At 39.3% G+C, this 105,224-nt stretch overlaps 1 protein-coding gene and 1 long non-coding RNA gene across 3 annotated transcripts; one reads left to right on the plus strand and one right to left on the minus strand.

Moving 5' to 3' along the window:
* Positions 1-22,792: 22,792 nt before the first annotated feature.
* Positions 22,793-81,015, plus strand: bcam (basal cell adhesion molecule (Lutheran blood group)). 2 transcript variants are annotated; one of them, XM_046847268.1, is made up of 17 exons: positions 22,793-23,024; positions 62,278-62,399; positions 63,027-63,240; positions 65,014-65,081; positions 65,176-65,272; positions 66,768-66,950; positions 67,037-67,158; positions 67,248-67,392; positions 69,638-69,753; positions 69,895-70,039; positions 72,948-73,072; positions 76,117-76,258; positions 76,359-76,391; positions 76,878-76,898; positions 77,328-77,469; positions 78,530-78,605; positions 78,728-81,015. In XM_046847268.1, the coding sequence occupies exons 1-17, from the start codon at positions 22,961-22,963 to the stop codon at positions 78,728-78,730; spliced, it is 1,818 nt and encodes a 605-aa protein (XP_046703224.1). In that variant the 5' UTR covers positions 22,793-22,960; the 3' UTR covers positions 78,731-81,015. The 2 variants fall into 2 exon arrangements, with proteins under 2 accessions (XP_046703224.1, XP_046703225.1); XM_046847269.1 differs by lacking the exon at positions 76,878-76,898 and having other exon boundaries at positions 22,794-23,024.
* Positions 23,368-25,051, minus strand: LOC124384431. Its single transcript, XR_006925398.1, has 2 exons — positions 23,871-25,051; positions 23,368-23,756 (listed from the first exon to the last, which is right to left on the minus strand). It is a non-coding gene; the product is annotated as an uncharacterized LOC124384431 (long non-coding RNA).
* Positions 81,016-105,224: the final 24,209 nt, after the last annotated feature.

Raw genomic sequence — 105,224 nt, forward strand, 5'->3', positions numbered from 1 at the left:
ATGTCTAGGATGTTTTCTAAGAAACATTGCTCATGCTGTAAGAAATCCATGAGGCATACTGTACAGCTAATGAATTACAATGTGTAGGACTAGATGTCTAACTCATGCCGGTGGCAGAAGAGCGGTTTAACACCTCTGCAAGAGCAAGAGATTCGCAAAATGGTTATGACAAATAGTGCTATTAGCCTGAGACAGATCCAATTTTAGTTCATTGTCAGACAAAGGTTGTACAAGGAACTGTATGAGAGGAACTGTGGCAGTAGCATATTTTACAGTTTTATGTTATTGTGATCCAAGTTTCTGAGAACTATTAGACCTGGCTATAACTGTATGATTCTATATAAAATGTTGCTTGCTGTATTAAAGATAATCTTCACAGTTTTGTGCTCCTGGACGAGGCAGGTTTCAACCAGCCAAAGGCCACCAAACCATGGCCAGGGGCCAAAGCTAAAGAACTAGGGTGAGTTCATGTATTCCCAATATCAGCCCATACAACAGCCCACATTCTGGATCAAAAAATGTGTAAGCAGTGGTGGATAGGATGCTGTGAATGGTTATGGCAGTAAACCCTTGAAGAACCGCTTCCAAACCAAATCAATATTTCAGTCTTGTTCTACTGTTTTCATTGATGCTACAATTTTATTTCCAGCTAAAAAGTAAGCGAGGTTTAACACATGATTTATGAGTTTGCAATTGTGTAGGATTCATCAAGCAATGTTCTGTTATCCACCAAAGAATCTTGATGCAGTTCCATCCATCCACGTTTCTTTTTTTTTATTTTCTTTCCTGATTCCAGTTTCTATATAATAGAAAGTCTACGATCGTCAACCTCGAGAACGGAGTGAAAGGTGTCATGCTGATGGAAATCTGTGGCCTCAAACTGGATGTCCAGTGAGTCTTTTATTAGAGTTCTGTCATGCTACATTCACAGTACAATGTATTATTTTTGGATTCTACAGTAGCTTTTGTTGGAAATGATTCAATTTTGCAATCTATTTTGCTGCATCTTTGTTTACTTGTAAATGCTAGGGTCCTCTTACTACTAAGTGGAAAGAGTATTGAATTTTGCTACATAATAGCTTTCAGTTCTCTCAAGAAAAACGGCTTTCTGGAAGTGCTAATGTAAAAAGTTAAAAAAGACTGAAATTTGGATTTAGATGATGAGGAAGTCTCCAATGTCCTCTGCTGTAATGAATAAATGTCTTTCCCACTGTTTGCACAAGTTGGATTGGCTAAGTACTGGCACACAGTCTACTTCAAGCTCTCATAAATGTTTTTGGTGAGTTCAAACCTTTTGCAGATAAACCATTGTGTCCCCATTGAGTTTGTTTTCGATTAATGCGTCTGGAACTTTCAAGGTGTTTAAAATGTTTCACGGAAATGGGTCGAAGCAATTAAGGGGGAAAAATTTTGCTGAGCTCATTCCCATTATCTGGCTACATATACACAATACACAAGTGTACACTAGCACAAAGCCGTCTCAGTATCCAGTATCTTTGTGCTGTAGCAAAGATGTCCATTAGCTTTCAAACTAGAGCCCTCATCAACAGCTTCTTCAAACCTTGCGAGGACAATGAGGTATGTGTGTGTGTCAGGGGTCAAGATGACCGAGCTCAAACTTGTGGGCAGCCACACACACAAAATACACACTGATAGGATGGCTAAAGAGATTAACCTTTTCCCATCAAACAAATCTTTCTCCTTTCAGAAATCCATTGTGTGGTCTTAAGCTTTTTTTTTTCTTTTCTGTTGACTATATCACAATGCCTGTGTGTGTAAACATTTTTCAGTCTTTTTCTCTCACGGCTTACAGAGTTTTAACAGCGCCTGCTCGCTGATTGAAGAACAATGCGGCTGTTGTTGGTTGGGAATGGTGTGTGAAGAGGAAAGTAAACGCACCCGATAGGAAACCTCTCCTAGAGTTCATTAGCCAAACAAAGAAGCGCCTCATCTGTCCGTGAGTCGGCCCTCACATATATACGGCTTCCGTTTCTTCATCCCTCTATTGCTGGCTGTCCCCCACCCGTCAAGCTTTGTTTGTGTTATGGAACACGTGGTGGTCTGAGTATGTTGCTCTAACCGCAGTGGCCCATGCGCTTTTGGCGCGCGCATCCATTTTCTTTACACGCTTGTATTCGATTCCACCTGTTATCCAGGCAAAAGGGATCGAGAACAGATGCGAGGTGAAGCGACAGGGTGTATGTTGGTTTAGTACTACTGGGTTGCACACCTGTCCATTAGCTAAGCCTAAAAAAACTGTTAGGTATAGATTGAGAAAAGAATGGCACCCTAGGAATGACTAGCTCCTGACTATCTGAAGAAAAGAATGGGAGAGGGCAATAGATTTATTGATTAAATGTTCGACTGTTCATGCCTTGAGAAAATTCTAATTCCATATTTAGCCTGATTAACCTCCAGTCATGCTTCAGTGCAGTGTCAGGGTAAAGTTGTCACACCCTACAGAGACTTGCAAGACTCTGACAGGATTGGGGTTTGCTAAGGACCTGTCTCTGCCTTAACTCTAAAAACAGCTCCAATTAATCTAATCTACAAACTCGGACAACTTTCCAGCACTTCTCCTTTAGCTGATTATATACTCTTGCTGGTATGTCGTTCCGGTATGTCTGTCTCATACACGTTTATGCAAATGTTTCAGGAAAACACTAAATAATAATACAAGAAAAAAAAAAACATTGAATGCTCGAATAAAACACTTGAAATGTTGATTGTTTTACAATAGTAGCATTTTCTGTAATGTGAGGCTTCTTACACCACAGGATAAATAACCAACAAATGAAAAAAATAATAACCATTATATACTGTATATATTATAACCTCCACTCTTCTGGGAAGATATTTCACTAAATTTTGAAGTGTGTGTGCGGATATTTGTGCTCATTCAGCCACAAGGGTGTTATTAAAGTCGGATTATGATTTAGGTGATATGAGGAGGCCTCAGGTCGATTCAGTGTTTCAGTTCATCACAAACGTGTTTACTAGGTTTGACATTAGAGAGCTACAGCAGGCCACTCAAGATCGTCCACTTTAACCCCTGTAGAGCATATCTTCATGAAGTTGGCTTTGTGCACAGGGGAACTGTCATGCTTGAACAAGTTTGTGTCCCCTAGTTCAAGAGAAGGGAAAAGTTCATGCTACCACATCTAAAAACATCCTGTCCAATTGTGTGCTTTCTTTTGATCTATTTCCATCACAGATAATTTATTTTAGCGTTTACATTATAGTAGCTATATATGTGTAACTTCGTCATCTAGGAGCAAAATGATGATGATGACCTGAAAGTCCTCTGGAGATTTGTTCCACAAATGTTCTATAAAGCTTTCCTAACAGAAAGCTTTACCATAACAACATTTGTTTTACCACAATTAGCACAGTTTCAACAACAAATCTGATTATTATTGTCCACCATACAAGTTCCTTTCAGTGAGCTGTTATTATAGAAACAATGCCACATTAGAACAAATGCAATAACATAAACCTGTGATTTGCATTATCAAAGAAAAATATAGACCACACATTCTGGCCAATCAGATTTAATCATTTACCGATTTAATCATTTACAGCACTAGCTTACAATTAGGCTAAGGGAGCTATAAGTCCCACTAGCATCTTTTCAACAAAATTCAGCAGATTTAAGCCTAATTTATTGCCAGTGATTTGGTGTTTTATATATATATATATATATATATATATATATATATATATATATATATATATATATATATATATATATTTTTTTTTTTTTTATTAGCTAACAACCGACTAATTAGCAAGCAAGGTATAGACAGAAGAAATTGAAAAGCCCTCTTATGCTGTGAGGGCTGTTCCGCTGGCATTGTTCGACGCAGCTTGTCTCTGCAGAAGGGAAGAGTTAGTGCAAATCAATGCAAAGTTCTTCTGACTGATTAGGAAACAGTCCTGTCCTGATAGGTGTGGTATCCTCAGGTTGACAATGCCTCAATCCACCTGGCATGATGGTCTGATGGGTAGAATAATCCTAAACAGTGGTTTTCTACAGTCACAGTGGGAATGAATTTTGGACCAGTGCCATAGGTAGTATTGCTATATTGTTTCCTATGGAAATATGTAATGTAGCAATTTTTTGTGAGGTAAACAGTTTTTTTCCCCTCTTTTGCCAACCCTCCCCTTCCTCCTGTCAGTCATTCTGTCATTCGCACTGTCTTCCACTCATCCATTAGCCAATCTATAGCCTTTATTGGAATAGTCCCCTGGCCTCCGACTGACCTCCTCCTATTTACTCTCCTCTCGTTTCACTCCACTCCCCGTTACACACCGCTCACCCGCCGCCTCATCCCACGTTCCGCAAACATGAATTTTGCAACAACCAGCTATTAAATATTTACCAGGCTCCTACTTGACACTGGCCGTCAATATGTAATGATAAGCTAGCCATCCGCCGGGCTGCCTTTCAGACAGTACCGAGTTATGCTATGGGCGTAAATAAGAATGAATTGTCTGATCAATGGAGGGTAGTCTTACAGAATTTATGAGCCTGGTGGGAAGGCTCTGTGAGCTATCGATATGATTGGTAATGGTATTAAGTGAAGTGGAGTTTGCGAAACAGACCCTAGATCTCTTTTTGTACGTAAGCATCCTACGTTGAAAATCCTTTCGAACTCCTTTGACCGCAGCTTTTCCCCTCAGTCGTTCAATACGGTGCTTATTTTCGTGGGAGTAGCAATAAGTGAGGAACAAGGGATGGCTATGTATAAAGCTTCAGAGGGTCTTTTGTTTGTAATCTCTATATTACACATACCTCTCACCTGGCCCATTGTTTCTCTTTCCCGAGGCAAATACCTGAGTACATTCCACAACATGGTCCTTTACCTAGTCAGCAGGGTCTCTCGTTTCTTCATTACTTGGCTCTAATTGTCTCAGTTTACCTGTTCCTGCTACTCCTACTGTCCTGCTGTGTCTTGACTTGTACTCCAGTCCTTCTCTTTCTCACACTTTCTTACACATACTATTAGTAACTGAGCTCTGCTACTGTATCGGTATGTGATGAATAAAACCGGTCCAGCTGCTCTTGGCCTCTTTAAAAAGCCTCAGTGTGTGAAAGAAACATATGGTCCCAGGCTGTTCTCTGTGTCCGTCTGTCAGCTCCAGGATCTCAAAGCTCTGCTTCAGCTCTTTACAGTAATGCTGTGGCTCTGGGAACATGGCCTGCTGCAGCGCTCAAGGAGAATCCTCACGGGAACGCAAACACACGCACAAACAGAATGTTAACGCTTGAGTTGAAACTAGGACACTAGAACTGCAGGACCTTCAAAATAAAATTACATTGGAAATTCAATTAAATTTGATTTGTATAACGCTTTAAACAATTCACATGGTCAGAAGCCAGCTCTGCAATAATAAAAAGATTAAGAAGTTATCACTAAGTTTATCTAATGAGTGAGCCTAAGGCTTTGGTGGTGAAGTGAAACTCCCTGAGACGATATGAGAAAGAAATCTTGAGAGGAATCGAGTTATCTGGGTGGCACCAGATCCCCAGGCATTAGAGATTTATTATTGTTGAGTCTAGAAAATGTTCAGTGATGGACACAAGTGCAAAAAAATGCTTTGCAGCAATCGTAAGCCATTATTGCAGAGTTGTTCGAATTAATTGCAGTTCAAAGTTATCTTCATGCTTTCTTAGTGTTTACCATCCACGGCAATCTCAAGTGTTTTTTCCGGTTGTCTATGTGGAGCCAAGGGAACTCTTTCCTCTTTGTTCAGAGAGGCAGGATGTACTAGTATTTAGAGTGGCCTCCACCGATGTTGGCTTTAAAAGACAATACTGTGCTATGCTCCCTTTTCAAGATAACATCTCTGAGACACTTCTCCAAAAAATACTTGATGAGGTTGGAGAATACATTGCAAGAGATCTGGGACTATTCCTTCACATAGAATCTTACCAGCTCCTTAATATTTTGAGATTCACACTGGTGGACCCTCCTCTTCAGTTCACCCAAGGTTCAGGTTTTGTCACCCAACAGGTTTAAGTCTGGAGATTGTGATGGCCAATAGCAGAACCTTGATTTTGTGGTTAGTGAACCAATTTTTTGTTGTTTGTTTTAATGATCATCCTGCAGGAAGCTCCAACTATGGCCAATTTTAAACTTTTTTTTGCAGAGGCAGTCAGGGTTCACTCAATATCTGTCAATGATACTATGTATCCAGTGGTGTAGAGTAACGATGTAAATGTAATTCGTTACTGTACATAAGAAGCTTTTTCACTGTATCTGTACACTGTACTACTGAAGTATTTTTCATTTTTGGAGACTTTTACTTTAACTTTCACATTTCAATGTCAAGTATTTTACTTTTTACTCAAATACATTTCAAGAAATCAGTTGTTCCTTTTTATTTATGAGCGGATAAAAACGTAACTGGTCAAACACGCAGCAATCCACCAATCAGGGACGAATGCGTGCTCTGTTCTGAACTGGTTTTGATTACCGCTTGGTGTGTATCTATTAACATTAACATACAGTTCAGCATTAGTTCAACAGTAAGCAGAACATTTTGAGGGGAATGGAATAAAAGGGACTCCTGACTCGAACTTGATACAACACCCGTGGCCTCATTTGCACAAGTAGTTGAAAAGAAAGTTTTGGTCTCGTGAATTAATAGATATCAATTAGTGTTTGACACATACATTTAGTTGATTCAGCCAAGAAAAAAATTATAACAGGAACCTTATAGCCATAATAAATCATAGTACTTTTGATATTTACGTATATTTGAAGGCAAATACTTGTACTCAAGTGAACGTTTATAGGGACACTTTTACTAGAGTAATATTTTACCTACTGTATCTCTACTTTTACTCATATACATAGTTTGTGTACTTTGTCCACCACTCCATCTGACCATATAACCCGATCTTATTTGTAGTTCTAGTCTAGTCTTGATCTCTGGTGCTTTGAGACACCCATTTAGACACACAGTCTTCTTCTAGGTTGATTTATAACATTTTCAGTACACTTTAAATTCTTAATTATTGCCCTGATGCTGGACATTTTTAATGCTCTTGCTATTTCTTTTGAGCATTGCATTTCAAATTTATTCCCTATTTGCTCTTGTAATTCCCTCCCTTCCACTAGATTTTGGAGTGTGCTTATGGATATTTGTGTTCATCAGCCACAAGGGTATTATGAAAGGCAGGTACTGATGTAGGTGAGGAGAGCTGGGGTGCAGTCAGCTTTTCAATTCATCCCAAAGGTGTTCAGTAGGGATGAGATCAGAGCTCTCTCTCTCTCTCTCTCTCTCTCTCTCTCTCTCTCTCTCTCTCTATATATATATATATATATATATATATATATATATATATATATATATAAAATGTATATATTATGTATATATTATGTATATGTATGTATAAATCCACTCAAGATCTTCCTCTTTGTTGTAACAGTTTGGAAAAGAACCACATACAGCAGGAAATATACTTTTGGAGATAGATAGATAGATAGATAGATAGATAGATAGATAGATAGATAGATAGATAGATAGATCGATAGATCTATCTATCTATCTATCTATCTATCTATCTATCTATCTATCTATCTATCTATCTATCTATCTATCTATCTATCTATCTATCTGTGGTATATATGAAAATATATACAGTGAATAAATATAAAGGCTATTTCAGTGTAGAGATGTGTGGACATTCAGGAGTACAGTGAATAAATATGAAGGCATACAGTAATTAAGAAAAATGTGCAGAAATGAAAGGTTACAGATCACAAGATTATTGTGTATGTATGTATGTATGTATGTATATATATATATATAAACACACGCAGATGAGATTTTCTATTTTCTCAGTCTGCTCTCCTGTGGCTGTTTAGATTTTGCGCTACTTATTTTTTAGACACCCTGAATAACAATGCATGAATACACTCAAAATAATCGAATTAAAAAAGTCAAGTCAAATGTGACACACAGTTAAACAACGCTCCTCCAGGCTCAAGGTGCCACATGGAATATAATAATATTCAATATAATATAATACAATATAATTAACACAAGATGATGAAAAACACAAAACAGGGTAGGACACTACAGAAAGTGCACGTATGTGGACAACAATTAATCCACAAAGTGACAAGACAGTAAACACGGTGACAATGTAGCACCGACCAGTTCACTAGATGTGCAAATACATTGTCCATATAATTTATTATCCATTCAAAATTTGTTTCGACTAGAAATAATAAAAATTAATTTTTTAAAAAAATGTATACTGTATATCCTTAAAGTCTTACATTATTTGAATATTACATTATCAAATCATCTGATATGAATTTACTGTTGAACCTGCAGTTTTATTTATTTATTTATTTTTACACGCTCAGCTCTCAGGATAATGCTGATGTTATATAAGATACCAGGCTGTGTAAATCATGAAGAGGTCTTGTACTGCAGCTTTTCAAAGTGACTAGGCGTCTATGATCACTTATTCTGTGTATATCAATTTGCATATATGAGGGGTGAATGAAAAAATAAAAAGCCCTGCACCTGTAAGCTTACTGTGTGCAGTAACACCAGTGTAACAGACAGGCGTTTAGTGCAACATATGCACTTGCCTGGGGCTGTCCAATGCTACAGTAATAGACAGGGTCATGCTTCCCTGCCTTATGATAAATGAATGACTCTTTATTTCATATTTCATCACAGGCCTGGGTTTTTCTCCTTTGCAGCTGCTCCTTACGTCGGGCCCGAGTTGTGGAGCAGCAGGGCAGAACACACGGCATTTCATGAATAACAATGTAGATGGGGAGAGAGGAGACGGGGGAGAGAGACGAGGCGAGGTGGGGAGCTCGATGCCTAATGTTGTCTCCAGCTAATAGGATGTAGATGTCATTGGCTGCCTGGATATTCAGCAAGAAGGTGTTCACTCTTTTTTTTTCCTCTCTCTCTCTCTCTCTCTCTCTCTCTCTCTCTCTCTCTCTCTCTCTCTCTCTCTCTCTCTCTCTCTCTCTCTCTCTCTCTCTCCCCAAATCACTTTTTACTTGGATGGCTGTAATAATATACTGGGATGACCATATTTAGTGTCATGATATGATACATTTTTAAATAGTTCTTATGCAATCCCACTGTAATAAAATAATGATGTCAGTGCAAAAAAAACCATATTATATCCAAGTGCCCTTGTTTATGTATAGTCATTAGTGGGAAGAAAAAATTGAAAGTCAAGTTTATTTCTATAGTTCTTTTCACAACAGACATTGTCTCAAAGCAGCTTTACAGAATTTAACAGTTAAGGTGAATGGTGTGTATTTATCCCTGATGAGCAGCCATGGTGACTGAGGCAGGGAAAAACTCCCTTAGATGTTATGAGGAATAAACCTTGAGAAGAACCAGACTCAAAAGGGGAACCCATCCTCATTTGGGTGCCATCAAGAGTGTGATTATAGTCTTTAAACAATACAGAACACTGGAGAGTGAGAACTAACATGAGCACTGGAATGTAAGATTATGGGTAATGTCCTTTCTACAGTCTTATACAGTCATTTGAGGTTATGGAACCAGGAGCTACTAAGCAACTCATAAAAGAGCTCAACATTTGAGATCATCATAGAGCCACCACCAGCTTCTCCAAGCCAGAGCCTTTAAACACTCAAAGAGGTCCAATGTCCAAACTCCACATGAAGTGGAATCCAAATGGCGCTGGTACGTTTGCGGCATCTACTTCTTTTAAGGTCCACAATCTTTATGAGGTGGGACGTGACTGGGGCTTGCGTAAACTCAGTATGCCTTGGGATTGGTAGAGCTAATGTACAGAAAATTCAATAAAAAAAAAAAAAAAAAGCCATGACTAAAGTGCACTCTTTGGACAAAAAATGGGGTCAGAACTCTATAGCAGGCCATTTAAGATCTAGGCCAAGACAGGCAAATCATCTTCATGGAGCTGGCTTTGTGGACAGGAGCATTGTCATGGTGAAATAGGTTTGGGTCTCAAGTGCAAGTGAATGGAAAATTCATTCTACCATATCCAAACAACCACATATGGCAGGAAAAGACAGGTGTCGCAATACTTTTATCCATATATACATATAAGTATTTCCACAGGATAAAGCTGAGCCAGATGGCTTTTTGACTTTGATTATAATGTACATAATGCCACTCAATCACAGGGCATTATAAGACATTATAACTTCTTTGTCCCATGGGTTTTTGTATTATTTATCTCTCCCGTGTGGCTGATGTGCTTAATTGTTCACATGTGTCAGGGGAATTAGTGGTCTAGTGTGTTTGTGTGTCACTCTTAACCACTGTGTGTGTGGGGAGGTGGTAGCTTAGTGGTTAAGGCATTGGACTTTGGATCATGAGTTCAAATAGCCACACCAAGGTACCACTCCTGGGCCCCTGAGCAAGGCCCTTAACCCGATAGCTGCTCAGTTGTATTAATTGGATCAAATGTAAGTTGGTCTGGATACGGGCGTCTGCCAAATTACATAAATGTAAGTGTGTGTGTGTTTGTGTGTGTGTGTGTGCGTGCGCGCGCGCGCTTGTAGGGAGTGGTTATGGAAACAGTCATACAGACTCAGCTTGAAGCAGTTTATATTCTGTGTGTGTTTTTCTTTACACACATTCTATTATGCAGAACGGAAATTTTCGATTGCTTATTCATTTCCATAAACCCCACCCCCAAGCCCCATCTTCCCTTTACTATGTATTTTCAACATCTTTTCACAGCAGACTTTTATATATTTATATATTTATATATATATATATATATATATATATATATATATATATATATATATATATATATATATATATAGTACAGACCAAAAGTTTGGACACACCTTCTCATTCAAAGAGTCACACTGAAGGCATCAAGGGCTATTTGACCAAGAAGGAGAGTGATGGGATGCTGCGCCAGATGACCTGGCCTCCACAGTCACCGGACCTGAACCCAATCGAGATGGTTTAGGGGTGAGCTGGACCGCAGAGTGAAGGCAAAAGGGCCAACAAGTGCCAAGCATCTCTCGGGGAACTCCTTCAAGACTGTTGGAAGACCATTTCAGGTGACTACCTCTTGAAGCTCATCAAGAGAATGCCAAGAGTGTGCAAAGCAGTAATCAAAGCAAAAGGTGGCTACATTGAAGAACCTAGAATACCTAGAATGCCTTCAGTGTGAATCTTCAATTTTCATAGTCATGAAAATAAAGAAAACTCTTTGAATGGGAAGGTGTGTCCAAACTTTTGGTCTGTACTGTATATATAAAATGAACAAGAATCAATCAGAATACAGAGCGAAGCAGCTGTGGGCTCAATGTTCTCCATAATGTCTTTCTGAGACTCATGGAATTTGAACTCATAACCTTCTAGTAAGTAGGACAGAACATCTATGACCTTTATAGCTGGGAACGATGATCATTTTACAAGAGCATCTGTTGCTCTTGAACTCTGACTGGGAAAGAAAACGACTGCATTTCCTGATTAGGGGTCGAAAGGAAAAACTCCACCCTGAAACACATTAAGTATGTTTATAGTGAAATATCTGTGATGTGCTTAGCCATTCATTTTTTTTTCAAACCCCATTTCCGCTCATTTTGGTCTTTTGACAATTCCCACCCACCAACTGGATTTTCCCCCTAGCACACAAGAGCTGCTAGCCGTGTGTGTGTGTGCAGACTAGCTTATGCTTACTTCATTGAAATTCAGATTTGCTTTAAATATTTCTTTTTCTTTTTATTATTATTATTATTATTATTATTATTATTATTATTATTATTATTATTATTATTATTGTCCTTTTTTTGGTCTACCTTCACTTTCCAACTTTTCCCCCAATGCCACCTAAGCTCTGACATTAATCCTTTTATAATTTGTTTCCATTATGATTTGCAGCTCTGATCGAACGCAGCGTTCATGTCCACCTACAGAGAACGAAGTGGCATCGCTTCATTTACTCTGTCAAACTATTTCACCTCCTTTTCCATGCACTCTGTTCAAAACGATTCAAAACATGAAATTTTGACATCATTCATAGTCGTGTCAAAGGTTTCGAACAACATGAGCTGGGTCTATAAAGTTGTTTTGTCATTAAAGGTTTTGTTTAAATACCACGGGTTTACTGTGCAAAGTAATGGAGTGTGCCAGCAACCTGTGTTCCTGTATCTTTCCTCTCCTCGGATCCCCTGCCTCTGGCTGGAGTTCTCTCCAATTGGAGGCCACGCTGTGCACCTGAGGATTGTTTTACATCAACGGCCTTGGGATCCATGAGATTATGGGGCAACACGGGAGCTTTGAGGATGGATTTAAAAGACATTTTGAATAAATAGATTGTATATATATAGATCAAGGGTTCCTGGTTTGAGTAGTTCCTCTCAATGTTTCTTCTTCATGCCATCTCTACTGGTTCAAGTGACTGCTGATCTTTTCTTATTGACATGACATGAAGGGGATCAAGTCTGGGTGAAGGTTCATCTCTTAATCATTCGTATATGTATTCACTCACCCAAAAAAAAAACTCATAACAATCACAAAAAAAAAACCCTGAACCAAGGTGATGACTTGTAAAAAAAAAAGATCTACAAGCTGTTTTCTTCATTTTTAAATAAGGTTCTATGCCTTTTATGCCTTCCGTGCTCTTCATTGTGGTTTCCTCATTAAGCACTTAACCCTTGTAACCACCCACAGACGCTCCCACTCTTGGTCCCTCTTCGTCTGTCATGCACCTTGTCCTTGTTTGGGAAGCGGCTTCCCCAACTCCCCTTCTCTCTGTTCTAGAAGAGTCTAATCTGGCTTTTACTCCTTCTGATTTCCATTTCAATTCCTTGTTCACAGCTGGAGCCCTGAGCCTTTGAATGGTTGATGGCAGAGGAATCAGTGGATACAGCGGATAAGACCTTGGGAAGGGAGGGGCAGGGAAATACGGAAAGAAGCAGCAGACGAGTAGGATGGGTGGAGGAGAAGAAGAAGAAGAAGGAAAAAACAGCTTAAATTGCTAGGGGTGCAAGTGTGTACTGGTGTTGAGATAAGGACAACCGAGGGGCTTCGAATATTTTTAAATAAATCCATTCTTTTCTTTCTCATGCAAATCGATTGCTCATGCTTTTCTCCTCCTGCCCGTGGCCTCGTGTCACGCTCTTCCTTTTCTTCCAGCTCACAATACTGTACAGAGGGCATCGACGCATGTTTTCGGAGAGGAAGTGCTGAGTAACAGGTCACGCCACACTGGCTACACTTTTACTGTTACCGATGACATCAGAGTGAAACCAGGATGTCAGGGAATAATGTGAGGCAGGGTTAGTCAGGAGGAATTCTCTGGCTGATGTGTGTATGTGTGTGTGAGAGTGCACGTGATGGGCAGAGCTGTGGTGAGGGACTACAGGGCACACAAGCTTATTATTGTCTCCTGAACATGCTTGCTTGATCAAAGGGAAAGCACGATACCTCACACTGACTCAGTGCCCCCCCACACACAGTGTTCCATTTCAGCATACATTTCACCATCTGCTGACTATCGATTATGATTGTTGCTGATTCATTCTCTAATGCTTTTAATGTTTTTTTTTTTTTTTTATACTGGAGATCTTACAGGGCTGTTTGCCTTTTCAAATCTTTCATTAGCTGATTAAAGGGATGTTCCGTCCAACTTTAAAGTCGCACTCAGCAATAAGCGGAACAGCAGACATTCCAGGATCGAGTCGAGCCTGGCGTTCCATAACTGTTTTGAACAAGTGTGCATTAGTGTTCCCGCCTCTGCGCGCGCATGGCCTCGTACCAGCTGTCCTACAAGTGGCTAAGGGGAGAGCTGAGAGCTAGAACACTTAACATTTTTTAAAAATATGGAATACTATATTGTGCATGGATTGATATATAACTAGATATTCCAGCTGTTGTGCAAAATAACTGACCAGTTTTTCACAAGGAGTTTAAAATAAACTTCTACACACCACAACACAATGCACCAAGTGCATTAGCATTAGCATGAACTTGCATGGATGCCAATGTTACTGTTTAGCAAATAAAGCTGGAACAGTATGTATCAAATGCCAGATTTTTCCTGCCATATGTAGTTCTTCCATTATCTCTTCACTTAAACTAGGAGACCCAAACCTGTTCCAGCATGACCAACCCATGTAAAGCATATCTTCTAGATTTGTGCACAGGGGGTTGATTGGAAGATCTCCTGTTATAGAGCTCTGATCTCAATCCTATTGAACACATTGGGATAAATTGGAACGCTGACTATTAGAGACAGTGGCATTGAGTAAAAGACAGGAGGCGGAGCTGGAGGTAGCAGAGCTGAAGATGTTGAGGTTTTCGTTGGGATGTAGGACGTTTTGGAGACAAGGTGAGGGAGGCGAGATTGAGATGGTTTGGACATGTGCAGAGGAGGGACATGGGGTATATCTGTAGGAGAATGCTGAGGATGGAGCCACCAGGAAGGAGGAAAAGAGGAAGACCAAGGAGGAGGTTTATGGATGTGGTGAGAGAAGACATGCAGGTAGTTGGTGTGAAAGAGGCAGATGTAGAAGACAGAGTGATATGGAGACGGATGATCCGCTGTGGCGACCCCTAATGGGAGCAGCCGAAAGAAGAAGAAGAAGACTATACCCAAGGCCTCCTCACCCAACCTCAGTCTGACTTTTTAATTTTTTTTTAATTTTAAATTTTTTTTTAAACACTCTTTGCGAACACCTCCACAAGCACACTACCGAATCTAGTAAAACCTCTTTCCAGAAGAGTGGAGAAAATTATAACAGCAAATGGGGACTAAATTTCGAAAGTCATATAAGATCACATCATTATATGATCTTGCCTAATAATAATTAAACGTAGTTGGGCTGATGTTATAATGTTAACAGAATTATATTGCAAATTAATTACATTATTTATTTATTGGTTTGTTTGTTTAACATATTTCTTAATGTATAATTGTGTTAATAAACCAAAGCTGAATTGTTGAATCTGATTGGTCAGAAGGTGTTTCAATAAGGACAAGTTTTTTTACTATTTAATGGAAGGAGTCTTCAGTTTTAGGACTTGGAGACTGTAGAGAAACTCTGGTGTACAGTGTAATGGTCTGCAGAACAGATGTCCTTGTTCCTTGATTTGTCACGAGGAGTGTGTATCACTGCTATAAGATAAGTAATAACAGGAAGTTGTTCAGGTTCATTTTGCCTAATTTTGTGAAAAGCATGCTTGAGAAAAGTGTTTATTTCCATATTTATGATTTGAAACGATTTATGAAACAATGCTAATTATCTTTCAAACCTCAGAGTAGTATTTCGAGCTGCCAGCCAGGCTGCTGAACTGATTAGAGATGCCCCGTGGTGTTCATCCTCTACCCGGACGCACGAGTTTGATATCAGCCGAGATCTTGGCAGCGTACAGCTTGACAGTAAATCACATCAGCCTGGTCTGTTTTTTGTGCGGAATTTTACTGCTGACGTACTCGTCCTGCCGTCTCACTTCACCCTTCGCTTACTCTTTGAATTTCGCCGTCCAGAGACTGGCATCGGCAAGCACGTGTCAGAGTCACCCTTTCCCTGAACGCGCCGTCATTGTGGCTTAATACCATAATGATTCTTATTATGAGTAATAGTGCAGGAGAAGGGAAGATGGACAGGCGCTGTGAGGAGAGGGGTGGAGGGAAGAAGGGAGGCGAGGGGTGGAGTGAGGGGTATGAGAAGGGAAAGTTCAAGGAGTTTTTTTTTTTAGTAAATGAGTATGAGTGGAATAAACAGTGGGGAACGATCGCAGCATGTCGTGGACAAAAAGGGGGGAGAGGCAAGAGGGGGTGGTGGAGGGGGGAGGGGTGGAAAGGTTGGGAGGTATGAAGGGAATGACATGAGGGATTGGCTGCGGATTAGCTTAATGGCTGAAGCTTCAATGCAATGTGTGTTAGTGTGTGGCACGGTGGGGGTGTTAAACCAGAGGGGGTGGACATATCACAAGAGCTCTGGGCTAGAGCAGGCCTCCCTATGTCTCTCTCTCTCTCTCTCTCTCTCTCTCTCTCTCTCTCTCTCTCTCTCCACACGCACATATTTATCAACCTACACACAGGTGGACAAACAGGAGACTAATACAGTGGAACCCGGTGTACGAGATTAATCCCTTCCTGAAAATCGGTCGTGTTCCCATATGCTCATACTCGCTCGTACATGTTAATTTTCCCGTAAAAATGAATGTAAGCGCAATTAATCCGTTCCCAGACCTCAGGCGATCCCTTAATTCAGCCCTTAAAAAAATTACAAAGTATAAACATAAAAAAGTATAAATTACAAATAACGTTTTGTTCTTAGACATGCCATATTGCAGGCAAAGATCTCGTTTGCATACGACCACGTTCATGCTTTTCTACAATTCCTTTCTTTATTTCAATGGTTCTTTTTACAACCTTCTTTCCAGCACGATCGCTGCACGTATTGGAACCCAAATTTATAGTAAAATAAAACAAAAAACATTGTAAAAACAGACAAAAAGCACAATATTTACACACGAGAATGCACTCGGAACAATGTCTAGGAAGCTTCTGAGCATGAAGCGTGGCGACGGAGGTGACGAGTGACGGGCAGAACGCGTGACTGGAACCAGACGCCTCAAAAGAAATGCTGGTTCTCCTGAAATATGCTCGTACTCCTACCAAGATTTTTTACTAGCAAAACCACTTGTACATTGATATTCTCGTCCTACAAGGCACACGTACACCGGGGTTGCACTGTACACACATTTGACAAATGGCGCTTTGATCTGTTTCATGATCTCTTTGATTATTTTATTTTTATTTTTTTTACTATTGTCATTGTGTATAATAATTGCAGCTTTGTTATTAAAAAAAATTTATATAAATGGTGTATCCACTGATTTATAGGGAGCCAGTTTTGGACAGAGAGACATTTCATATGCAAGTTGTGTTTGTTTAAAGTGGATTTTGTGCATGTGTTTTTAAATTTTTCACATGGATAGCTTTAGGGTGAGAGGAGGAAACACACACACACACACACACACACACACACACACACACACAACACACACTGTTGGACTCGATTTGAAAAGCTACTTTAGGCATGTTAAATGTGAGTGTGAGAAAGAGAGGACGAGACTCCGAGGTTAAAAATAGTAATCTCTCGAGACTCTGTGTTTCTGAGGCCTGGCGTTTTGAATTTTGCACGACTTCGGAACGGGGGGAAAAAAAACAGCACTGTTGGATGAGAGCCAAAGCTTAGCATGGAGCCCCCCGTGCAGCCGATGGCAAAAAGATTGTGCCTTTCATGGTTATTAAACAAACAAAGTATAGAAGAGAAGTCCGAAAAGTGAACACGCAACTGACCCGAAATCTGTGCAATAGGAACATTCAAATGGATGTGACCCCACTCTGTGTCGGGAATGGAAGTTAAGAATGACACTGTAATTTCAGAGATGGGAAAGGAGGCAGTTCTGAACGGAAATGGTGGACAGTCACGTTATTAAAACATCATCTGCTGTATAATTTACAATGTTTTCAGATATTATGCAAATGACCTCACAACGCAATGTCCAACCTACTTCGATTTCATCAGGCTTGGACTTGAAAGTGAAACCCTGCACTATTGTGCCAATATTAAGCTAATTTCAAGTGTCTGAGCAGCCTGATATGGTACTTCAAGATGACTGGTACAACGTGTTTCTGATCTGTACAACCCGGACTCAACACACACTCGTACTCACTTCACACATCCATGTCTTCAGCACCACCCGTATTATATTACCTCATTACTACAAACTGTTTACATGCTGTTTTTGCACATCGTTTTTTAACTGCTGCTATTGCTGTTATGCACAAACCCTTTTGTTTACATTTTTGTTTAATTACAAGGTTCACTCCCGGACTCGGTTCTCTTTTACACTCCGCACTGTGTTATACAGCAGGTGCTATTGTGTGTTTTGTGCATTTGTCCTACACTGTCATGTCTTGCACTGTTTGCACCAGGTTGCACACGATGCACTTTATGTGGCGAGGACGCTTATTAGTCCTCAGCTCAGTGTTTTCTGTTATGTAGCTTTATGTTGTTTTGTGTAGCACCAGGGTTCTGGAGGAACGTTGTCCCATTTGTCCCACTCCGTCAGCTATATATGGTTGAAATGACAATAAAAGCTTCTTGGCTTGACTTGACTTGAAGATCTGCTGATCGAGCATTATGTCTCTACGATAGATTCGCTGGGATATTGGAATAAGGTCATCAATAGCTAAAGTTCACTTAGGGTGTACTCACATTCGTTGGCAGTTATTTAGACAATAAAGGCTGTATGGTCTTATTTTCATAGGACAGCACATCTTTACTGCTATACATCCTGCACATTGACTACTCAAAAATGTATCCAAGTTTCATTTATTGTGCACTACATCACAGAGTTTCGCTCGTAAAAGACAGCTATTCAAACTTGAGGATTCCACAGTGAAGCTCTATGAGACCCAGTTAAAACTCAACTTGTGCCCCCTTCGAACTGAACACAGCTTCTGACCTCAGCCCTTTCCAATTCGGATCAACCCTGACAGTTTTAGCTGTAGAGTGTATTGCAAATGTGTCTAGGGGCTGGAGCAGATGAAGGCAGTGGGCAGAGAGATGACAAGAGACTATTGTTTGTGTCTGGTGAAGAAGTGAGGGGGGAAATGTCACTATTCTCATCCACGTGGCAAGCTGCTGAAAGTGTAGCTAAGTGTGGAAATGGCTTATGGAATCCTGCCGCATAGACATTACACTGTAGGATTGTTGTGGCTGGAATTTGCCGTGTGTGCGTGCGTGCGTGCGCGTGTGTGTGTATCACTAAGAAAATCTATAATATAAACCTGGGTGGTCCTGACGATGTTTAGGTTTAGTGTCTAGACGTAAACAGACACATTCTATATCATTTATATCTACATTATATGGTCAAAAGTTTGTGGACACCTGACCATACGATTCATACTTGCTTTTTGAACATTTTATTCCAGCATGGTTTGGGTCTCCTAGTTCAAATGAAGGGAAAATGTAACACTTCCATATCCAAAGACATCCTTTTATACAAGTGTGTGCCTGCCTCCAATTCTGTGGTAACAGTTTAGATAAGAGCTTTATATGGCTGGAAAAATCAGGTGTCCCAATACTTTTAATCCATATATCATATAATTTTGCAGCATTACCATGTCTCCCATCCCCTCATCTTACTTCTCAACTTTGCCAGTCTTGTCTAAGGAAAAGTGCAGGCCAAATGAGCCATTTACAAGAACCGATGGTTGTGTCTTTGTAAGCGATTGCATCGAAACGAGCCATTTTCTCCCCCTTGCTTCCACGAATCGGCGCTTAAGTGATTTCCTATTACAGTAAAGCCATTGTCATGCAGGAGAAAATAATTGCCAAGGCTTCCACTTTCAGGATCGAAATGGAGGTGCATAGGCGAGTCGAATCAGTCCGAATGAAGGTTCGTCTCTTTACAAAGGAAAAGAAAATCTATCACAAACACAAATATCACGTCAGATACTGTTACAAAGCTTGTTTTATTCTTCGAGGCTTTTCTTTTTTCCTTGACCCTCCCAGACAGTCTGTCTATTTTTCTATTTCTTAACATCTAATTTGTAATTCAGAGTCTCCATACATGTTTCCCCCCCCTGAGGCTCTGTGTTAACCAGGCTCTCTGCGAGAAATCAAAGCTTGTACATTCACTTGATTTTTTTTTTTTTCGCTGTTCAATTTTCCATGACTTTATCATCGGACTGCTCCATATCACGACTGAATTATAAAAGGGGGAATTATTTTCAGTTACTTCAAATTCTTTTCCATTTTAGGATGGTTGTAGGATTGTGCTGTTGTGGTAGCAAAAAGAGCAGACTGGGAAAGGGTCAGGAAGTCAGTTTGGATTACCAGAATTAACTTCTTTGCCTAGCCAGGACTGATATGCTCTGCAAATCTGTACACCAGCCAAATACTGTGGTTTCTCAAGGTATCCGTTTGACATTAGACAATCCTGAACTACTACTGATATATGCATCAAATGTGATACGGACGACTCCTGTTTTCCTTTCGTGTATAATTCACCGATTTTTTGCAACAACACTGTTCAACCCCTTCCACATACATGACTATATAAAGTAAACAAATTAGTTTGAGGGTCCTGATTAAATACATCTCTGTTTTCATGTCTACAAAAAATGAAAACGCTAACATTGAAGCGATCAAAATCCAAATTGCAAATCTATCTGTAGAAGTACATTAGGATGATTATTAGATTAGCTGGCAACAAACGCTCTGACACGTCGCACTTCACTCTTAATTTGAATGGTTTCTACAGTATATAGATCTCCACAATTGTTCTATATAAAGGAACCCCCCTTTTTTTTTTTTTAAAGAGTGTACAATTATATGATTGCGAAAGCTACTCCTGCTTTTCTGCTCCCTATGGAAAAGTCCAGCTCGGGCTGATCAGCTACCATCTGCCAAAACAAAGGGGTATCTGGCCAAGCTGGTAGACCATATTTGCCAGCTGGTAAGTGCTCATAGAATGGAGAACAATTTTGGTAGGAAAGAAATGACATCATTTTGAGAGGCATGGTCGAGGCAGCATTATGTTACATTCGGCCAATATCTAACAATGATCTGATTGCTCTCCTCACATGGTCACTGGATTTTGGTGCACACCCTAATTTAGGTGGCGCAATGGATTTTCTCCGTGTTTCAGATTTGGTTGTGCTCTGCGGGTACATAGGGGTATTTTTTCAGGAACCAAAAGCCTGATGCTGTGCAAGTCTTATTTAGACAGCTCTTGGGTTTTCATAATTCAAGACACGTTCGCTTTCAGCATGTTTTCTGCCAAAATCAGAAAACATGTATCTGCCTTTCACAGATACATGTTCATACAGAGATCATATGACGTTTTAATTGCGCACAGGTCGATTTTCAAGTAACACTTTTGCTTTTCGATCGCACTACGATTCACTGAGAGGTGGATGATTATGGCTAACGCAGTCACAAACGTTATATTGTTCAAATGCAATTACAGTATAGATATTACAGCCCATTTATGACATACTGCAGTATATAATCTCGAATAATTCTGTTTCCGTTCCACAGTGTAACATGACAAATTGTGGGAAAGTATAAGAGAGGTGAAAACTGTAGCGCTAGAGGAGTCACTGTGACTTTTGCTGTGCTGTCATGCCCCAGGAATAGCATTCGATGATTAAAGCAAGCACACAGCTCAACATTACACTATGTATAACAGTGTGCGCCAACTTAGGACCCCTAAACCCTTACCCCAAATACTTACCCAAATCTTTCCTTTTAATCGCTCATTTTTTTCTTTTTGTACTTTTTTTATGGTAGATTTTTTTTTTTTTTTTCCACAGTTATTCCAGGAATTCCAAAGAATTTTGGATCGTCACTGAGGTACTATTGTATCCATGAGGGGTATCGTTGGCAAAGTCAACATTGGGTCGGTCAGATTAAGACAGCTTAAGAGACAGCTCATCAGGTACTCTGTCTTCTGAGGAATTTGTGACTGCATGGGAAAGGTTTTGAATCCTTGTCTAAGGCATATCTTGTAACTCACCTAAGCTGCAACATCACCTTCCACCTGGAAACAATTCGGCCCAATTCAAAAAGTGATTGATGGAATAATGTGCAATGATAAATGGTCTCCTCACTATCATATCTATGTGTCTTTCCAAAATCAAAAACAAACCCTGTTCTAGAACGACAATGTGAGCTCCATGAAGACATGGTTTACCACGGTTGATGTAGAGGAACTGCACACAACCCAATGAACACCTTTTGGATGCGTTGGAGCACCGAATGACATCGAGTGCCTGACCTCACTAATAATCTTGTATCTGAATGACCCACAGCTACTCCTCCAAATCTAGTGTAATGCCTTTTTTAGGAGAGTGAAGGTTATTATTACAGCAAAGGAGGAATAACTTTAGATCGAAATTGTTACAAATGTCAATGTTATAGATGGGTGTTGATATCATTTTGGCCCTGTAGTGTTTGTGGACACCTCAGATTGTCGGAGATCTGTGCTCATTCAGCCACAAGTGTATTGATGTAGGTGAGGTAAGGAAGCCTGGGGTGCACTCAGTGTTCCAATTCATTCCAAAGTTGTTCAAAAGGGATTGAGGTCAGAGCAGGAGATCTTCCACTCCAAAACATGTAATGCATATCTTAATGGAGCCAGCTTTGTGTACAGGGGCATTGTCATGCTGGAACAGGTTTGGGTCTTTAAGGTGAAGTAAAGGGAATATTTCATGCTACCACATCCAAAGACATCGTATACAATTGTGTGGCTCCAAGTTTGTGGGAAAAGTATTTATATCATTTATATAAAAGTTGATTGTGAGTATAATACTTGTGACTTGGCTGGAGTTTTGTATTAGTTTTCCTTATTAAAATATTGTGTAATGAGATCGGTTCATTTTTTTGAATAACCCTGTATGTATTTATGTATAGATAGATAGATAGATAGATAGATAGATAGATAGATAGATAGGTGGGTGGGTGGGTGGATGGATAGATAGATCTTACATTTTTAGATAATTGATAGATAAATATGATTCTATCAATAGATAAATGATAATTTTATTTATTGATTTAGTGATTACATTGTCTAAGATGATGAAAGTCTGTATGGTCTTTTGCTGGGAACACGGCCACTTAGAGGGGGTGGAAGGGGTAGAAAGGGTGGAAGGGGTAGAAAGGGTGGAGGGTCACCTTTTGTGCGAATACATCAAGCAAAGGCACCGCCTGCCGCCCGCATCTCAAGTTTCTTTGAGCGCAGAGGCAGCGGGTGCGCGAGTGTGTGTGTGTGTGTGAGAGAGAGTGTGTGTGCGTGTATGAGTGTATGCCAGTGAGTGTGTGTGAGAGAGAGAAAGAGAGAGAGACGCACAGAGGAGATCGGACAGCGGACTTCACATTGCAGAGTATCTAAGAGCAGAGAGAGAAGTAGTTGAGAAGTGAGCATGGAGGGGATGAGATCAGGACGCGTGTGGCTCGTCTGCGCTTCACTCTTCTGTACACTGCACGGTAAGCCGAGCAAAATTATTGGCCCCTTTCTACTATACCTTTTTTTTTTTCCATCTTCACCACCACCACCATCATCTTATTATTATTATTCTCCTTCTTGGATTCTCTATGTTTCATTTAAAATGAAATATAGTTTTTAGAAATATATTTATTTCCCACCCTAATGAGCTTAAAATAAATTTTTGAGCTTTCGTACTGTACCACCTTCCATGTCGGACCCTGTGGGTTGCCAGATTGACTCACCTCTCTTAATCCAACCGAGATTTAAAATTCGATAACTTTATCCGTTTAAAAAAAAACACAGGTTGCAATAAAATAAAATAAAAAACATCAAAACGTGTGATCATTTTGGAGAGAATTTAAGATGGGAAGGTATCAAAGGGAAGAAAAAAAAAGTGTACGAGATCTGGCAACCCTTAGCTCCGGCGCAACAACCTGCTCGTTCACCTGCAGCAGTTTAAGCGACCTGTAAAAAAAAAAAAAAAAAAAGAGAAAAAGAAATGAAAACAAATCTGAAAAAGAGAGATTAAGATAAAAAAATGATCTGAGTGTGTGCCGTGTGAAGTGGAAGCTGGACTTGCTTGTAAACGCGCATGCTCGTGTGTGTCTCCCTGGAGGAGTCTTTTGAGGATCAGAAGCTCCTGTTTGCTCTGAAGAAAGAGACGTGTTGCATGAGCACCTTCAGAATGCTCTCACATCAGTCATGAATTAGTATTTAGTCCACGGTGTATGCTTGTTACACAGAAAACAAAAACATAATCATTTGAAAGCCACTGATTCTTTGGAACAGGTGTGTGGAGTTAGGCTTGGAGCAGATCTTTAGCAGACCAGTTGGTGCCCACTGACCTACATGAGTAGCTGATTTATGAAGTCGTGCTCATCGTCCAGCTTCTTCACACAGCTGTCTTCATGGCTCGGTCTCCATCCAACATTTGATAACTGTTTATTAGATCATGATTGGACACACAGGGGCACAAAAATAGCCCCAGGAGCAACATCTCAGTCCTGAATGATTAACTCTTGCACCACTATATGCAGCTTGCATGCAAAAGTGTGTTGGGATTTTTTGTTGGGAAAATGTGATAGAAACCAACTTTTCATGTCCGTGTTTTGTTGTATCCACAACCTCAGCACTCTATCATCACTCCTTTTAGAGCTCAGTTTTTTTCCTCTCTGCTGTTTTTCATTCTCCCCTCCTACACTTCTTCCCAACCGTTGTTTGCTGGTGGTTAAGTACTCGGCATCTCATTTCTGCATGTCCTCTTTGGCTGGATGCTGGTGGTCCACATTGTTTGCTTCCTTTTGTCACGTTTTATGAGGTTCGGGATGCCAACGAGGCCAGGTTGTTGTTGTTGTTGTTTTTTTTTTTTTCTTTGAACAGCCTTATTTGACAGCTGCTCAAACTTCAAGTGTTTTCTCACTCGGAAATGCTGACTCCACCTCTTTGTTTGAATTCCCATGAGGAAAATGCACAACTGTCACATTCTTCGAAGTCTCTTCTCCCACCTCGCCGAGTTCGGTGGTTCAGAGGATCGATTTCATGCCCCTCTCACGCGCACGGCTGCTGATGGTACGAGGTTCGTGTTCACAGACGCAAGGTCGGATGCTGGAGGAGAGAATCGTTAAGGCGACGTGTCAAGCCCGTGTGAGGCGGCACTCGGAAAACGCCACGCTTCCCTCCTTTGTCTTTTCCAGGCTTATTTCCCGCAATCATTTCCTTTGCTCAAAATGCTGCTCAAGACCGAGGAGGAACCCCCCTTTCTCTTTTCCACCTTTTCCATCAAACATATACACACACACACACACACACACACACACACACACACACACACACTAACTACCCCCCACAGCCATCAGTAATTATTATGGCATTAGGGAGCCTTCAAATGAAAAAAAACCCCTGCTCTTTCATCTGGGCCTAGAAGATAAAAGACAAAACCCAATTTTAAGGACCTTTACAGTCTCAGAGGCCACTGGATCAGTTAGAGGCAGGCACACACACACACACACACACACACACACACACACACACACACACACTCATACATACATTGACTTGAACGTGCATTCACAGCTTATAATAACAGTGAACTGGAATGGTAATGCTGTCAGCTTGCTTATTTGCAGGGGTGGTAGAGCTGTGTGTAGGGGGGGGGGGGGTGAATTGGTGTGTGTGTGTGTGGGGGCAGTTTGTAGACTGTGATTTTGCATGTAACTCTGGGCCTCTGACTTTCTTATTAGTTGTCGTTCAGAAGGGGAATCAGCCTGGTATGAGAGGCATTCATCTGTGGACAGGCTGTGTCTCGCCCCCTGACTCTCTACTTCCCTTTAATGTGAATCTCTCTCTCTCTCTCTGTCTTTCTCTCTCCCCATCTATCCATCTCTCTCACACACACACACACAAACACACACAGGTGGCCAACAGTGACTTGCTACAGAACCACAGCATGCTGGTGCGTTGGTGTTAATCCAACAGTGCAATATGGCACTTAGGTGTGACGTCGTGTCCCGTTCATCACCAACACACAACATTTTTTAAAAGCCTTCTATTATTCTATTTAGAATAATAAAAGAAAACGGATCATATATGAGGCTACAGACTGTCACCAATCTACATTCAAAAGCATATTGTTCGCATTTCTACTAAAAATATTCAATAAATATTTTGTAGCTCAAAGGGTCTGGGTGCACTGTAACTCTAAACAGGATAAAAGTACACAGAAATGAGTGAATCAACAATTGAAATGTAGTTTAGCATGTGCTAAGTTTAATTCGATTTTGAACTGAAATATGTAGCATAGATATTGAATATAATTATAATTGTAAGACAGTTTCAAAATATCAAAATATAAAAAATCAATGCCTGAAAACATTTCAAATGTATTAGAATCCATTATGGCCTTTATAAATGTATTTGCATTTAAAATAAAATCTTTATATACATTTATATATACATATACAGACTTTTCCAGTTAGATATATGTTGAATTTATGGAATATTCTTCTACAAGGCTGGAGCCACACAAATGTATAGGATGGCTTTGGATTCAGCAGCATTACATTTCCTCTTTTACTTGAACTAGGAGACCCAAACCCGTTCCAGCATGACAACGCACAAAGCATGTTCCTTGAAGATATGGGTTGGAGTGGAAGATCTTGAGTGGCCAGCTATAGAGATTTGTGCTGAAATGGAACACTGACTGCACCTCAGGTCTCCTCACTTAACCCTTGTTGCTAAATGAGCACAAATCTCCAAAATCTGATAAACATCTTCTCAGAAGAGTGGAGGTTACTATAAGAGCAAATGGGAATGGGATGTTCAAAAGTCACATATGAATCTCATGGTTATATATGTCTATTTATCATATCAGAAACCGCTCTGTTATCTTTATAAGACTGAATTATTGTAGTAATTTGCAGAGTGTGCTGCTGAGACATGCTAGAGTCTTTGATTTCCATGCGTCTGGAAGCCAGGGGGCATTAAGACAGCAACTTCCCTTTCCTTCAATCTCTTAGTGTGATGTGAAATATGAGATATGAAAGGAGACATCTTGTGCACACCAGTCTACCTTTTTTAATACCTTAATTTGCTAAAGGACAGTGAAATACACACTCGGTTAATACTATGGATTAGCATCTCAGATGTTCTGCTACTCGTCTGCCTCTCTGGGGGGTGTCTTCAGTAATGCTGAGGTGCTTTCGAATCCGTTAGTGTGCATTGATGTTTGAGGTGATTTATCATGTTGGATTGTTTTGTTCATGACCTGGCATTGATGACAATCCTACTATGGGCTTTTTTGTGGAAACGTCCTGAGGTGTATATATATGTGTGTGTGTGTGTGTGTGTGTGTGTGTGTGTGTGTGTGTGTGTGTGGATCACAGAGGCTTGAATTGGAATATGCATTCATACAAACCCAGGGAGATCGCTGCTACCATCTAGTCTCCACTGATGACGTTCTATTCACTTAAAAAAAAAAAGTCCCCAGCGAGTTTGTTGTGAAGAGTCGTGGCTCTGTCAAGATCTCCAGCGTTCAAAAGCTCTCCTCCTCGCACTACAAAGTGCTGGAGCTGGGAATAGACAGGCGCAGAGGAAGCACTCTGGCCTTTGATTTCATCCAAGGCTCTATTTTTAAAGGTTGCCCTGTTATTATGGCCGAGCAGGAAATACAGAGGGAAGGAAAAGAAAAGGGAGAGAGAGAGACAGAGAGTGCATCATGGTCTGTGTTCTATATAGGGAGTGTGGTCTAAAGGATGGCCTCGAAAGTGGGGTGATTAGGATGAGGATTGTGTCTTGGGAAACTCTTTGGGGAGAAGGATAAACCCTGCTGATCCATTTAGCAGTGGAGAGTACTGCATGATGGGTACGGATGGCCCTGGGGTTTCCTTTTATGGGGGAAATATTGTTCTTGTCCTAAGTAGGCCTGTTTATGAACTAATAGGAGGCATGGTACATTAGTGAACGATATCCTCTTCCCCTCCTTTGTTCCATTACATGTGGATCGATAGGGAACTAAGCGTTAGATGTCCACGATTGATCTGTTTTCTTGTTGTTTTCACATCTCTCACCAACAGGCACCGAACTAGACTCTTACTATTTATAACCTTCCACTTTCTTTTCCCTTTGTTTTGCTTCCTGCGGGCAAGTATCGCAAATATGTTTGCAGCAAACACTTTAGACTACGTGCCTTCTCTGGGGTACCTCCCCGAGTACCTCCCACACCTGGTGTAACTTTAACACACACAGGTCAAAATGCCACTGTGTGTTGAAACAGGCCTGAAGTAAAGACTCCTCAAACATTCCTTTCCTCCACTAGACTGTGTCCATTGTCCTGTTTGTCTCAGCGGGCAAACATTCCCCGGAGATCAGTGTGTTCACGCAAGGGGGGAAATAAAAGGTTTTATAGCATGGAGCTGACGGCTGTTTGGTTAGCCGAACGCACCAGCTCTCTAGAGTGTCTCTTGGGGCAGAGTCTCCTGAGATGTGGTTTGGGGCAATTCTCATTCCAATTGATTGCAGTTAGACTTTATTAGATAGCACTTAAGGAGGCGGGTTTAGATCATCAGTCATGTGATTCAGCTACTGCATTATTTACCATTGCGTTATTGCAGACAGATGTTAATGCGACATAATCTGGTCCTTTCATTAGTCACGTGATAAAATACGAGTTCATACTTCAGCTTGTCAAATCTTCATCTCTTTGGTTCCAATCTTCAAATTTAGCCAGACGATTTATGCACCTTGCTAGCTAGTATTAGGCACCAACTAGCTATGTTAGACAGTTTAACAAGTAGCTAGCATGCTGAACAATTGTGAGCAGCGATTTAACCACTTACAGTTGTACTAAATTCCATACATTTAAAGAATTTTGTAGTTTTCTGTTTTTGGCATGCGTAAATGCTCCCCAGTTGGACTGCATTATTAGCATGTGGCAAACATTTTGCTAAGTACATCTCACATTACAATAGCATGTCAGAGATGTTAACTTCTCCCCGTTCTAGCAGTCCTTAGCTAACTGCTGCCGAGAGCGAAACCCCGCCGTCCTGCCATCCTTCCCACCCGACGAGAGCATCGCCATCTGTGCACTCGGGCTTGGGTCCAATTGTTGTGGCAAAGATTTTCCACCACCCTGCCAACAGAGCTACATATGCGTTTGGCCAAACCTTAGCCAGGTTTTGGATTTGTTTTGGCTCAACAGACAGCGTATGTGCCAACGAGCCTACGAAACAGCTTTCAGCAGCCATTTTTATTAACACATTAGTTTACACATACACATATACTGTATTAAGTTAAGCAAGTCAAGTCAAATATTAAGCAGGAAATTGAACAAACAGGCTTATCCCCCTCCTTCCACAGTTTAATGTGGTGGAAAGCCCATAAAGCAAGTTGAATCCTGTTATCACTTACACTGGAGCAGCTAGAAACAAGCAGTTTTTCTTACAGGAAGTGGTAGCACAGTGGTTAAGATGTTCAGAAGTTCATGAGTTCAAATCTCAGCAAGGCCAAGCTGCCACTGCTGGTCTTTTAAGCAAGGTCCCTGACCCTCAAGCCTTAAGGCGCTCTGGATAAGTTTGTCTGCCAAAATGCCAGAAATGTAGCAGCCCTGCTTCGTTTACTTAAAATAACACGAGTATAGTCTGTTACAAAGTACTGGAGACTTCTTCCATTCCTGCATCACTATATCAACAGCTAGATTTTCTTTAAATATCTTTAAAAATATTTTCTTTGAAATGAAGCCATTACCTCCCCCAATCTGTTTAGTATTGGTATTCCCTGACTTACGATAAAAATGCGTTCTGATGACCCTAACGTAACTTGAAAATATAGTAAGTCCAGACATGGCCTAGCCTTCCCAGGAGTCTTAAAGAATGGTGATTAGTATGGGGTAGTATACTATAATTAACAAAATACAGTACATAATTTAGCAAAACAAAGCAATTTACACTACGGTAAGCTATAAACTATATTGTATATATACTGTATGTGTGTAACGTATGGACAAGCACCTGTTTGTGAGTGGAGGGTGAAGCATACGCTGCGCAAAACTTACTATATTTTTTACAATTTTGTTGTATCGCTATCGTAAAATCGAAAAATTTGCAAGTCAAACCGTTGTAACTCAAGGACCATCTGTACTTGTCTTAGAATTGTATGTAGGCCTCAGTGAAAGAGGAGATACTATAGATGTAAAATACTTCTATATACACACACACACACACACACAAAAAACGCTTAATACTATAAATCCTGTGGTTTTGAATTACAGCCTGCACTTCACTTCATAGTCATGCTGCTGAAGAATCTTAACACCACTGAACTATCCCTGTTTATGATCTCCTTCATCACCCATCGCTTTTTTCATCCCATTCTGGATATATTGCATTTGTTTATAGCACAATACAGACCCCGTTTCCGTGCAACTGGTGTTTCAGAGTTTTTCATTTAGTTAATGATTCACAGGTTATTATGAACCTCTCCAGGGAGAATGGTGAGTTATATTCATTTTATTGCTTTAATGGTGCATGACCTGGGAGCCCCAACCACCATTTCTGGAGTGAATGTAAATGTCACACCAATGTCAAGAAAATAAGAGAAAAAAAGAAAGATGAAAAAAGGCTGAAGTGTGTGTGTTTGAGCAGTTCCTTTTGGATAGTCACCTTGGACAGGTGTTGTTATGCTTTTGAAGCCTTTCAAAACAAGACATGCTCCACAGGAATCGTTGCTAAAGATGTCTTAAAAAGACAGCCCTTTAGTGTTAGCTGCAACAGATCAGGTGGCAAATTGTATGTCGTACCAAAGCCGTGTTCAGGTGATTCCCTCCAGGAGATACAGCAGGAGCCTCACAACTTCCTGTCTCGTAGATTCGACCAAACCGGCTTGAGCTCGACGTTTTCAGTGGTGGTCTCGATTAACCGGAGAGATGCATTAAATGAGCCATGAATAAACTGACCCTCTTTGCTTAAACGCATGTTTCTTCAATGACTGGGTCAAAACGTGTGGTGCTTGGTCGTGTATTGTTAATAATCACGATCTTGGAAAGTTAAATGGTGGCAAAAGAACCCAGAAGTAGACATTAGCGAGTCTCTATTTTCTGTTTGATTGACATCTCGACTCGTAATCTTATTCAAGCCCGCGGCGGATGATCTCGCGCTCCCTCGCAGTGTAATCCAGGCCAGTAGGTGCTTTCTCTCTTCTCTATTCGGCAGGCCTTCTTTGGATGACGGGCCAGAAAAAAAAATGCTGGTTTTTTTTTTTTGCATGTCGATTCAGGATGAGGCTCCAGGCCCTACAGTGCATGTCCATCAAACCTCAGGGGAAGCCTACGAATTTTGATACGTCAGGTGCATATTGTCAAATATATTTGTGTATGGTTACATATTCTCATGCCCTGTTCGGTGCTTGCCAAAAGTACCGAATAGATCTTTTATTTCTTGATGTACTTTTGCACATAGCCATGTTTTGCACCGACCAGATGGAGATTTTGTCTGTCATCAGGGGAAATGACCATTATGCTATTGAATTACTTTCCTTTCTGGGCAGTTGTTTGATTTCGACCCCGGCATTGGGTTTACGGTTAAATAGACAGTATGGGTGAACCGCTAAACAAAATTCACAGCTCAGTACGTACCTCGGTTTTTAAGTTACGGTTTCAGTCAGGGGGAAGAAATGCAAACCATAAAATTGCTTCACATAAAATGCCTGCTTGATTTAAATAAATAATAATAAAATAAATATATATATATATATATATATATATACAATTAAAAGTAAACAAAAAAAAATATATATATATATATTAAAAATAAAATACATTTAATCAATTGTATGCAATGCATTTTTATTATGTTGATTAAATTTAATAATCATTAAATAGGCACAAATTAAATTGATGAGTTAAAATGAAACAAGTAGAAAACTTTAATTAAATAGTTTACATTTGTTATTCTATTTGGGTAATACAGATGTGTATATAAGTGTATATAAGAAATGCACAAGGTAGTTATTTATGTATTCATTCAATTTATTTATTCAGAAATAAGTTCATTCCTTCCATACTTCATTCATTTACTCCCTCGACATGAGGAATTGTTAGGAATTTCTCTTTTTAAGAGAAATTCTTGAAGCCGCACATAAAATGCGAGCGAATCTATATCGCTAGACTGTCAAAAATGTTAGCGATGATAGGAAGTGGGAGCGATTTTGCGAATGCGCAGAACAAAAAGCTGTACGAATTGTGTTACCAGTATGTTCATGAGGAAACTCGACTTTAGGCAAGGATCGCTTTCGGTAGCTGTACCGAAAGCCCTGTACCGAAACTGTTTGTGTACCGTTATTCTCCTAATAGACAGAATGTGTTGTGTGATGTGAAAGATGCAGTTTGAAATAGACAGTAAATCTTGGGTGTTTTTTCTGCAGATGCTTTAAGCTGGGTGGTTTTAACAGAACAATTAATTCGAAAATGAATCGGGTGAATTCGAACGAAAGGAGGATTAAGATCAAATCTTCTGTGCATGTGCTATGGATTTATGTGGAGCATCCAGGGGCTGGAAATCGTTCCTTATCTGGGCTGGACAGTGCCCTTTTTGCCCATGGGACACCCTTTAATTTAGCATTTGGACAAACCATGTGTCTTATGTATGAGTGTGTGTGTGTGTGTGTGTGTGTGAGAGAGGGTTGGACATGAGCAAAATGTTTGCTAAGAACAGATGCTCACAATGCACTAAGTGAGTGTTCAATGGTATTGGCACCATATTTTTCCTTTTTCCAGTCTCTTCCTTCCTTGTTCTCTTCGAGATGTTGCCTGCATTGCTCGCTTGGGTGTAAGAGCAGCAACTTTTTTTGGATAAGTGTGCACATTCCCATCACATCAAACACAATTCCTTTTATTTTCATTCTTCCTCTACATCACCTTCCTTGCCTGTTTCCTTTTTGGGATGGACAGGATGAACTAGGAACAGATATGAAAAAATATGGGGGCATGGATGTAAAAAAAAAAAAGACTCGAATAAGAGTACACATCCCTGGCTTAAATATGACTCCAGGAAAAACCCCTCCTTCTACGTTTCTATTTTAAGCACAATTGTACTAAATGGAATTAAGTACCATAAGTAAAAGTGTTAATCTGTGAGATTTCTATGCTCCATTCACCTGCACATCAGACCGTTTTGTAAGAAAGAGAATTTTCTAAAGGTTTAGATACACAGTGAGAGAACTCCACCCACATTCTCACCAGAACCGCAGGGTTACGCTTGAGCTCTTCCCACAGCTTCTCGTAAATTGGACACAATTCACAGGTTTGCTTCAAAGTAGCAAGGATCAGCGTGTTTTTCCCCTACATTTACATGTCCAAAAGTGTTTTGAAGTCTCTATTACTCTCTATTTTGTAATACTTAAAACAAACAGGGAAAAAAATCAGCGCTAATTAAAGTGTTCCAGGAAGAGGTAGGTCTCGTTGTCTGAAGAGGAACAGCTAGGGGAAGTTCATGCCACCAACTTGGTGACAGAAGAGAAAAGAGTCTTGATGTATACAGTCGTCAAAGTAAAGACTCAATCAAAAACCCAAGACTAAGTGCAGACTCCAGGGTTGTGATGTCAAAGCATCAGGCTTTATTCCCAAGAAAACTAAGTCAGACCGTTCCATGGAAGTGTCCGAAGTTACAGCAAAAACAGCCTTTTTTATTCTCTTTCTCTCACAGTCTCGATAACAACTCTTTTACTTATTTGTCGATGGTTACCTCATCCCAATTTCTTTTTTTTCTTACAACAGGTACATCATCTGGTACCATTATCTCCACGATTTTCTATATTTTCTCATAAAGGTGGCAAAGCCCTTTCATCTTCATTTATAAAAAATAATCAGCACGTGGCAAAAATCATTAGCACGTGCCAGGCATTGCACCTGCACTGGCCAGAAATGAGACTTAAAAGCCTAGCAATGGAACTACTGACTATAAATGAGACTTATGCTTTCGCCCATTTGCACACATTAGGCACTGGATATACTGAGTACACTTTCTTTGGTTACACTGAGTGGTGCAAATATATATATATATATATATATATATATATATATATATATATATATATATATATATATATATATATCTACCTCTACCTCTATAGAAAGTGGGACCAGGCAAGCAGTGAGGGGAGGGAGCATGATGCTTTAAGAGATAGGAGCTTTGTGGTTGAGGGTGCTGGTGCATTTTTGGTTTTGTAGGCAAGCATCAGTTTTCAGAATCTGATGCGTGAAGCTAGCGGAAGCGAGTGGAGGAAGCGCAGCAGTGGGGAGGTGTGTGGGAACTTGGGCAGGTTGAAAACAAGTCGCTCAGCTGCATTTGCAGGTAGTTCATTTTTTTTTTTTTTTAACTAATTTAGAGAAAAGTGGTAGCTCCGTAGTAAATCGCTCCACTTCTAATCACAAGGTCACGAGTTCAAACCCTGGCAACATGAAGCTGCTGCTCCTTAGCCCTTATACGAGACTCTTAACTCTCAAATGCTCAGAAATAATGGATAACCTACATTGTCTGCCAAATAGCATAAAGGTGAATGGGGAAAAAAGTAATATACAGTAATACGCATTCAGTGAAGGAAACGTTTTTTGGAAGAAAATTCTCTGATGAAGTACAGATACTTGAAAACTAGGAAATACTTTGCTACTCACAATGGCTTCTAATAGGCTTCATGACAAATAACTGAATACTAACTTGGGCTGAAGGGGTCACCTTTCCGAAATAAACCCTCCAAAAAACAAAATGCCTTCATGTTCACACTTGCCAAAGTACTAGCTACCTATTCGCTCCAAAATAACATGACTCCAGTACAACCTGTAATTGTGTGTGTTTAGTGAGGGGAAAATTACGAGGCGAGGCAGCTGTTAAAAGTACAAATTCTTACACCGAAACGTCACTAATGTACGAGCGTTTTTTTTTTTTTTGCCGCGTGCCTCCGTCCTCTGCACGCACGCATGTACGTGTGTGTCAGTAAAATGACAGGGCTACATTGTAAGGGAATTCAGGAGACTGGAATGCGGGTTTTAAGACAGGAAAAAAGTAAGCCCAAGCAGTAGAGGGAAAGAAAAGAAGAAAACGACAGAGTTTGGAATAGCAGAGGAGGTGAAAGGAGAAGGGAATGGGCTGGTAGATAAATGAAGAGTGTGTGGGTCGAGAATGGGTTTTTATTAACAGGTCGGCCATTGTTGTTTGTGTTAATGTGGGAGATGGTGGTGTTGATGAGTGTGTGTGTTTGTGAAGTGACCCATAGTGCAGCCAAAGTTAGGGTTGCCATATATCTGCATTCTGCTGATCTCCATTATGACTTGTGGTCCTGTACTAAAATCCTTGCCAGTGTGAGCTTTTCTCGCCTAAGTTCGAATGCCAGGTGGCATCAAGCATCAATGTGCCCTGGCGCCAGGACGCCTTTCATAGCCCCTCTACCCCGCCTCTCTCAACCCAGAGGGGGGTATGATCCCTGTCAAAGTCACCCCCTTTTCCAAAAGCCTTGTTGGCACAACCTTTCACTCAGGTGTAGCCAATCACCAAGCTTTATTTCACCCACCCCCCTTAATTCACCCCACTTCCTCCTTTGCCCATCTGTTTCCTGTGTGCCCAACAGTTGGCTAGGTCTGCCTTTTTCTTCTTCTTTTTTTTTCTTCAGCAAATGAGCAGTCTGAGACCATTTCTTTTTTACCTTCGTCAGGAATACTCTCACTGAATTCGACATTAATAGAGATCCAACTACAACCAGAGCAGTGCGTTTTTTTCCTTTCAAGCATGATTTGGATCATTCTTTAAACACACATGATACACTTCTGATTGTGATGATAAACTTCAATTGAGGTGATTTATAAAAACATTATTGTTAGAATAATGGAGAAAAGCAACACACACATGGGATACTGGCAATAGAGAGGAGCAGCTGGGAAACAGTTGGTCACAGAGCTCCTGTCACTAGGCAAGATGGCGGCACGGCAACACGAGGCTACGATGTGCCTCTCTGTGTGTTTTTATTTTTTATTTTCCCATTATTTACTGATCTTTTGCGGTCTGTTTCGATTTCCTTTGCGGTCTTTCTCGCTCTCTTCGTTTCTGAGAACGTGGCGAAAACTTGTGCTGGGGTTCTGTATAGGGTGTGAGGAGAGAAAAGAGACAGCTGGGACACACTGCTGCTCCGGATCAGCTTACACACACGCACACATTCAATGGCCCATGTCTTTCACTCATCTTTCTGCTACATTCGTGCCATTTTATCCTCCTTTTTTTTTTCGGCACCAGAACTGCATGAAACAATGTGTAAATCCAATATTATGCCATATTGGGTTCCAACATCTTCGTCGTCTCAGATATGTGACTTAGTCAATTAATTAGTGTCTGTTGTTTACTTTTTTAGTGTGGTAGTCACATGTGTGTGTAACACATACAGACACATACACAGACACAAGTTGTTTGGTGTTGTAGGTTCCTGCTACATTAACATTTATACATCCTTCTATTCATGTGAAGAATTCCACTCAAAGAGAGTAATGAAAACAAAACACACACACACACACACACACACACACACATCCTACACACACAAACACATCCTACACACACACAAACACACACATTTACTAGTAAAGTGTTAGATTATCGGTCAATTGACTCAGAAGTGCAGTGCTGAAGCCAGGACTCAAACACACAGACAATAAAACCATAACATAGCTGCTGTCTGAGGTGAAAAGTGCCTCAGGCAGCAACACTGTGTGTGTGTGTGTGTGTGTGTGTGTGTGTGTGTGTGTGTGTGTGTGTATATATATATATATATATATATATATATATATATATATGTGTGTGTGTGTGTGTGTGTATATATATATATATATATATATATATATATATATATATATATATATATATATATATATATATATATATATATATATATACACACACACACACACACACACACACACACACACACACACACACACACACACACCTTTTAAACGGAGAGCCTTCATATCCCCTTGAGGAAGGGGCTCATTTGAGAAGAATGAGTGTATTCGCTGATGGAAAAACCTCCAGACTGTAGACGAGTGTGGTGCTGTGCATCAACCCCACCATATCCACCCCCATCCTTAAATATCTCTCCTGAACTTGACAGATGGCCTTTCTACACTCCTCCTTCCTTCCCTTCTCTCGTTCCTCTTGTACCTGTTTGAACATGGACTACCCCCTCCGTACTTCCTCTGATCCCGTAAAACACTCCTCAAAAACACACTTGTACGACCTTTTCTCAGCCCTGCACAAAGTTTCTACACTAGCTTCTGTTTTGGTAGAAACTCTCAGAAGATTTCACGGGTCATTTCACCGACTGGACGTGTTTTGTTCAATTTGTTCAGTTGATTTGAGCATGGTTTTCCAATCACCGAATTTGCCAAACATTTCAGATTAGAAAAATTAGACTTGTTTTAGTGTAACAAGTACAATTAGCATAGCACCTACTCTTGTTTCATTTAACCTAGCGATTTCCTGCGTTACCCGTCATATCTTTCGGCACTAGGATTTCACCCTTTCTGTATCTCTACCCAAAGATGGCACTTCCTGTCCTGTATTTTTTTTCCAGGTCTCTCACCTTTCACTTCCCCACCAACTTTCATTCTAGTAGCATTTTAAACACATCTACTAGCATTTTTAACACCTATTAGCAGTAGCATTTTTTTTTTTACATCTAGTAGCATTTTTAACACCTCAACTATCCTAACTACCAGAGTTTGGGCCCTAAGTTGGCCAACTGTTGCTGCATTACATTCTGGGATTTTGAGTGATCTGCATTGACTGCATTGTGTCTGTAGCAGTTTGGTAATTGTGTTAAGCTTTAACCTTTTTTCAAAGTTTGCTAGCATGCGAGTGCGGACTGTCTCTGCTGTGTGTGTGTGTGTGTGTGTGTGTGTGTGTGTGTGTGTGTGTGTGTGTGTGTGTCAGTCAGTCAGTCACTCCCTGACGTGTTTTTTTTTTCTTTTCGATCAGGCAGAGATCTGAGAGCAGACCTGAGCTGCTTTCTTTTTGAGTAAGAGTCTGTCTGAGCATTGTAATGTATTATGGATCTGTCTGTCTGAGTGTGTGCAAGGTGTGCAGGTGTGTGTGTGTGTGTGTGTGTGTGTGTGTGTGTGTGTGTGTGTATACATACTCAGTTCGTATCTCTGTGTTAAATACTTTTCATTTTTCTCATTCTGTATCAGCTGCCTCGTGTCTTATCAGCACAGCGTTTCTGTATCTTCCCCTCTGCAGGATATTATCAGGAGTTTTCTCCTCTCTATGTTGTTTTCCTTTCTGTCATTTACATCTTCCTTTTCTCACTTGCTTATACTCTGAGGTTGTGCCTTTAAGCCCTTTCCTCTCTCTCTCTCTCTCTCTCTCTCTCTCTCTCTCTCGATCTCGCTCTCTCTTTCTCACGCTCTCTCCTCCCCTCAGTCTTTCTCTGACATTTCTCTAACTCTTTCTGTCTCTCTCTTCTCTCTCCTATTTTCTCCTTCTTTCTCTCTCTCTCTCTCTCTCTCTCTCTCTCCTCTCTTAGTATCAGTACACTGTGTAACTGCAGTGCTGTTACTATTACATCTCTCCTTTCTTTACATTATATTGTGAATTAAATAAATGCAAGTAGCTTTCCTGTCTTCATTTTTATCTCTCTTTTGCCTTTAGCTTTCTTTCTTTCTTTCTTTCTTTCTTTCTTTCTTTCTTTCTTTCTTTCTTTCTTTCTTTCTTTCTTTCTTTCTTTCTTCCTTCCTTCCTTCCTTCACTTCTTCCTTCCTTCCTTCCTTCCCTTTGTCCGTCCATCTATCCAGTCTCTTGCTTTCTCATTGTGTCTCTCTGTGTATGTCTGTCTGTTTCGTTATTTGTTTCTTTCACTTCTCCATAGTCTGTATCTGTCTGTTTCTCTTTCTAATGGTCAGTCTCTTTTATGTTAACATATTTGTCTGTCATCTTTGTTTTATCTTTCTGTATTTTCAACATTTCTGTTAATCTTTCTGTCACTCTCTTTGTCTGTCTGTTTGTCTCAACAGCTGCACCTGTCTGTCTTTATTCACTTTGTCTCTCTGTCTACCTGCCTGTTGTTCTGCTCGTCCCAACGTCTCTGTTTGTTTTCATCTGTCTATCTTTTTCTGTCTCTCTTTTTGCCTGTCTCAACATGTTTCTTCCTGTCTCTTTCGATCTGTCTCACTCTCAGTCACTGTGTGTCTTGATGTCTATCTGTTTGTCTTACATTATCTTGTTCTTTATTCTCATCTCTCTCTCTCTCTCTCTCTCTCTCGCTCTCTCTCTCTCTCTCTCTCGCTCTCTCTCGCTCTCTCTCTTTTACTGGTCCAAATGCCAGCTGCAGTGATAGATGCTGCTTCGTCACTCCTTAATCATTTATTTCTCATGTTTTCTCTCTCCGTCTGCTTCCGTCCCTTTGAACGCGTTATGCCGGTGATTTGCTTTGTACTTTGCTTGTAGTTCAACTCTGTGTTCTTAACATTTTTAACTGTTCTTTTTTGTTCATAGTTGTAGTTATCTTCAAAAACATTTCTCAGCACTGTCCCATGCTGCTGAGTGTCCGGTGCGGGGACTTGAGCCGGCTTTGTGTGAGCTTTGTGACACTGCTTTTATCGGGTTATCTGCTATAGACTTGTGATGACAAATGGTCTTGTTAGCAGTGTACGTTGTAGGGATCCACCTGACCTTGACGTGGTATGAAAGGTGAACGCTGACGTTGCTCTTGTTTTCTGTCTGTCTGAAGAGTGGCGTCTTGGGAGAGCAAGATTTAAAGCTCTATTCAATTACTATGTGTGTGTGTGTGTGTGTGTGTGTGTGTGTGTGTGTGTGTGTGTGTGCTCTCTATACGTGAGTTCTGTGAGTAGTGCACTGCATAAGGTAACCGCTAAAAATTGAAAAGCATGCCTGCAGGTTATACACACACACACACACACACACACACACACATGCCGTAAAGGCGTGGCAGTAAGAGGGAAGTGTGTGTTACAATGTTGGCTTTTTTCTAAGAATGTATGTTTGTATATGAAACACTCAAAAGCAGGAAATGGGTAAAGTGCACTCAGTGCAAAAGAATGTGTGTGTGTGTGTGTGTGTGTGTGTGTGTACACAGTGAAAAGGTGAGATAGCCTTGTCATTTACAGACATATTTACAGACACGGTCGGACGTTTGACATTAAAGAAACACACTTATCTAATCTTCATAGTTAAACGCTATGAAAAAGTGTTAAGAATTTGTGTGTGTGTCTGTGTGTGTGTGTGTGTGTGTGTGTGTGTGTGTGTGTGTGTGTGTGTGCATTCCAGGTAACTTTATGAATTTTAATTTAAAAAGACTCAATCAATTCAATTCAAATGGATTTATTGTCATTTCAGCCATATACTGTACAGTACAGAGTATAGTTCCCTCAGGGCCCTATTTCCCAGTTCCCCCAGAAGCAAAGTGCTATACAAAACAACAAAATTAAATAACACAAAACTAGCCACGACAAACAGGACACTTATATAGTGCACATGTACCAACGTGTGCAAAATCACAGCCCTGGAACATTGCACCAACAGTACACAGAGCTACACAGAACGTGAGTGCAAGTAAATGGTCCATATAATAACATTGAAACTGTAGTTCAAGTTTCTTTCTATTACGCTTTTTACAATGAGCATTGTCTCAAAGCAGCTTTACAGAATTTAAGAATTAAAGGGAATTATGTGTGTTTGTCCTTGATGAGCAGCCTGGGGTGAGGGTGGCAAGGAAAAACTCCCTTAGGTGGAAGGAACCTTGAGAGAAACCCGTTCTCATTCAGGTGATATTAAGAATGTGATTATAAATCTTAAAAACAATACAAAACATCCGGAGACAGTAGTCAATTAGATTGTAGTCTAATTGTAGTCAATTAGAATAATCTTTATCATTATAATATCTACTGGTTCAATTTAAGGGTCATGATGAGGTTTTTTGGGGGGGGGGGGGGCACACAAAAACTCATAGCCTCCAGGTGATCATTGAGCATCATGAATCTGTTTTTTCAAGATGTTCAGCCTTTTGTCATAAACCCCCATGGTGCGTATACGGGTCGAGACGTGCTTGTCTGTGTTTTGGTGCATTCCAGAGGCATTTGTATTGTCAGCCTAGATCTTTTTCAGCCCACCTCCTCTCCCGTTATCTATTCACTTAGAAGCATTTGTTTTCCATATAAATCCATTATTCTGCTTGATACCCATGAGTGGTCACTCCAGAAATCTTTCATATCAACTTCCTTATATGGTATTAATAAAGTTGTCTATGCCCCCATACTGTATAACTTAAAGGCTTTTTTATGGGACCTGAAAACCAATCCTAAGATCTCGCTCTGACCCCACCTGAGGCCTCTGTACACCTTTTGCTCACCTTTTGCCCTACAACCATAATTCCAACTTCCTTATTACCACCCCTATTCCCCAAGCAGTCATACTGTTCTGACCTTCTACTTTGGCCCCATTTGCTCTCTACATTTACACTTATTTCTTACTGAAATTGAGCTCTGGAGTTGTATGTGTTGGGTGTGTTGTGTTGAAAGAGCGAGAGAAGGCAGGTGGGACGTTAATAAAAGCCACCCCATCGGAATGTTCCACCCTGGCCGAGCTCTGAGCGTGACGTCCTTGCATGCTCGCATTAACAAACGGCACAGCTTTTTTTGTATTATTCATGGATGATCAAAAAACGTTCGAAACTCCTCCATCGTAATTTTTAATCACTTTAAGAGATATGAGAGAAGGGAGAAGGTCTGTCCTTGGACTGTTCTGCTGTAACAAAAAAAAAATAGCCAATGAGCATGTTCTTTACAATGGAAATCAGGGAACATTCGAATAACCTAATCTAGAAATCGATGAAATTTCAGCATGCTTTGTGAAAAACAGGCCTTGTATACACTGCAAAAATGAAGAAAAAATGGCACGATTTAAGAAGATACTAGTCAAACTGTCTGCCAGTGCAGTAAGATAATCACACTTGGTAAGATTTCTTGAAATAAGAAAACATATCTAGGCTTTAGAAAAGAAAATGTCTTCAAATATATTTTTTAAATAGATTTTCCAAGCAGTCGATTTAGTTTAGTTTAGTTTTATCAACATAAAAGTAGCTTGTTAAATCTTTTTTAAACAGTTTTTCTTAATTTGGGTGATAAGATCTTAAAACCACAGCTACAAAATAAGAAAATTCCTCTTAATTTAGTCAAGTCAAGTTTATTTCTATAGCGCTTTTCACAACATTGTCTCAAAACAGCTTTACAGAATTTAACAGTTAAGGTGAACGATGTGTATTTATCCCTGATGAGCAGCCATGGTGGCTATGGCAAGGAAAAACTCCCTTAGATGTCATTCAATTCAATTTATTTTTATTTGTATAGCGCTTTTAACAATGAACTTTGTCTCAAAGCAGCAATGTAATGAGGAAGAAACCTTGAGAAGAACCAGACTCAAAAGGGGAACCCATCCTCATGTGGGGTGATATCAAGAGTGTGATTATAGTCTTTAAACAATACAGAACACTGGAGAGTGAGAACTAACATGAGCACTGGAATGTAAGATTATGAGTAATGTTCATTCTACAGTCTTCTACAGTCATTTGAAAGTATATATGAAACCAGGAGCTACTGAGCAACTCATAAAATAGCTCAACATTTGAGATCATCATAGAGCCACCACCAGCTTCTCCATGCCAGAGCCTTCAAACACTTAAGGGGGTCCAATGTCCAAACTCCACATGAGGTGTGGAATCCAAATGGCACTGGTACGCCTCTAGATGTTTCGGGATGTTTCGGTTACTTTTAAGTTAAGAATCATCATATTACATGTTCTGTCTTAAAACTAGACAAAGCATTTAAAATAAAAACAAGATTACTTAATAAAATCAAGACCATGCATACTGTCAACAATTATTTATTCTTGTAACACACAGCGGTTATGATGCAAATACTTTAAACATTATACCTACATTAAACATTATGTATTTTGTCACTACTGAACACTGAAAGATATTCAGCATAAAAAACTGAAATCAAACTACAGAACTACTTAATAAAAAGCTATAAGTACTTAAAAAAGGTTGGGAAAATAATAACCATAATGGATAATGTTTGGAAAAAGTATTGTGACTTGCAGAGTCTTATAATTTGTTATTAGGTTGTAAATAAATGTTTAACTGTTGACATAAAGCAAGCATTTGGAATTAAATTGTGATTATTAAGCATTTTTACTCAAAAAACTGTTATTACAGTTAAAATGAATTCTTAAAATATACAAATGATGTCTCTAATGGTAATTAGGCTCGATTTGCAAGGGAAATAACTTTAAACTTGAAAAAAAGAGGAATAATCTTAAAACAATCATAATTTTACACTGTCTGCATTTGCATAGTATTTTATTTTTAAAAATAAGAGCAATAATATTTTTATGGCTAGAAATAAGTTTGTAAGCTTTGACTAGATGAGGAGTTCTTGCAGTGTACGCATACGCCCCACCTTCCTGCTCATAGCTGTCTGGCTCCTGGTCTATCTGCATCTGTGCGTTATCATCCTGTCTGTCTTCAGCTGTCAGCACGTGCCTCACTAATGTGTGTGGCACTCAGTGGTATGCACATTTAAGCATGTGTGTGTGTGTGTGTGTGTGTGTGTGTGTGTATATATATATATATATATATATATATATATATATATATATATATATATATGTGTATATATATATATATGTGTGTATATATGTGTACATATATATACATATACGTGTGTGTATGTATATATATATATATATATATATATATATATATATATATATATATATATATATATACACACACACGTGTGGTGTGTATATATATATATATATATATATATATATATATATATATATATATATATATACACACACGTGTGGGTGTGTATGTGTGTATGGTATTATGGTATTCAGTTTGTCGGTGCTCATGCGTGCATCACGGTTGTGGTGATGGTGGACTAAATATGTGATTGCAAGCGTGGAATTCTACACGGTTATGTTATCTTAGTGACGCACTGCGATCAGAGCTGCGACAAAGCAAAAAAAAAAGTTAGTTCATTAAATGTTTTTCTTTCTATGATTACATCTTTCCAGGAAATGGATTTAAATGCAAACAAGGAAGGAATTACAGACATCAATGGGAAATCTAGTTTGATATTTGATGGTTATTGCGGGCATGTGTTATTATTGTAGGCCCATTTGTGTGTTGTTTTACAGTCTAATCCAGGGTAAAAAAAGAGATTTTTCCATTCAATATACAGATGTGGTTTTAGAAGGACATTGTCAGGCAAGTGTGTTGAAGTTGTGTTAAAGTTCTGAGACTGGAAGTAAGGGTACAGTCGTGGTATGTTGTACACTGCAAGCACTTTATCCTGATGAAGGTCATAAAGGATCTCAGAAACTACCTCAGACACCTCAAACACATATTCATACACGAACATATTCACACACAGGTCAATTAAAAGACACCATTCCCACTACTGTCATGTTTTTTGGGATGAAACCCAAATGAACAGAGGAAGAACATGCAAAAAACCTACCAGACAAAATATCTGCATTCTTCAATGCTTTTAGTTTCCATATAAATACAGTATCTAATCATAAAAATAACATGAAGTCTTTTTGGGAATTGTCCTTATCTACTTCCTTATATGGAATTATTGAAGCTTATCATGATGATGTGACTAAAGTCTACACACCCTATAAGCCTGCATGTATTTATTTATTTATTTTTATTTTTATAAGTTTAGTACCTTACTAGCTTTAGTTTCGTTTTATGATAGTTATTCTACAGTAATGGACCAACGTAAAAAAAAGACAGAAAAAAATGAAAAAGATGAACTGACGAACATAAAATGTTCACGCAGGCTTTGTTTTGCTAACCTTTTCCATGTTAGAGTTTGTGCAAACCGACACACTCAAAAACGATCCCAATTTATAAATCTTTTTGATAAAATATCATCCGTCTAATTTAGCTAGCTAGCAAATTAGTTTGTGTACATTATCTTTAATCTCATAGCAAATGCTAATATCAAGTACCTCAGATTAGCTAGTAAAAATCCAGACTAGCTAGCAAATGCCACTAAAAACTTATTTCAGGTGTAGCAAGGATATTGGAAATGAGAAAAAGTGCTGCCGGAGGAGTGTAAAAATGACAGAGGGAGAAAACAAGTGTGTGATCGTAAAGATTTGGGGGAGAAAAATACTTGGTTCAAGAAGAGTTTATGTGGATTAGCCTCTACAGTCAGTATCGATTTTCTTTGGCCTGTCTTCAGACTTGTTTACGCATTATCCTTCCTACAGTCTCCTGTGTGTGTGTGTGTGTGTGTGTGTGTGTGTGTGTGTGTGTGTGTGTGTGTGTGTGTGTGTATGTATGTGTGTGTGTGTGACTTTCCTGCTTTCTAAAGTTCATTCAAGCATTTAAAGTTAATCCTTTCTAATAAGGAAAAAATGAGTGAGAGGAAGAAAAGAAGACAGGAAGGTGACAAGGTGGAGGGAAAAACAAAGAAAAAAAAGATGGAGAGCGAGAGAGAGAGAGAGAGAGAGAGAGAGAGAGAAGCTGTAAAATCTCAGCATGTTGCTGTGTTTTTGGTGAATTTAGTCTGATAACCTGAACAGAAAAATTTAGATGCAGGTTGTTTAGCCAGAATCCATGGTAAATGTAATCATTATAAGAGCATGATAAGAGGAGACGGAATGAAAAGAGGGGCAGAAATTAAGCCTCATGTGCATAAGCCTTATTATAGTCAGAAATGGCAGAATTGAAAAGATAAGCTTGGAATAAAAAGGGGAATGACAGAAAGCAGGAAGACGGATGAATATGCTCTAATTTAAAGGAGGGGGAAAAGGGGCTTTGAACGGCAGAGATCGATGAAAGGGGGTAAAAAGACAGAGTGTGGGGGTAAAACGAGAGAGAGAGAAAGGGATGTTTGGAGGGGTAGCAGGTGCAAGGCAGCATGCTGCAAAGTGTTAGCAGCAGTGAGTACACTTCCTACCTCCTGCTCTCCCTCTCCCTCTCTCCTTATCACCCTTCCTTGTGCCCCTTAAAGTCTATCTGCATTTTGCTTGGCACTCTGGAACAGCTTTACCTGATGCTCGGAGGAGATTTGCACACGCCACCGCGTCTCGCTGTCTATCTCTGTTTTACACACAGAGAAACACACCCACACGCATGCATATCACGTTGCCCTCGTGAGGCCTGGGCACCATTTAATTGGCTCCAGCTATTAAGTTTCACTGCACCTCTATAACCGAAGCTTGCCGTTATTAGATTAGCGGCTGGCAATACAGGAAAATTAAAAGACGAGCCACATTAGCTTCACTTTAAACAGCATTGGGTGGTTCTGTGGCTGATTTACAGTATAGCTCGGAGTGTGTGGAAGATTTTGCCTCTTGTGTGCTGGCTGTCAGGAGGAAAAAAAACCCTGAGCTGTACTGTTATACATTCGTGGTTCTGCGGCTTGCTATCTCTTCCCCTCACACTCTCTCTCTCTCTCTCTCTCTCTCTCTCTCTCTCTCTCTCTCTCTCTCTGTCTTACTCGTACCAGTTCTGACTTTCCTGCCAAGCTCCAGCCTCATTAGTGCAAAAGGGATTCCAACCTAAATGGACCTGGACCTTCGCCAGCCAGAGGCGAGATAGAGAGAGCGATGGAGAGAGAGAGAGATGGGAAATTAGAAAAGGAAACATATTCGAAAGTGAACAGACCTAGTTTAAGCAAAAATGTGAAGAATGCATTTCCCGAGAGACAAAAAAATATATCAGCAAAAAAAATATATATAAAATAATGTCCTTTAAATATCATAGACTTCTACTAAAAAACGAGAAGATAAAAGTGTTTTGTATTATACCACTAAAGCCGGGTGTTCGGGAACACAATCAACATTTTACAGTTTTTTTTTTAGTAAAAGTATCATGAAGATATGCTTTAAAAGGGTTGTAGTGGAAGATCTCCTGGTTCGAACACCTTTAGGACGAATTGGAACGCTGAATGCACCCCAGGTCTCCTCATCTCACATATATCAGTATCTGACTTTGCTAACGATCTTATGGCTGAAATCCTCACAAGCACACTCCAAAATCTGGTGGAACATCTTCCCAGAAGAGTGAAGGTTATTTTAATAGCAAATGTAGACTAAATGTGGAATGGGATGTTTAAAAAACACTGAAATATTATGGTTATAAAGTTAGAAGAGAAGTCGAAGTGTAAATAACTCATAACATTTAATGCAATTTTAAAAATAATTTCCTTAAACACGAAAAACTCACTCCTTCGTTTCTTTCTAAATTCGTATCAACCTCCATATGTTTTCATGTGGCCTAGGAGCTCTTACATTTCCATTGCATTTTCTGTCTTAACAGAATTGTCATTATAGTGTATATAATCTTTAATTCAAGGGTGTAAAACTAAACCGTAATGAGATCAAATCTTAGGAAAGCGCCTGGATATCTAGAAGGTTGTTTCCGTGCTGTAAAAGTATCTTTTTTTCTTTTTTCTTTTTTAAACACTGATACCATTCACTCTCACATATTTGTCGTCTATAGAAGTGTCAGTGAACTTTGGTGCTTCAGTTCGAGAGTGCTTGATTTTCAAAGTGTGCTCCTTCTTTTATTCTCGTTTTTGTGTGTGTCCACTTTAACACGGTGCTTGTTTAGCCAACAAAGGCGTTGTGTGTGAGAACATGTAGCTGAAGGGAGTAGAGAAGACAGAACTAAGGAAAAAATTATGCAAAGTGTGTGTGTGTGTGTGTGTGTGTGTGTGTGTGTGTGTGTGTGTGTGTATGAACCAGAATTTTTCAGTAAATAAATACAGTATTGGGACACCTGATTTTTTCAGTCTCGTGTGGTTTTCCCCCAAGCTTTTACCACAAAGTTGAAGGCACACACTTGTGCATGATGCCTTTGAAAGTGGAAGCATAAAATTCACTTGAACTAGGAGACCCAAACCTGTTGCAGCATGACAGTGCCCCTGTGCACAAACCCAGCTCCATGAAGATATGCTTGAGTTTGGTTTTACCCTTTACCCTTGTGGCTGAATGAGCAGAGATCTTTACAAGCACACTCCAGAATCCAGTGGAATATCTTTCCAGGAGAGTGGAGGTTACCATAACAGCAAATGGGGAGAAAATGTGGTATGGGATGTTTAAAAAAAAAACACACACCAATCTTGTGTCCACAAACCTTTGTTTTTATAGCGTATATAAGGACCGTTGTCCCTTGCAACTTAGTTATTTCTCTTTGTCTCGGCGCATTTCCTGTCCCGTGTGTCCACCACAGCACTGTTTTCAACTGATTTTGTCCTTCTCTCTATGATCAGCCACCTGTTAGCTGCTTCTGCTTATCTGAAACTTGCAAATGGTATCCGTCCAAATATTTTGTAATGTTTCGGAACAATCGAGTGTTGGACCGACAAAAAGCTCGGTCCGAACCCTGCAGGAGGTGTTGGGAAAAAAAACATGGGCGGAGACATGTAGATGGGATGATATATTGAAAATATTGAAGGATGGTGGATGGAGAGAGAGAGAGAGAGAGAGAGAGAGAGAGACGACAACTCATAATGTCTGAACGCTTTTAGTGAGATTAGTTTGCAGCATAATGGCTCTTGTTATTCATCTTCTGACTCAGCCCCCTCTCTTTCTTCTTCTCTTTCTATCTGTGCTTCCTAGCAGAAATAAGTTTCCCTCTTTCTCTTGTGTACTGTCAGACCTTTTCTTGCATTCTGGAGCGGGTCGAACGTGTCACCTTCTGCGACGGCGTAGCGACAGTTTCTCCAGCTTCCCTTCTCCTCCATTCCCTTATCATCATAACATCATCATCATCATCATGATCATCATCACTTTCTTTCTCATATTTCCATTTTTTCCATCTCATTACTGGCTTCAGCACCATCATCTGCGCCCTACCCTGATTGCTTCTCTAACCAAAAGCCTATTACTGATAACGAAATAAATTGCCTGGATAAACAGATGAAAAGCCGTGTGGAATATCACCGCCGCTCCTCCGTTACTTCCATCCTTGAACTCTTTCTACCTGTCACACTTTTTTTTTTGCACATGCTGCACTCTGTCCCTAGCTAATAGGTGTCTCCTTCACACTTCTACGCATTTCTCTCCGTCTTCCACTTTTTTTTTTCCTCGAGCTCGTGCTCCCTTCTGCTTTACTCCATCTGAACGAATTTCCAAGCTCACCTGATTTTCCATCTTTTTTTTTTGGGCGCTGCACTGCTTCTCGAGGAAGCCAGGCAAGAGACTCTAGGAGAAAATGGTGCATGGAGTAATTGGAGTGCCTGAGGCTAGATGGGTACTGGTGTGGAGGGACAGGCCATCCCCAAACATGAAATATTAACTTGCTTTTTTATCTCAACCTTCTTGATGCCTCATAATTAGATTCCTGGCTTTCAGGGGTCTGGTCAGGTATGCTGTTTTTGCGCTGCTTGTAAAATCTTGCATTCGGACAGTATGATTTGTTCTTTAAGCAGATTCCAGATCTTTTTGTATGCTATAATAGGCATGTGTACTCTCGTAAAGGGATGGATCTGACAATTTGGTTCAAACTCATGGTTTATTTAGTTCTTTATTTTAAGGCAAGAAAAAAATTACAGGTTGAAAAAAAAAGTAAACATATCATTTTTGGACAAATGGCGTTTTTATAGCCGCGGAAATGAAGGAAATTTAAACGACCAAATGTTTCCTGTTTTTTTTGTCTACGAAGCAGAAGAAAAGTGCACAATATTGCAATCTTACATCTCAACCTCAAAGTGGATTTCTTTGGCGGCCTTTTCGGAAGAAGTGACCACTTTGGAGCCATTTGAGCAAATTATAAATATATATTACAAATCAAAGCGACATATTTAGAGACTGCAGACAATCTAGAGCAGGGGTTTACCAGCTTTTTGAAACTGAGAGCTACTTCTTGGGTACCGATTAATGTGAAGAGCTACCAGTTTGATACACACAGATTTTAGTTTGATCTGAAATAACAAATTTGCTCAATTTACCTTTTATTATATGTTATTATTAATAATTAATGATATTCATCTATGTGAAGACACTGATAATGCTAATGATTTCTTATACGTTGGTGACCCCTCATCTAGAGTTAGGAGAACACAGTATGGGGCAGGGCTGGATTTTTCTGCAATGAGTGTGTGAAGATAATGTCCATGGCATAACATCGTAAGATAAAAACAATTTATTTGTTGCTTTCGAAAAGCATGTAGCGATCCATATAAACTTCTCGGGGTAAAGCCAGAATGTTGGATGAAGGCGCTGATTGATTATGCGCTGATGGCTGATCAGTTATTTTACATGTGGGTTCTTTGAGATTCCCACAAACCCAAAAACAAGATTTTTAAAAACTATTTGTAAGTTTGAAATATTTTGAGCAAAATAATGGTTTTTAAACACAATTATGTTTTCATTTGTCTTTTTTTTAATCAATTTTATAATAAAAAAATTTGAATGTATTTTTTTTTTACATCTATTGTTGTTTTGTTTGTTTTTAACATTTTAAAATTATTTTTGAAATAATTTTTCATATTTACAAAAAAATTTATATTGATATTCTAGCACAATTTCTTCTCTTGATTGCATCTTCACAGTTTTGAATTTAAGCAAATCTATACATGTATTGAGTACATAAATCCACATTTGCACAAATGGACTATAATGAAAAACTTGGACTATAGTAAATATAAGTTGTTACAATGTTTTGGGGCAACAATTGCTTGAACAGTTTTGCACTGAAAGGTCCACAAGGGAACAGTTAATAACCTCAACAATGATGAAACCACAATGAACGGACGTCACGCAGATGAGGACGTGTTCCCTTTTGTATCAAGGTTTTCTTACCATCTCAGGATATTTTTCCTTGGCACTATGAACTACTGAAATAGCTCACACTCTAGAATATTCTCGAAGTGTTTTATTCTAAAGAGTTTTTTGGACAATGTCCATTGTTCAAAGTGCTATACAAGTAATACTGAATTGCATTTTTTGTAAGAAGAAATTACTATACAGGAATCAACTGGAAGATATTAAAAATAAATCTGTAGTGTTTTGGTTTAAATCAAGTTAATCAGAAACTCATTTGAATTATTTAGTAACTCTCCTTACTGAAGCCTAAGCTCTGTCGTTATGGAAGTGAGGAATGTGGAGGAAGTCAGTGATCCCAGTGATGGACCTAAGCACGGTAAAAAGTTAATGGATTATCTGATCTAATGATCTAATCAAATCTGTCGAGCTAATAGATGTTTGGATGAACGTCAAGAAGCTGTTGCAATAACGTCTTTCCTGTTTCACTCTCCGATCGGTTTCTGGCGTCGGCCTTCACGGCAGTGCGGGAGAAAAAAATTAATAAAACATCATCCGCATCAGCTACCGATGAAAAATATGTCTTTAATTATTAATTGAAGTTTAGATGCAGCACCCTAGTGGACAAAATGGTCCAGCTAACTAACTGTGGATGTATATTATTCATGAATGGGGATGGTGTATTGCATTCGCTGATCTGCAGGCTCAGAATCCTCCCAAATCCAGATGTGCATCTCGATCTTTAAGGCACAAGCCAGAGGTGATTGGCAGAAAGCTCACTGTACCTAAGACGACGCTAGGAAGAAATCGGAAGGAACCCATTTTTTTGTTGAATGAAAGTCTTTCCACCATTTTTTGTATTCAAATGATTTCTTTTCAAGGTCATTTGAATACGATATAATGTTTAACAACAGAGTCTATTTTTACCTCCTTTTTCCTTCTCTGTGTCTCTTTTGCTCGCTTTTTTAATAGTCTGACGCTGGTTACAATGTCCTTGGATTCAATGGGTTTGACCCACAAGCCCATCATCAGGACAAAGCAGTAACGGATCAAAATGCCTGTGGGACAGAAGATTGAGAGCAAGCTGACCTTGTAGCCCACTCTTCACTGTGTTTATCCTGAAAGAGAGTGATTGAGAGAGAAAGTGTTAAAGATATATATATATATATATATATATATATATATATATATATATATATATATATATATATATATATATATATATATATAAATGAGAGAGAGAGAGAGAGAGAGAGAGAGAGAGAGAGAGAATGAGGGGGGGCTATTTTGAAGAACACTGCAGCACTGCAGTATGCCGACACGGTGCTGAGAAACGCACTGATGTGAGCGGTGTGCATTTCCCTGGCTTTAGACCTAATGATCAATCCATCTGCGAGGCATTTGAGCGCCGGGTCACGAATCCCTAGTGTAAGCAAAATGCTAACGGTAATTGTAATGACTCAAATTTACAGTAGAGGCTTGATTGATTGATGTGACACGCTCTGCATATTCATGGCTGCCTGAAATGGACGGCAATATACGATATATGACGTTCAGGAATGATTTAAGAGTGCCCCGGTTCATATGCACAGCACGGGTATTAATTGTTTTTCCAACCTCTCATGAGTCAGTGTTGGATGAGCAGCACATTAATGTGTAGCTCAGACAAACTTCCTCTGTTCTGTCCTGTCTAGTCCTACAGCGAACGCATTGTAGTCATACAGCGTGAGGGGATTTTTTTGGTCAGAAATGCATACTTCAGACAAAATCATTATGCTGTAATGTTCTGCAGGCTGAGTCAGGTTTAAAAAGACCTTTAAGCATCCATTAGAAATATGAACTGGCAAGCATGAACTTTGTTGTAGTTGTGGTAATGGCTGACCTGAAATAACCCCTGCTTTGAGCCCTATCATGTGAACTCTTGCGTCAATCTCAGTGACAGGAACCAATCACGAGTATCCGTAAGATCATATATGTAAAAGAGGGCAGATAGTGCCTTGTTTGCAAAGATTGAAGAAATATGACCGGATAAGTTCTAGTGATGGGTCGTTCATACCGATTTGTTCATTTTGAACGAGTGTTTAATGTGACTCAGAAAATGAAATTCGTTAATTTTCTACTAGCATGAGCAAATCATCTCCGTAGGTTCAGAAAACTGAATTGAATAGTTTACCTTTCGACTCTTCTAGTCCGAGCTGTTCGTTCTTTTATCATGTGACTCCCATATATGTTTTGCAGTGCAGTACACATGAAACAGAATTAAGTAGTTCATCTCATGAGTCCTCTGATCCGAGTCGTTCCTTTTGTCACGTGACTCCCATGTTCGCTATGAAGGTGATTCAAGGAAGAAAATGAACTAAATGACAAAAAAAAAACAGATTCATTTTGATGAACGAGATTCAAAGAACAAAGTCATTAAAATGATCTGATCTTTCCATCATTACTGCCTTCACACTTCTTAATTCAATTCAATTTAATTCATTTTTATTTGTATAGCGCTTTTAACAATGAACATTGTCTCAAAGCAGCTTTACACAGATAATGTGGTGACAAAAAAAATGAATGTTCTTTATAAGTGTGAGTTTGTCCCTGATGATTAGACCATTGGCGACTGTGGCAAGAAAAACTCCCCGATATGGCATATAGAAGAAACGTTGAGAGGAACCAGACTCAAGAGGGAACTCATCCTCATCTGGGTTGCACAGAATATCCATTTATTGCATTTATATACGATTTTGAGGTGTACAGTGATGATGATCAGAAGCAAACTGTAGTCCTGAGTCAATGTAGCAGACTGTTGACATTAACTACAGTCCAAATCCATCCTCAAAGCTCCCGTTCTTACTCCGGAATTTCATGGAACCACCCAAGGCGCTGATGAAGGTGTTTCTTAGAGAAAGCATGTGTTAGTCTTCACACTCCCTGGTTCAATCTGTATTGTGATTGGTCAAGTGACTGAACTGGGTAGAAAATGGCAGAAATAAACTTGGCTGAGTTTATTTGCATCTACACAATGTTCTAAACAAATAGGGGGGAAAAATACACCAAGAGGCTCAACCAGGTGGCTGTGATAGCATATAGAAACATCTGTCCAACGTACGGATTAGAAGTCCCAGAGTCCCAATGGCACACACCAAAGAAAGTTTTTGAGAACAGTAGAGCTAAGATCCTGTGTGACGCCAAGTTCCATACGGACAAGCAGCTGCTGGCTAACCAAACAGATTTAGGGGTTGGTTGACACACAGCAGAAAACGCCAGTTGTGATATAGACGCGGCAATTCCAGCTGCCGTTAACATCAGGAAGAAGGGGAACGAGAAGGCCGAGAAGTACCTTGGTCTGGAGGAACAACTGAAACAGATGTGAAAGGTGAAATCCAAAGTGGTCTCGATTATAACAGGAGCATTAGGAGGTTTTAACCACCTAACTTAATTCCTGGGAGATTTTTTTGTGTAGAAGAATGTAGTTCTAGGAATAGTTAAGGTTCTGCCAAGAGAAGCAGACATCCATGTAAATTTGTTAGGGTTATGGTCACGTCAAACCAGCAGTACATCTCAGTGGCTGATCCAAAGATCTTGGCAGGAAGTGTGTCAGTCTTTCTTTGTCATTAAGGTCAGGGTGAAAGTTTGTGTGTGTGTGTGTGTGTGTGTGTGTGTGTGTGTGTGTGTGTGTGTGTGTGTATGTGTGAAAAAGACCCTATCCATTCCAGCAGGATATATAGAGAGAACTGAGACTGCACTGGGTTTTGGCTCAGCATCAGAAGCACATTCAGAATTCGCAAGGGTTTAAACTGAAAGAATAAATAGAACGATGACTTAAAGCAGCTGTCTTTGAATGACTCATGTAGACCTTTGGACGAGTCACACGACTCGTTTCTTTGTTTTTTTTTAGTTTATTATTCCGTTTTTTTTTGTCAGCATGACTTTTTTTTCCACTTCGGTGTAGTAAATTTTATACACTTTCACTTCTTGTTCTATGCTTTTCTTGCTGTTTTCTTTCCTGTCTGTGTCCTTCTTTTCCTGCGCTTCTCTCCTCACCTTTCACCAATCTTTCTTCCCTACCTCGTAACCCGTGACCGTGTGTGTGTGTGTGTGTGTGTGTGTGTGTGTGTGTGTGAAAAGCTGCAGCTGTTGTTCATGCTCTTGCACCTGTTCCTCTCTCATCATGGACGCGATGACTGATACAGGCCTTACATGGACCCACCCTGACCCTCTCCACCCCCCACATTGACACATACACACAAGTACACACACACACACACACACACACACACACACACACACACACACACACTCTGACAGAACAAGTTTATATGTTTGTATATTTTTACAATACACACAGTATACACATACACTCGGTGCTAAACGTATCGCATGCACCAGGTCTATGTAATATGTAAGTACAAAATTACTCACTGTAGTGATTCTTCACAGTGTGTGATTTATGAGTGTATAGGGACTATAGGACAATTGATCTTATTGTAGCAGTGGACAAAATCCTCTATTTTAGTAAAAGTACACATCTTCTGCTTAAATATAATTATAACAAACATATATATTATAATGAATATATAATTCCAGGAAAAGTCCTCATATTATTTCTCTACTTCAGTAAAAGTACTCTTTATTTTTAAATGTATTGGCCTATTAAAACTACACTATATGGACAAACTATTGGGACACTTGACCTTTCCTGCCAGATGTGGTTCTTCTCCAAACTGTTACCACAAACTTGGAGGCACACAATTGTATCGGGTGTAATGATATTTATCAATAATAATATGATAATGAATATAATGATATTTGTCACATATAGAGTACAAAATAAAGTGAAATGCTTTGTCCAACATAAGAATATGAAAATAAAATAAAGTATAAAAGTATATTAAAAAATAGATATAATGAAAGAAATTGGGTTAAGAATAATATGATATATATATGTACACAGACTAGAAAAAAAATTATATATTAAAAAATATATATACATTTAATATATACATATATACATATACATGAATTAGACAGGAAGGGATGGATATTTGTTTGACGATATTGACAGAAGATCCAGGGAAAGTTAAATCAGTGAAGTGAACATTATAACAGCAAATGGATGAAGAGGCCTGAGCTTCCGCCAGAGTTCCAATTCATGCTAAAGGTGTTCATCAGGTTTGAGGTCAGAGCTCTACAGCAGTCCATTTAAGATCTCCCAGTCCAACCCATACACAGCAGTCCAACCCATCTTCATGGCTTTGTTCACAGGGGCATTGCATAGTTTGTGAAGTGTAAGAGGAATAAAACACTCGCTTTTTTTTTTTTTATACGCAAGGCAGTAATTGGATGATATATTTTCTCAAAATATTACGTTATGTTTTATTCCTTATAATCCTTATGTAGAAAAAAAGGGATTGCTATAAAAATAAAATAAAATCATACCCATATTTCCTTTATGCTGAGAACAATGGCAGCTGTCTTGAGTAATTATTCCTTATGAGGTAATTATTTTCTAGGCAATGTAATGCTCCGTGCAGAGCTCCAGAATATATTTATCGGGCTGAATAAAATAGAAATTTGCATATGCGCATATTTTTACATTGAATTACCAACCAGCAGGACATTCTAGCAATTAATTGAATTACTTAATTCCTGATGCACAGGGTTGTTGTGCCTCAGAGGTTTATATTCTAAATTCCTAATGACCAGGATGTGATGTGTTTAAATTCCAGTAGTAAAAGTATCGACCTCCTTACAGTCAGGTCCATAAGAATTGGGACACTAGTTATGAAATAACAAGGCAACAGGCCACATCTGGCTGTTCAGCTGCTTCTCAGGCAGGTGTCTGAATACATTTGAGCACAGTCTTAAGCTGTCATATGAAATGCATTGTGTCTTGTGTACATATGAAGAAAAAAAAAAGTGTTGCTGTCCAAATACTTCTGGACCGAATGTGGAAAAATATCCTGCTATAACCTTCAAGTGAAGTGTTTGTGTGTTTAAAACGGTGCATATGCATCATTCTGCGCTTGTTCTTTGCCCTGAGATGTGCCGCAACACGTTGGGTTTGTTGTGTGTGTGTGTGTGTGTGTGTGTGTGTGTGTGTGTGTGTGTGTGTGTGCGCGAGTGTGTGTGTTTGCGTGAGTATCTCGCCCAGGCTGTGTTTGTTTTGCCAACATCAAAACCCGACAAACAGTGGCAGGCTAATTCTGTTTCAAGCCTCTGTCCTTCCTCTCATCTCTCAGGAAATGGGACACACACACACACACACACTTTATTAAATTGATATGCTGTATGTTTTGCGATAAAAAAAATGTAGTAAAGTGCAATTTGCTATACAGTAGAGTATGATCCATAGGCTTTAGTCTAAGAACCGTATCAATCCCATAGGGTTACGTATGTGTGTCTGTGTGTGTGTGTGTGTGTGTGTGTGTGTGTGTGTGTGTGTGTGTGTGTGTGTGTGTGTGCGAGTGTGTGTGTTTGCGTGAGTATCTCGCCCAGGCTGTGTTTGTTTTGCCAACATCAAAACCCGACAAACAGTGGCAGGCTAATTCTGTTTCAAGCCTCTGTCCTTCCTCTCATCTCTCAGGAAATGGGACACACACACACACACACTTTATTAAATTGATATGCTGTATGTTTTGCGATAAAAAAAATGTAGTAAAGTGCAATTTGCTATACAGTAGAGTATGATCCATAGGCTTTAGTCTAAGAACCGTATCAATCCCATAGGGTTACGTATGTGTGTCTGTGTGTGTGTGTGTGTGTGTGTGTGTGTGTGTGTGTGTGTGTGTGTGTATGTGGGTGTGTGTGGCAATATATCAGCTCTCTCACAGTTTGTATGCCCTTGTGATGACACTGGTTGAACAAATGAATAAAAGACTCACTATACCAGGCATGAAAAATGATTTTAATGATTGAGATGAAAGAAAAAAGGATGGCACGCGTGTTAATTTTTTTATGAGGGGCAAAGGGCAAAGTAGGTAACAATGGCAAAGATAATAAAAGGACCCTGAGAGTCGATGAGGAGAAGCAGCTGCTTTGGCTCATAATGAGATTGTGCTCTCCTGCTGTGTCAGAAATATCTAAAGAAAAAACATACTTCAGCATGCACCTGGGGCTGAACTTGTGTGTGTGTGTGTGTGTGTGTGTGTGTGTGTGTGTGTGTGTGTGTGTGTGTGTGTGTGTGTGTGTGTGTGGACCTTTCCTCTTCAAGCTAACAATATTAAGAGTAGACTTTTGGAGATTCAGTGATCCAGTGAGCATCATGCTTACTGCTGGCCTGTGTGTGTGTGTGTGTGTGTGTGTGTGTGTGTGTGTGTGTGTGTGTACCTCCATCCCCAAGTCCACCATGCTTGCTCAGTATGAGTGTCTGTCGGTGTCTCTGTCCCTCGCAGTCGGAACGTCTCGTACCCATCTGTCACTCGCTCCTCTCTTCTTTCACTCTCCCCGTCCGTTTTTCAAATCCGATTACCGTCCTCCTTTTTTGATGAATGGACCCCCCAGCCCGTGCACACTTGCGTCCACACGTACGCACACACACACACACCTCTGCTGGGGGTCAGGATGGAGGGGAGGGCACTAATTACCAGCTAATTGCTCTAGTATCTTTGGCCAGCTGCTCCCCGGGGTGGAAAACAGACAGCAGAAGCCTCTATCATTGCATAAAAGACAGAGGACAGTTCTAAGAGAGAGACACACAACCAGCATGGCACATAAAAAAAAAGCCAGAGGATTTATGATTGTGCTCAAATGCAACACGCGTCTCCATCTGCCTGTAAGATGGGTCTGTTTTTCTGACTCTGGCTTTCTGTAAAAAAAAAAGAAAAAAAGAGAAAAAGAATAAAAAACAGACCAGAATTGCTATTGCTTGTTGTTGTTGTTTTTAAGTTTTATAATATGCATAACGATAGTTTGTGTTCAGTTAGATCTTTGATTATCCCATTATTAATGCTATTTAATGCCCATATTTGACCCCTTATCATATATATTTGTTTGTAAAAACCTGACTATAAGATTAATTGTGCTTTTTGCACATCCCACTTTTATTTCCCATTTGCTGTTATAATAATCTCCACTCTACTGGAAGATGTTCCACTAGATTTTGGAGCTTGTGCTAATGGAGATTTGTGCTCATTCAGCCACAAGAGTGTTAGTAAAGGCAGGTACTGGTGTAGGCGAGGTTAAGAGGTCTGAGGTGCAGTCAGCGTTTAAATTCATCCCTAAGGTGTTCCATTGGGTTGAGGCCAGAGCTCTGTAGCAGGCCACTCAAGATCTTCCCCACCAACCCAGGTAAACCGTGTCATCATGGAGCTCCACAGACATCTTGCACAATTGTATCCTTTATAATTGTGTGCATATAACTTTGTGGAAACAGTTTGGGTAAAAAGCACATATGGGTGGAGTCAGGAGTCCCAATTCTTTTGTCTATATAGTGTACACAAGAGCACCTTATGCAAATTGTAGCAGTGTATCAGGTGCATTGTGTGCAAAGCATCTTCTAGCACTGTATGTCTGACCACTGATGGTGAAGTATTACAAAAAATTTTTTATTTGTATAGCAAACTACTGAAACAAAGCAGCTTTACAGAAATCCATATTTTGATTGAGAGCTCTGTTGCAACTGATTTTCCTTTCCTTTCCTTTCCTTTCCTTTCCTTTCCTTTCCTTTCCTTTCCTTCCCTTTCCGCTTCTTTCCACTCCTCCTTTGCTTTGCTTTGCTTTCCTTTCCTTTCCTATCTGCTCCTTTCCTTTCCTTTCATTTTCTTTCTGCTCCTTCTTTCCTTTCCTTTCCTTTCCTTTCCTTTCCTTTCCTTTCCTTTCCTTTCCTTTCCTTTCCTTTCCTTTCCTTTCCACTTCTTTCCACTCCTTTTCTTTCCTTTCCTTTCCTTTCCTTTCCTTTCCTTTCCTTTCCTTTCCTTTCCTTTCTTTCCTTTCCTTTCCTTTCCTTTCCTTTCCTTTCCTTTCCTTTCCTTTCCTTTCCTTTCCTTTCCTTTCCTTTCCTTTCCTTTCCTTTCCTTTCCTTTCCTTTCCTTTCCTTTCCTTTTCTTTTCTTTCCTTTCCTTTCCTTTCCTTTCCTTTCCTTTCCTTTCCTTTCTGCTCCTCCTTTCCACTCCTTTCCTTTGCTTACTGCTCCTCCTTTCCTTTCCTTTCCTTTCCTTTCCTTTCCTTTCCTTTCCTTTCCTTTCCTTTCCTTTCATTTCATTTCATTTTCACTGTTTTATTTCTAAGGTTCATCATTCAACCATGGTTCTATATTGGTCCCATACATCTTTAATATGTGATGTAGTGAAAAGTGCTACAGGTCGCAAACTAAGGGCTAGCTAGTTAACAAAAACTAGCTAAGTAACCCTGTGCTAACACAGCATAGCAACCAACAAAGTATATATTCACATGCCAGGATTATGGATAGGAACTACATTTCCAGTCAGACACAACACCTCACTGGTTGTTGCTTCACCTTATTTAGCCTATTAGCTGCTTATTAGCACTCGTGAGAACAAATTACGAAAAATTTGTATAGGAAATGGTACAAAAAAGTTCAAATAGACAAAAATTGCAACTCAGCTTGTGAGCACTAATATAATCAGACATCCTTCCTGGTTTAATGATGGTCTTATTATTTATGAGCGTGCTCTGTAGCAGGGTGTTCTGACCTGATATGCCATGCAATAAGTGGATAGAATGTAGAAAAGGAGGTAGATAAGTAGTACATGCTGATATGTGAAGATCCTTTTATCATACAATGAGCTCTTTGAATTTGCTCTCTGAATAATATTGCATAAATGGCCTAAAAAAACGTATGCTGTGTATTGGGTAGGCTTTCTCACATGGTGGTTAAATGAAAGGAGGAAAGGGAGGCGAGGCCAAAACTAAACTCTGAATACAATCCTGTATTTCTCCACAAGAATAAAGATCACATTCTACTGTGTAGTTCCTGTTTTTAGATTTATCCTTTTCCTTTGTAGAGAAAGCATGATACTGGCGTTAAAGGCAACATCCATTCCTAATGTTGTTAGGCCCGTGATGTTAGGCAAGCCAGTAGCAGGAAAAAAGCCTCCTGAGAACATGTGACTGTGACTGCTCTAAAAACGATTCATCACCCAGTAATTCAAATCCAAAGTACTTCCAATGTGGGTTCAATTTAATCCTGTCCAGTCAGTTTGCAGATTTTGCAGTACTTTTATTTGTTTGTGTTGTCTGGGTCGGAGGAAATCAGAGCATCCTCGAAGCTTGTTTGATCTTTCAGCACGTATGAGCCGAGGTCTGACTGCGTGACCCCTGTAAAATGTCACACTCCTACTCTGACATGCAAAGGTCATTGCAAACCACTGTGCGTAGTTCAAAGCACTGTGCGCATGTTTGTGTGTGTGTGTGTGTGTGTGTGTGTCTATTCCCCGAATGCTTATTTCTATGTTTAGAAATGAAACAGTCGATCGATTTATGCAGTTAAATATAAATGACACTGAGGTACACAAATTAGTCTTGCATTATCAAAGATCTCAGATCTCATCTCGCAGATAATCTCATAAAGTGCTGTAATCTGGCAATTAGTTTTCATTTTGTGTATTTCTTTTTTGTCTTCCCGGGACAACACGATAAAAAGATAGCTTGTATCGATTGGGAAGGATAATGTAACCTATTTTGAGCTGTAGAAGAGTACAGACAAGTAGTGATGGGTGTGTTGATGTATAAAAACAAAGATGTTGATGTTGATTTCTTCTTTCAATGTTGAATCTTCACTTTTACCTGCAAAGTCTTTTCATGAAAGTTGTACAGATTTGTGATCGTTCAGCCACAAGAGCAATAGTGGGATCAGGTACTGATGTATGGTGCGGAGGTCTGGGGTCCAGTCAGTGCTCCAGTCCGTCCAAAAGTTTTTCCACTCTAATCCTAACATACCACGTCTTCATAGAGCTCACATTGCCATGCTAGGACATTGTTTTGGCTTCTTAATTCCAGTGAAGGCAAATTGTAATGCTACAGTATACACAGATATTCTGTACAACTGTGTGCTTCTGACTGCAGTGTTAGAAAGTCCAGCATACATCTGTGATCACTAGGTGTCCTCAAACTTTTGCCCAAACCTGTGTTTATCCACTGAAACAAGAATGAAACTTTCTCTTCTCTTTGAAGCCGCAGTGCTGTCAGAAAAAAAAACGATGATCTCGGGCGTTTTTTTTTCTTCTTTCTGTTTCCTCTGCACTAGTGTGTTAGTGGTAAGCTCAGGAGACTGAAAGACAGCTCACTGTGGCCTGCAGTGCTTTTAGCACCTTTTTAAACCAGCCTGTAAACACACACCTGACTCTCGGCAGACACGGCTGGCAGGAACTGCGCAAAAAAGCTTATAAAAGGCTCCGTTTTGTCCTCCGTGCCACGATCGCACGTATTTGTGTGTGCATTTGAAAGACAAAACGTGCAGTGAAAAACAGGGTATCTTCAGCAGGAGCCAACCTTCTCGATGCAAATCATTCACACACTGTGACAATGTCTTTTTGACGGCGGCGTTACCGCTGTGTAGTAGCAATATTTATGACCTCCCTGCCCGCCTGGCTTCGAAGCACAAGGTTATCAAAAGAGCAGGAGGTTCCTTCTGTTTGGCGCTTGCACTCTCAGTGGCAACAGCTGCTCGTAACACACAACGGCTTCAGTGTGCACGGGTGTGTAACGTCTCTGACCAAGGGCTGGTCGTATTCAAGGGCAATGAGCATGCGGTGTGTCAGATCAACCTGCTACTTACTACATGCTATTTAATGATATATTTTATGCTTAAATTTATTTATTTTTTCACGCTGAACCCGTGGTTTCGTTCCACATTAAACTGTACGCATATGCGGGGGAAATCGTGATCTTGTTAACATGATATAAATATCAGATATCATAAATATCTTTCTTTGTCTCTCCCTCTCTCTTTCTGTAGTATGTCTGGCTTCAGTGTCAGTGAAAGTGAGCCCTACAGTGGATGTGATTATTGGAGAAACTGCCCGGCTACCATGCACCTTCACCACCACCGGGAATATGCCCGTAGTCCAGTGGTTCATTGTAAGTATATTCACTCAAATCCAGACTAGTTCATTTTTCCGGATTTTGAAATTCAATACATTGTAATGAATCTTAATCTGCCTGAATGATGGCATGTAGCACATAAGATTATCTTGTGTGTATGCACATATGGAAAACAATGGTACACTATATGGACAAATGTTTGCGTTGACCTGCCAATTAGGTCTTGTGTGTTTTTTGAACATCCCATTCCAGTCCCCATTTGCTGTTATAGTAAACCTCCACTCTTCTGAGAAGATGTTCTTCTAGATTTTGGAGTGTGCTTGTGGAGATTCAGCCACAAAGGTGTTAGTAAAGTCAGGTAATGATGTAGGGTGAGAAGAACTGGGGGTGAAGTCAGCGTTCCAATTCATGCAAAAGGTGTTTAAGATCTTCGACTTTAACCCTGTGCACAAACCAGTTCTATGACATGGCTACATGGCTTACAAGGGTTGGACTGGGAAGAAGCAGAAATGGAAAGGAAAGTTGGAAGTTGCATTTTGGGGTCTTTTTTGTTCAATCTTATCATGGAAAACCGAATTCTGGCCAAGGTTTTTGTGTTTTCTGCAGTGAAATGCATGTGTTTCGGTCTACTCTTCTTTCTAACCCTTCGTTTCTCTTTCATAGGAGGCTGCAGGCACACGGACACGTGTAGCTTTCAGGTCACCCTCTGACAAGGGCCTCGATAAAGGCACACCGTTAGCAGAGCGTGTCACCATGGACACGGACATGACCCTGGTTATCTCTCCTGTAAAGGCGATAGATGAGAGGAACTTCTTCTGCCAGGTGGTCGATGGACCTGTGGGGACCTCAGAGGCTGAGACCAAACTCCAGGTGTTCTGTAAGTCTGCTTTTCCGCCGCCACATTCACTAATAAGACAGACACGTACTTCGGTGATCGGTAGGAGATTTTACACCATTAAATCTAATGTTACACCATCGAATCTCAAGGACTTGACACAACCTTCTAATGAATAGCACATAGCACATCCTACTATAGTCACTGGTGTCTTTTTAATGGTCCCTGTTGATTTAATTTATACATGGAGTAAATGTTTCAAGACACATATGGAATTGACCTTCCTTAATTCTATTGATTAGCCTAATTCATTGTTCAGAAACGAGTTAGAAACGCCAAAAATGTATTTGACTCCATTGATTAGTTCACCAATCCTTTTTGATAGATGTGATTTCTCTGGCCATAAGATAGCTGCTGAAGAGTGGGTCTGTGTGTGTGTGTGTGTGTGTGTGTGTGTGTGTGTGTGTGTGTGTGTTCAGGGTTTCCTGGGGCGGTTTGTGGTGGTGTTAATGACTTGATCTGAAAAAACACCTTTATGTCACGTCCAAGACTTGTAACCTCAGTCTGATCTATATTAATGTGTCAGACGTATTTGGAAAAGTCCAGAGGGGACAGGCTACTAAAGACATTTAATAGGAAGATTTTCTTTTTGTTTTTGCCACCCCTTTGTATCTAAGATCAATACCCTGAAACAGAACACTTGACCTGAAGTTGCCCCTGTATTATAGAACAGAATGTTGGGTCTGGACCTCCAGGCCTCCAGACCTCCAGGCCAAAATGAAATCAGCTTCACGGACCATATATACACTTTATAAATACACTTTAATTGTTATAGGAAGCCATTAGCTTTTATTAGTTATGTTTCCGATTTTTTTGAATTTATTATATCTTATATTATAGCAAATGCAAATATGTATTACTTCTAAGATCTATGTATTACTGTTTGTGTATGTGGATGGTTCCTGTCCAGATGGACCATAGAGAGCTGTAATTGCTTTAATGATCATGAATGACTCTCCTCCCCAGAGAGCCCTGACTCATGGAGCTGGGCTAATGGCTAATGCTGCAGGGAAATGAGCTTGAAATAGACAAGCGGTTGGAGTAGCGTATAATGCAGCTCTTATATCAGCAGATGCTTTTCTGATACTCCACTATTATCTTTCTGATTTTACCTTTCCTTCAGTTAATCTACTATAAACTACTTTCCAGGCCTGTATTCATGTCCTGTATTAATGATTATTGCAAAGACTCTGCACAGAGTCAGTTATGTGTCAACTGGTGAGTAAATCTGTATCAGTCTTCGGTCAGTTATTAAACAGGACCTGTTTTTATGCTTGGAGTAATGTTTGAGCGAGAGTATGTCAGGAGCTTGGACTAAATCACAGACATTTGATTTGAAGCGTATGTGTTGTGAATCGTATGTGCCACCGTTTAATTTGTTTTACTTTTAAGAGTGGTTTAAACATCTGTAAGAGCTTCTGTAATATACAGGAAATGACAGCAGTTGTCTGGTGTGGTATAATTGAAAATAATGAGAAAATAATTACATTTGGGGGATATTTCACCATCCCGTCATTGATTTCTTTTTCTGTAACAACACCTCTCAAAGTGTTTTTTTTTAAGATTTATATTTATCATGTCCTTATAAAATCAGGAGCTGTGTCAGGTGTGAAACATTTCTTTATAGGAATAGTTAGCCAACCTTTTATAACAACATATAACATCTCTCTTTCTCTCTCGCTCTTTCTCTCTTTCTTCCTCTCTCTTGCTCTCTTTCTCTCTCTTTCCCTCTTTCTCTTTCACTCTCTCACTCAGTTGCTCCAGAAAAGCCCATGGTGTCTGAGAATAAACAAGCCATTGCTTTAAACTCAGGACAACATCAGGTATGTTTGACACATATTTGGATTAGGTCTCCGCTAGCACATTTTATATTCAAGTTATATGAAGTAATATCACTATAATGTGTGTTATGTTCAGGTGGGCAAATGCACTAGCAACAACGGTCACCCTGAGCCTCGTATCATCTGGTTTAAAGACTCTAAACCGCTGCCGGAGGTGTTGGATCCTAAAGAGAGTGAGTATTGTGCTTCTCCTTCTCCTTACTGCAAGAAAATAAACCTGACCTGCCGGTCACAAGGCACTCGTACACCGGGATTCCACTGTATATAACAGACATATGGGTCATGGGCTGCCAGTGAGCCAAGGCTCATTGATGCACGTGGGGAGCGAAGGCTGGCCAATCCAACAGACGAGATCCTGTAGCTGAAATTGCTTAACAGGTTAATGTTAAACGGTTCAACTGTTTTGGCAGCAAAAAGGGGACCAACACAATATTAGGCAGGAAGTCATAATGCCTAATCAGTGGCTGGAAAGTTATGCCTGTTCTGTCTGTCTGTCCGTCTGTCTGTCTATCTAGCTAGCTAGCTAGGGTATCTAGATTTGTGAATTGCTATGCAGCCCTCACAATTCAGCAACCATTTTAGTATATCTTTTCAAGGGACACTACTATAGAAATAAAACTTGGATATATTTTATAGTAGTCAATGTGCAGCTTGTATAGCAGTATAGATTTATTGTCCTCTGGAAATAATTCAACATACAGCCATTAATGTATAAATAACTGGCAACATAAGTGAGTACACCCTAAGTAAACATGTCAAAACTGTGTCCAAAGTGTCAATATTTTGTGTGAGCATCGCTGTTATCCAGCACTGCCTTAATCCTCTTGAGCATTGAATTCACCAGAGCTGCACAGTTTGTTGCTGGGATCTCTTCCACTCTTCCATAATGACATCACAGAGCTGCTGGATGTTACTAAAAATTTGTTTTACTTATGCCCCAAGTCTCAAATCAAGAACCGAAATCCGCCATGATGCATCTGTGCATCCGCCATGATGCACAGATCCGGCAATTAGAACCGTCCGTGTGGAAACATAGCAAAAGAGCATTGTCATAATCTACAATACATTTTAATCTACAAAAAATGTCAAGTGAAAATAACTAATATATTCACATCTTATTATAAGATATGAGCTCATTTATACTTTTTTTCTGGATATTATTACTTTTTTAAATCATTCAAATTTTGCTTCTTTCTCAAATAAATGCATAAAATTAGCTACATTGAAATCTGTGGACAGAATTAAAACAAATTCAAGCTTGAAATGAGTACTGATGGCTTGTAGTAGGTTAAGAAATCTTTTTTTTGTAATCTTATAATAGAAATACTAAATACATTTGACTATTTTTAATATACAGTTTATGGACAAAAGTATTGGGAGAGACAGAGAGCTCTGATCCAAACCCTACAGTCTGAATAAGCACAATCTCCTCCAAAATCGAGTGGCATATCTTCCTAAAAGAGTGGAGGTTATTATAACAGCAAACGGGGACTAAATGTGAAATTTGATATTTAAAAAGCACTGAAAACATAGTCATTGGTCCACAAAATTTAGTTTGTATAGTGTTTTTCCACTTTTTTTTTTTTTTGCACTGAACCTTTTTGGCACCTATTAAATTGACAGGTTAAATTTAATTTAATTTATTCATTTTATTTTTCTTTTGCTCAGAGATATACATGGTCCCGGGTGTGGTGAGAGAGTCTTCAGGTCTGTTCACGGTCTCAAGCAGTCTGTACATCGATCCCGAGAAGAAGGATGCCAAGTCAGTGTTCTACTGCACTGTAGAGTACAGGATGCCAAACGGGGAGATCAGAAAGGAGAACTCTGAGCCGTTCAACCTCACGCTGCTCTGTGAGTCACACACTCCAGCATATGCATTGTTGTCTGCAAAGCTTTCCTTGATATTGTTCTTCAGGTTCGCTCTGTTCTATCACCAGACCCTGCAGAGAATGTGTTCTTCACATTGTTGAACAAGTCACCCATCAAAGAAGGTGATGAGGTTCAGATGAAATGTGAGACAGACGGAAACCCCCAGCCTCAGTTCGAGTTCGCTAAAGATGTAAGGGAATAATTTAGCACCAAGTGCTCATGAACTTCGACATTCTCCTTTTATTGTTGCTCAGTCTTTGTCTCTTCTTTTTCATGTAGGATACTCCTAAAGAAACAAGTGAGACGGGATTGTTTGTTCTGAAAAGCATCACTCGCAGCGACTCTGGTGTCTACAAGTGTGAGGCAATGGACTTCGATGCTGAGAATATCGAACTGATCAAAACCCTCACCATTAATGTGCACTGTGAGTAGTGAACGATTGAAATTCAATCGAATTTCAAATATCTGTTAATTGAGTTTAGACGTACTTTAGAGTTCAGATCATGCCCAAAGTTCATATTCTCAATTTTCTGCTTTAGTATTTATATATTTTAATTATTATTAATATTACTATTATTATCATAACCTAATTACTATTCATTCTAAAAATTACTATTAAATCTAATAATGTTTATACTAATAATATATTTTTTAAGTCTTAAATTATTATTATTATTGTTGTATTTATTATTGCAATTTTTTATTGACAAGTATTAATTATAATTTGCTAAATTATTGTTATTGTGGTTACGTAGCTCTATGTAGCTAGTATGCCAGTCAGTCCCAGGTTTTGGTTGCCTGACTAGTAGCTAGTAGTACTGTATTAATATATGCTGAGCTAGTAATCTAGTTCACTGCATAAATAACAATAAAGGAAACAAATAATTTACCCTAGTATTTTGTAAATGCAGTCAGTGTATAATTTGCCAAATTTCCATAAATCATTAGTGAATGTTTCGGTTCTGAAACGTGATTTTAAATTTTTTATTGATTCTTCAAATAATATTTTACTCTGACTGTAAGATGATCAATATACAGTATCTTACAGAAGTGAGTGCACCCATCACATTTCAGCAAACATTTTATTATATCTTCTCAAGGGACATGAAAATAAAACTTAGATATATTTTAGAGTAGTCAATGTGAAGTTTGTATAGCAGTACAGATTTACTGTCCTCTAAAAATAAATCAACATACAGCCATTATTGTCTAAATAACTGGCTACAAAAGTGAGTACACCCTAAGTGAACATGTCAAAACTGTGTCTAAAGTATCACTATTTTGTGTGAGCACTATTTTTTATCTCGCATTGCCTTAATCCCCATGGGCATGGAATTTACCAGAGCTGCACAGGTTGTTGCTGGGATCCTTTTCCACTCCTCCATAATGACATCACGGAGCTGTTGGATGTTAAACACATGGCACTTCTCCACCGTCTGCTTGAGGATCCCCACAGGTGCTCAATAGGTTTTAGGTCTAGACACTCCTTCATCTTCACCTCCAGCTTCCTCAGCAAGGCAGGTGTCATATGGGCAGTGTGTTTGGTGTCGTTATTATGTCGGAAAACTGCCATTCGGCCCAGTTTCTGAAGTGAGGGCTTCATGTTCTGCTTCAGAATGTCACAGTACATGTTATAATCCATGTTTCCCTAAATGGACCGCTGCTCCCCTGTACCAGCAGCACTCATGTAGCCCCAGACCATGATGCTACCACCACCATGATTGACTGTTGGCAAGACACAATTTTCTCGGTATTCCTCACCAGGGGGGTCGCCACACATGCTGGACACAATCTGAGCCAAACAAGTTTATCTTAGTTTCATCAGACCACAGGACATTTTGCCAGTAATTCATGCTTTTGGACAGGTTGCCTTCAGCAAACTGTTTGTGCTCTTTCTAGTAAGCCAGCTTCAGAAGAGGCTTCTTTCTGAGACGACAGCCATGCAAACCAAATTGTTGCAGTGTGCAGCGTATGTTCTGAGCACTGACAGGCGAGTCTTCCGCTTCTGCAACATCTAAAGCAATGCTGCAGCACTCATGTGTCTGTCTTTTAAAGCAGCTTCTGCACCTGAAGCACAGCAAGAGGACTCAACTTCTTTGATGGACCCTTGCAAGGTCTGTTCCGAGTGGAACCGTTTTGGAAAACCTCTATATGACTTTGGTCACTGTACTGTAACTTAGTCTTAGGGTGTTACCGATCTTCTTATAGCCTCGGCCATCTTTGTGGAGAGCAACAATTTTAATTCTTAAATCCTCAGAGAGTATTTGTGCTTAAAGCACCAAATTGTAACTGCTTAAATACAAGAGACAGACAGACAGACAGACAGACAGACAGACAGACAGACAGACAGACAGACAGACAGACAGACAGACAGACAGACAGATAGATAGATAGATAGATAGATAGATAGATAGATAGATAGATAGATAGATGGATGCAAATTTATAATACAATGTCATATCTTTAGGCATTTTCCACTGAAAGTTCTCTTCTTGGTATTGGGTCACAACCTAGTAGTTGAGGATCTCTGGATAAGTGGACAGAAACTTACTGGTGTATAAAAGTGTATTACATCGACCAGATATACAAGAGAATAATACACTTCACCAAGACCTTATGTGGGTTCAAAGCATTAATGAAAGCAAACCTTATAATTTCCTGTCTCTCAGATGTGGACCCAGTGTCCATGGTGCCAAGCAGCCCTTTGGTGGTTAACAAAGGTGATCGCTTTGAACTTCAATGCAAGACAAAAGCTTCTGATGAGTACACCCTGTCATGGATGAAGGCAAGTCATGAATCATTAATTTATCCTGTTTTCCTGATCACATTATGATTTATGATAGAATCACACAATGATGATAAAAAAATAAAATAAAATACAAACTATATATATATAAAATGTGTGTGTGTGTGTGTGTGTGTGTAGGATGGTAAGCAGCTGCTCTCTCAGAAGAGTGGCTATACTGTGGAATCTGCAACTTTGGACAGTGCTGGTGAATATGTGTGTGTTGCATCAGTCCCCTCGGTGCCGGGCCTGCAGAAGAAAGCTAATATCACAGTAACTGTCTCAGGTACGACACACAGACACACAGCAAAACCCATCTACAAAAGCATTGGGAGCACACTATTGGAGCCACTCAAACATCTTTGGGTCTCCAAGTTCAAGTGAAGGAAAAAAATCTAAATCTACAACATCGAAAATACATCGTACACCACTTGTCTGCCATTAGCTTTGGGCTAACAATTTAAGGAAGAACTCAATATTAAGATCCAGTGCGAGACCTTATCTATCTGATTCAACACAATGCGATAGTAAAAGTATAATGCTAAGCAATTTAAAACGGTAGAGATATTAACGTAGCAGCAGCGGTGCCGAGAGAACGTGCTCAAGAAACAGTTTACCGAGGAGAAATCAATTTACATATAAAAGATTGGTCACAAACTATTGGTCACTTTTGAAATAATATAAGTATAGCGCATCTACTAATTATTATATATAGATAAATAGTTTTTTATTAATGCAAATGTGTTAAAAACGATGCATCGCGAACCAAATGCTAACTTGTATGCCATCCGATGCACACTTTTTTAAATTCGATGCATCTTTTATGCTGAGGCATCGATGCGAATCTTACCATCCATAGTGCAGATTTTGCTGTGGATAAACAACGAAAAAAAAACAACAGTTTTGTGTTAATTCCATTCACATACTCGTACAGTGTAAACAGACACCGTTCAGGGTGGAAAAAACCAGTAAGGCCCAATCAACTGCTTGCGGTTTGTAATCAGATGCATCATTTCAGATTTTTTTTTCCACTTTAATTTTTTTCACCAATATGCATTGGCTGAAGTTTTTGTGTGTTTGCTTTGTTTAGCATTATATACGGTATTCACTCGTGTGAATTGTTGTTTCAGGCTGCCACACATTTACTACTTACATTTACATTTGCGGCATTTAGCAGACGCCCTTGTCCAGAGCGACGTGCAAAAATGCTATGAATCTTTAGCAATGAATAAATCTACACTGGTACGCTAGATTACAAACTTAATATAAATCAGCCTACTCCTGATTTTTACAAAGCAAACATAGAAAGTGCTAATTTAAGTGTTTCAGGAAGAGGTAGGTCTTAAACCATCGCTTAAAGATAGCCAGGGACTCTGCTGTTCGGACTTTGAGTTGGTTAATGAGTCCCAGGTAAAACTAAACCAGACACAGCAATGATTAGGTGTTGTGGCTAGGATATAATCAGAACAAAAAAAAACCCAGTGACTAGACAGAGAGCCACAGAGAGATATTGCACAATGTAAAGAGTTGCACAAAACCTCCAATGTGTTTTATTAAATGAGAGTTATTAGGATGACTTGCTCAAATGGATAGCTGATAGACACTGAAAGCAACCGAACAGTGTTGCAGATGCTAAACTAAACTCATATGGCTAGCATAAGTGTATTAGCTTGGTGTTGAGTATTTAATAAACTAGTCTACTTTACAAAGCAAAACAACAAAGGATGTTTTGTCTTCTTTAGCACCGTACTGCTGGGGGGTGGGGGACTGAAGTGTGTTCCAAACAGTCATTAGCTAAATCCGAGATGTGCTGCATTCAATCGCCTCTCGTAAGCTCGTGTTTTTGTTTGGCACCGGATGATACAGCGTAATCTTTATCCTTTTTTTTTTTTTTTTTTTAGCTAACAGTACAACGGTGTTTGCCACGATGTTTTGCAGCTCTGGGATATCGCGAGACCCCCCTAACCAATCATTATTTCTGAATTCCTCGCTTATGCTTCAGAGGCTTGTAACTTATAATTAGCAGTTCCACCTAAGCTTATGTTTTTATTTTGGGGCGCACTGTCATTTTATTTTGTTCCATAAACCCTCCTGATCTTGTGTAATTATAGATCTCACATACGTTCCAGACGCACCCTTTCATGGCTTCTTCATTACAACTAAATCATCTAGCGAGACTGCAGTGTCAGAGATCCTGTTAGGGAAGCTTTTTATAAACAGCGGATTAGGATAAGGTCAGAGCTGTGGTGCAGGGTGTGCTTACTTTTTCCTGTATTACTGAAGCGTCTTACTTGTGTGTAAGAGGCTGTGATCTGGTAAAAACAATGGCTGATCTTAGCATCCCTTCCTCTGCCAAATCTGATAACGACATATACGGATATTTGGCCGGGAAGATGTAATTTGCGGATGAGGGAAACTCTTGTTTGATACGCTATATGGGCAAAAATATCGGGACGCCTGACTTTTCTAGCCATGTGGAGTTCTTCCCAAAAAGCTGTTACCACACAGTCCAAGGCCCACAGTTATATGGGATGCATTAGGAGGCAATACCCCTGTGCGCAAAAAGCCAGCTCCATGAGCATATGCTTTACATTGGTCTGAGTAGATCTTGAGTGATCTAATATAGAGCTCTGACCTCAACCCTACTGAACACCTTTTAGATGAATTGGAACACGGACTGCACCCCAGGCCTCCTCACCTCAGCTTCATCAGCACCTTGCTTTACTAACACCCTTGTGGCTGAATGACCACAAATCTGCATAGGCAGACCTCAAAATCTCGTGGAACATCTTTCCAGAGTGGAGGTTAATATAACAGCAAAACGGGGACTAAATGTGGAACGGAATCTTATGAATCTTATGTTTAGTTGTCCAGAAACGTTAATATCATTGTCTTTGGCTTTAAACCATTCCATTAACTTCCATTAGCTGATATGAAATTCCACAATAATGACAGGTTTGAAGGAAGACCATGTCCGAAACGCACTTATGCAACCGTATTTTCAAATTCTGTCTCCTGTTTGTATTTTATTACTCCTTCTAAGTATTCTTATCAGTGACTTGATGGATGTTTCAGGATTCGATAAAAGGTTCCTACAGAATTCTTAAGAATTACAACATCAGAACCTTTTTCATGTATGCATGGTGTGGAATTTTGGAACACTAATATATTCCCTCTTTCTCTCTTACATGTAGGTCAGCCTGAGATTGATGTGCCTATGGAAGGTCACGTTGCAAAGCAAGGGGATATGGTCACTCTCAGGTGTGCTGCTCGAGGCCATCCTGCTCCACAGTTCACCTGGAAACCCTCTGGCAAAGAGGTGTGTGTTTGTGTGTTTTTATGTGTGTGCTTGCATGTCAGTCAGCTTCTCATTACTTGAGCCTATTATCGGCACAAATGACTGTTAATATCCATTCATTTTCATGTTTATCCTTTCAATTACGGTGCAGTCCTTCAAATATTACACCTCGGTGCTGTCAAATACCCCAATCTGATTGGTCAGAAGGTATATGTGTTTCTTAATTTGCAAAATTGCAAATGTAGGACGAGTATTTATAGCTTATTCCAATGGTTTGTTGTTTTTCTCTACAGGGAGTGCAGAATTATTAGGCAAGTTGTATTTTTGAGGATTAATTTTATTTGAGGATTTAATTTGAACAACAACCATGTTCTCAATGAACACAAAAAACTCATTAATATCAAAGCTGAATATTTTTGGAAGTAGTTTTTAGTTTTAGCTATTTTAGGGGGATATCTGTGTGTGCAGGTGACTATTACTGTGCATAATTATTAGGCAACTTAACAAAAAACAAATTCATACCCATTTCAATTATTTATTTTTACCAGTGAAACCAATATAACATCTCAACATTCACAAATATACATTTCTGACATTCAAAACCAAACAAAACAAATCAGTGACCAATATAGCCACCTTTCTTTGCAAGGACACTCAAAAGCCTGCCATCCATGGATTCTGTCAGTGTTTTGATCTGTTCACCATCAACATTGCGTGCAGCAGCAACCACAGCCTCCCAGACACTGTTCAGAGAGGTGTACTGTTTTCCTCCTTGTAAATCGCACATTTGATGATGGACCACAGGTTCTCAATGGGGTTCAGATCAGGTGAACAAGGAGGCCATATCATTAGATTTTCTTCTTTATACCCTTTCTTGCCAGCCACGCTGTGGAGTACTTGGACGTGTGTGATGGAGCATTGTCCTGCATGAAAATCATGTTTTTCTTGAAGGATGCAGACTTCTTCCTGTACCACTGCTTGAAGAAGGTGTCTTCCAGAAACTGGCAGTAGGACTGGGAGTTCAGCTTGACTCCATCCTCAACCCGAAAAGGCCCCACAAGCTCATCTTTGATGATACCAGCCCAAACCAGTACTCCACCTCCACCTTGCTGGCGCCTGAGTCGGACTGGAGCTCTCTGCCCTTTACCAATCCAGCCACGGGCCCATCCATCTGGCCCATCAAGACTCACTCTCATTTCATCAGTCCATAAAACCTTAGAAAATCAGTCTTGAGATATTTCTTGGCCCAGTCTTGACGTTTCAGCTTGTGTGTCTTGTTCAGTGGTGGTCGACTTTCTGCCTTTCTTACCTTGGCCATGTCTCTGAGTATTGCACACCTTGTGCTTTTGGGCACCCAGTGATGTTGCAGCTCTGAAATATGGCCAAACTGGTGGCAAGTGGCATCTTGGCAGCTGCACGCTTGACTTTTCTCAGTTCACGGGCAGTTATTTTGCGCCTTGGTTTTTCCACACGCTTCTTGCGACCCTGTTGACTATTTTGAATGAAACGCTTGATTGTTCGATGATCACGCTCAGAAGCTTGGCTATTTTAAGACTGCTGCATCCTCTGCAATATATCTCACTATTTTTGACTTTTCTGAGCCTGTCAAGTCCTTCTTTTGACCCATTTTGCCAAAGGAAAGGAAGTTGCCTAATAATTATGCACACCTGATATAGGGTGTTGATGTCATTAGACCACACCCCTTCTCATTACAGAGATGCACATCACCTAATATGCTTAATTGGTAGTAGGCTTTCCAGCCTATACAGCTTGGAGTAAGACAACATGCATAACGAGGATGATGTGGTCAAAATACTCATTTGCCTAATAATTCTGCACTCCCTGTATAGTGAAAATCACAGGACAATCTCCAGCATAGAATTACGGTGTATATTTTGGTTTACTCCAAAACAGGACAAGCTTTTTGTTTCATCTTTGGTCATTTTAAGATGGGGAAGTTAATAAGTAAGATAAAAACAGGTTGTGGAAGGAAAACAATTGTTTATAGTTTTTCTACAACAAGCTAACACAGACTAACTAATCTCACACACATAGCACATAATGGCTGAGAAGTACAAACTTAAATACTTGTGTAGCGCTTTGAACAATGATCATTATTACATCGTCAAATTCAATTTTTAAAAAAAGAAGAAAAAAAAACTTTTATCCCTAATAAGCGAGCCAGAGGAGACTGTGGTTAAAAAAAACAAAAAAAGCCATCCTGAGATTGACATTTGTAGGAAACCTTAAGAGGATCCAGAGACTGAATAGAAAACCCATCTTCATCTAGTCATTTTATTAATACACTGTATGGACAAAGGTTTGTGGACACATGATTATACACTTGCAAACGCTTTCTCCACATTTCATATAATAGTAACCTCCACTCTTCTTAGAAGATGTTCCACTAGAATTTGGAGTGGGCTTGTAGCGATTTGTTTTAGTTCAGCCACAAAGATGTTAGTAGAGTCAGGTATTGTTGTAGGTGAGGTGCCGGTGCCGGGGGTGCAGCCAGCGTACACAATGATCCCAAAGATGTTCAGTATGGTTGCGGTCAAAGCTCTATAGCAGGCCATTCAATATCTTCTACTCCACTTCATGTAAAGCACATCTTCATGGAGCTGGCTTTGTGCACAGGGGCATGGTCATGTTGGATCAGGATTGGGTCTCCTAGTTTAAGTGAAGGCAACATGTAATGTTTCCACATCAGGAACGTCCTTCGCAATTATGGGAAAAGCACATATGGTGGGAAAAGTCAGGTGTCCCAATACTTTTGTCCATATCATGTTTTCAACATAGCAGAATCACACCACAACATTTTTATTAATTATTACATATATATATCAGGAAGGTTGTAGCTCAGTGGTTAAGGCAGTGGACTCGGAACGTCATAGGTTCAAATCCCAGCACCACCAAGCACCACCAAGCAGGGGTCTTGAGCAAGGCCCTTAATCCTCAACTGCTCAGATGTAAGTCGCTCTGGATAAATGGCATGAATATCGCTGAAATTTCTATTTGTGTGTGTGTGTGTGTGTGTGTGTGTGTGTGTGTGTGTGTGTGTGTAGTCATTAGAATTTCATGAGAACACAGTCACCAGCACAGTCACCTTGGAAGCCACTGCTACCATTCTCAAAGACGGGGTGATTTGCGAGGCAACCAACATGCATGGCGCAGACAGCAAGAAGTTCACGGTCGAAATAAAGTCAGGTAGGATTGTATTTTTGTAACTTTTTAACTTTTTATATTTTTACAGATGAATTATTTTTTGTTCATATCTAAAGTCACCTCGTCTTTTTTTCCTCTACAGACAACACCATCGACAGTGGAAACGGTGCACTAGGTAGACACTTGAGCCTGCTCTCTGTCCTCTTCTCCTTCCTTTCTGGACTTTGCCTCCTCCATACTCTGTAGCCTAGCACTTCTCAGCACTGTACATTGTATATTGTGTATTGCTAACAGAACCACTGTGTATAATTGTATATTGTATTATGTTTTCCGTCTTTCTATGATGTCCGTCCTTATGTTTTGTGGAAAGTCACTTTTTCCCGCCTTTTTTTTCTCCTCTTTGAGGACAATAAAGAATTTGGTTCTATTTTCCTCTCCTCCTCTCCATCTTTCTTGTCAGTGCTCGAGGTGTCTCTGTTTCTACTCTTTTCTTTCTTCCTCCTTACGTCTGCGTGTATGTGTGTGTCTAATCATGGTGGTGGGCTTGTCACATATAGAGTATGTGAGTACTTTTTTTTCAATGTTGCTGGGGTTATGTCTATGCTTATGGTTTTCTTGCAATGGGACTCAAATATTTCTCTTCTCACAATGCTGCTCAAAGGAAGCCCAGTGTTTGCAACAGGTCTGTATGCTTGCTGCTGCTCTGTTTGTGTGGTTGTATAGGGTTGAGAGAGTGTATCATTCTAGGTTGTGTGGGTGTGTGTGTGCACTAGCTCAGTTGAGGGTGGTTCCCTGCTTTTTTGTCTTCATTTCTCATGTGACACAATGTCATTGGTCTTTAATAGTCAAAAAACAATCTCACATTGTTCTTTCTTGTTGTTTCCTTCCCACCGTTTCTGCTACGCCCACCTCCACCTCTTTCTTGTCCTTCTCTTCAACCTCTATCCAATAATAATTTTCTGCTCCTCTCATCTTCCTACCCTATGTCTTTCATTCATTCTTCTTTTCTCATCCTGTCTCTTGCATTCTTTTTTCATCCACAATGTTTTCCTCTATTTCTATCCTCCTGTTTTCTTCCCCTCCTTCGTTCTCTGCGTTTTTACGCTTCTAGCTGAAAGTCAGCAGGGTGGCTCCAAAGGAGTGGTGGTCGCCGTGTTGGTGTGCGTGCTGCTGTTGCTCCTGCTGGTAGCTGTTCTTTTTTTCTTTGGTAAGAGGGGCAAGATGGCCTGTCGCAAGGACAACAACAAGGATACGTAAGTAGCTAAGGATATCTGAGCCAAGTTTATGGTATTTTGTTGCCTCACCACTGGACATCGCAATCCTATACAGTGCTGTTACTAATCTGAAACAAAGCCATCCAACAACCCGGTTAGGGATCTGTGACGTTTCCAATCACCAAAAATACTCTGTGATTAGGAGCTTTGTGTGAGATTATCTCCCACACAGTGCTAATGTTTACAGTCAATAATAGACATAGGGTCAAAACTGGAATAGATTTTCCTCATCCAATTAAATAGAACATTCCAGGATTTCCACTTAATTAATCCTCTTTTTGAAGCTTTGGATCAGACCATCCTGAAAATATGTCTCATGTGTGTCTCACATCTCCACATGCGTGTAATGATATGAAAGACACATCCCTCACGAACAACATAGCAGTTCATATAGGGCTAAAAAGGACAGAAGGTTGGCTTTTTCTGGAACTGCTAGCTAGCTAGCTAGCTAGATAGACACACACATACACACACACATACATACATACATACATACATACATACATAGATACATACAAACAACTTTGTCATTGCATAGTACAGGTAGTAGCTATGGGATTTAAAAAACAAACAAAAAAAACATTAAAAAAAACATAAAAAACAGGACCACAGTGTGGAAAATACTCACTATGTATTTACATTGGTGAGTTTTTCTTTCCCATTGTAGAAAGATCACACTTGTTTTTTCGCCCCAGCTCGATTCATTTACCTAAATAATAAAATCAGCAATGCCTCATGCTTCCACTAAATAAAGTCACCATTGGCCTCTCATGTTGTCCTCTATTATTGTTTTGGAGTGTTGCTGCTATAGGATGGTAATGGTGACCCCAGATGTGCATATACAATGTGGAATAATGAGTGCATATATACACTATATGGCCAAAACCCACTTCATTAAATCTGCAGCGTGAACCCGCAAACTGAAAACTCTTAGATATTTATTGCACAGGGATTTTTTTGTATCTTTCTACTGTTTCTATGAGACTGAATGCAGGTTCTCTCCCCTTTTTTTCATGAACCTCTCCATGTGTACATGCAGTGAGTCTGGGGACACGAAATCAGGCGAGAAGGCCAACGAGGGGTCAGGGCTGCTTAAAGAAAAATCTGTAGAGCCGGTAAGAGGTCAAAGGTCAAAGACTACAATCTTTTTAGAAATGTTGAGTTGTGTACATGTCTTTGGTTGCGGTATATTGTCATGGGAACTGAAATGACCAGTGTTTTGTTTTTTTCCCATTAGTGATATGAGTAAAGAATGTGGAAGAAGACAAATCATCTGAGGAATTGAAGAGCAACAGAGGGTGCTTGTGTGCTTTTTTATTTTATTTTGCACCAACCTGGCACAAAGGGAGGAGATATATTTGAGCTGTAAATTTTGTTTAGGTGAAGGTTAGAGGAGGGAGGTGGGCTTGGAAACAAGAAGTAGGGTTTGATATGGGGGGGTGGTTGAGGGCAGTGGGTTTGAACAATTTTTTTTTATGTAAACGTGGTCCTTTTTTGTTGTTGTTTTTTACGAGGAGTGGGGTGATTCCAATCACACAAATAAAATTAAATCACTGTCCACAATCAAGACTCTAGCTGTGGAAAAGAAAGCATCTGGAAGTCAATCCAGCACTGGGCATTCTGCCAATTCATTTTTTCAAAATCAGGATCTTTTCATTAAATCACAGTGCTACCGAATTGATCTTTCAGCCTGTGCGCTTCTCTTTTCAATGTAGTCTAACTTCTACTTCGAAACTGCACTTACTCGCTGTTCTTTCGCAATTCTTATCACTGTATGTGCACTGACGCCAGTTGATCATCCTAAAAACTCTGCTCATAATCATACACAAATTGCCTGACTGTGGAATTGCATGCTACTGAAAATAATTGCCTTCCCTACATTGTATGTATAGCCAAATGTTTGCTTCTTTTTTTTTAATATCTATATGTAACTGTATTACATGGTAGTTTTCTTTTCAGCACTGCCGATGGCTGTAATGTTTGAGCAAACCGCTAGAGGTGCCATAGGGCATTGAGATCAGTAAGCAAGAAACACAAGGCATGACACTGAATGTTCTGATATGTATCCAAAAAAAATACACGCTTCTTGGATTTTTTTTATTTACATTTTTTTTTGGTATGTGTGTGATCTTGGGTTTTGTTGCTTTGTTTTGTGTTTTGTTTCGCCATCGAATCAGGCCGTGTTCAGATGTTTAAGTCATTGAAAACGCTGTGGAGAGAAATGACTAGAATATTAGACTTGGTTCAGAGAAGATGTCATGATGCAACACCCAGCATTATTTCTGTTGGGTTACTACGCATCATGATTGAAAGTGTTGGTAATTTCTCATTCTAAAGAGAAAAAAAACCCCCAAACAAAACAAACATTTTTTCCCAGATGTAAAACTACGAACCCAAAAGAAATGTACAGAGCACAGGTACTGTACATACCCGAAACCACTGATTCTCATCACTCTGTGTGCCTTTCTCAGACTTTTTATAATATGTATTAGGGGACCATGTCTTTTTAAACGCTCCCAAACTGTAAAGTACATAAGTAAGGTGTAAGTAAGTAGTGAGTAAGTGTCTCATCAGTGAAAGTAGATATGGAAATGCTAGGATTGTGGACGCGCATCTGATTTAGTTATCTTTCTTTTCTTTGTTTTGAAGCCAAAAAACACTGTAAAGCTATTGAATTCTTCATCATTTGTGTATTAGAGGCATCTAGCCCCAAAGCTTGACCCGTGAGACATGCAACGTCATGTTCGTGCTTTGTTATTTGAATGTAATTAGGTGATTATGTCTTTTACACACAGACACACTCTGGATCTTTCCCACAGGCTCGAGCAAAGCAGAGGAATTACAGATGCTCTAACTGATATCACATGCGAATTAATGATAATTGAATCAAGCCTGGTCACGTAAAGTGTGTTTATACTGTGTGTCAAACTTTTGAATTTGAATACGAGTTAACTACTGAATCGTATGTATGTTATCCTGTGGTTTTGGTATGTTCGTGCATTCATTAGTTACCCACATATACTCACATACTCGATGCTTTTCTGAATATAGGGGTTATAAGGCCTATCCTTTCTCTCTCACACACACACACACACACACACACACACTGATGCCCATGTGTATTTCATGTATACAAACAAGCTGAATGTTTTCTATATTATATTTAAGTTTCATTTCTTTTTTTTCCTCAGCTCTAGTTTGGTCGCAGTTTGTCAATGAGATGTGGTCGAGCATTATAGGTTTGTTTTTTCATTAAAAAAAATTAAAAAGTTCTTTTTTAAGAAACAAATGACGTGTTTAAACTACTGAATTGTTTGCTTTTTATTTTATTTCTGTCACGTCCACTGGTCTTGCAGGTCAGCTTTAGATATCTAGTCATGAATGGTAACACATTGTGACTGCTTCCTCCTTTCTGATGTATATTTTGTGGTAATTTTGTGAACTTTGTAGCCTGTTTTCTCCCCTTTTTTTGTGGAGCTCTGTAGAATTTATACTGACTAAAAGAAAAAAGATTTCCACACCTTACCTGGGTCCTGTATTGTATTATTTTCCTACACTAACACTTCACAAGGGTCATATCACTTTTATTACATTATAAAATTATCATTTAAAAGAGTTTATCATTTTTAAGAAAATATAATTTGTCACAAAAACAACTTCTTCTTCTGGCTTCTCCCATTATGGGTCGCCACAGCGGATTATCCGTCTCCAATCCCCCCTGTCCTCTACATCTGCCTCTTTCAAACCAACTACCTGCATGTCTTCCCTCACTACATCTATAAACCTCATCCTTGGTCTTCCTCTTTTCCTCCTTCCTGGCGGCTCCATCCTCAGCATTCTCATACCGATATACCCCATGTCCCTCCTCTGCATATGTCCTAACCATCTCAATCTGGCCTTTCTCAATTTGTCCCCAAAACGTCCTACATGCGCTGTCCCTCTAATAAGCTTGTTTCTAATCCTGTCCATCCTCATCTCTCCCAACGAAAACCTCAACATCTTGTTTATTCCTTATAATATTTTTTGTCTTCTGTCAGATCAAAACTTCTGCTTTTGAAGAAAAAAAAAACTTCTTTAAATAATACACATATCTTAGACTTTTTAAGATACGTTATGGCCAAAAGTTTGTGGACATCTTTCAGTGCGTTTTAACTTCTAATTTCAAATTAAGGTTCTGTTTGCTATTATAATAAACTATTGCAGACAAACTCATGAGTATACATGAATAGGAGAATTTTCAAGATTATGGGAACTTTAAATGCATGAAATCTTTATCAAACCCTTAAAAAAAAAAAACATAAAAAAATGTGTTATGCATCTGGGAACAAGCAGATTTGACTTGTATGATATATAATAGGTTGACTCCTTACATTCTTCTGCAGCGGCTCTTTGCATAGAGCTAAAGTCCCTGCTATAGCCACAGCCATGTTCCTACTTGCTTCAGCCTGCCAAGTGCCCATTAAGATATTGAAATACCTCTTGGTGAACCTACAGGGTGATTTGTGGCCTGGAGTTAGAAAGGAGTGAGGCAGTTAAAGCAGGAGGGCAAAATAGGTTAAGGAGGCGGGGGATGGCAGAGGTAACTCCTGAAGTAAAAACAAATTAATTAAACGAATACATGAATCGCATGACTTGTAAAGATCTTTTCCAGTAGACAAAGAGCACGAATCAGCTTTTCTGAAACAGATCAAATATATTTTTTAAAAGAGCAGTGCATTCTTTTAAGGCAAAGATGAAATATATGCTATTTGGAAAGAAAAGGTTGATTAGAACAAAAGGATAACTTTACATGAACAATGGAACTATAAAGTGTGAGCAATATGTTCATCGGTGGAATAATAGTCAAACTATTACACATATAAATACACGCACTTAAAGTCAGATAGGCAGCGTATATTTGTCCATTTGTGAGGTTTAAGGATTAAACTCAAAGTCATGAAGATAAATTGTTCTGTAATTAATATGAACAGTCTGCTATAATGGACAAGAGTCACCATGAAGAGTTTTGCTATTAAGGGCCCATCAGTGAACATTTGATAACCTCAACAATAATGGGACTGTAATGAATGGACGTTCAGTGTCACCCATATTTGAACAGGTTTCCCTTTTAAATCTGGTTCCTGTCAAGGTTTCTGCCTCTTACCATCTCAGGGAGTTTTTCCTCACCGCTGTTGGCTCGCTCATTGGAAATTAAGTTAGGGAAAAATGTATGGTGCTAAAATGTATTATTGTAATCTATTTATAACTGTACAAATGTCCATTGTTGTAAGTCTTAAATAAATAAATCCCAATTGAAATGTAATTTTATTAATGATCTACAGGTTTCCTGCCATAACAGCAAATATGAAACAGAAAATCAATTCCATTTGTTTTTTATTTGTACACTTTTAATAATAGATATTGTCACAATGCAGCTTTCCAGAACTAAACAGTTTGAGAATATACATTCTAAATTGATAAATCTGTCCCTGAGACAAAACCTTGAGAGGAACCAAAAACCATTGATCTCAACAGTCACAACAGATATACAGTCTTAATAGTTTACATTTTTCAACTGTTTTCAACTGTTCACTGATGGCAACTTGAGTGAAAAATCTGCAACCCGTTCATTAAAACCAAACCTTTATTCTTTTACTGTAATTACTAATATTAATTATTTAACATTTTTTGACTGAATGCACTTTTTAGTAGTAGCAACTAGTGTGTGCTAAAGAATAAATGATGCATCTTGGCCTGTGGTTCTCATAAAACTTCTTGATCACTGCTGATTGCATATTCCGAATGTATCAGAACTAAAAATGTAAATCAAATCCAGGGGAACTGATAAAGTCAGATAGAAATTCTAATTTTATTTGTCATATACATATTTATACAGACTATGAAAAAAGCATTACACTATATGTCATATTCTGTATGAATATGTGTGTGACAAATAAAATCTGAATTTGATTAGAATTTTTTTTTTTAATATGGCTGCAAGAATCTACAGACTTCAAAAAAAGTCAGCCCCAGACATGGACCACTATGTGTATTATGTGCATTCTGTTCTGTTTCCTTCCACATAGCACCAAGATAATCCACTTTCTGACACATTTTCTGCAATGAACAAGCAAAAGTTATATGACTTCACTGAGGCTTTAGTTCTGATTATATAAATATTAGCTTTTGCACTGAATCTACAGATGTTTTGAGGATTTTAGATACGCTTTAGTCGACTATCACTGGAATGTGTCCAGATAATCACTGGTTCTCCGTTTCACCCGTCTCAGCATTTATTTATGGGTGTAATAAAAGCACGTCCTCAATCTAATTAAAACTCCTATCGGTCTCGGTGGACCCTGTCAGCCCTTTCGTCTAGCTGAAACGCACTGCTCCCAATGGTTGCCAAGTGAGAAAAAAGAAAAGAGCGAGGATTTCTGCTTCATCGGGCAAAGCGAGTACACAAGAACGCCAAGAGATGAACGAGAATTATAAAAGGGTTGTAAATTAAATTCTTGCTCGTGGTTTTTTTTTCTTTTTTTTTTTTTTTTTTTTTAAAAGCAGTTTTGGAGATTAAGTGATTTTGGTTTGACTTTTGTTTTGCATTGTTAAAGATCCAGACTGATTCACAGAGAGATAGATGAGCCTGTTGAGGTCAGTCCATGTCACTGATTTTTAGCATGATTCACTTTCATTAGTGTTAGTGACAGTTTCTTGGTACTAAATTCTGTGTATAACTGGACAAAAGTTTGTGGACACCTGAACATAAGAAACGCAGGTGTTTTTTCAAGCTTCCTGTTCCACAAATTCTGTTCCCATTTACTGTTATAATAATTCCCACTCCACTCTAAATGGTCCACAAGATTTTGACGTGTGCTTGTAGAGATTTCATTCAGCTACAAGGTGTTAGTAAAGTCATGCACTGATGTAGGTGAGGTGAGAAGGTCGGGGATGCAGTCAGCATTCACATTAATCCCAAATGTGTTTAATAGGGTTGAGTTTAGAGCTCTACATCAGATCTTCCACCCCAATCCAAGTAAAGCATATGTTCATGGAGCTGGCTTTGCATACAGGGGCACTTTCATGCTGAACCAGTTTTGGGTTCTCCTGAAGGGAAAATGTAATGCTACCACATCCAGAAACCTCTTATACAGTTGTTTGCCTTTAGGTTTGTGGTAACATTTTGGGGAAGAATCACATATGGATGGAAAAAAACAGGGTGTCCCAATACATTTGTCCATACGGTGTATTGAAACTGTTAGAAGAAAGATTTGTGTGTGTGTGTGTGTGTGTGTGTGTGTGTGTGTGTGTGTGTGTGTGTGTGTGTGTGTTCAGGAAGGAGTCATAACATGGATGGTAAGAGGTGTTAAGTCGTCCTGTCTTCACCTGGGGGAAGGGGAGGGAAGCTGGAATGTCATGGTTGGCACATTTCTTTCAGTTCTAATCTTTCGCTCTGGAGAAAAACAAGATGTGTGGGTGGAGCGGGCAGGAGCAACCAGTGATCAGAGGAAGAGAAATTAAAAGATGTATGAGTGTCTATTGTGTACCTGAGTGTCAGAAAGGATGTGTTGATATGTCAAAACAGAGCTGTGGACTGTGGCTATATATTCACTCTTTGTGCTTTTTTTTATGTCCCAGATGTTTACGATCCAGATGGAGTGTTCTCCACAAAAAAAAATTCTGCTTAAAAATGTAGGTACATGTTCATAGGCTTTATGACAAATGATAGCCAAGCAGTTTGCTTGTTTACTGCTTATGATATCCTGGTTGATTACAATAGACTACATTTTCATTAAGATGATTTTAAAATGCACACATTCCGTTGCCTGCTGTCTCCTTTACTTAGTGTCAAAACCTTGTCCCACACGTTAGCTTTCTTTTCTTCTTTTTTATGTTGCCTTAAGCACCATTATTACTCTATCTGTTGGGAATGGGGTGTGTGTGTGTGTGTGTAAGTGTGTGTGTGAATCGTGTTATGTGGCACACTCAATTGGCTCTTCAATGATGATGTCCCTCTAATGAGCTTGTGGCTGGAGCATAAGGCTATCACAGCTTCACAGCCAATTATGCAAATGAACTTGTCTATGTATAAAGACCTGGTCTGAATTATTCAAGCTATATACACTCATTGCCTTATCTACAGTAAGTACAGTGTCTCGTTTATTCTTAGCATATGTAAGCAGTTATTCGCGAATTAACCTTTGACATATGAATGCCGAATATTAATTCCTTGTTGTTTTATTAGATTTTACTTTTTCTTCACTGTTACTCTAAAACATCAAATCAAATTGACTTCTTATATAGAAGGCATTCAAACATTTTTTGTATTAATGCAGTTTCCAGATCAGTGGCTCAGCAGGACAAGACAGGCTTGATTCTCATAGACACAGGAAAGTAGAATATCTAGACCTTCACATAACTCGCATACCTTCATCCACCTTATCACTGTTGTTCTTTTTCCTCCACACTGGATAACAGGGCTGCCCATTAGAAAGGACAACTGAATGCTTTGTCTCAGACCTGACCCCGAACCTTTTGTTTTTAGTTTTGTATTTTTCTCAGTACATTACGTATTTATTTTTATATAATGCAGTACACTGAGTGTTATTTGAAATACTATAGTTGTCATTCTGGATTCTGGAACTTTAATCAACTACAGCTTTAACCATGTTCTCGATTTTTTCCTACCACATTCATGTGTTTAAGTATATAACCCTATGAATTGAGAGCAAACATCCTGAATCATCTGCCTTATTTTCATAAATAAGCCGAGACACAAGATAAATCAGATGAACTAGAGAAGAAAACGTTCAAATGAAAAACATTACGAAGAATAGAACACCAACAGCTTCATCATTAATAGAGATGCAGCACAGATGTATACACATGTAACATATATACACACAAATGAAATAAAATCAAATACTTGTTATCTTAACGCATAACTAGTGTACGGTTTATACTGATCCGCATCACCTGCATATCCTTTGTTACAGACAAAGTTGGTTATTTTTTCTATCCAGATAATAAAAGCATTGCATTGTTGGTTCTTCCATTAAAGTCCAATACTGAGCATGTGTCTGCACACACAATAATTCATATTCATTACTTGTATGTGTGTGCGTGTGTTTGTCAATCTATAAGTAAAAAAATAAAAAAGAACTGTCAGGTCGTCTCATTAAATTAAATATATAGGGTGGTGAGTGTGTATTGAGTATGTGTGTAATACACTACACAGAGGCTGGGACAGATTTTCAGTGACTGTATGTGTAGCTGCTAGTTTTTCTACTAGTAATTTACATAAGTCATGCAGGATGGACAAACTTGTATGTCTATTCCAGCTTTTTAGTAAAAATACATTTGGATTAAGTACAAAGGTTTGAATCCTGCTCCTACGCTTTAGTTCCTTAATGCCTGATGATACCATGATTGTGAAAAACTTGCAACACTGGAACCCAATGGAAAGAAGGACAGAAGATAGCAGTGGCATTCAATTAAAATGGGTTGATCATTTGCAAAAACAAACAGGATGTTGAAATTGTATCAGAATGTGTATTAAGACAGTTTGGCTTTGTTTGCTTCGAATAAAACTTAACTTGAAGAGCTTTTTTCTTCTTTGTTTTCATCATTGCTCTGAATGTTGCTCACATTAAGTCATCCTCGCTCAATCTTTAAATCGATACTTTAGTCACAGTGGGGTCCAGGCATTAATGTAACTTTTCCTTTTTTCTTGTGTGTGTGGTTTTTTTGTGTGTGTGTGTGTGTGTGTGTATATGTGTGCTTGCTTGCCCTGAAGCCGACATCCATGCATTCCTTATTCTCTTTGCCAAACCCTTGACAGGTATCTCAGGTTCCATAGTATTCTGGTGGTGGTGTTGTTTTTTTATCCCCCACACACACTTTTCTCTGTGCATGACAAATCCTTGAATTCCCACTGTATTTGTTTATGTGGAACATGGAGAATGTGCTTTGGGAAACATTATCTGAAATATAAATATATATATATATACATTATATACATAAAGTATGCAATGTACATAAGCTAGCATTAATTGGTATTTATTTAATCTTGTCTTTCTGTTCTGGTTTGGTTTGGGAGTTGGGGGTTTTGTTATTGATGTGTGTCTGATAATGCAATCTCTGAGTGGAGGGACAGAAATAAATCCATCAATACCACTCCTTGTGTTTACTGCCACATCCCATATTTGTATGATTTAAAATAGAGAGGGGTCAGCTTTTTTTCAACAGCATGTCTGCTGAAAAGCTAGGTTTTGTGTTGGGTTTTTTTTGGCTTGCTAAAAGGAGGGTGGATAGAGAAGGCGGTAGACGTGTAACCTTGGCAACGTTGAGGAGAGAATGTGGAGATGATTACAGTGATGGGGCAACTGAATGTGCTATCAGGCTTATCTTGATAAAAGCATTAATATTAGTCGCGTTTGTGCAACAAAATATGCAGCAATAATCGATGTGCTATTAAACTGACAAATGTGTACAAATAAGAAAAATATTATTTTGTTTGTGGTTTCCATCCCTCAAACAGCTGATTGAAAGAAAGCTGATTGATTAATTGAAAGAAATCCTTCCTCAGATTTGAAAGCTGTTGCAAAAATTTGGTACCACTGCCAAGAAGGATGGAGAAAAGCAGGGACGGAGGGTGTAGAACGACAATTGATAATATAAAAAAGACTGAGAGCTCCTCATTAAGAATATTGGTTCCCCCTCTTATTTGTGCAATTATCCAATCAACCAATCATTTTTCAACAGAGCAATTTATCAAGATTATGCAGATACAGGCGAAAGACTTAAGTTATTGTTCACCAGAAACATCAAAATGAGAACCAATGTAGCTCTCTGTGATGTACTGGGAAATACTGTTTTTGTTGCTGCTGGTTTGAGCATTTTAAGAGTCTAGAACGAGACCATGTTATATTTTTCCAGCCTTCAGCTGTCAAGATTTTTCAAACCAGTGCTCACTGTAGCCTCAGTTTGACAGTAGTGGAACCCAATTAGATTTTCTGCCTATGTTGGAAATTTTTCTAAATGACCATAAAAACCCTGCAGTTTTATCCGAAGTAAGATGACTGAAGTATCGGAAGACTATGACTCAGGGTAGAAATAAACAGATTGTTTATTACATGCATGATGTGTTAAAAAGTGTACGTGCAAAGGACATGCTTAGGTTAAGGCGATAAGATAAAAGCATGGAAACTAAGATAAAAACATGGAAACTGAGATAAAAACATGTAAGAGCCAGGACAAAAATGCTTGACCCAGAAAACAGATCTGTATGCATCACAAATATTCAAATATCAGATTGAATTGTTCTTAAATCTATACAATATCAGTAAACAGATCAATGCTCTCTGAACATCCCATCCCACATTTAGTCCTATTTATTTACATTTGCTGTTAGATTACCCTCCACTCTTCTGGGAAGATGTTCCTCTAGATTTTGGAATGTGCTTGTGGAGATTTGTGCAACTCAGGCCTCCCCAACCTACATTAGACTTTGCTAATATCCTTGTGACTGAATGGGCACAAATCTCCACAATTTAAAACTGGGACAAAGTTTTTGCCACAAATTTGAAAGCATAGAATGGAGTAGAATTTCCTTTACATTAGAACTTTCATGACAATACCCCTGTGCACAAAGGGGGTTTGGAAGCATGGTTTTGCATTGCTGGAGTGGAGGAACTCAAGTGGTCTGCACAGAGCCATGATCTACCTGACTGAAAAGATTTTAAGTAACTTTAAAGTATAAACATTGTACTGTAAGTTTTTAAAAATCAAAATGTTTGACAATTTAAAGGTGCAGGCTATTTGTTGGTACCTCAAATAGTGAAAGCTACAGCAGGTGGCAGAGACTGATAAAAAATAGGAAAATCAATCTACTAATAAATGTTGGGTCCCTGGTGGTCTAGTGGTTAGGATGCGGCGCTCTCACCGCTGCGGCCCGGATTCGATCCCCGGTCAGGGAACCATCCCCAGCCACTCTTAGTGCAGGTCCCAAGACCGGATAAATGGGGAGGGTTGCATTAGGAAGGGCATCCAGCGTAAAAACATGCCAAATCAAGCATCCGCTGTGGCGACCCCTGATGGGAGAAGCCGAAAGAAAGTTTAATCTACTAATAAATGTTGTGGACTCGGAGAAAGGTAAATTATACCTCACTGTTTAGGTCTCAGCTGAAAGCATACTTGTTTAAACAAGCTTTACTTTTTTGGGGGTAATATAGGAGGTCTGGAGGGTTGACAGGTATATGATGTTTTAGTGAACTGTGATGCTTTTTTTCTCATGTTTCAGTGAGTTTTCCCTTGATTCTGTCATCTCTGGTTGATTCGCGACAATTGTCAGCTCTTAAAATTGTTAACAGTGGATTGTGAATTGGTCCTGCCATATAGATGAATCCATGTTGCCAATCTTTATGTCTCTTACAACACACACAAGGTGAGAGAAAATCCTAATAGTTTCACCTTTACAGTATGTGTCTCACTTTATGTACCTCAATCATGACTGTCAGTAATGAGAACTTACATTTACTGCACTCTCTCTCTCTCTCTCTCTCTCTCTCTCTCTCTCTCTCTCTTTCTCTCGCTCTCTCTCTCTCTCTTTTTTTCCCCCTATCTTTTCTTTTTATCTGCTACTGGCAACCACTGGCATAAATGCCCTTACACTCTATGTTCCTCCACTTCTGAAAAATAATACAAGTAGCCAATGAAGTGAGTGTGTGCGTGTGCCTTCATGCAACATTCATACTGTACTGCTGACAAGTCTGCTGTCAGAAAGACACTAGCTCAATCCTTTTTCTACTCTGAGCTTTCTGTTGGAATATTTATGACCAAGTACCAAAATCTCATTGCAGGATACATTTCTTTGGATGTAACACACTCAATTCAACTCCACTGCTTGAGAAGTTGTGCTGAGGAAATCTACACATCACCTGAAAATCTATCTAATTATTCAAACAGATAATGTACACATATACATTATAAAAGTGTACATTATAAAAGTGTACACATATACATTATAAAAGTGTACATTATAAAAGTGTACACATGTACATTATAAAAGTATTGGGACAATAGATTTTTCCAGCCATATGTGTTTTTTCCTCAAACCACAAAGACGAAGGGACACAGGATGTGGCAATTTGTTTCTCCAATTCATCTACGAGACCCAAACTTTTTCTAGCATGGCAATGCCCAAAGTCTTCCTCTCCAACCCATGTAGGGCATATTTTCATGGAGCTTGTTTTGTGTATAGGGATAGAGTCATGCTGGAACAGGTTTGGGTGTTCTAGCTCAAATGAAGGGAAAATGCATCCAAAGACATCCTAAACAATTGCCTCCTATTTTGTGGTAACAGTTTGGGGAAAAACCACATACGGATGGAAATATGTGTATATATGGTATATACTGTAATCCTGTACAGGTCCACTTATTAGGACTTCCATGACTTTTATGTAGAACAGCTATAGGACACCAGAGGACCTAAATAATCAAGTTTACATGATAGCTGGAATCTTATAATACGTAGGTCACAAGGTGTATTTTTTTCACCTGTGTAGAAAAAGTGTGCTGAAAGGATGTCCGGTATAATTGTATTGTAAAGCGCATGACTGGTGTGAATTAGAGAAGATTTGAGTTGAACTGATATAGCTAGAGACAACGTAAATAAGCAAGGGCATTTTAAATGACATGGTTTGATAATAGGGAATGTTAGGGCATATTTTGAAATGGAATGGTCACTAACAGAGGTGGGAAGTAACGAAGTACAAATACTTCGTTACTGTACTTAAGTCGATTTTTTTTGGTATCAGTACTTTACTCCACTATTTATTTTCCAAACTTTTTACTTTTACTCATTACATTTTTACACAAATATCTGTACTTTCTACTTCTTACATTTTCAAAACAGACTTGTTACTTTAGTTTTAATTCATTGATTTGGTGAAATTTTAATTTTTATTTTCACTGCGTGCCAATTTCAGCCGAACAACCGATTTCCTGTCATTGCGTGTCTTTTTAATCCACTGGTGTATAAAGTCCTGTCTTTCACTCACTACAGATGTAGACTAGTTTACGGAGCTAAGATTCAGCAAGCAGAAGGCAGTAAGAAGTTTAGGGTTAATGTGGATGAGACAGAGGGAGTCAGTGATGTAAACATGAATAAGAACAGACAACAGATCATATATATATATATATATATATATATATATATATATATCACATGCTGTAAATATGATACATGTTTAACACCTTCAAGCTGCCAGTTTTGGGCACCTGAGCAAGCCCTTAACTCACTACTGCTTATTTAGTAAATGAGATCATTAAGAGTCGCTCGGGATAAACACTTCCAACAGGAAGTGGCTATATCTTGCTATCTTTGTCTCTCTATTTTCTCTATCTAATTGTCTCTTTTAGTAAATGTCTCTGTCTCACTGTATATGTCTCTCTCTTGCTGCCTTTCTATTTGTTTGTCACTCTTTCTGTGTCTCTTTGTCTTTGTCTCTGTCTTTCCTGCTTATTAACATGTCTAACAAAGTTTTGAGTTTTGAAGTAATGCCATTAGTGATCTATGATGAAAGACTTCCCTGGTTCGATTCTTACCTCTAGTTTCATATTAAACATTATAAGAAGTTTTTAAAAACAGAACAATGAAAGGTCATTAAAAATGGTTGATGGTAAATCATGGTATATCAGTGGTGCAGGAGATGTGGTTCTTGTACCTGAGTCACTTCTCATAGACTTCGAGTAACTGAGAGAATGAACAGGAAGGAGAAGTTTTGACCCTCTACCATCATGATCTAAGAGAAAACGCTGGTCTCCTAACTATAGAAAAACCAAGAGTCCAATAAGCAAAGCCTTGTTTGCCACCCCGGTGGTAGTGTAGTGGTTAGTGATACGGTCTCTGCTGTCTGACTCACCCGGTTCGATTCCTACCCCTTAGCTTTCCTTTAAATTATTTAAAAAGTTTTAATAAAGAACTATAAAAGGTCCTAAAAATAGGCTTGTAGCAGGAGATCCTGTGGCTCAATTGTACAGATATGTATAGATAGATAGATAGATAGATAGATTTGATTCCTGGTCGAGCTGGCTGCTGTGTTGGTAAATAAAACTTCTGGACCTTGTCCACTCTGAAAACATTTAAATTCTGTCCTTTCTGTGTTGGATTCATTCCTTCTTTCTTACTGCGCTGGCATGAAACAAAGTATAAACCCTCCAAAAAGCACAAATGTTTTTCAGCAGTGGTAGCTCAGTGGTTTAAGGCTTGTGCCTCATCTAAACATGCTTCCCAGTCTGATCTCTTCCATGGTTCAATGGGTTAAGGCTGGTGCCTCACTGAATACCTAGACTTAACACTCGACACACACTCATTACTCATCTCATCCCATGTGAATCAGGGTTTGAATCCTGCTTTGTCCCTGCTAGTCACAATATGGGTTTACTTCATATGTCTGACTTCAGCATTATAGTCTTGTGTTGATGGTTTGAAAGAAAAGATAAACCTGCTCTAAACAATTGTCACAGCTGGTCCTCCCCGATGGTTCAGTGGGTTAAGACTGGTATTTCGCTGTTGGTGGGGTTCAGGGTTCGAATCCAGCTTTCTGTGTTTCTGTCTGGTCTAAATTTCTTGTTTTGAAGCATTAAACGAAGGATAAACCCCCCAAAAAAAAGAAGGTCTGTTGTGGGACTTGATGGCTTTGTAATAAAAGCCTTGCCTCTGAGCTCAGAGATTGCTGGTTCGAATCTGGCCTGTCCCCACACTGGGTAAGCTGTGTGGAAAGTAGTCTGTGGTGAGCAATGGTGTGGCTGACTGTGAACAAAGGCTGTGAAGACCTGCTGCTTCATAGCCTCAGAAAAAGTGAGGGTGATAGGTTTTTGGCAGAATTTTTCCCTATATGCGAAACTAAGTCCATACTTTTTTGGACGCTTTTGCTTCATAACCCCCTGTTTTCAGCTTCTCAGACGCTGGGGGGGCAGATGCCCGGATATTGCCCCCCTGCTCCAGGATACACCCTCCGAAACCATCCACATCCAACCTTCAACGCAGCCATTCCTGACACCTTCCACACTCTTAACTTCGAGCCCTGGCCGGGGTTTGAACCGGCAACCTCTCAACCCAGAGGCAAAGCTCTTCCAATTGAGCCACAGGATCTCCTGCAAGAACATGATTTTTAGGACCTTTTATAGTTCTTTATTAAAACTTTTTAAACAATTTAAAGGAAAGCTAAGCGGTAGGAATCAAACCGGGTGAGTCAGATAGCAGAGACCGTATTACTAACCACTACACTACCATAGGGGTGGCAAACAAGGCTTTGCTTATTGGACTCTTGGCTTTTCTATAGTTAAGAGACCAGTGTTTTCTCTTAGATCATGATGGTAGAGGGTCAAAACTTCTCCTTCCTGTTCATTCTCTCAGTTACTCGAAGTCTATGAGAAGTGACTCAGGTACAAGAACCACATCTCCAACACCTGCACCACTGATATACCATGATTTACCATCAACCATTTTTAATGACCTTTCATTGTTCTGTTTTTAAAAACTTCTTATAATGTTTAATATGAAACTAGAGGTAAGAATCAAACCAGGGAAGTCTTTCATCATAGATCGCTAATGGCATTACTTCAAAACTCAACTTTGTTAGACATTTAAATAAGCAGAAAAGACAAAGACAAAGAGACACAGACACAGCTTTAGAAAGAGTGAGAAACAAATAGAGAGACAGCAAGAAAGAGACATATACAGTGAGACAGAGACATTTACTATAAGAGACACAGAGACAGTTTGACAGAGAAATAAGAGAGACAAAGATAGCGAGATATAGCCACTTCCTGTTGTACTTTTAATGATCTCATTTACTAAATGAGCAGTAGTGAGTTAAGGGCTTGCTCAGGTGCCCAAAACTGGCAGCTTGGAGGTGTTAAACATGTATCATATTTACAGCATGTGATATATATGTACTTATAAAGCACTAAATGGTTTGGCTCCCATGTATCTCTACAGTCTTTTAACACGCTACAATCTGTCACGCTCCCTGAGATCTCAAAACTCTGGGCTTCTAGTAGTTCCTATAATAGCAAAGTCCACTAAAGGCGGTAGATAATTTTCACATTTAGCTCCTACACTCTGGAATAGTCTTCTTGACAGTGTTCGGGGCTCAGACACAGTCTCCCAGTTTAAGTGCAGATTAAAAACATATCTTTTTAGCAAAGCCTACACATAACATCCGTCTCACATCATAACCTTGTGCTCCAGAACATCTGATCACATGCACATTATCAACATGTGCTGTGAATATCATGAACAGCAGCTACGCTAATTACTCTCCACTGCTTCTCGTTCTAGTAGATGCCAAACTCGCAAACATCCCGAACCATCTAGAGATGTACCAGTGCCAATTGGATCCCGCTACATGTGTGGTTTTGACATTGGACCTCCTGGAGTGTTTAAAGGCTCTGGCGGGGAGAAGCTGATGCTGGATCTGTGATGATCACAAATGTTGAGCTCATAAAACTAGGAGCTACTAACCATATAGACTGTATAAGACTGTAGAAAGAACATTACTTATAATCTTATACTCCAGTACTCATGTTAGTTCTCACTCTCCAGTGTTCAGTATTGTTGAAAGATTTATGATCAAACTCTTGATGTCACCCAAATGAGGATGGGTTCCCCTTTTGAGTCTGGTTCCTCTCAAGGTTTCCTCTTCATTACATCTAAGGGACTTTTTCTTGCCACAGTTGCCACAGCTGCTCATCAGGGATAAATGCACACCATTCACCTTGACTGTTGAGTTCTGTAAAGCTGCTTTGAGACAATGTCTGTTGTGAAAAGCGCTATAGAAATAAACTTGACTTGACTTGACTTGATATGTAAGCATATGTACAGTGATTAAATATAAAGGCTATATCAGTGCAGAGACGTGTGGACATAATTAAGAGCCTTTGCTATGTTTCCACACGGACAGTTAATGAGGTGATGCCGGAGAGACTGCACCTCTTCAAGTCAAGTTAGGAAGTTTATATATAGAAAATTATAGACATTTTACAGATTTGAATGATGTATTGTTTTTATCTGTATGATCAATAAAGACAGTAATTTAAGTTTGTGTTGCCATTATGAGGGAAAACCCCACAAAACGCCACCTAGAGGGTTAATTGTGTAAAACATGGTGGATTTTGGTGTTTGATTTGAGACTTGGCGCAGAAATAAAACAAAAGTTTACTGATTAAAAATATTTTTATCTGGAGTTTATTTATTTATTTTATTACTAAGTAAAGAAAGGACGTCGTGGATAAATTTATTTTTTGCCAAAGGTTTTAATTTCGCCTCTTTTTCATTCAGTTATTTATGTATTTACATTTGGTGAAACAGAAATGTGCGCTAAAATACAGCCAAATATACATATTATATATATATATATATATATATATATATATATATATATATATATATATATATATATATATATATATATACATACATACATACACACACACACACACACACACACACATATATATATATATATATATATATATATATATATATATATATATATATATATATATATATATATATATATATATATATATACAAAACAAATTAAAAATGTTGTTACCTAATGAATGTGTCCAGGCTGAAGATCCACATATAGAACACAAGCAGAGAAAAGATGATGATGATCAGGAATGTGTCTGTTCTCAGTCATGTTTACATCACTGACTCCCTCTGTCTCATCCACATTAACCCTAAACTTCTTACTGCCTTCTGCCTGCTGATTCTTAGCTCCGTAAACTAGTCTACATCTGTGGTGAGTGAGAGACAGGACTTTATACACCAGTGGATTAAAAAAGACACGCGATGATAGGAAATCGGTTGTTCGGCTGAAATTGGCAGTGAAAATTAAAAAAAAATATTTCACCAAATCAATGGATTAAAACTAAAGTAACAAGTCTGTTTTGAAAATGTAAGAAGTAGAAAGTACAGATATTTGTGTAAAAGCTGTGAAGTAGCAGGTCTTCACAGTCAACCACTCCATTGCTCACCACAGACTACTTTCCACACAGCTTACCCAGTGTGGGGACAAGCCAGATTCAAACCAGCAACCTCTGAGCTTAGAGACAAGGCTTTTACCACAAAGCCATCAAGTCCCAAAACTCGCCTCCTTATTTTGGGGGTTTATCCGTTTCATGCTTCAAAACAAGAACTTCAGACCAGACAGAAACACAGAAAGCAGGTTTCGAACCCTGAACCCCACCAACAGCGAAATACCAGTCTTAACCCACTGAACCTTCGGGGAGGACAGGCTGTGACGATTGTTTGGAGGAGGTCTATCTTTTCTTTCAAACCATCAACGCAAGAATATAATGCTAAAGACAGACGTAGGAAGCAAACACATATCGTGACTAGCAGGGACAAAGCAGGATTCAAACCCTGATTCACGCGATTAGCAAGGCACCAGCATTAACCCACTGAACCACCAGGAAGGACAGGCTGGGAAGCTTGTTTAGAGCAGGTCTATCTTTCTTTTTAACCCATCAAAACAAGAATATGAAGATGTAGTAATCTTGAATTTAAGCTACTTCATGACTAGCAGACAGAAAGCCAGGTTTGAACCCTGACCACCAAAATTGGCAAAGTACCAGCCTTAACCCACTAAGCAATTAGAAAAAAACAGGATGGGAAGCTTGATTAGAGCAGGTCTATCTTTCTTTTCAAACCATCCACACAAGAATTTAACGCTAAAGAAAGATGTAGGAAGCGAATACAGATGTAAGTAGCACAAGTTGAACCCACATTGTAAATAGCAGGAAAAAAGCAGGATTTGAAACATGATCCCCACCAGCGAGATACCAACCTTAACCCATTGAACTATCGGTGAGGACAGGCTAGGAAGCTTGTTTAGAGCAGGTCTATCTTTCTTTTCAACCCAATAAAAACAAAAATATCTAGCTAAAGAAAGATGTAGGAAGTGAATCCTGATCGTGACTGGCAGGCAGAAAGCAGGATTCGAACCCTGAACCCCACCAAAAGCAAAACACCTGATTTAACCCACTGAGCCATCAGGGAAGACTGGCTGGGAAGATTGTTTAGAGCAGGTCTATCTACCTTTAAACCATCAACACAAGACTATAAAGCTATAGAAAGATTTAGGAAGCAGGAACATAACCTACATCGCAACTAGCAGGCAGAAAGCAGGATTCAAACCCTGATCCTCACCATCAAGTCAAGTCAAGTCAAGAGGCTTTTATTGTCATTTCTACTATACACAGTGGTACACATTACACAGTAAAAACGATACAACGTTCCTCCGGTACCATGGAGCTACACTAAACAACAACAACCTACGTAAGGTGCATCGAGTGCAACCTAGTGCAAACAGTGCAGACAAAAAACAATACAGACAGACAGTGCAGATAGAAAACACAAGACAACACAAGACAAGACACAAAACCTGAGATAGCACCAACTTGTAAACCTACTGTAGACTCTGAATATACAGTACTGTATGAGGAAAACTGTATAAACTATACCCGGGAGAAACAGCAGCAGTCAAGAGGTGCAAAAGACAGCATGTAAACAGTATAGTATAATAACAGTATAGTGTAATAAGAAACAGTAAAGGTGCTAAAAACAGCATATAAACGGTATAATAGAGTCAAAGGTGCAAAAAACAGCATGTAAACAGTGTAGTACGGTAGAGTATAAATAATAATAAATAAATGATGGTGGAATGGGCTGAGATGAGTAATGAGTGTGTGTCGAGTGTTAAGTCTAGGATACAAAACGCACCAGCCTTAACCCACTGAACCATGGAAAAAATAAGACTGGGAAGCATGTTTCAGTGAGGCACAACTCTTAAACCACTGAGCGACCACTGCTGAAAAGCATGTGTGCTTTTTGGAGGGTTCATACTTTGTTTCATGGCAGCGCAGTAAGAAAGAAGGTATGTAGGACTGGCTTTGAAACCTTATCACCAGCGTGGACTATATTAAGGACCATGTTCAGGCACAAGCCTTAACCCACTGAGCTACCACAGAAGTGCCTTTTTTTTTGGTGGAGTTATCTTTCATTAAAGACTAGGAAATCAAGAAATTAATCCAACACAGAAAGGACAGAATTGAAATGTTTTCAGAGTGGACAAGGTCCAGAGGTTTTATTTACCAACACAGCAACCATCTAATATAATGTGAGATCCAGTTAACAGCTAAAACAGGTAGAAATAATAACTACTTTTTACTTAAGTACATGTCAGAGCCAAGACTTCTTTACTTTCACTTGAGTAAAAAAGTTTAATCAGTACTTCAACTTTTACCCGAGTATTTTAAAACATGAGTATCTGTACTTCTACTTAAGTAAAGGGTGTGTGTACTTTTGCCACCTCTGGTCACTAATAGAGAGGGATGAAGAACATGAAGGAGGTTTGGGGTGCTGGTTGAGAAAACTCATCTTGGGGGTGGAGAGAAGAACGAGAGCCAGAGTATGAAAAGACAAACGTGACAGAGAATAATGAAATTGAGACAGATGGTGAAATGTCTCTGATGCTAAGTGTTAATGGACACAGCTGTCATCCCTTATGTGCTTATGTGCCTTTATACATGTATGTGCATCTTTGTGAACAAACTGATAAGAGAATTACTAGAAAAATCAATGTGTGATATTCAGGCAATGGACTTTTGGTGTTTGGATGGTGTTTATTTGCCAATATTTTGAATTTCTCCCCATTCGTTCTCTCATCTGCCTTTCTTTATCCCCTCCGTCTGTTCAGAGATGTTACACACTGCCATAATATTGTGGATTTGCTACCCTCTAGTGGTCAGTACATGCGAATACAGTAAAACGTCTACTTTGTCAGTATTTAAGCATGGAATGGCTCCACGACAATATTCTATTTTTAGGATAAAATAAATCCTAAATATTTTTTCCTTCTGACCTTCTCTATCATTATTCATACTTTGTTGTTCATCTTTTCTCTCAGCCTGGCTTTCACCACTCTTTCCCATAACTTCATGGTGTGACTAATTAACTTAATTCCCCTGTTACTGCAGGTCTGCACATCTCCCTTATTCTTAAAGATTGATAACAGCACACTCCTTCTCCATTCCTCAGGCATCCTCTCATCTTCCAGAATCTTGTTAAAAACTCCACTGCCATCTCTCCCAAACATCTCCACCACCGAGCCCCTGTCTGACCTCTTCCCTGAATCTCACACTACACTCTTCCTCCTTCAGTTTCCACCATCCTATTCTTCTTTTAGTCCTCACTCTCCTCCTCTTATTCTTCAGCCCCAAAACCATCTTGCAGACCACCATCCGATGCTATCTATCTACACTGTCTTCCTTCAGGATCACACCTACACCATTTCTCTTTCTATCCACATCATGATAAAACATTTTAAAGCCACCTCCAATGTTCCTGGCCTTACTCCCTTTCCACTTGGTCTCTTGAACATATATACATTTACTCACGCCATCATATCAGCTACCTCTCTCCCTTTATCACCCTTTACCAATTTCGGTACCCTGTTGGCTAACAATACCTGTGGCGTTCGTTGGTAACTATGGAAATTAGTTTTGTGATTTTTGATATGGCACATTTTATGCTGGATGCCCTTCCTAACACAACTCTTCCCATTTATCCGAGCTTGGGACCAAAAGTGCACTAACTTGTACAAACCTAATGGCTGGGTTGCAACATGCATGTAGTCCCCAACAAAAACATGTAGTCCCCAACAAAAACATCAGGTTACTGCAAACACATCAGGATAGAAACACTTTCTTTGACATTTGGAGTTTGAGGAGTCTTCGGTCTTGAAGAAACAGCTGCTCAGGGAATCTGGAAAGCCCAGGGGAGAACATTCAAAGATACTCCACACTGTTCCCTGATGCCAAGAACCCAGGTCTCACAAGCTATAAGACTGCAGTGCTACCCAGTGTTTCACCATGCTACCCAATCATGTTTTTGTTAGCTGGGTTGGACTACCATCATGCACTTCTCCACCAGCTGTTCCATTGTGTGCATAAAAAGCTCCAGCTAATCCAGGAACATTAGATGTCCCAATACTTTTATGCTTCCTGAAATGTTCTGTGGATTTCCATGTCTCTAGTCCATGTGCTATGGCTGGGCAGTATTGCAAAAAAATAAAAATAAGAAAGAAAAAAATGTTTGACCTATTCATGCTTTCGTTTTAGTGTAGTTGTTTTTCGAGTAACCAGTCAACCTAAAACAAATTTACAACAACATGACTTTAGTAACATTCTCTTTATTTGTAATGTAAAACAAATTCTCTAGTTAAATATTTTTGCATTTTTAGCATACATTATTACAGAGACAGAGGCATTTCACATATTAAGGGTGAATACCATTTTACTAAAGGAAGAAACCCAGTTAAGACAACTCCAAACCTCTATACTATCACCACAACTGTGCACCTACATTATCTGGAGCAATTCAAAATCAATATTTGTTTAATAACATGACAAAGACATTGAAAATGTAAATAAAATACAACCTACTCACCAGAGATGCAGACTCATAATTTGCAGCGCTCCTAAGAGGCTGTAAGCCAGTGGTACCGATCATATTCACTGGTCTGGAAGTGGAGAACAAACCCTTTCCTGGGCTGAGACAAACTAGCTAAAAATGCTGAGGCTATTCTGTGAGGCCAATATGAAATCTTATTTGTTAGAGAAACAGTTTCATTGCTAATATTATCTAAGGTAAAAAGGCCAGCAGTACAGACTTTGAAGGCCCTAGACAGATTAGATTAACATGGCAGCACATAGAGGCTGAAATTTTATCTAACATCCACATACCCATGCTGAAAGCAGTCAAGTCAAGTTGATTTCTATAGCGTTTTTACAACAGACATTGTCTCAAAGCAGCTTTACAGAAATCAACAGTGAGCAGCCATGGTGACTGAGGCAAGGAAAAACACCCTTAGATGTTATGAGGAAGAAACCCTGAGAGGAACCAGACTCAAAAGGGGAACCCATCCTCATTTGTGTGACATCAAGAGTCTGATCATAAACCTTTAAACAATACAGAACACTGGAGAGTGAGAACTAATATGAGTACTGGAGTGTAAGATTATAAGTAATGTTCTTTCTACAGTCTTATACAGTCCTTATGTTTATAAAACTAGGAGCTACTCAGCAACTCATAAAATAGCTTAACATTTGCGATCATCACAGATCCAACACCAGCTTCTCCATGCCAGAGCCTTTAAACACTCCAGGAGGTCCAGTGTCCAAACTCCACACATGAAGTGGGATCCAGGTGGCACTGGTACGTCTCTGGGTGGTACGGGAAGTTTGCGAGATCCGCATCTATTTCTTTAAAGGTCCATAATCTTCATGAGGTGGGATGTGACTGGAGCTGGCCAAACCTCAGGATGCCTCGGGATGGGGAGAGAAAGAGAAGCAGTGGAGAGAAATTAGCATAGCTGCTGTTTATAATATTAACAGCACAAGTTGATAATGTGCATTTGATCAGATGTTCTGGAGCACAAGTTTATGATATGTGACGTATGTTATGTGTAGGCTTTGCTAAAAAGATACGTTTTTAATCTGCACATAAACTGGGAGAGTGTGTCTGAGCCCCGAACACTGTCAGGAAGACTATTCCAAAGTTTAGGAGCTAAATATGAGAATGATCTCCTGCCTTTACTGGACTTTGCTATTCTAGGAACCGCTTAGAAGTCCAGAGTTTTGAGATTTTAAAGAGCGTGACGGATTGTAGCGTGTTAAAAGACTGGATAGATACTTTGGAGCTAAACCATTTAGTGTTTTATAAGTAAGAAGCAGTAGTTTGTAGTCAATTCTAAACTTAACAGGTAGCCAGTGTAGGGACGATAAGATTGGGGTTATATGATCATATTTTCTTGACCTTGTGAGAACTCTGGCTGCCGCATTCTGAACTAACTGAAGCTTGTTTATTAATGGTGCAGGACATCCAGCTAGTAATGCATTACAATAATCTATTCAGTAGGGCATGAACGCATGGACGAGCTTCTCTGCATCAGATATAGATAACATGTTTCTTATCTTAGAAATATTTCTAAGGTGGAAGAAGGCTGTTTTTGTAACTTGGATGATGTGATTTTTGAAAGACAAGTTGCTGTCTAAGGGTTAGGGTTAGGGTTAGTATAAATAACTCCCAGGTCTTTTACCGTTGAACTAGTAGTTACAGAACATCCGTCTAAATGCAGGTTGAAATGCTGGAGCTTCTGTGTACTGGTTTTTGGACCAATAAGCAAAATCTCCTTATTATCGAATTTAATAGTAGAAAGTTATGGGTCGTCTAGTCTTTTAATTCATTAATACACCCAGTTATCCAAACTAATTGAGCTGTATCACCTGGTTTTGATGAGATATATAGCTGGGTATCATCAGCATAACAGTGGAAGCTAATTCCATGCTCTCTAATAATTTTCCTAAGGGAAGCATGTATATTGTTAAAAGCAGGGGTCCTAGAACTGAACCTTGCGGCATGCCATAATTTACTAGCATTAACCTGGATAGCGCTCCATTTAAGTCTACAAAATGGTAACGATCGGACAGGTAGGATTTAAACCAGCTTAATGCCTGTACCTGAATGCCGATATAATTTTGTAAGCAATCTAGGAGGAGATCATGATCTATAGTGTCGAATGCAGCACTAAGATCTAGTAAAACTAACAGCGAGATGAAGCCTTGGTCTGAAAGCTAAAAACAGGTCATTAGTGATTTTAACTAGAGCAGTTTCTGTGCTATGATGGGGCCTATAACCTGACTGAAACTCTTCAACTCTTCTCTTGTAAGTAGGAACATAACTGGGCAGCGACAATCTTTTCTAAAATCTTAGACATAAATGGGAGATTTGAAATGGGTCTGTAATTCAATAGCGTGTTTGGATCCAAATGAGGTTTCTTAATGAGGGGCTTAATAACTGCTAACTTGAGGGGTTTAGGGACATGACCTAAAGATAGTGAGGAGTTAAGAATATTCAGAAGAGGCTCACAAGCTGTATGTAACACTTCCTTCAATGGATTAGTTGGAATGGGACTGACATGTAACTGACATGTTGTTGGTTTAGCTTTGGTAATAACATCATACAGTTCTTCCTGTCCTATGCTACTCCACAGCTACAATGCTTTACATGTGTAAAGCATTGTAGCTGTGGAGTTGTAGATGAGAATGTGTCAGGAAATGCTGTCAGAGGTTGGACCGCCACAATTGTTTTTCTAATACTATACATTTTTTTCAGTGAAGAAATTCATAAAGTCCTCACTACTAAACTGTGATTGAACACATTTTTCAGATACCTGATTTGTAGTTAATGTAGCTACTGTAGTGAAAAGGAACCTGGGATTGTTTTTGTTATTTTCTATGAGTTTGCTCAGGTGTTCAGCTCTAGCAGCTTTTAGCGCCTGTCTGTAGCTGAGCATACTGTCTTTATACGCAATTCTAAATACCTCCAATTTAGATTTCCTCCATTTTCTCTCCAGATTACGGGCTGTTTTCTTGCAGGCATGCGTATGACTATTATACCAAGGTGCAGGTGTTTGTTCCCTAACCTTTTTTAACCGGATGGGGGCAACAGTGTCTAATGTGCTAGTGAGGATAATGTCAATGTTGTTAGACATTTCATCAAGATCATTAGCAGTAATGGGTTTAGTGAGAAATTGAGATAAATCAGGCAGGTTATTTACGAATCTGTCCTTAGTGGTCGGAACAATAGTCCTACCAAGTTGATAGCGTGGTGAAACACAGCTAATCTGCTCTACCGGTAGTGTGTACAATATGAGGTAATGGTCTGTGATGTCATCACTCTGAGGTAAAATATCTATATCAGTGACTTCTGCTCTGTGGGATATTATTAAGTCTAATGTGTGGTTAAAACAATGAGTTGGTCTGGTGACAATTTGATTAACCCCGAAAGAGATTAATAAATCCACAAATGATAATCCTAGGGCATCGTTTACATCATCTACATGAATATAAAAATCTCCTACAAGCAGCACTTTATCAAAATTGATCAAGAGGTCTGAAAGAAAACGAGCAAACTTGAAGAAAATCAGCGTAGGGCCTTGGGGGTCTGTACCAATGGCCAGAGCGAGAGACAGTAGGGGTTTTCTATGTATGTCTGAAAGTACAACTTTAAGAACGAGCACTTTAAATGATTTAAAGCTGAATCCTAATTTCTGACTAAAATTAAGAGAGGCACTATAAATGGTTGCTACACCTCCCCCACGACCAGTCTGACGGGGCTCATGCTTATAAACATATCCTGACGGTGTCGACTCGTTTAGACCCATATAATCATCTGGTCTAATCCAGGTTTCAGTGAGACAGAGTGCATCAAGATTATTCTCTGTGATCATCTCATTTACAATGAGTGCTTTGGGTGCAAGGGATCTAATGTTTAAAAGACCAAACTTTAGAACTTATTTGTGCTTGCTTATCTGGCATTTTCCAGTTTTAACTGCAATAAGATTATTTCTGTATCTTGTGTATTTAATTCTTGGTTTTACTACATGAGGAATAGATACGGTTTTTATAAAATGGGCTGTGTGTGTGTGTACTTGTAACTATTTGGTTTGTTGTACAAATGTTCACATAGTCATAAATTGCCTGATGTCTTACCAGTCAGATGGTGTGAAGTATCCTAGAGATGTTATCTGATAGCACTGCTGCTCCAACTCTGCTGGGGTGCAGGCCATCAGGGCGGAAGAACCTCGGACGCTCCCAGAAACAGTTCCAGTTATTAA

Source organism: Silurus meridionalis, chromosome 4 (assembly GCF_014805685.1).
Source record: "Silurus meridionalis isolate SWU-2019-XX chromosome 4, ASM1480568v1, whole genome shotgun sequence".
Lineage (NCBI taxonomy): Eukaryota > Metazoa > Chordata > Actinopteri > Siluriformes > Siluridae > Silurus > Silurus meridionalis.

What these genes read in the sequence shown, in the direction of transcription:
- bcam (XM_046847268.1), top strand. Translation starts at nt 22,961, where the DNA reads ATGGAGGGGATGAGATCAGGACGCGTGTGGCTCGTCTGCGCTTCACTC. An exon ending in CCGTAGTCCAGTGGTTCATT is followed by an intron (nt 62,400 to 63,026) that starts GTAAGTATATTC and finishes TCTCTTTCATAG; the next exon opens with GAGGCTGCAGGCACACGGAC. An exon ending in GTTCAACCTCACGCTGCTCT is followed by an intron (nt 66,951 to 67,036) that starts GTGAGTCACACA and finishes TTCTATCACCAG; the next exon opens with ACCCTGCAGAGAATGTGTTC.